This window comes from Meles meles, chromosome 15 (genome assembly GCF_922984935.1).
Source record: "Meles meles chromosome 15, mMelMel3.1 paternal haplotype, whole genome shotgun sequence".
Classification (NCBI taxonomy): domain Eukaryota; kingdom Metazoa; phylum Chordata; class Mammalia; order Carnivora; family Mustelidae; genus Meles; species Meles meles.
In genome coordinates, this window is record NC_060080.1 from 52919680 (window position 1) to 53059244 (window position 139565).

At 50.6% G+C, this 139565-nt stretch overlaps 6 protein-coding genes across 9 annotated transcripts in view; 3 read left to right on the forward strand and 3 right to left on the reverse strand.

Annotated features, from left to right (window-relative positions):
* The first annotated feature begins 10136 nt into the window (after nucleotides 1–10136).
* On the forward strand, nucleotides 10137–16801 carry TEX261 (testis expressed 261). 2 transcript variants are annotated; one of them, XM_045979245.1, is made up of 6 exons: nucleotides 10137–10287; nucleotides 11925–12004; nucleotides 13127–13280; nucleotides 15091–15158; nucleotides 15890–15992; nucleotides 16160–16801. In XM_045979245.1, the coding sequence occupies exons 1-6, from the start codon at nucleotides 10269–10271 to the stop codon at nucleotides 16273–16275; spliced, it is 540 nt and encodes a 179-aa protein (XP_045835201.1). In that variant the 5' UTR covers nucleotides 10137–10268; the 3' UTR covers nucleotides 16276–16801. The 2 variants fall into 2 exon arrangements, with proteins under 2 accessions (XP_045835201.1, XP_045835200.1); XM_045979244.1 differs by lacking the exon at nucleotides 10137–10287 and adding an exon at nucleotides 10801–10976.
* A 2644-nt stretch (nucleotides 16802–19445) lies between these two features.
* Nucleotides 19446–25649, reverse strand: ANKRD53 (ankyrin repeat domain 53). The gene is given in 6 exon segments (XM_045979254.1): nucleotides 19446–20159; nucleotides 22374–22494; nucleotides 22925–23089; nucleotides 24599–24798; nucleotides 25015–25353; nucleotides 25355–25649. Coding segments are annotated over 6 exon segments (1707 nt in total). The 5' UTR covers nucleotides 25523–25649.
* Nucleotides 25650–26999: 1350 nt separating this feature from the next.
* On the reverse strand, nucleotides 27000–53495 carry ATP6V1B1 (ATPase H+ transporting V1 subunit B1). 2 transcript variants are annotated; one of them, XM_045979238.1, is made up of 15 exons: nucleotides 53289–53413; nucleotides 47245–47300; nucleotides 43417–43528; nucleotides 34594–34692; nucleotides 34259–34352; nucleotides 33624–33701; nucleotides 32601–32740; nucleotides 32097–32198; nucleotides 31418–31515; nucleotides 29831–29954; nucleotides 29517–29667; nucleotides 29191–29273; nucleotides 28231–28335; nucleotides 27907–28036; nucleotides 27000–27816 (listed from the first exon to the last, which is right to left on the reverse strand). In XM_045979238.1, exons 2-15 carry the CDS (start codon nucleotides 47274–47276, stop codon nucleotides 27653–27655), a joined length of 1512 nt encoding a protein of 503 aa, XP_045835194.1. In that variant the 5' UTR covers nucleotides 47277–47300; nucleotides 53289–53413; the 3' UTR covers nucleotides 27000–27652. The 2 variants fall into 2 exon arrangements, with proteins under 2 accessions (XP_045835194.1, XP_045835193.1); XM_045979237.1 differs by lacking the exon at nucleotides 43417–43528 and having other exon boundaries at nucleotides 53289–53495.
* Nucleotides 53496–55395: 1900 nt separating this feature from the next.
* VAX2 (ventral anterior homeobox 2) lies at nucleotides 55396–81501 on the reverse strand. Its single transcript, XM_045979243.1, has 3 exons — nucleotides 81227–81501; nucleotides 63915–64102; nucleotides 55396–56013 (listed from the first exon to the last, which is right to left on the reverse strand). The coding sequence occupies exons 1-3, from the start codon at nucleotides 81462–81464 to the stop codon at nucleotides 55570–55572; spliced, it is 870 nt and encodes a 289-aa protein (XP_045835199.1). The 5' UTR covers nucleotides 81465–81501; the 3' UTR covers nucleotides 55396–55569.
* A 21383-nt stretch (nucleotides 81502–102884) lies between these two features.
* On the forward strand, nucleotides 102885–127706 carry CD207 (CD207 molecule). The gene is made up of 7 exons (XM_045979242.1): nucleotides 102885–102956; nucleotides 122364–122495; nucleotides 122588–122704; nucleotides 124050–124424; nucleotides 125014–125165; nucleotides 126144–126262; nucleotides 126644–127706. Exons 2-7 carry the CDS (start codon nucleotides 122420–122422, stop codon nucleotides 126792–126794), a joined length of 990 nt encoding a protein of 329 aa, XP_045835198.1. The 5' UTR covers nucleotides 102885–102956; nucleotides 122364–122419; the 3' UTR covers nucleotides 126795–127706.
* Nucleotides 127707–135068: 7362 nt separating this feature from the next.
* CLEC4F (C-type lectin domain family 4 member F) overlaps nucleotides 135069–139565 on the forward strand; it is a 12075-nt gene continuing 7578 nt past the window's right edge. For both annotated transcript variants that reach the window (XR_006815072.1, XM_045979236.1), the window contains exons 1-4: nucleotides 135069–135170; nucleotides 136047–136163; nucleotides 136477–136587; nucleotides 138555–139565. The exon at nucleotides 138555–139565 is cut by the window's right edge and continues 108 nt beyond it. Coding sequence is in view for 1 of the 2 variants with exons in the window: in XM_045979236.1 (XP_045835192.1) it covers nucleotides 135110–135170; nucleotides 136047–136163; nucleotides 136477–136587; nucleotides 138555–139565 (1300 nt within the window). In the remaining variant the exon portion in view is untranslated. The remainder of the gene's footprint in view (nucleotides 135171–136046; nucleotides 136164–136476; nucleotides 136588–138554) is intronic.

Consider the following 139565-nt stretch of genomic DNA (forward strand, 5'->3'; position numbering starts at 1 on the left):
GTGAAAATCTGCTTTCCTTGCTCAGCTCTGGGGAGCAGTTCTGACCCTCCCCCAAATCCCACCCCAGGGTCCAGTCTCTCTGCTTGTACAGAGTCCTGACCATCCCCAGAGGGAACCCTCAGCTCTGCCAATCTAATCGTGTCCACATAGTACCAGCCACAGGAGAGGCCACTGTCCAGGGAGAAAGAGCAGGACTCGTCCAGCCAAACTCAACCCTGAACCTAGAGCCTGAAACTGGCCTCGAAGCCAAATCCTCTTGGCCAGAGGCAAGGCTGCCTTTGGATTGTCCTGCCACATAAGGCCTGCTGGTAGGTGGTGTGATGGGTTGGCTGAGAGCGTCAGCCCAGACTTTCCCTTAAGAGGCCTGGCATGGTGTACCAAACCAGGACTGGGAACAGAGGAAGCTGGAGGCCTCCCCAGCCCTTGCTGCCTTGCCCAACCCCTCTCCACAAACAAGGTGGGCTCTAGCCTCCAGCAAAGAGGCCAAAAGCCAACTCCAGACTTCGCCTTCTCTTTCCTTAACCCCACAGCTGTGGGACAGAGAACCTCACTGGCTCAGGAGGGGAAGCCGAGCCAGACGCCCCTCAGGTGGCCTCCAGGAGAGGGCAAGTGACTGAAAGAAAAGGGAGGTGGATGGGTGGGAAACACCGTTATTGCCCTGACAAACCAGCCAAAGGCTTCCTTCCACCGTGGAAGGTTGGCTTGGGTGTCTCAGGATGACACCAACATGAGGCATGAGAACCCGCATCTGTGGGTCTACTTGTACCTGAGTGTACTTGACACCTAGGTCAAACCGGTGCCTTCCAGACTGTTCAGGTGTCTGGGAGTGGGTCCCATGTGCCTCTGTCTGTGGGACCCTCTGAGGCCCCTGTGTCCGCTGGCTGTGTGGGAGCCTCTCTGTGTATGTGCCTCTCTGGGCATGAGCAGCTGAGGTGACTTAAGGTTTGTCACCTGTCAGCCTCTGAGGTCTGCACCACCCTGCTCCCTAGCCTGGCCTGGCCCCAAGGCTCTGGGGAGAAGCTGCCCATTCTACTCTCATCAGGGCTGTTGACGGAGCGACAAGGAGACTTGCAGGTCTTGGGAGATGTGATTCTGCTGCTGTCGACAGGCAAGGATTTGCCGTTAGCTGTGTCTACACGTCGCCAGCTACCCTGCCCCTCCCCCTGCTGCCACACAGTTAGCCAGAGCAGTGGCCCCAAGACCAGTCCCACGCGGACGCTGGCCTCTTGCCGACCTCCGGCTGTGGCTTCAGGCTCTCATCACCTCTGCGGCCCACCCGGAAGGGCTGCGGTGGCTGAGGGCGAGATGAGGCAGGCTGGCTGGCTAGGGTGGCTGTTTATCTGGTGTGTTGGGCTCTGAGATTTCAGATTTGGGAGGAAATTAAGAGGTAATCTTGTCCCCCTCCCCAATGTGTCCTTTCCACAGGCCAGGCCAGAGTTGTGTCTCTGTGGGAGAGGGAGGCTGCTCTCTCTCCCAAGAGTGGGACCCTCCCTGAAAATCTGAGGGGAGGGAAGGGGGCTCCAGCAGCAACAGAGCACCACTCCTGAGCATCTCCACGTACCTGGCCCCAGGGTTGGGCCAGGCTGCAGGTGGGCACGCATGGGTCTCACAGACTAGCTGGGCAGGCAAGACATCAAAACCTGGAAGTTCACTAAGAAGCCCAGAAGTCACAAGAAGGCGGTAGATGAATCTGATGAGGACTGTGGACTCAGTACAAACCGGAGGTCAGAGGAGAAAGGGGTTCGAATGGGCTAGAGCACTCAGGAAGGCTTTCTGGAGGAGGAGTGCTACTTGGGTCTTGAAAGCCTGGTAGGAACTGATGAGAGAGGCAGAGAGAAGAGGCAGGAAGAGCCCTGTGAGTGAAGTAAGAGGGGCAGGTAGGAGGGTGTGTGCAAGGCCGGGGCTAGGATGAGCAGGATTCTTCAGGGTTGCAGAGCCATCGCTCAGGGTATCTTATGTGGGGGTTGGCGGGGAGGGCCAGGAAGGCTCCAGGGGGCTGTCCTTCCTGAGTAGGGGCTGGAAGGAAGGAGAGGAAGAAGACGGGCAGGCTGGGCAGGGCTGTTCTAGCTGGGAGGAGGGGGTGGGGCTGAGTACTCAGGAAGTGATCCCAGGGTCTACTGTGCTCTTCTTCATCTCTCAGCCACCTTTCCGGTTCTGGGAAAGAGAACGTGTTTGGCTAGCTTGGGTAACAAGAATCAGTTTGGCTGGTTTGGATCAAGGCTCTGCTTCCCCAAGGGGTGCAGTATTGCCTAGCAGAAATACGGCTGCCAGTGGGGTGGTTTTGCCCACGATAAGCCCCTCTTCGAGCTAGGCCCGCACTGAGTGCTGGGGATATAGGAATGAGCACATTCTCACAGACGTCTCAGGAAATATTTAAGCTGGGTCTTGAAGAATGAATAGGAGTTTGCCAGTTGGAGAGGTGGGGCCGGGTGAAATGGGCAAGACTGGAGTCTGCATCTGAGGCAAGAAACCACAGAAAGAGAGGGAACCTCTCATCTCTCTCTCTCTCTCTCTCTCTCTAGTATCTGTGTGATGCAGGAGGCAAGGAGGGCTCCCTGGAAGGCCACTCCCCTTACGTGTTGTTGGAATTGATGCATATCTCACCTCCTCCTCCTGCTCCTGCCCACTCCTGGGGCTGCTAACAGACAGGTTGGGTTTGGTCTTTTTGAAAAGCAGGCCACCCTTTTGGCCCTAAACAAACCAGAAGTTGTGGTACGAGGGGAAAGGCAAGGAGGAGGTCCGACAGCCGTCCTGCATACACACAGCCCGTCCCCTTTATTGTAAGCACCGGCTTCAGACCCCCACAGGGGTGCGCAGGGGAGGTGATGAAAGTTTATAAAAGCCGAGGAAGAGTGTCCCGTGTGAGTTTGTGCGGGAGCCTGTGCGTATGAAGTGTGTGAAGAAGGGGTATCCTGAGACCGGGTGTCTGTTGGGAAAGGGGGAGCTCCTGTGAGGGGGCCTGAGAATGAGCCTCGGGGCCCAGACCACTTCCTCACCCAGAGACAAAGAGGCCACACAGCTGTGCTGGGAATGTCTTTTCCGGGTTCAGACTCAAGGTGTGCCTCTTTGTTCTGCCTAAGCAGTAGCAGACAGCCCTCAGGCACACGCCCAACTGTTCTGTATTTCTCTGCTGAGATACAAGCCGGCATGCGGAGGCCAGAGGCCCTGAGGGTTGCACCCATTGCTGGGGGCCCCCCACTGTCCATGAAGGACTGATGCCTGCTGCTGAAGCTGATCTTCTGTCTCTCCTCTATGGGAGTAAGGCGTTGTGCCATTGGGCGCTTGACCGTGTTGTGTTTTTCTTGGTGATTCCAACCCCAAGACGCAGTGGGCAGTGGGCAGTATCGGGATTTCCGGTCCTGGTGGCTGGCATTGCGATGATCTTGGCTGTATCCTCCACATAGCTCGAGTGCCCCCCTGGTACTGGTTAGCCAGGCACGGCATTCTGCCTGGTTAAGCAGGTGGGGAGTTAGTGCTGGGAAGACTAGAGACTGGGGTTACCAACTCATCCCAGTTGGCCCAGGACTTTCCTGGTCAGCACTAAGAATCCCAGGTCCTGGGTATACCAGCGTGGTTGGTCACCCAGCCTGGGGCAGACCAGCAATGTGAACGTGATCAATTTATTCACTTCTCTGTGCCTCAGATTCCTCCCCTGTAAAATGGGTCTAAAAATAATAACCTAGTTTATAGAATTTTTGTGATGGTTCAACAGAGAGTGTGTGTAAAGGACATAGCTCAGGGTCTGGCACAAAGTCATGTTCAACAAGCATTAGCCGTTAATAACAATATTGCCTTAGATGCGGAGACTTTTTCTGTGTAGCCCCAGGGGAGGCAGTGGGACCAACCTGCTCAGTAGAAGGGAAAATCTAGTAGAAGCCTCAGGGGTAGTGTGGTGCTAAGGTGTTCAAACATAGGCTAATATTTGGTCTGATTTGTGAAGTGGATGGTAGAACTAAGTCAACTCCTAGTCCTGAAATATCTTCGTCCTGTGATAAACTAATCTCATCCTCTTTTTTCTCCGCCTGAGGAGGGGAGCTAGCTTGTCAGAGAGAGCATTCTCTTTCCTTCTAATCAGCAATTCCTGTCCTGGGAGACCACTCAGAGCTGTTTGAATAAAAACAAGAGACATTCCAGCCATGAACCCAATGATCTGTGTTATGCTAAAGACAGAAGAAAACACGAATGGCTCTCTGTTGTTCTGGCTGATGGACTGCCTCTTCTCCTTGGAGAGGAGCTCCCAGCCTTGGCTGGACTTCCATTAGCCTGCTGCTTCCCCACAACCCCCACTCAGGGGCTCTGCTGTGTGTGTGTGAGAGAGAGAGAGAGAAAGAGAGAGAGAGGTCAGCAAGGGTCTCAAGTGATGTGTGCAAAGTCCCAGATGGCTCCCCTCCCCCACCTTGTTCTTTCCTGTTATTCCCCAGCCTCACACCCTCACCCCCGCCCCCAACATGGTCCTCACAGGCCTAGTAGCTTAATGCGAGGCAATTAATAGAGCCCTTTGAGGACATGTCATTAGAAAGCTCTTTAACTCAGCCACTTGAGTTGGGGTCCCAGACATGTGACAGGGGTGCCAGGAACACCAGGGCAGCTGTTTGGGGTGGGAGAGGCAGAGGCGGAACAGAGAAATGGTGTCGAGAGGCCTGGACTGCAGGAACAAATAGATAATGGGGTCATAGCCCAGTGGTCGTTGCTTTTCGTTGTTTGTGGTTGTCTTTTACCAAATTTTGCTCTTGTTAAGCTGCAGCAAAACCGGGGCGCCTGGGTGGCTCAGTGGGTTAAGCCTCTGCTTTCGGCTCAGGTCATGATCTCAGAGTCCTAGGATCGAGCCCTGAATCGGGCTCTCTGCTTGTCAGGGAGCCTGCTTCCCTTCCTCTCTCTCTGCCTGCCTCTCTACCTACTTGTGATCTCTCTCTCTGTGTCAAATAAATAAATAAAATCTTAAAAAAAAAAAAAAAAAAAGCTGCAGCAAAACCAAGACCAGAGAGTTGAGGCACCAGCAATAAAGCTGCTGATTACATGGACCATCATAGGGGAAGTTTCCCCTAGGATGTGAGCACTTCAGAGAGGGGTCGTCACCTGGTGACATCGTGTGTGTCAGGGTAGAGCGGGGTGAGGGATAGCTGTTCTTCCACTGGGGCTGGGGCGCTGGCAGGGAAAGAGGCAAGAGCTCCACAGGGGGGAGGAAAGGATGATGGGGGAAGAAGGGCGTGGTCTCCAGGCCTGACTGTCTCTAAGTTCTCTGTGCCTCTCACAGCCATCCCGTGCAGCCATGACAGGCAGCGGCCGCAGAGGCCCAGAGGCGGATGTGGACTTTGTCTCCACCAGTTTGGGGTGTGTGTGTGTGTGTGTCTGTGTGTGTCTGTGTGTGTCTGTGTGTCTGTGTGCGCGCGTACGCTCTTCCCCCTGCCATCCGGGCCCACACTCTAACAATGGTGGTGAGCCTCCCATGGTCTCTCAAAACTCTCAAAAGGCTTCCCACCAGCCTTGCCTCTGGGGCTCTGTAGCTCCTCCGGCCGCCACTAGAGGGCGGCAGCCAACACAGCCGGGCCCCAGAACTTGAACTGCACACTTCTGGAGTACCCCACCTTTTCATTCCACAGCCCCCTACCTTTCCCAACCCCTAGGAATGTGCAGGCTGCAGCTCTGTGGGCCACTGGGACCACAGAAACAACTGAATTCCTGTCCCTGGCCTTGGGCTCAGGAGAGTTAGTGAAGATGAGGGAAGGGATCAGAGGGGACCAGAACCGGAGGTATATTTATCAGCTCCTCTAAGGATAAAGGCGGAGGGAAAAGAGGAAGAGCCAGAGGATCAGGCAGCCTTTGGGGAGATGCAGCAGGATCAAGTCCACTGGCCAAATGACAGGTGATGACAAGACAGGCAGAATCACTCTCACAACAAAGGCAGGTGACTTTTAAGAGACCAGAAAAAAAACTGGCTCTGGAGCCAGAATGCCGAACTCAAACTCCAGCTCTTCCAACTACTAGCTGTGTGCCTGTAGACAAGGTATTCAGCCTCTCTGTGCCTCAATTTCTTATCTGTGAAATGGACATCGTAATAACACATCTCCTGGGCTAGATATGAGCATTAAATGGGTTTATACATACAAATCACTTGGAACAGTGTCTGGCACAAAGAACACTACAAACGCTAGCAGTTAGGGTTTTGAGGAGGAGATCCATACGATGGCGAAAGAGCTAGTTTCCCCTAGAACATCCTTATGAGATGTATAGCAATTGGTCCTCACACATGCCAGCCTCAAATGGTAACACATGAGTGTGTGAATTGGGAAAAGTTAAAGGATTATGCGTAACATTAGGATAAGTGTATACACTTGCTGTCAATATGTAGGTCAACAACCTTCTGAATCTACAAATCCTTTCACCCTCGAGTCCCTTGAATTGAGGATGGGGAGCCCTCCTGCTCCCTCCTAACCCTCCTTCCAGGGAGGCTGGGTTTGCTCTCCCCGGGACTCCTTGTCTAAGCATGGGTCCCAGAGAGCCTCCCTGGGCTCTGTCCAGTCCTGTTGGGTCAGAGGGAGCATATGGGAGCCGGTGCCTCCTGGCTTGCTTCTCACGGCTCTCAGGAAACCATGGCTTCTCCTGACAGCTGTGGGAGGAAACGCCAGTGCTCAGCCTTAGTTCCCAGGGCCACTTATAGCCCCAAGACTGTGGGGAAGTGAAAGTACCGAACCCCTACAGGAACCATCCTGCATCCGCTCATCTCAATGCGTGCAACTTTTTTGGCCCAGTTTCTCTTCTCTACAGTTCTGGGAAGAGTGGGGAAATACTTTTAGATTCTCCTCCCTCCCTGGGAGGACAAATTCAGACTTCCGGGTGGCCAGGCCACATGATCCGAGCTTAACTAACTTACCTGTAAGGCACTACACAGTGGCTTTTCTCACAAGGGGATGGGGTAATAACAAGAAATTTGAGTCATCCCAGCAGATCCAGCATACCAGGAACATTTTAATTTTAAACTTAACTTATGAATGGATAATGTGTTAACACATTGAACTATGTAAGTATATGTAAAGAATATAAAAAGACATATAGTGGAAAGGCTCTCTCTTACCCTTGAACCCTGCCCTCTCTTCCTAGAAGCAAGCAATGTCACCGCTTTAGAATGTATCCTTCCAGAGATATTCTATATAAAGAAATACCTCTATAAAGAATATCTAGTTCTTTCTTCCCAGCCTTTTACTTTCTTCAAAAGGGGGATCTTCTTATATGGGTACATAAAGAACATCTTCAGTTTTTTGTTTGTTTTTATTCTTCTTAAATTAGAGTATGGTTGACACATACTGTTACATCAGTTTCAGGTGTACAGCACAGTGATTCAGCGAGTCTCTATGTTATGCTATGCTCCCCGCAGGGTCACTCCCATCGGTCACGACACAACGCTTTAACAATATCATTGACTATGTTCCCTGAGCCCTACTTTTTACCCCCATGACTTATTCTGTTCTCATTTGTTTTTACATCTCTGCTCTATGATATTTCAAAAGGCACTTTTCCAGTTTCCTATTAGTGAATTCCAGGTTGGTTCCAGTGTCTCCCAGTGCTGCAAAGAAGAGGCTTACAGACAAGCACACAGTCCTTGAAACTCCCACTGCTCCTTATACATATTCCTCAGGAATTCTTTTTTTTTAAAAAAGATTTTATTTATTTATTTTACAGAGAGAGAGATCACAAGCAGGCAGAGAGGCAGGCAGAGAGAGAGAGAGGAGGAAAACAGGCTCCTCACTAAGCAGAGAGCCTGATGTGGGGCTCGATCCCAGGACCCCAGGATCACGCAGAGGCTTTAACCCACTGAGCCACCCTTCCTCAGGAGCCCCTTCCTCAGGAATTCTTTTTTTTTTTTTTTTAAAGATTTTATTTATTTATTTGACACAGAGAGATCACAAGTAGGCAGAGAGGCAGACAGAGAGAGTGAGAGGGAAGCAGGCTCCCTGCTGAGCAGAGAGCCCGATGTGGGACTCGATCCCAGGACTCCGAGATCATGACCTGAGCTGAAAGCAGCAGCTTAAACCACTGAGCCACCCAGGCGCCCCCTTCCTCAGGAATTCTTAAGCAGGGGTTTGGGACCCCTTAGAAGTCAGCAGACATAGAATTCAGAGAGAGAAACTCCAGAACCCTGGAAAACTGGAAGAAAAAACATTTTCTTTCTTTATTTGCACTAACCTCTAATGGAAGCTGAATGTTTCCCTCCATTGTGAATAGAGGCAACAAACTCCGAGTACTTGTTAGCTGTATCTGTAACTCTCCCACATGATTGACTGTATTTTGAGATATCATTTTGAAATGTCATTCATACCTCGTCATTGTGGTACTAAAGGAAATCGTTTCTCTACTTACAACCCTTCTGACATCGAATGTGTACGCTTTCCCCCAACATCAACCAATTTTCCAACTCTCTGTATGCCAACTTGGTGTCCTGTGATTTTATTCAATTCCGATACTAACTACCTGGAGTTAGTGTCAGACTCTCCAAGTTTAAGGGTTCAGTCCCACAAGAGCGCCCTCACTTCAGATGCCAGCTACGGTCACGGGTCGCCAGAGCACCTATGGGTCCAGCCTGGCTACAACATGGGGGATTCCCAACCACCCTCCTCAGGCTGGATCATTGGCTAGACAAAACTTGGAAATAATACCTCAACTATAATTGGCTGACAAAATTGGAAATATTTACTTACACTTACCAGTTTATTGCGAAGGATATTATAAAGGTACAGATGAACAGCCAGATCAAGGTACACATAGAGTGAGGTCTGGAAGGCTCACGAGCCCAGGAGCTTCTGTCCCTGTGGATTTGGGGTGGGCCACCGTCCAAGCATGTGGATGCACTCACCAACCTTTGAACCCCATAGTTTAGAGATTTTTATGGAGACTTCATCACACAGTCATGACTGATTATTAACTCAATCTCCAGCCTTCTCACCTCAGTGGAGGATGGGGGATGGGACTGAAAGTTCCAAGCTTCTAATCAGGACTTGGTCTTTCTGGTGGCCAGCCCCCATCCTGATCCATCCAGGAGCCAACCCAGAGTCTCCTCCTTAGACCAAAGATGCTCCCCTCACCCTGGTAATCCCAAGGGATTTGGGAGCTCTGTTTAACACACTCTTATCACCTCTACCGCTTGGGAAATTACAAAGGTTTCAGGAGGTCTGTGCCAAGAAGGGGAGCAGAGGCCAAACATATATATTTCTTACTATGTCATTAACAGGTAGTTATTAGATTTTCCATTAGATCTGGTTATGGTATGCATTAACAAAGAAACATATTACTATATCACATATTTGGTTTTCTAAAAAATATTTTGATATCTGCATTTCAGTATAATTTCTTTGTTGTAACCTTATGTATTTTTTATTGTGGTAAATATATGTAGCACAAAATTTACCATTTTATCCATTTTAAGTGTACAGTTCAATGGCATCAAGCATATTCACAATGTTGGGCAACAATCACCACTATCCATCTCCAGAACTTTTTCATCTTCCCCAACTGGAACTCTGTACCCATGAAACAGTAACTTCCCCATTGCTCTCTGTTCCCCTCCTCTACTGGCTACTTTCTGTTTACGATTTTGAGTACTCTAGATACCTCAGATAAGTGAAATCATACAATATCTGCCCTTTTGGGTCTGGCTTGTTTCACTTAGCATGTCTTAAAGGTTTATTCATGATGTAGCATGCATCAGAATCTCATGTCTTTTTGAAGTTAAATAGTATCGCATCATATATATAAAACGCCTTTTGTTTATTCATTCACCTGCTGCCGAACTTTTGGGATGTTTCCACCTTTATGAATAAAACTGCTATGAACATTGGTGTAGACTTAACTCTTTGGAGTCCCTACTTTCAGTTCTTTGGGGGTATATACCGAGGAGTGGAATCGATGCACCATATGGTAGTTCTATGCTTAATCTTTGAGGAATGTGTATTCATTTTTATGCATGTAAAGATCATCCCGAGATAAATAGTTTAGCTCAGTCCCCAACAGACACTTTATTCTGCATGCCTGTCGTGGCCACTAGATGGGGAGCTTCTTAACAAGGGCTCCCCTGTCCTCCCGCCCCCTCAGTAACTCTTCCAAGGTCTAGTAAATGCATTCAGGGCCCAGTGGGCGCCCTGCGTGCCCGCCACTGGCGATGTGCCGGCGACACAAAGATGCAGAAGGTACCCTAAAGGAACTCAGCCTAAAGGGAGAGTTTACGCCTGAGGATGACTAATTAAAGGCACCCAACTCCCGCCCGCGCCGCTTCCTAGATGTATGGCTTAAGGCAAGGTAACCTTCCTTGGCCCCAGCTTCCCCATCCTGAAATGACTTAAAATCAACTTCCTTCCCGAAAATACAGCATGGCCTTTAGCACAGGGCCTGGCCTCCGTTAGGCACGCAACCAAGTCGTTTGGCTCAGCCGCGGCAGCAGGACAAGCTCCGCGGGCGACCTCCCTGCAGGGCTTCCGGCCGGTAGCGGCTCGGGTGCTTCCAGGCGGCCCTCTCGCCCCCCAGACCCTCTCCACGCCAGCGCGGGAGCGCCCAGGGAGTGCCCCGAACGCTGTCCCTCCGGGAGGCGCCGCGTCCCCCGCCTCCCGGGCACCGTCCTGCCTCCCCGAGTGGCGTCGCGGGCCCTGCCCTGGGTGCAGCCCCGGGAGGCAGCGGCTCCGCCTGCAGGGTGGTGTTCGCGGCCGCGGCCGCGGCCGGATGGTCTTCCGCGCCGGCAGGTGGCGCTAGTCCGGATTCGGCCGGGGGCGGCGCTCCGGCCGGGCTCCTCTCGGCGGCGGCGCACGGCCCTCTCGCCGTCCGCGGGGCGGGGACGCGGCGAAGGTGGCGGCGGCTCCGTGTCGCCGGAGCCGAAGCGCGCAGGCCCGTCCCGGCGCTCGGGGGCGGGGGGGGCGGGGGCGCCATGTGGTTCATGTACGTGCTGAGTTGGCTTTCGCTCTTCATCCAGGTGGCCTTCATCACGCTGGCCGTCGGTGAGAGTGCGCGACCCGGGTCCCTGCGGGCTCCTGTCCCGGCATCTGTGCTGGCCGGGGGTCGCATCACGAGGGCGGTCGCATCAGGGGGGCGCCGGAGCAACCCGGGGGACTCCTGTCCGATGCTCCAGCCTTCGCATCCTTCCCCTTCCCTGTCCAGCCGGATCCTGCCCCCTCTTGTTGACCCCACTAGCCCAGTGGGACCGTGGGTCCCTCCCAGGGTCCCTGAACCCGCCCCGGCACTGCCTGGGAGTGGCTGACTCGAGTGCCCCTTGCCGGAGCTCGCGCACCCGCAACCGCTGCTGTGCCCACCACCCTCGTGGCATTATCGTGCTGAACTTTTCCCCGACGCTTATCCCCACCCTTTCACTTGTGGCCCTTCGTACTGCCTACTCTGTTGGAGTTTGACACGCTTTTCCCTTCTGGCGAGTTTCTATTCTTGGTCCCAGCCGAGATCTCACCTCCTCCAGGAAGCTCTCCTTATGGGGTTTGGTTGTGCCCTGTACTTTGTCTGACGTAGCAGTTGTCACACCGGGACGGGCTGATTGCTCTCCTTACCCCTCTACCCACGCTGGGTCAGGGAAGGGACCTTGCCTGGCTTACCCTTGTTTTCTCTTCACTGGGCCAGACACTTGACCCATACCAGGTGCCTAACAGATATTTAGTGAATGAGTGAATGAAATTCCCCCTTCATGGACCAGAGGTTAGCATTGTGCTCAGGCATCAGATACAGGTTTTTTTATTCAGTTTTACGAAATCTTTTTTCAGTTGCCCTGACAAAGTTTTGCTTCTTCAGACTTGGGAGGACCCCACATGGGCTGTTTGGTTTGTTCCTTAGGGAGTCATGAGGGGTTGATGGGATCCCAGCTGCAGACAGAGGCAGACCAGGATGGTGGAAGTGACCCTGGCTAATGTTCTCCCTGCTTGCTCCTCTTCCCTACCCCCCAGCGGCTGGACTTTATTACCTGGCAGAACTGATAGAAGAATATACGGTGGCTACCAGCAGGATCATAAAATACATGATCTGGGTAAGTGGCAGTTGCTTCCCAGGATTATCCCCTCTTTTGGCCAGCCTCAAAGGAGGAAGTGGGGAGAGTTTGGCAGGGGTGATGAGACCTTTGTCCCTGCTGTTTTCCTGAGGGCACCATCCCTACCTCCTTCACCTGCCCCTTGTCTCCTGAGTCTGCTCTCTGGGTCCAGGTGTTTCCTCGCTCCCTTCCCCAAGTGGCAGTGCTTCACTGCAGACCCTGTTCTCAGATCCTTAGGATAACAGCTGAGTGCACACTCTGTGTTGACAGGACCATGGCTTGGCCTTTACTTGGTTGTTTCCCATTGACTCTATAGCCCCTTGCTCCCTCCGCAGCATTTAGAACGAAGAGGAACGAACCTAAGGGTGGTTTTGAGTACTTGAGTTAGAGTACTGTACTCATTGCCCTCTTTCTGATTGGATCAAGTGACTTGTCCTAAGAGAGAGACGCCTTCCCTGGCCTAGGCCCTGCCCTCACAGAAGGCTTCTGTTCCTGAAGAGACAATCCTTGCCATTGATGTCAAAGTTACAGGAGTGCCTGCTGGCGGATAGATTCCTTCCAACTGCAGGAAGGTGTGGGGATTGGGACCATTCGGATGGGAGAAGTCCAGTGCCTCTCAAGTCACCTCGTGTCAGCAGCCACTCAGGACATGGCTTGGGGTAGAGGGTTAGTAGTGGAGACAAGACCATTAGCAGTAAGGTCTGGGTTCAGAGGCCTGTCCTGTGGGTTTTGGTACAGGAATTAACTCTTCATTCTACCAACTGCCATTTGTTAAGTGCTGACAATCGTAAACCCTTCAGAACAGTGTTTTCAAGTCGCAGCTCTCATTATTGGGTTGTGTCATCAGTTCAGTAGGTCACGATCAGCATTTTCAAAAAATAGAAGAGACTAGAATTGAAATTTGGTCTGTAAAATGTTTACATTTTGCTGTGAAAAATTTTTAGAATGCCATTAAAAGATGCTGCCCTTTGGGCACGGAGAGACAAGTTGGGGAGGACTTGTGAAACAAGAAGGGATTGAAGCATGAACCTAGTGTTGCCGGGAGCAGGTGGGTGTGGTTAGTAAGACCAAGAAGGCTGCGTAGAAGAGGCTCCCTGCACTGTGTCCCTCTGGTTGTTTCAGTTCTCCACAGCTGTGCTGATTGGCCTCTACGTGTTTGAGCGCTTCCCCACCTTCATGATCGGCGTGGGCCTCTTCACCAACCTCGTCTACTTTGGCCTCCTCCAGACCTTCCCCTTCATCATGCTGACCTCACCTAACTTCATCCTTTCATGCGGTGAGAGGGGCAGGGTTGGGGAGGCAGTCGAGGTGGTTGTACTTGGCCAGCTCAGTCCAGGGCTCGCTGGGGATATGGAGAAAAGGGTCAAACCACTCAGATCCTCCAAGAGGCCAGGCTGATTGGTAACGTGGTCTTCTCACACTTGAGGAGCCTAGAGTCTACTTGGCTCTAGTGACTAGTATTTGGGGGGGGATGGTGTGGAGGGTAGGATATTTAAGGAGGGCTTTCCCAGGGAGGTGAATTTGAGAAGGGAGAAAATGCGGGTTCAATGTGTAGTTATGGGCCCTGAGAAACCACTTGGCCAGGAAAAGCCCAAAGCCCTACCCTGGCAGGCAGGTAGCTCCCCGCCTAGTCGTCTGGCCCAAAGGGGCTTCATGGGGCTCTGGGCTCCCCTGCAGGTGCCAGTGTTGGGGTAGACAAACATGTTTAGAGGATCCTGACCTTTCTGCCTTTAACCTGGCACTGCTTTCTGATCCTGGGAGTCATTTCTCCTCTCTGGCCTTAGGTTCCTGGTCTAGTCAGAGATGATGGACTCAGCTGACACACAGTAGACGGTTACAGATATCCCCAGAAAAGATTCTGAGAAGTGTTTGGTTATCAGGATTGTCTTTTCTCCCATTAATCATTACTGGTCATCTAGCCTTTGGGCAGGATGTGACATGTACTTGGGAGTTTCCTAGAGCTACTTGACTATTTCTGTGGGAGAATGTGGAAAGAGAATATTCCCAAGAAGGGCACCGGGTTAAAGGTAGGACTGGCCTCTTACCCTGAGTGCCTTGGTGGAGCCCACCAGAGGATGTGTTTGGTGAGGGTTGGTGTGGGGAGTCCTTCCCTGGACACCAGGCCCCTTTTGCATCTTCCCAGAGAGTAGAACCCTCCCTGTCCCTGCTACTATAGTAACAGGCCCTCCCGGTCTCCCTTTGTCATTCCCCCAACCTGCCCTTTAGATGTCTGAGAGTTTTGCCGAAAATCTGTGGGCATCAGGCACCATCTGTCTTCCAGTTTCCCCAGTCTTAGCATGTGGCTAGGCACGGCCAGGCTCTGCCTTAGAAGGGGAAAGGCAAGAGAGGAGGAAAGAGAAAGAAGATGTGGCATTTGGCTCTGGTGGTCAGTTTCAGTGGGTGCTTTGTTTTGGTGCCTACCCTTCACCTCACCATGAGAACAGGCCAGGATGCCTTTCTCTGAGCGGCCCGTCCCGAGGATCTGCAAGTTGTCTCTCTCTTCCATAAATGTGGCTGTGTCCTTTACATACCAGTTTAGACCAGTGAGCCCTACCCTGGGGCAGAATGAGGAAGGACCCTCTCCCCGAGAATTTGGAGGAACCCTAAAACTGCACCCCAGAGCATCTAGCAAACTGTGCCCTTGTATTCCTGAGGAGTGAAAGCCTCCTTATTTGAGGTCTGCCCAGTTCAGAGTGGAACCTCTTGGGAGTATGTTATCTGCCCACACATGACTTCCTGCACCCACCGCCCCGGGGAGGGCACTCTTCGGGACTCACATCCATTTAAAAGCAGGTTAATTGTCACAGTGCTTTGGATTATGTAACCAGTCTCATTATTATGCCATTCAAAGAGCTTTCTTATCTGCCTTCTAACCCTTCTGCAGTGGGAAGGTAGAAGCTAACCCCCCTATTTTTAAAGAGGGAGAACTGCGTTTCGGAAGGTAGTGTACTTGGCTTATAGCCATACTCTAAGCTGGGTGTAAGATCAGGACTAAGACTCAGGATCCCAATTCCCAGGGGCCTTTTGAAGGTTAGAAGTCCAGCTTCTTCCCCCCCAAACTGACTAACTCTTCATTCCCTCAACAGGGCTAGTGGTGGTGAATCATTACCTAGCGTTTCAGTTTTTTGCAGAAGAATATTACCCTTTCTCAGAGGTAAGAAGTGTTTGGTATGTCAAACTACAGGCAGGGACAGAGGAAGTAAAGGGGACTTGCATGATTTGCTCCGTGAACTTAGCTGGGATTTGAACTAGTCTACTTGGGGATAACACATTTAAAAAGAATAGTATTGATGAGTTTAGAAAGTGGTGTGGCTGAGGAGCAGGGATGTCTTTGGCTGAGGCGGGGAGGACACTGCTCTCTCCCAGGGAGTTTTTTGGTTCTCCCAGGATCACAGCCTAACACCATGAGGTCGGGACGGGGCGTTGGGGTGGACTTGTCTGACCCAGACCTCACGGGGCTGGGCAGGTTGCAGCCCTACAGCCCGGCTCCTCCCAGCAGCCTGCTAGGCTTTTTTCCTCTCAGGGGTTCTCCACATGCTCCTGCTCCAGTTCGGACCCCTGGAAAGAACAAGATCACTTTTGAGGGGAATATGGGTCAGTCATGGTATTGCCCTCCATCTGCTTCCTTCAGTTCGGAAGGGTAGTTTGTCCTAGTGACCAGGGTTTGGGGATTGTGGTCCCACGCGGTCATCCTCGACCTGCCCCTTTCCCCACTGATTATCTCCATGTCTGGGGTTGCCCTGGCTCTGCTTCCTGGCCTCCTTCAGAGATAGGTGTGGGGCCTTCTGTGCATTCTTGACCACCTCTGCAAGATGCATGGTGACCATGTGTCGCCCACCCTTGGCACCTCCAGGGCACCGTCTTCTCAGTGTCTCTTGTTGCCAGGTCCTGGCCTATTTCACTTTCTGTCTGTGGATAATCCCGTTTGCGTTCTTTGTGTCCCTGTCGGCTGGGGAGAACATCCTGCCCTCTACCATGCAGCCAGGAGGTGAGAAGGGGTCATGGGTCACCATGGGATGACCTCAGGAAGGCCTGGGTCGTGTGGGGAGCCCGAGCCCAGCCCTGTGATGGAAACACTCGGGCACCAGGTGGGGAGAGCCATGCTCACATGTAGACGGTGGCACACACACTCATCTCCTGCCTGTGTCTCCACAGATGACGTGGTCTCCAATTACTTCACCAAAGGCAAGCGGGGCAAACGCTTAGGGATCCTGGTTGTCTTCTCCTTCATCAAAGAGGCCATTCTACCCAGTCGTCAGAAGATATACTGATCCCCTTGGGGAGAGGATGTGGGGACAAGATCAGGAGAGTCAGGGCCTGGGCCTCTGCACTAGATGGGGCTGTGAGCCTGGAAGGCACTATCCCCTGGCCCTGGCCCTTGTCCCCTTGACTCTCCCTAAAGCCCTCATCCCCACCGTCCTTGAAGGGCTCAGCTTGGCTCAGATCTGACGCTGCTAGAGGCTGCGACCCAGAGGGCACCGGGGAGGATGGCAGAGCCTGCTTAGCCAGGAGGCCACAGTCCATCTGGTTAGGCAGAAGCTGAGCTCTCTGTGACCCTCCTGCCCGCTTCCATGGTGTCAGGAGGTTCTGGCTCAGCTGGGGCAGGCAGGGCAGGAGCTATGAAGCTGGAGTGCAGACAGGAATAAGTTCTCTGGGCACATGGCCCTGGGGAGGGGTCGTGGCTTGGCACTTCTGAGAGAAATAGTTTTTGCGGTTGAACTGTGATTTCTGTCCCAAGTGCTGGTTCCCATTTGAATAAAGATTCTAGGTGGCACTGTTTGCCTTAATATCCTGAAAGTTCATCTCCCTTTCTTCCTGTTGACCTTCTGCCCTGGACTGGACTGGCTTTTCTGCTCCAGAGGCTCCTTTCCTGGGTTTGGGTCTTGCCCTCCCAGAGGGACTGCTCTCACGGCCCTTTGTGAGAAATGGGCAGAGATGAGGAGCTGAACCGGGTCAGGGGAGTTGGGGGCGGAGGCAGCCTTTCTAGTGCCCCTCCCTTTTCTTCCATCTCTTCTTTCCCCATGGCTCCATGGCTGTGACACTGGGGGCAGAGGAAGGACAGTTTGGGACTGGGTTGGACTTTCAGAACATCTGCAATATCCTATTTGTAAGTCTTCCCCTGGGGAAAAGGAGTGGTTTCTGGCTGAATTCTATCTTGGGCCCAAGGAGAAAGAAAATAGAAATTGGCTTCCAGGCAGCCTGGGTTACAGCCTAATTTTTAAGAAATGGGACTGAAACGGTTTGTCACTCTAAGAGCACACGGAGGCTGGCCCTCTTCTGCGTGCTCGTGGCTCCCGGGGAGCTGACTTCAGTCTCCTAAGAAGGTGGGCCAGATCCTGGCACAGACCAGCATTTGCTGACTTTGCACTCCAACTACAGTGCCTTGCAAATACTCAGCAGTACATACGGGAGTGAAGGCCCCACGAGAGCCGTTCCCAGCTGTGTCCTGTACGTCAGAGCAGGACGGGCAGGTGCTGCGGAGATGGACAGTGCATATACAGGACCATAAAGCCGGGGAAGCCCCTGTGCTTGAAATTCTCTGTATCCTGCTCCAAGTCCCACCACAGCCCTTCATTCCCTTGACTTCAGCATTTCCTGTTCTCTTAAAAATCCCTGCCTTTCCCTTTCCTGAGAGGAGTAGCACATTTTGGTTTCTTCCTGGCGGGATTGAGATGGCCAGGCCTTTTTAGCCTATGCAGACAAGGGAAGACAAGGTAGAGGACACAGGAGGCCAGTATCATCCTCACTGCTGGGTCAGCAGCCGGCTCTGCTCTCCCTTGCCGTGTCCTTTGTTCCTCACCCCAACAGTAGGGCTTCTCTCCCAGGGGTTGCCAGTGGCCTTCTCGTACTAAACCCAGCGGACCCTTTCATACCTTATACCGGATCGCTGCAGCATCTAACAGGGCCCGTCACGCCCAGCTTCTTGAACTGCACTTCCCTGGCACTCCCGTGGCTGTCTTCCTCCTACCTCTGCTCTTCCTTTCAGTTTCCTGTGCAGGCTTCTCCATTTGCCCCATGCACCATGGGGTTTCTCAGGGTTCTGTTGTGGGCTCCCTGGAGGAGCCCATCCATGCTGATGGCTTCAAGGACTCTTTGCCGAGGAACTGAGAGTTGACCTCCGGCCCCAGCATCCCTCCTGCTCTTCTGAACCATTGTTCTGCTGCCTTTGGGTGCATAGACAACTCTCATGGCCCAGAGGGCACTTGTTCCTGTCCTCTGCAAACCTGCCTCTTTTGGGTACCTGCCGTGGCCCCAAAACTGCTCAGGAGCCAGACCAGAAACCTGCTTTCTAGCCCTGCTTTCTCTTTCTGCCCCTCCCCCTGCCATCAGATCTCTAAAAACTGTTAAGTTTACTTTCCCAACATCTCTTGACTCGAGCCACACCCACGGACATCAGCTTACACCCTGATTATTGTGACAGCCTCCTTTTCTGTCCCACAGCCAGAGTTATCTAAAATGTATATATGATCAACTCACTTCCTGGCCTACAACCTTCCGTGGCTCCCTACGGCCCTCAGGTTAAAGTCCAGACCCCTTAGCATGGCTTGTGAGACTTGTGATGTCTGGTTCCTACTCACCTCTCTGGCCTCATCACTTGGCACCTTGCACCCTGTGTCCCCACCTCCTGTATTTAGAGATGCCACTTTGATTCCCCTTTCTGCTCACCTGCGTACCTTCTCAGTCAGTTCTCAACTTAGATTTCCCTTACTCTAAGCTTTGTCCCCTCTCCCCTCAGGACACCACACAGATCACTCTTGGCTTACTTGCCTGCTTACTGGTCTATCTCCCCACTAGACTGTAAGCTCCTTGAGGGCAGGGACTGCCCTTCAATTTTTGTATCAACAGTGCCTGGCTTGGTGCCCGGTACATAGAAAGCATTCAATAAATGTTTGTTTAGTGAATGACTTGTAGTGATGCGTCCAGGGCATAACAGGGGACCCAGGACAGCTTCCTGGAAGAAGTACAAGTGCTTGTATAGCCGAAACTGAAGCCACAGGTCCTCCCTCCCTTCCCCCAACATATGCTGCTTATGCCTCCCTGAACTACAGAAACCTTGAAGGACTTCATCTGAACAAGAGGCAGACTTTTCCAGTGGTTCCCCCATCCTCGAAGCCTTGTTCCTGGTGGGCTGGTGGGGAGGGGAGATAGTGGGGACACCAAAGTGTCACTTTTACGATGCAAGTGCCCAGGATAGAGACTGATGCCCACTCTGAGGTCTCTGCCCTAGCTTCATCCTCCTGGAGAATCCAAGAAATTTCTTTGTGGAGAAGGGAGATCTGGGATCTAGGCTTTTGTTGAAAGAGAAGGGGCTCCGATCTTTAAGCTTGGGAGCGGGAAGTGGGAAGCCTGTGGGTACTCCTCTCCCTTCCATCTCCATCGTGAATCACCACACCTCAGCCTTCACTGGGCTGCCTCAGGTTGAGACTCTACCAAAATAAGTCTATGGGAGGCTCTTGGGGGAGGGCAGAGTGGGGAGTCCTTGATGGGCTCGCACAGCGGCCAGGAAGGCTTCATCAAAGGTCTCACGCAGGTTCATGGCCAGAGTGTCGGTCCAGAAGTTGTCGTCACTAAAGTGCCGCTTCTGGGGCACAGTGCTCATGCTGATAGGGCAGAAGCCCTGGGGCACTTTCAACCTGTGTGGCCGCACTGAAGGATGCAGCTCTTGGACGACCACCTCGAAAGGCAGCTGGGGCACAGGTGCTACCCGGCCGCCGGCCACCGTGTGCAGCTGTACCCCACCGTACCGGTCAGACCTCACCTCAAGGAAGCTGTGGAAGTCATGCTCTGGGCTGGGGTCCGGATGCACACCCAGGCGGATGCCCTGTGGGTAGCCGATCTGGGTGGTGGGCGATCTGGCAGGGTTGTTGCTAACATTCCATGACTTGGGCCGCCTGAGCATAGGCTGCATGTAGGTGGGGGTGGGTATCCCCGAAGGTTGCAGCTTGGGCACTGAGGTCTGCCACAGGCGTGCCTCCGGGGAGGGGTAGAAGCTCTTCTGGGGCCCCTGGTGCTTGGGAGTCCTGGAGACAGTGATCGCCAGCTGGGGGGCATAAGGCGCTTGCTTGGTGTTGCGAGTCTGGGACTGGCCTCCGGGCAGCTGCTTGCGATGGAGCCACTTCTGGCAATCAGCTTCTCTCAGAATTTGGTGCTCTTTCTGCAACGTCAGAGGGACAGTCACGAGGGCTGCCCCTCCTCCCTGCTCCGGTAGAAGGGGCTCTCGTGGCTGTAGCCCTTGGAAACCTCAGGTGTCATTGGCCAGAAACAGCTCCACCCCAGGAGGCCTAAGTCTGATGAGAGAGACTTCCTGCCTCGTGGGCCTTTGTTCTGCCCTTGTTCTGACAGGGAGAGAACTATTGCCCGAAGGGAGCCCTTGGGCTGATGGGGCAAGTAAAAGCTCTCCCATCCCGGGGACTGCCAGTCTGACGGCCTCTGCCCTAAGTGAGGTCTCCAGTCCCTGCCCTATGGAAAAGTCTCATGGGGGAGACAAGTCTCAAGTCTCAAGTCTCATGGGGGAGACAAGCCTCCACCTCCAAAGTCCCCCATCTGATAGTGGAGATATGGCCTGCCCTGAGAGAGTCTCTGGTTTGATGGGGGAGGAAAGGCACAACCTCGACCCTGGAAGAAAGCAGAAAGCTTTGGAAGGCCTGAAACTGGGGGGAGGCAGTCTGGATAGGCTTCTGGAAGTGGTGGACCTTGTATATTGGGAGATATAGTTGGCTGGCTCTTTGGGCTGGACATGAGCATGACTCTGTCTACCTCTTTTTGCCTCTACTAGAAGTGAACTTTCAGCTGGTCACAGAACAGCCCCTCGTCCACACCCTTGTTTCAGTATCTCACCGCCCAGACTGCTAAGCCATCAGGTGGTATGGGGATTGACGCAGCAGCCCAGGAGGTAGGCTCTGATTAGACTAAGCCAATCATCATAATTGCATCAGCCTTGCCCCAGACCCAGGTCAGTCAGTACTTGGCTTTCCTTTAGCTCCAGGAGTCGGAATGAAAATAGACAGAGGATCCAACTGAGGCCACAAAGAGATAAGAAGAGATCTGTAAGGGGCTTCTGGGAAAGTTAAGAGCCATGGGAACAGATGAGCTTTGCCTCCTCTGGACCCATGGGACTATGAGGACTGGGCAACACTGACAAAAGAGGGCGGGGCTGAGAAAACTGGAGAGACCTGCACCTGGAACCAAGCTGAGTACTGGATTTTGCCAGCCCGGAAGCCCTCCCCACTTCTGGATCCACTTAGGATTCCCAGCATCTTCTCTCTAGGTTTTCTGGCTCTTGCATCCTATGTCATTACACCTCCTTAAAATCCTTTAGCTACTCCCCCATTCTTCGCCAGCCAAGGGCTATCATAGATCTGAGCCCCTCCCAAATTTCTAGCTTGTCGATCTCCAGCTCACAGCCGTTCCCCTAGCTGTATTGACTTTGTACTTCTCAGCATATACCACGCTCTCTACCTCTGTGCCTCTCCACAGGGCTGTCTGTTCCTTCTGCCTCACCAGCCCTTCCCTTCATATGGCCAACTGGTGCCCACCCTTAAAGATCCTCCTAAGCATTATCTCTCTGGCATCCTCCTGGACCCTTCCACCTCTGTGGGAATATAACCCACCTCCCATTCTAGACCCTAAGCTCCTTAAGTGAAGGGACCACATCTCATTTGTCTTTGTAGCCTCAGGATCCAGCAGGTGCCTAGCCCAGAGGAGGCGCTCAGTATCTGTTGGAAGGGATGGATTTTTTTTTAAAAGACTATTTTAAGTAATCACTATACCCAACGTGGGGCTTGAACTCTCGACCCTGAGATCAGGAGTCACATGCCCCACCCACTGAGTGAGTCACATGCCCCAAAGGATGGATCTTTTTTATTTTTTTAGATTATGTATGTATTTATTTATTTATTAGAGAGAGAGAGAGAGAGAGAGAGAGCACGAACAGGGTGAGGGGCAGAGGGAAAAGCAAACTTTCCACTGAGCAGTGAGCCCAATGCGGGGCTCGATCCTGGGACTCTGGAATCATCACTGAGCCTCCCAGGCGCCCCAGGGTGGATCTTTTTAACCAGTGTGAATCCCAGTGTAGGCAGGGCATGCGTCTCCTTAGAGATTTCCCTCTAATCCAGGAGGCAATGCACTAGGAGGGGTGCTGTAGTTCTTGCTAATTTAAGCTGCATTTGCTCTCTAACACAAAATAAGACTTTTGACCTAGAGGAGTGGCTTTTAAGGGTGGAATTTCAGAGGATGAGGAGAGGGAGGCCTTTCCCAGATGGGACTGCTACCAGCCACTCTTCTAACGGCACGTGAGTCAGGCCTCCTGTGCTCGCCTGCTTGGGTGGCAGTGGCTGCCCGGCGCCCCTGCCCACCTTCCCCCCCTTACCTGATACTCAATCAGGTAGTCCTGTTCCATGAAGGCCAGCTGGTCCTTGAGCCTCTTCAGTTTCCCCATCTCACGAGCAAAGTCCTTCTTGTCCCGTTTCCACATGGCATCCTTCAAGTACCTGACGCCAAGGTTGGGGGGCAGGGTACGTTATCCCCCAGGGACTGAGCTTCAACCTGGGCTGGGAACACCGGCCACTGCGCAGGGCCTGGATGAGGGTGGGAGGAGCCACCAGAGGAGCCATCCCCACGGCCCAAGGCCCGTCTGACTAACTTCTCTCCTTCTAGGTGAGAGGGAGGTGTCTGACAGTGTGATCACCACCCCCTGCAGAGGACCCAAGGCCTCCGGGCAAGGCAGGGCAGTGCTAAACCCAAAGGGTGAGGCCCTGTGGACAGCCCTGGGAATAATATCCTGGGCGGTGTTCTCCGCTGCAGACTTAGCTCCCAGCCCACCCCCACCTGGTAAAGGCTCAGCCTTAGGTGAGGGCCCCAGGGAAAGGGCTGGGAGGGAGGGTAGGGGCAGCAGGCCAAGGGTGCTTCCCACACACTCACCGGGCACAGTCGCGGTGGTTCCATATTTTGCAGTAGTCGATGGGCTTGCAGCCCAAGGCGTCCCGGGCATGGACATTGGCACCATTCTGCACCAGCACCTTCACACAGCTCAGCAGGCCCTTGCAGGCTGCCAGGTGGAGGGGTGTGCAGCCACTGCATGTCTGCCTGTAGACAGCCCCGCCGGCCAGGAAGAGGGCAGAAAGGAAGGACAAAGGCAAATGGGCCATCTGCCCATTAGAGAGGTGGGCAGGCCAGCTTCTGGGCCTGCTCTGCCACTAGTCCGCTGGGTGACTCTGACATGTCCCTTCTTCCCTCTGAGCTTCAATTTCCTCAACCATAGAAGGAGGGTTGAATGAATGGTGGGAGCTTGATTATATGGATATAAAAAGAGTTAAGATCACCTGGAAGGAGAGCTGGGTTGGCTGGAGCTCAGAGGCTACTAACCTTACTGGCTCTTAAGTCAGCCAGCCCTCCTGCCCCCTCCCCCATCTGGCCATGGCACACAAGGCCTGCATGACCTGGGCCCTGCCTCCTCCTCACCCTCATCTTCTGACCTTGCCCCACTCTTTCCCAACATGTGATCTTTGTACATGAGTTCCCTCTACCTGGGACACTTTTCCCTGGCTCTTTGCATGGCTGGCTTGCTTTCAGTTTTCAGGCTGCTATTTAAATGTTATTTCCTGGGTGCCTGGGTGGTTCAGTGGGTTAAGCCTCTGCCTTCGGCTCAGGTCATGATCTCAGGGTCCTGGGATCATCGTCCCGCACTGGGCTCTCTGCTCCGCGGGGAGCCTGCTTCTCCCCCCATCTCTCTCTGCCTGCCTCTCTGCCTACTTGTGATCTCTGTCAAATAAATAAATAAAATCTTTAAAAAAATTTTTAATGTTATTTCCTTAGATGTGACTTCCCTTTCCAAAATAGATCCTCTACCCTACCCCTCGCACTCATCAGCTCATCACCCTATTTATTTCCTTTGTAACTACTTACACTGTCGCTTTGTTCATTTATTAGTTTGCTAGCTCACTGTGCTGCTGCACGAGTACCCCAGCTGCGTGAGGGCTGGGGCCATTTGCATGTCTTCACTGCTGTATTCAACTTGGGCATGGCACTGAGCACACAGTGCTCTGTAAATGTGAGCGAGCGCAATCTCACATAGGCCGTTCGGGCACTTTCGTGCATTTCCTCTATTAGCCGCAACAGTCTCATGTCATCCTCCCACACTGCAGTTGAGGACGCTGAGGAAATAGTTCCCAAACTATGCTGCAAATTAGAAACCCCTGGGTTTTAGACCTTCCAAAGCCCAGACGGCACCCTGCACCAATTTTGGCCTTTGATTGACACACAGGTACTGCTATTTCTGAAGCTCCACGTGGGACTCCGGTAAACCGACAGGCTTGGGAGCCAGAGCACTGAGGCTAAGGGCTGAGTGACTTCTCGCAGGTCTTGCTGTTTGCTAGCAGATGGCAAAACTGAGATGTGAACTGGGTCTTTCCCCTCCCAGAGCCTGATCTCCTTATCACACCATGAGGGCTCGCTGACTGCTTTATGGGGGACCAGATCCTTGCGACCCCGAAGCCCTCTGCGTGGCCTGCATGGATCTGCCTACCTGGTGGGGGAAGGGGAGGATTCCTATCTGCCCAGGCTCCAAGACACTTTCTGGACACAGGCTGGACTCACGTGTTGAGGGCCGCCCCTTGCTCAAGTAGATAGTGAATGCAGGGGAGGGTCATGCTCTTGTTGTCCCCGTCGATGACCAGGAGCAGCGGTGTCTGGCCATTCTTGGTGGGCAGGTCCACGGGAAACTTGTACTCCTCTACTAAGGCCTGCAGGCACGTGAGCTTGCCACTCTGGGCTGCAAAGTGGATGGCGGTGAAGCCCTGTGGGGGCAGGAGGGGGGTAGGAGACTGAGCAGGACTGAGGCCCCAGGGTCACAACCCAACCTACAGAGCGATTTCTGCCGGCAGAAGGTGACTGCACAGAAAAGGGTATCTGTGGGTGCTCCACAGGCAGCTCTTTGCCAGGGAACCACTATGTGAGGAACTTTCTGTGGTACAGAGGACTTCATTTCTTGCCCCCAAGCTCCAAGGCCTTACCTTGTCATCTGCCGGAATTTTGTCACGGCCCCGACTCAGACAGGAGCGCAACCATTCCAAGTTGCCCAGTGCGGCCGCGAACAGCTCGTAGTAGTTCCCAGCGGCCCTCTGGTTCCCCTCATCATCGTCAGGGTGAGTGTGGGCTGGGAGAGGGCTGGTGAGCGAGAAAGCGGAGTCTTGGTCTGGGCCGGCGGCCCTGCGGAGGGCCGTGCGTGAGGGTGAGGGCTGTCCCTGAGCACCGAGGCACTTCTGGAGACCGGATCGGGGCTCGCTGGTCAGCAGTGCAAGGAGGAAGCCACCATCGCCGGGCACCCCTCGGGAGGCGAACCCGCCCCCCGCCCGGCCCCGTTCTCCCGACTCTTCGCGCCGCCCAAGGGCTCCCGCCCGCTCGGGACCCTGCCCCTCCAGAGAGTCCCCGCAGCCCGGCCCCCTCATCCCCGGCCCACCTGGGCGACTGGGACTCCGGGTCACTCCCGCTGATCTTGTAGACTTTCTCCCCCGGCAGCATGGCGACACTGGGGCGCGGGGACTGCTCCCCCACCCTCCGCGCGCCCTGCCCACCGGCCCGCGCCGCCCACCCGCCGAGGCTCGAACGCTGCGGCCAGGCAGGCTCCTCCGCGGACCGCGCCGCCGCCGGGGTCTACAGGGGCCCGCCCTGCGCCTGCGGAAAATCCTGCCGCCCCTCACCCGCCCTCCTCCCCGGGGAGCCTGGGTCCACTCGTCGTGGAAACAGCAACGACCACACACACACCGGAAGACACTTGGGGTTTGTTTCAAATTCTAAATTAATAAGTGCTGATTGTAGAAACAGAGAAAGGGACGACGAGGAAATTAAAAATCACAGTCCCACCACCCACAGAAATCACGGTCTATGACGATGTGTACATACATATCGTACAGACTTTTTGTTTGTTCTTTTCGTTTAGCGTTAATTATTAAGAACTAGCATCCACTGTCATGCCGTATACTAAACGACATTATGACGCTGCCGGAACCCAGTGTCACAATGGTCGTGCTATCATTTCACACGTGCGGCAGGGAAAAAGGATTCATCTTGGTCGTTTGCTTAGGATGGATTTCCTGGAAGCAGAATTACTAGGTAAAAGGGAATGAACATTTTTTAATTGTTAGTGTTTCCAAACTGCCCACCAGCAAAGTTTTATACTCATTTACACTTTTCCCTGCAGTGAAGCAGGTGCCCTGCTCATGAGCCATGGGACTTCGGGTGTTACTTGACCTCTGTGTCTCAGATTCTGCATCAGCAAAATGTGACTACTACTACCTACTTCACAAGGAGGGAAGCCAGGGGAACAGGGAGACCAGGCCAGCCATCTAGAATTTTCTATTATTAAAAGAGAAACTACTTGAAAACCTCATCACCAGTGCTGAATACTGTGATTTTAAATAAACATTTGCTAATAATTTGGTAGTGGAAATGTTCTAATTTGACTCCTTGATGACTTACCAAAAAGATAAACAATTAAGTGTCAGTGTTTTTCTCTTCTGGGAATTATGTTTCTTTGCATTGTTCTGTGAGGGCCTTAAAGTGTTTCTTATTGTATTGGTAAAACTTATTGACACGGTAGTATTGTCAGTTTGCCTTTTAAGTTCCTCAGTTTGCCTTTTAAGTTCTTATGGTATATGGTAGTCAAGCAATCATGTGACTTGATTCAGTGTTGGGTCTTCTCAGGGGGAATGACCCCAAGTTTATCAGAGGTTTACTGAGGCCCCAGGGGTCAACTCTAGGATCCCTGATCATACCACCCACTTCTACCTACCTACTCCCCTCTGGGCCCCATCATTCCTGGTATTTCCCTCAGAGAAATCTAAGGAGGGGGGAGGGTCTCCCAAGACCACAGTGACGCAGGGAGGGACAAAAATGCAGATTCTTCACCCAAAGCAGCTCTCCCTCATTCCAGGGAAAACCTCCTCTGGGAACCCACTTACTCCCAGCTCCAGGGGTCTGAAGGAGTCAGCAGCCCTCCTGACCACTTTAAAAACTAGCAAATTTTACTGGGTATCTGCCCCAAGGGGGTCTTTAACAACTGGCTTCAAATTAAGATAAAGGGACAATGCTTTGCAGGGACAAAGCTTGAGGATTTCCTGGCAGTTGGGGGATTCTGTGGGCTGTTGTTTCTGAGGTATTAGGGTCCTAAGAATGACAACAAAACCGTATCTATATGTCGGGGTTGGAGAGTGTCTCAGGACCTCTTCGAGTTCACCCTCATTATCTACACTTGGGTTATCTTGCAGTCTCTATACTACTGGTTGCAACTCCACTTGTACCTGGGGGCGGGGTGGGGGGCGGAATACCAATGCAGAGGACTTCTGCCTCCAGATTCAGATCAACTGATCTGGTTTGGAGCCTGGGCCTTGGTATTCTGTAAAGTTCTCCAGGTGATTCTCCCAAGCTTAATACAGGCTAACAACCTTTTGTTCTTTCCCAGTGCAGGGAATCCAGGGGGAGGGATGAAGCGTGGAAGCCCGCCTCCCGCCCCGAGCCGGCGGGGGTCTGACAGTGGGCACTCAAGCGGTTGGTTCAGGTGTGCGGGACCTTGGCAGACACGGAGGAGGGTGTAGAACTGGAGTAGAGCAGGGGCTCCCGGGACCGAGCGCCGGGGTCCGCCGGTGGGCGGGGCTAGAGCGCAGTGTCAGACGCGGGGTCCTGCGACGCCCCCTCGCGGGAGTAGAACTCCTCGAGCACGCTCTGCGGGATGCGCTTCAGCATCTCCTTTGGGAAGATGCGCAACAGCTTCCATCCCAGGTCCAAGGACTCGAACACGGAGCGGTTCTCATAGGGGCCTAGGGTCGGAGCAGGAGGGTTAGGCGTGCGCGCGCGTGTATGTGGCCGGGTAAGGGGGTTACTGCCTGCACGCCCCGAGCGCGCCTCACCCTGGTTGATGAAGTTCTTCTCGAACTTCTGCAGGAATTCCAGATAGAGCAGGTCCTCCGAAGTGAGCGCCTCCTCCCCCACCACTGCCTTCATGGCCTGCACGTCCTTCCCGATGGCATAGCAAGCATACTGGGTGAAGGGGAGAACGGTCCAGCCGTCACCGCAGGCGTATCACGGGAGCCCAGTGGCCCCCAGTTTGGCTGAGTGGGAACCCCAAAAGGGGAGGGATTTTGCTGGAGAACAGCTCGTGGTCCAGGAAGGGCTCAAACCTCTGGCTTCTGAAACTAGCTTACCCTCCAGTCCCTAGGCTTTCTCATGCTTACCAGTTGGTTGGAGACGTCTCCATGGTCCTTTCTCGTCATGCCCTCCCCAATGGCAGACTTCATCAGCCGCGACAGGGAAGGGAGCACATTGATTGGGGGGTATATCTGGGGAAACAGAAGAAGGGAGTGGCAGAAGGCAGGGTCCAGAGTTTCCTTTCCTTCCTACCCCTACTTGTCTCTCCTCCCCTTCGGTTCTCAAGAGACTGCTGCTCACCCGTCCCACAGAGAGGGGGCCAGTCACGCCACCCTCCTCTATCGCCCACAGTTCTAGAGCTTGGGCATGCAGGTGTCTACGGTGTACTCCTAGAGAGGAGGGTGGAGGGCGGACAGGGTGTGACATCAGGTAATGGAAGTCATTATTTTAAAACCTTTGGTTATTTGGACAAAAACCAGGTTGAAGCTTAACAGTTAATAGCTGTAAAGAAGGAACCTACTAAGCAAAGAGGGAAAAGTCACAGGGGCTGCCTTTAGCCTCAGATGGAACAGGCACATTTTGTAACCTGCTGGCACACTATTCACCATCTATCTACTTGTGTCAGTTACCCACTGTTTTGTTCACTGAGCAAACCACTGGAAAGCAAAGAGAAGCGGTATTTACTGAGTATCTACTATCTGCTGGAGGCTTTCTGTATGCCAACGGATTGTATCCTCCGCAATGCACTCCACTGAGTGATCAGTACTATTATTTCTGTTTTATAGATGAGGAAACCTAGCATCAGAAGGATGAGATAATTTTCTCAAGGTTCCCACAGGCAGGTGGTCTGGATTCTAGCTAGACCTGTCTTGTGTCTGTGACCACACAGTCTTCCTAGGTCGTCTCCTCTTTTCCTCTTTGGAGGTAGCCTTGCCCACCCCCTCCTAATTGACAGTGAACTGAAGCTTTGTAAGTGCTGTGACATCTGTCCATCAGTGTCTCTGGGGGTGTGAGCAGAGCCATAAGTCATAGGAAGGGGACAATACTTGTCTGTTATGAAGCTGTCTGTCCACGTAGATCTGTCCCTCCGTGATGAAGCCCGTCAGGTCTGGGATTGGGTGGGTGATATCTGCAAGGAAATGCAGTGGTGTCAGTGTAGATGGGGCGCCGTCTCCACCAGCTCAGGGATGCCTGGGCTCTGTTCCTCTCATGGGAGCGATGGGGTATGTGGAGGCAAGGAGAAGACAGCGAATCCCTTGATGGAGAAACAGAGCTACTGCCCTTCTGTGCAGAAAACCACGGGCCCTTTAAGCAACCCAGTGAGAAGAAAGGCAGGGGGCTGCAGAGGGCAGTAGGCAGCCAAGAGACTCACCGTCATTGGGCATGGTGAGGATGGGGATCTGAGTGATGGACCCTCCCCGGCCCTCCACGCGGCCGGCCCGCTCATAGATGGTGGCCAGGTCTGTATACATGTACCCCGGGAAGCCTCGGCGCCCCGGCACCTCCTCTCTGGCAGCTGAGACCTGCAACGTCAGTGTCACTGGGCTAAGAGAGGGGGCAAGAGGCTGAGTGGGAGGTTCAGCGACTGAGAAATGGAGTGGCGGCAGGCTTGGATGGGTGAGTTTCAGGGTAGAGGGACCAGGGAGAGGGAGGCATGACCCTGGCACTCTTCCCAGGCTGCCTCACCTCCCGCAAGGCCTCTGCATAGGAACTCATGTCAGTCAGGATGACCAGCACGTGCTTCTCACACTGGTAGGCAAGGAACTCAGCAGTGGTCAGTGCCAGGCGTGGGGTGACAATCCGCTCGATCCTGGAGGAGGGACACCCCATGTTCAGAGAGCCCAGAGGCCTAGGCCTGTGCTCCATCTAGCCCCAAGTGCTGAGTGGACAGTCAGCTGTGCACAGCAGCAGGGGAGCCGGTGGGATGGGCTCCAGCTCCCAGGCCCCGTGTCGGGGCTGTGGTTCCTGGGGCAGACAGTTCATCAAGTCCAACGCTCCTCCCTCCTGCTGTCCAAGGGAGGAAAGGGTAGGGAGCCTGGAACAGGCAGGGAGTTGGGTTGGAGTGGGCCAGGCAGGGTCAGGGGGCTGATGGAGAATGACAGCACCCTGTCCCCGTGGGCCTGAAAGTGAGGGGACTCTGGCCTCTCAGAATGAGGCAGGGGCAGGGCTCCTGCTGTTGCTCTGTCTTCCCCAGCCTCCTCCTCCTACCCACCCTCATTGGCTCAGCTGGGGCACTCTGTGGATTCTTTCCATAAGGTTCCTCTCCCTACTCGAGAGCATGCTTGGTGTGCACATTCCATAGGCTTGCCCTGCCCGCCTGGCAGCCCCCTTGCACTCTGAGCTCTCCTGACTCCCACCCTCTGGCTCCAGGCTCTCCCCGTCCTCAAGCTCTGTTCCATGGGTCTTTTCTCTGGTGATGTCCTCCTGGCCTCCAGAATTCTGTTACTTCGTTTAGAGCACCTTCAGTACCCGGGATGGTTTTATCAGAATTTTTTTTTTCGTTCACCTGACCCACAGATTTAAACTCACATTTCCTAAACATTAAAAATAGCAGTTTTCCTTGTGCTCGCTTCGGCAGCACATATACTAAAAATAGCAGTTTTCCAAATGAATAAACCAATGAAAAGCAGAATCAGACCTATACATACAGAGAATAAACTGATGGTTGCCAGAGGGAGGGGGTAGGGAGATGGGCAGAACGGGTGAAAGGGAGCGGGAGGCACAGGCGTCCAGTTCCAGAGAGGGGCACCGTGGAGGGAACAGGGCCAATGCTATTGTCACAGTGCTGTATGGGGACACCTGTGGCAAGCACAGCATTAAGCCACAGAGAAACTGGACCGCTATGTCGTACACCGGAAACTAATGTAATATTGTATGTCAACTCTACTCAAGTAAGAAAGTTTTAAAAAGACAGACAACAGCAGTTTTTGTCAGTACGTGGTTTAAGGAAATCTCTCCTTAGTGGTGACTTCGTGGAAGTGACTCAAGGATAAGGAGGCCTGACTGGGGACAGTGGCTGGATGCAGATTATGGGAAGAACAGATGGGCTGCAGGGGGCAGGCGGGGCTGTGAGCCGGTTCCCTTTGTCTCTCCATGGGCTAGCCCTACCCCTTCCCGAGCCTCATTTTCCCCATCTGCACAACAAGGGGTTGTTTTCCCAGCTCTGGCCCATGGCTGTGGTTCTGGGATACGCCTGAGCTCTAGTACTGTGGGTGTTGAGAGGGGACAGGGCCCACTGCCTGCAGACAGTCCGGGTACCAGGGGACGGCTCACGTGGGGTCGTTGGCCAAGTTCAGGAAGAGGCAGACATTTCCCATGGTGCCGTTCTGCTCGAAGTCAGACTTGAAGAACCTGGCTGTCTCCATGTTCACCTGGACACACAGCAGGGAGGGTTGGAGTGGGGGGTGGTGTCTCTGCAGCCTAAGGGCAGGGGCCCTGGCCCCTCCCATCTCTTCTCAGTAAAGCCTATTGACCAACAGTCCCTGGGATGACCTAGAACTTGAAAGGGCAGGGGCTGGGTTTGCTCTCCCCAGGTCCCCAAAGAGAAGTTCAGATTTCTTCGGGTTGAGCTCTGCTCAGTGCCATCCCAACCCCTCACTCAGCCAGCTGCTTCCCTGCTGAACCCCTCCTTGGGCCCTCTGAGGGCCCCATGGTATCCCCTCCCTGAAGCTGTCTTCCCAAATTCCCTGCTTCTTCCTCCTCTAGGCCACCCTGGGCTCATCTGATAGCTGCCATGTCCTCTGGAATGCACTGACAGACACACCGCCCTCGTCAGTGAACCACCCCCTTCAGTCATGCTCTTGCTTCTCCCACCAGATAGGCCTGGACACCAACAGCTTCTCAGGGAGAAGGATTATGCCTCCTTTATCGTATCAGGCATAGCCAGGTCTGAAAAGACAAGGCTGCCTGCTCACGGCTTGCAGAACTTGCCAATCTACCCCGTTTCTCTTACCCCCATGGCCGCAAAGACAATGGCAAAGTTGTCATCATGATAATCCAGCACAGCCTTGGACTTCTTCACCAGCCCAGCCTGGCGGCAGATCTGGGCAGCAATCTGGGGTGGGGTGGATTGGAAGGAAGGGTGTCAGAGCCAGAGCCGGGAGCCCAGCCCACTGACCACCGCGGAGGATGACGGATGGAGCAATTTCCAGTCCTTCCTCCTGCCAAGGCCTTTGATGAGAGGGATCCAAGGCCAGAAAGATGAAAGGGTTCCCCCAGGTCCTATAGCCTTCCTCAGGGTGGAGGCTTGAAGACCCTCTTGGGGACCCTGAGGAGGTCTTCTGCAGCCCTGAGTCCATGAGCTGCCAGAGGACTGCTACCAGTCTGGACGGTGATGACCCCTGCATGGCTGGTCCCTGCCTGTTTGACTCAGGAGACCCTCCTCACTGGCCACCAGCCCTGGCCTCTGCCCTGCATCTTCCTCTTGGTCACATCTGCAGGACCCTGCAGGTCTCACCTCATTGTGGGGGAGCCCAGCTGCTGAGAAGATGGGGATCTTCTGACCACGGGCAATGCTGTTCATGACGTCAATGGGAGAGATGCCCGTCTGAATCATCTCCTCGGGGTAGATGCGGTCATGGGGGTTGATGGGCTGGCCTGGGAGAAGGCAATCATGGACCCACGCTTGAGGGTTTGAGTCCATCCCTGCCCGCCCCCAACCCTGCCCCAGACTCCAGAGCAGCACTACTGAACAGAATTTTCTGTGATGATGAATATGTGTTCTAACTACACTGCCAGGTCCAGTAGCCCTGGTCACACGTGGCTAGTGAGCATGTGAAACATGGTTTTGAAATGCAAGTGTATTACACTTGAATTAGTTTGTATCTCAATAGCCATGGCCCACGGGTCCCTTGGACAGTGCCACCTGGCCTATTAGAAACAGCAGGCAGGTGGGCACCCAGGCCAAGGCCCCCAAGGCTAAGCAGGGGTCATGTGCGCCTTTGAAGGAATGGAGGGTGGCCTGGAGAGCTGCTCCCGGAGGGGATGTGTGTTCTGGGCTCTGCCTCTGACTTGCTGAGTGGTTGGGGGCCAGCCGCGGACCACTGTGGGGCCTCATCTCATCCTCACAACTGACCGGGTGGAGGACTCGGGATGGCCTCGGGGCTGTGTCTCCTTCTGCAAGCCGCCCAGGGGGCCCTGAGGGGTGGGGACAGGGCACTGGCAGGCAGGAGAGTGAAGGTCTTGGGGCACCCATGGAACTTTGCACCTGATGATGTTCCTGAAAGGAATGGGACACAAAGGGCACTATTTCAGGCTCTGTGGCAGATTTGGGGACAGAGAGGCCTCTGCAGTTCTCACTGCACACCTGATCTGCCTGGTAGTCTGACCAGCCTGCGGGTGAGCCCTGACCCATTGCCTCTGGCCTGCGTCTGGGGCAGAACTTCCGAGGGCAAGGTGGCAGAAGCGGTGGCTGGGACTGAGGAAGGTGATTGGGGACTGGGTCCTGAAAGCTGTCCAGAGCCTCTCTCTGGTGACTCACCATTGATATCCAGGAAGTCCTCTGCCATGACCACTGGCCCCTTGTCAATGGGCTTGCCGGAGCCGTTGAAGACGCGACCTGGGGGTGGGGAAGGCTGTTGGGGGATGCTCAGGGCCAGCCCTGGGTCTCCCTCACTGCTGCTCACCCTCCACACCGTCACTGCCTCCCACCGGCCCCTCGTGTCCCTCTCCCATCAGCCCTCAGTTACCCACAGAGAGCTGGCTACTCCCTCCTCTCCTGGGAATCTTTACAGGTGAGGCGCTGGCCCAGGAAATTACTTGAATGGAGGGTTTTAGAGCTGGAAAGAGGAGAGGGCCAGGTATGGCAGATCTTGGGAGAAAACTTGGGGGTGGGGGTGTGCACTCTGTTTCAGCCTAACCTAAACAGACTACCTACTATGCCCCTAGTGGATTGAACCTGCCTTCCTCATTTACGGAACATCTGTGTGTCTGGTCCTGAGCTAGAGTTGGGGGATCAGAGAGAAAAGACACACCTCTGACCTCAAAGAACTCACAAGGAGGCAGACAGGCAAAGAGGAAAGGACAAGGCAGTGTGCTAAGTGTGTGGTCAGGGAAGCTGGGCTGGGAGGACAGAGGAGCACCCGCCCCCCCAATCTCCCCTGCCCCTGTCCTCACCCAGCATGTCTTCTGATACTGGAGTCCGTAGGATGTCCCCTGTGAATTCACAGGTGGTCTTCTGGGCATCAATGCCAGAGGTTCCTTCAAACACCTATGGGACAAGAGGTTAGTTACTCTAATATAACTCTAATAATAAGTTACTCTTACTCTAATAAGGGTCTTGCTGGGGAGAATAGGGCCTTCCATTCTGGGCTCCCTTTGTGCCCAGCTCTGGGCAAGGCGCTCTTGGGAAAATAGGACATTTCCTGCCTTCGGAGCCCATTAAGATAGTCGGGCACTTTGCGGGTTCGTTCATTTATTCAGTCAGGCAACATCGCCCTGACACCACTTACCTGAACAATTGCCTTGGTCCCAGACACCTCAAGCACCTGCCCGCTTCTCTGAGTGCCATCAGGGAGGGTGAAGTTGACGATCTCAGCGTACTGTGCAAACTGGCAGGAGGAGAGAGCAGCCCAGAGCAGCGGTGAGACTAGAGGTGAAGTCCCTGTCTCCCCGCATGCCTCCCTGACCCAGTCTCAAGCTTCTGTCTCCCCTTTTGTGACCAAGCACTAGTAGGTGAACTTGAAGGGCTGGAGGTGGGACATTTGGGTTCTGTTTGGAAGGCAGTACACCTGGATGCGTAGAGTACTGACGTTAGAGTTGAACACCAGGGTTAGAACTGAAGCTCTGATGCTTAGAAGCTGTGTGACCTTGTGAAGTTACTTAACATCTCTGAGCATTACTTTCTTCGTCTTTCAAATGGGGGTAATAATAATACTTCATAGGGCTTCTGTGGGGAGAAGGTGATCTACGTGAAGTCATTAGCTGGTGCCCGGGACCTGTAACAACTCAATAAAATGTAATCGCTACGACGGCTGTTTAGGTCCCGTGGCCCTGTTGTCTCTGCTCCTATGGACTGACGGCAGACACGCTGGCACAGTGTGTCCTGGGCTGCCAGGTGTCCCCTCATACCAGTGGCCGACTTTCCCTAGCCACGGGGCTGGGGCTGATTCACGTGTGGTCCTCACAGGTTTCAGGAATAAAAAGAGTCAGGCAATCACTTCTCTTTTGGCTATGAGCAACTGTAGTTATCTCTTCTTATCCATTTGAAAAGAACTAGGCTAGTATCAGGAATCTATAAAGAGCTCTTACAGCTCAACAATAAAAATATAAATACCGGAACTTTAAAACGAGCAAAGGGTCTAAATGGACATTTCTCCAAAGAAGATACACAAATGACCAAGAAGCACCTAAGATGCTCATCCCTCGCCATTAAAGAAACACAGATCAAAACCATGACGAGATACCAGGTCCCACTCGTAAATGTGGCTGAAGTCTGAGGGACTACAGTGTGGTTGAGGGTGTGGAGAAATCGGACCCCTCAAGATGGTGCAGCCTCTTTGGAAAACACTCTGGCGCTTCCTCAAAGGGCTAAACAGAGAGATACCATATGACCCAGCAAGTCCACTGGCCCAAGAGAAATGAAAACCTGACCACACAAACATTTGTGTATGACTGTATATGAATGTTCACATACAAGTAGCAGCCTTATTCATAGTAGCCCCAAGGTGGAAACAACCCAGATGTCCACAGACAGTGAATGGAGAATCAGAAGATGGCATATTTGTACCACGGAGTATTATCAGCCTTAAAAACAAACGCAATACTGATCCATGCGAAAACACGGATGAACCTTGGAAACATGCTAAGTAGGCGAAAGATGCTAGAAACAACAGGTCACGAGTTATATGATTCCATTGAATACTAAGTGTCTGAAATAATCCGATGCATAAAGACAGAAAGATTAGGGGTTGCGTGGGGCTGGAAGCATGACTAGGGGTGACAACAGGTACAGGGATTCTTCTGGAGCTGATGAAAATGTTCTGGAATCAGAGAGTGGTGATAGTTGTACAACTCTGTGTATGTACTAAAAACCACTGAATTGTGTGCTTTAAAAGAAGGAAGTTTAGGGGCGCCTGGGTGGCTCAGTCATTGGGTGTCTGCCTTCGGCTCAGGTCATGATCCCAGCGTCCTGGGATCGAGCCCCACATCAGGCTCCCTGCTCAGTGGGAAGCCTGCTTCTCCCTCTCCCACTCCCCCTGTTTGCATTCCCTCTCTGGCTGTGTCTCTCTCTGTCAAATAAATAAATAAAATCTTAAAAAAAAAAAAGAAGGGAATTTATATGAATTATAATAAAAAAAAAAAAAAACCAATAAGGCTGTCCTTCCAGGACCACAGGTTGAGCAGGTTGGGCAGGTGGAGGTCTGCCCCAAGGAAGTCCCACAGCTGGTGCAGTCTATGCATGCTCCAGGAACCAGGGTCCCGGTCTTTCCCTACTTCCAGAAGAAGCTACAAGCTGAGGCAGGAGAGCTGGGCTGGGAGAGCAGACCCTCCCCACTGACACCGACTTCAGCTCTTGCCAGCCCCAGAGACCTAAGCCCTGCCTGTACCTTCTTCCACGGGGGGTCCTGGAGGGAGGCTCCCTCACCTTGCTTCCCTGGTGATAGAGTTACTTCAGGGAGTAAGTCAGAATTGGAATCTAGTAAAAACAAACGGTAATGCTCCTCATATTCTGAAAGGTTAAAGTACTCCACTAAATTACTCCTTGGACAGCAAAAGGAATCAGAACTGACACGGTAGAGGAAACGGAAAAGAATGAGAAAGGATGTTCCTTTGTGCCACGACCTATAGAATTAATCGGGCTGTACTATGTTTTCTGACCATAATCAAAACAAGTTAGAAATCAAAAACAAAAAGATGGTTAGACAAACTTCGTAGATTTGGAAATCTCAAAACCTAATGTAGAAGAACACAGAATTAGAAAATATTTAGCACTAAGCAATAATGAAAAACTGCGTATCGATATATATGTGATGCATCTAAACTTTATTTTTTTTAAGATTTTATTTATTTATTTGAGAGAGAGAGAGAGAGAGCATGAGATGGGAGAAGGTCAGAGGAAGAAGCAGACTCCCTGCGAAGCTGGGAGCCCAATGCAGGACTCGATCCCAGGACTCCGGGATCATGACCTGAGCCACCCAGGCGCCCCTAAACTTCATTTTTTAATAATTTTTAAAATTGTTTTTAAAGATTTTATTTATTTATTTGACAGACAGAGATCACAAGTAGGCAGAGAGGCAGGCAGAGAGAGAGAGGAAGGGAAGCAGGCTCCCTGCTGAGCAGAGAGCCCGATGCGGGGCTCAATCCCAGGACCCTGGGATCATGACCTGAGACGAAGGCAGAGGCTTTAACCCACTGAGCCAACCAGGCGCCCCTAAACTTCATTTTTTAAAAAAGATTTCTTATTTATTTAGAGAGAAAGCCAGGGGGAGGGGCTATGGGCGAGGGAGAGAGAATCTCAAACAGCCTTCACACTGAGCACAGAGCCAGATATGAGCACAGAGCCAGGCTTGATCTCAAGATCCTGAGATTAGGGCCCCGAGGTCAAGACCTGGGCTGAAACCGAAAGTCAGGTGCTTAACCAACTGCTCCAGGTGCCCCACATTTAAGCTTTAAGTGCTTATGTTAGAAAAGAAAAAAACTGAGGAAGTTTAAGAGTATGCAACATGAAAAGTGAGAAAGAAGAACAGCATTAAAACCCCCAAGAAAGTAGGATGAGGGGGGAATAGGTGATGGGGATTAAGGAGGGCACCTGTGATGTACAGAAGTGTGAATCACTATGTTGTAACACAACACTATGTTAACTAACGGGAACTAAAAAAAATTTTTTTAATGTATATATATACTAGAAGAAATAATAAAAGATCAGAAATCATTAACACAGAGAACAAATATACAACAAGGCAGATTAAGAACCAAACTGGTTCGTTGAAAGCCTAGTAAAATAGACTGATAAAATAAACTGATGAAGAAAGAGCAAAGACATAAATAATTGTTGGAGTAAAAAAGTCAAAACCAGCTACACTAATAATATTCAAAAGGAATAAAAAGGAATTAAAAACAACCATATGCCATATAGTTCAGAACTTAGATGAAATGAACAAAGTCTTAGAGGAATAAAACTCAAACCAAAACCAACTAGAAACTAAACAGAAAGCTGGAATAGTCCTACAGTCTTTAAAATATTACATAAATAGTGTAAAATCTTTCACAAAGGAAACACCAGTCCCAGGTAGTTTCACAAGTAAGTTCTGACAAAGCACAAATAATTTGAAACTTACTTGAGCTCTTCAAAAGACTAATGGAAAAGGGATGGTTTTTAATTAATTTTATGAGGTAAGGATAACCCCAATACGAAATAAGATAATGAAGGGGAAATTATAGGCAATCTCGCTTATGAATATATATATACAAAAGTCCTATGTAAAATACTAACAAACCAAATCCAGCAAAGTAAAAAAAAAAAAAAAAAGGTCAAATTACAAACCAAGTAATAAAAGAAAGATTAAAAAAACAAAAATAAAGACACACACACACACAAAGTTAAAAAGACCAACTTGGAATTATTCTGACAATTCAAGGTTAGTCTAATATTAGAAATCTGATAATGTAATTAATTTACCTTATTAATGATTTGTAGGATTAAAAAAACCCTGTGATCATCTTAACATTCCAGAAAAAGTTTTTTAAAACTATCCATGATTAAAAACAAAAACTTTGGGCCTCCTGGATGGCTCAGTGGGTTAAAGCCTCTGCCTTTGGCTCAGGTCATGATCCCAGGGTCCTGGGATCAAGCCCCGCATCGGGCTCTCTGCTTGGCGGGGAGCCTGCTTCCTCCTCTCTCTCTCTGCCTGCCTCTCTGTCTACTTGTGATCTCTGTCAAATAAATAAATAATTAATTAAAAAAATAATATAATGAACAGAAAGAAACACTAGAAGGCAATGAAACTATAAAATAGAAAATTTCCCAAACCTCAAATGTAGTAAAGATAGGACCCCCCCCAAAAAAGTAGACCAGTTTCTCTTATAAATATAGATGCAGAAATTTTAAACTATTAGCCAGCCAAGTCAAACAGTATATTAAATAAACAATTAGGTATGATCAAACAGGGCTCATCAAAAGAATGTAAGCCTAGATAAATCAATCTTGGGAATTTGTCAACATTTGACAATATATAATTCATAATAATAGGGAGGTTTTTTGTAAACACGAATTAAAAAAGAAACCCTACAGAATTATGTAAATAAAAACCCAAAGGCTTTTGGTAAAATTTGGCAGTGTTTTTTGTTTTTAATCTTGTTTATTTATTTGTCAGAGAGAGAGAGCACAAGCAGGGGGAGCAGCAGACAGAGGGAGAAGGAGACTCCCTGACCGAGCAAGGAGTCTGGATGTGGGACTTGATCCCAGGACCCTGAGATCATGACCTGAGCAGAAGGCAGAGGCTTAACCCACTGAGCCACCCAGGTGCCCCCGACTTTTATTTCTAATAAAATCAGTAACACCCAGAGATGTCCATATTGCTGTTGTTACTTAATATTGTTTTGGGAATTATGGTTTATACAAGAAAACCCAAAAGAGAAATTAAAAAGTATACTATAATAAACATAAGTGGAGAACGCTTCATTAAAAAAAAAAAGATAGTGAGAGAAGAGACTTCAGAAATGTCAGAGAAAGGCTGTGGGAATGTTCTAGGTTAAGGGAGGCTGCAGAGACGTGACCACTAAAGGCAGAACCTGACCTCAGGCTGGATCCTCTGCTGGAGGCCAGAAAATGCTATAAAAGATTTCATTAGGGCAGCTGGTAAACTGGAATGTAGGTGGTTGATCAGATAAATGAATCCGTGTAAATTTCAGAAGTTGGTAACTACTGTTGTTATGCAAGAAAACATCCTTATTCTTTGGAAATAAACACTGGAGTTTTTGGGGATAACTTACCCTTAAAAGATCTAGGAAAAAATTATGCACGTGCGCGCACACACACACGTAGAGCAAAAGACAGAACAAATGGGGTAAAATGTTAACAACTGGGTATATAGACGTTTCTGGTTCTATTTTTATTTTTGCAACTTTTTATAAATTTGAAATTGTTTCAAAATCACAAGTAAAATTAAAGCATCCCAATGGAAAAAGAGGCAGAATTCCCTTCATTTCAGATGATATTGTATATCGAGAAAAACCCAAGTTAAAAAAAAAACACCCCAGAATTAATAAGAGAAGTTGGCAGCTGTATACAAGATAAATACATAAAAATCAATCTCTCATACCATTGTGTGTCAATATAGTTTAAAAAAAAAAGGAAAAAAAAAAGAATCTTTTTTTTCTATCCCAGCCATAAACGGATGAGGAATTGGAGAAAAATGTTCCATCCACAATAGGGCCCAAACCCATACAGTATCTGGAAATAAATTTGACAAGAGAGGTACAAGAGAATAATAAAATCTTGGTGAAGGACATCTAACAAGCCCTGAACAAATGGAGAACAATACTGTTGTCCAAGACAGAATGACTCACTGTCATAAAAATATCAATCTTTTTCAAAAGTATATAAATTAAATGCATTCCCAATGGATTCTTGTTTCTTCTAGAATTTAGTAAAATCATTTTAAAAATTCTTCTAAGTGTCTGACAATATCCAAAAATAGTTGCAGAAAAGATTATAGTGGAGGACTTGCCTTAGCAGACGTGAAAATGTGCTCTGGGGGTGGGGGGGGTAGGGGTGGGGAGCCTGATGGTGGGTATTGTGGAGGGCACGTATTGCATGGAGCACTGGGTGTGGTGCATAAACAATGAATTCTGGAACACTGAAAAGAAATTTAAAAAATAAATAAAATTTTTTAAAAAAGGAAAAAATAAAAAATGAAAGAAATTATCTGGGATAATTCAAATATCGGATTTAGGTCAACATGTATTAACTTTTATTTGTATGGATTATAGTACTGTATTAGCTATTAAAAAAAAAGTGCTCTGAAGCTACAGAAGTCACAGGGTTAAGTGTCGGGGTGGGGTAGATGGACGGATCAGTGGGGCAGACTCGAGTCCAGAAAAAGATCCCAGGTTTTAGAAGACTGTTGTAGAACAAATGCGGCACATTACTTCACAGGGATAAAAGGAATTTACTGAATAAATGGTACCAACAGAACCTGGTATCTACTTAGAAGACACCCACATCATAAACACACATACGTTCAAGCCATATGTAAAACCTTTACATATAGGGGTGCCTGGGTGGCTCAGTGGGGTAAAGCCTCTGCCTTTGGCTCAGGTCATGATCTCGGGGTCCTGGGATCGAGCCCCGCATCGGGCTCTCTGTTCAGCGGGGAGCCTGCTTCCCTTCCTCTCTCTCTGCCTGCCTCTCTGCCTACTTGTGATCTCTGTCAAATAAATAAAATCTTTAAAAAAAAAAAAAAACCTTTACATACAAAGCTAAGATGGACAAAATATTAGAAGAGACTTTCTTCTTCCCTTTTCTTAGCTTTTCTAGAAAAGCTGGGCAAGAAAGATGTCTTTGACTAAGGTAAGAAATCTGGAAGCCATAAATGTAAAAACAGAGATACTTGAGTAGAGGCTCCTGGGTGGCTCAGTGGGTTAAGCAGTTAAGCATCTGCCTTCCGCCTTGGTCATGGTCCCAGAGTCCTGGGATCGAGCCACACATCGGGGCGCTCTCTCTCCCTGCTCATGCTGTCTCTTGCTCTCTCTCTCTCAAATAAATAAATAAAATCTTAATTTAAAAAATGCAAACAATAAACAAGGAGCTCCCATAACTCAAAAGGCAAACCTCAATATGTAGGGAGATGTCATAGAGGAGAAAGTGAAATCCAAACAGATAAAAAGACTCTCAAATATAAATAAAAAACAAGATAGTATTATTCTCATTGATCAGACAGGCAAAATTCCAAGACAGAACATGTTCGGGGCTGGCAAGGATGCTGGAAAGTGGGTCCTCTAACACAGGGGAGACAGGAATGTGAATCCCCGCAATCTTGCTGAGCTGGCAATGTTGCCCCCAAATCTTCAGTATCTATTTAAAAATCTATTTTTTAAAGATCTTATTTATTAATTTGACACAGAGAGACACAGTGAGAGAGGGAACACAAGCAAGGGGAGTGGGAGGGGGAGAAGCAGTCTCCCCGCGGAGCAGAGAGACTGTTGTGGGGCTTGATCCCAGGACGCTGGGATCCTGACCTGAGACGAAGGCAGACGCCTAAGGACTGAGCCACGCAGATGCCCCTAAAATCTATTTTTAAATCAATATACATTTTGAAGCAGCAATTTCATTTTGGGGGATCTACCTTATAGCAATAAAGGCGCCGGGAGGAAAGGGATGTATTTTGCAGTACTATTTGTAATAGCAAAGCCTGGAAATACACGGAACGTCTGCCAATAATGAAACCACTGAGTCGATCACAGAATGTCCAGGCTCCGGGCTGCTCTCGAGAAGAACGCTACTGACACGGAGGGAAACCCTGACGTGTTTTTAAGAAACGGACACCAACGTAAAGCGTCAACATGCACGCTATTTGCCTCTTATCAGCAGAATCTTCACGTTGGTTATCTCAAGAAGCTGGGGATAAAAGAGGATAGGGACAGTTAACTTTTTTCCTCTCACCACTTACAAGCAGCATGTTTTTTTAATTTTTGTTTTTTGGTGATTTAAAAGTAATTGGGGATGTTCAAGTACTGTGCGACTGGTCATCACCATCCTTACTATATTAAATCCCCCGTTCGACCTAACATAGTGACGTCAAGGGTTGGGTGGGGTGGATGGCTCAATTTCCCACGGGGGTGTAAGGAGGCGGGGCACCCCTGCGGGCCTGGGAGGGTGGAATTTGAGACCGGAGCTTTTGCTGCTTTGACGGTCACTGGAGGAAGCTCCGGCTCGGGCCCCTCCTCGTCTTGCGACGCGGACGCCAGGAAAGCGACCTCGTTCTCTCCCAAACCACCCACCCCTCGGAGTGGGGTTGCTGGGAGAGGAGGGCTCACCCCGGGAGGAAGGCGCGGAGGTCTGCGGGGCAGCCCCGGTCCAGCGGTCTTTGGCTTGTCAACCACAAGAGGGCGCCCAAGAGCCAGGGCTGGGACGCCCCGGGACAGACGTTAACTCAAGTCCTGGTTTTCCAAGGCTGTTCTGTGGGTCAGTCTCTGTCCAAGGCAGCCATCCGCCTCCTTGCCTGCTGGGCCGTTAACCTCAGGAGGAAAACTGCCCGGCAGAGGGCGGTCCCAAAAGAAAAGAGGCCACGAGCCCGATAAATACTAGGCAGCCAGGTGATAAAAAGTCATACCTGTTCATGTGGGTTTATGAGAGTGAGGGAGGGCAGAGGAAAGGAGAACAGAGATGTGGCGGTGTCCTGTGTGTCCCTGAGAGATGACATCCATGAAACAAGAGGAAACGAACTGTAGAGAGCAGAAAGATTGCAGTCAGACACTGGGAAGAATGGTCAGGACCATCACACTCCATCATGGAGGGTGTGGTCTGGAATCCTCTAGGAAGAGAATACCAGGCTCCACTGTGTGTGTCTGCCTGGGTTATTTGTGGTGGGCAGGGGCAGTCACAGCCAGTTAGAACTGGGGAGGGCAGGAGGAGGATTCCAGGGTGTGATGATGACCTTATACTCAAAGGAGCCCCATTTCAGAGCCTGATTCTCTTAACTCCCACTCTGGGGCCCTAGGAAGACTGGGGGGAGGAGGGGATGGTTTAAGGCCACCTGCGTCCTCTGCTGGGGATTCTGCTGAGTTCCCCGCCAGCCAGAGCTCAGGCAGAGAGGAGCTGTTGCCCACACTCCTGCACTCCTCGAAATGGGAAGTTCTTAGCAAGCCTGGCAAGACTTGTTTGAGAAAGCCCTGGCCTTGAATCCGTTCCTTCTGACAATGCCCAGGGCAGTTTGGGAAAAGCCCTCTTTGGAAACTGTCTTCAGAGCTGATACACATACTTCTGAAAGCTTTTTCCTTTACAAGTTGGGAAGTGGCCACAGACATTTGGAACCAAGTCTGGTGGCTAAGGTGAGGCTTTCTTCAAGTCTCAATAAAGACTGGTCTGCATCAAAACACAGCAGTTGGAAGATTTCTAGAGCACTGAATCGTCTAATGTGGTCCCCAGCCCAGCAGCAGCGGCAGCACCTGGGAACTTGTCAGAAATGCAGATTCTTGGGCCTTAACTTCAGACTGCTGCATCAGAACTTTGGGTTGGGACCCAAAGAATCATTCCAGGGGATTCTCATGCATGCTCAAGTTCAAAAACCACTGCTCTAGTAAAATCTCTCTAATGTAACCCAGGCAGGTGGCTGTCCGCTAACCTAACTCCTCTTTAATGCTTGCACAACCTGTGTGTGACTGTTTGTGAGATCACTGGCTGGGAGTGTGGATGTTTAGTAATCTGGGGAGGGGGGCGCTTTTTAAAGTCTACACTCAGGGGTTTAGCCTTTAGGATTTTTTAGTTTCCACTCAGACCTCCAAAAATCAGATGAAAACTGTGGAAGCTAACTCCAGTAAAATGCACAGACACATGGATACACGACTTCAAAGGTCTGCGTACAATTTCAAGGCCCTTATTCCCTGGGCTGAGAACTTCCAATCTACACAAAATTCTTCCCCCCACAAGCATTTTTCCTTTTGAGAAGGATGGAAGCCGAAGCGTCATCGCAGGTGTGGTTCGATTTGGGCAGCAGATGGCGCTGCAGAGGAGGAATTGTAGCATTTTGCCCAAGCAAATGGGAAGGGGGTGCAGAACCCAAAGAGGGGTACATAAAGCTGTCTACTCCATCTCTTGAACTTATGAGACTATATATAACTGCTTCTTTTTCTTCCCTCTGCAAGTCCAGGGTCCTCCTGGTGTCTCCATCACCCACTTCCTCTGTTCTAAGAGTTACAAATACATCTAACAGCCCAGAGCCACAGGTCTGGGGATCTATCTCGTTTCCTAGTCTAGCCCCATTTAACGGTCCGGAGAGCGGATGGCTGTGCGGGTACTGACTCTCTGTACCATGCGAGGGGCAGCAGATGGCACCAACTGCCTCATCAGGCGTATCAGCATTTCTGCCTTCCAGGCAGAACTAGGGCTACCGTTCCCAAGGAGGAATAATAAAAATACATTTATCTGATTTGATCCTCACAACAACTCTCTGATCATTTACTAGATGAGGAAACCAGAATTCACAAGGCGAAACAGATGCTTCTCAAACTTCAGGGAACATCACATCACCCTGAAGGGGTTTTAGAGATTGATTTCTGCATTCCTCCCCCCTGTCCCCCGCCGTCCCCCCGCACCTCAGAGTTTCTGATTCTGTCAGTCTGGGGTAGGAGCCCCAGAATCCGTATTTCTAACAAGTCCTCAGGTAGTACTGATGCTGCTGATCTCGAATTGACAGGCAGCTAGTAGGAAGGGTGGGCTGGGGAGACTGAGTCAGACTGTGGCGGGGTGGGGGGCACCCCACCATCGCATGCACAATCATAAGCACTCCATCACACCCCCTCTCAGGGCCTCCCCAGGGTTAGTGGGTCAAACGGGAAGGTCTGAAAACCAAAAACCAAAAACCAAAAAACAGGGAGGTCTGTATGAACTCAGAATCTGGTTTCCGGGAATGAGAGGGTCGGATTTAGTTATTCTAACACTTACTCGTTCATGCCTCTCATTCATGTACTCACCCGCACCCGCACTCACTGAGCACCCGCAAAGGACTGGGTGTTCAGCAGAAGTGCAGGGTGGGGCTCCGGGGACGTAGGAGTAATGTGCAATGGGAGGGACACTATGGGGGCAATGAGGGGGCATGTGGCCAGGTGGTGCTCAAATGGCTTGACAGAGCTGCCAAGGGGACAGTACGAAGAGGGAGAGGAGGGACAGGCTCATTGCTCAGGGACCTGGGTGAGACATCTAGAAGTGACCAGTCCTAGGGGTGAGTCAGAGGAAGGTATGGGGGAAAGGTAGCTGGAGAGGCAGAGGGAAGATATGAACAAAGGCCTAGAGACATCAAATGGCGACTCCACGCAGAGGGGAGGGGATATGGCGTGAGAGGTATGCAGGAACCCTGACAGAATGTAGAGCCTATAAGGTGAAGGCACTGGGAGTTCTAGATGAGTCTGAAGCAGGGAAATGAAGGGGTTCAGGCTGTCGGGGGGAACATGGAGGACAGGAGGGTCCCAGGCTGGGGCCCCAGAGGCCATGGCCAAATCAGGGGTGGGAGACTGCTCACAGATCATCGGCAATGACGGACTGGAGTCCAGGAAAGGATGACTCCAGGGTGGCACCAGTTTCCCACTCTGGGTGGGTGACACACAGTGGGAGCCTGGGAGGTGGAACTGTTTGGTGGAAAGGGGACAGCAGAGTGATCTCATACCTTGACAGGGCCCTTGATGGCTTAAGAATCCCCAACCCCGGGGCACCTGGGTGGCTCAGTTGGTTAAGCGTCTGCCTTTGGCTTGGGTCATGCTCCCAGGGTCCTGGGATCAAGCCCCATATCAGGCTTCCTGCTTGGCAGGGAGCCTGCTTCTCCCCCTCCTGCTTCCCCCTAGCTTGTGTTTCCTCTCTCGCTATCTCTGTTATAAATAAATAAAATCTTTAAAAAAAAAAAAAAAAAAAGAATCTCCAACCCCAGATTCAAAACGCTGTCAGTCTCTGCCAGGGTCTTGCCATTCCCCAGGGGACACAAAGGAGCCAACATCCCATTTCTTTCTGGGAGACCCACTTTACGTCCCACCCGCACAGATGGTTCCCAGGCTGAGATACTCCGAAAGCCTCTGAAAACCTTGAGCTCTGGAAAAGAGTTAGCTGGCATTGCCCCTCTGCCTTCTATTCCTTTGAAAGGAAGCAGCTGGCAGAAGCAAGGTCAACACAACCATCCCACTGCTAAAGGAAGAGGCACAACAGCCTAGCTCCTTGGTGGTAGGTGTGGGTCCCTGAAGGCCCCGAGTGGGAATGGGGGTGCGCTGAAAATGCAGGAAGGGAAACCAGGGTGGCTGGGGAGAGAGCTGGGGAGGAAGAATGTGGGGACGGGTGACAGGGAATTCGAAGGGACAAGCAGGCCCATGGGAGACAGGGCAATTTAGAAGAAGTTCTGCACAGGGGCCAGGGAGCCTGGGATTTGGCCCTGGGGCCTGGGAAGAAGTAGAAGTCTTACCTTGACCTGGTCCAGCACCACCAGGGGCCCATTGACGCTGCACACAGTCCTGTAGGCTGGGGGGAGGGGTGGAGGTGGGTGAGGGCCTCACACCCAGACACACACACACACAGAGGCATCCTCTGCTTTCCCTCCCTGTGCGCACCACCCCCACCCCCTTCCCAGTCTGGGCTGTCAGGGTCATTAGCTGTGACAGGACCAGCCACCATTGCTGTAAGGGTCATGCCCCTGCCCGCAGGGCCCCCCGCTGGCTTGGACACCTGCAGGAGGCTGGGGGAGGGCCAGGGCAAGGGCAGAGGCCCCTGCCGAGTCCTCTCCTCCCCCTCAGCCATGCAGAAGTCTTTCTTATCTTGAGGCTGCTTCCCCTCCGGCCTCAGCCCCCCTCTTACCCACCCCCTCCTCTCTGACCCACAGCATTTTCCAAAAGCTTCTGGCCCCCAGCTAGAGAGGAACAGTGAACCGCCCTCTGTGGCCCTCTGGGATCACTCGACACCGGCTGAGCACTGCGCCTGTGCGCCTGTGCGCACGTGCACCTGTGCGCCCATGCACCTGTGCGCCTGCGTGGGGGTGGTGGGGGCTGGTGCAGGCACCGATGAGAAAAATCAACCAGGGTCCCTGCCTTGTCATGAGGCCTTGCCAGGGAGGGTCCTGGATAACCCGGGCTCCCTGGGTGCCTGTGGGGGAGGGGAAAGAATGACAAGGAAGGAGGAAGAAGAGGAACATCCCAGTCCTAGTGGCTGGAGAGAACCAAAACTGGGGACATGAGCTCATCTTACAGGGAGCCTCTAACTCCAGTCTTGGGGACCCCAATAGGAAAGCCACGGACTGCCAGACAGGAAGCCCATCTCGCTTCTGCTAGAGGCTAGCTGGGAGCCCCTGGGGCTCTCCCTCACCCATGACCCAGGGATATACAGCTCTTCCCTGTGAAGCTTCAGTGGGACAGCTGAGATGAGGGACCCTGGAGGGGCAGGATGGTCAGAGTGTCTGTAAGGTCACAGGATCATTCACAGTTTGGAAGAACCCTGTTCTAGCCCTCTTCTCAAAAGGGGAGGAGAATGGGGGTGAAAAACCTATTCCAGGGTCACCCAGCATGCTCGTGGCAGAGCTGGGGCTGGGATCCCACTCTGTGCTTCCCATCAGACCACACTGGCTCCCAGCCACTTGCCCTCATGCTTCCGTGCAAGCCCGGTGCCAAGTGACCAAGTCACCCTACACCAAAAGAAACTCAATGTCCCCAGCTCAAGCCCTCCCCAGTCTGGGGCTCAGTGGTCACACTGGGACTTGGGCTAGGGAGACCAGCTGGGCAAGGCTAGAGACTGCTAGGGAAGCTCAAGAACAAAGGGCACGGGAAGACCGTTCTTTTGGGCTTGGCCCTGGAGCGGTGGGAACTCCTTCAGCTTCCTCTGGAGGAGGGGAAGAAGTATCCAACCTTTCTTTCCTCTTAGACCCACCTTTTCTGGGGTCCCGGCTCCACGGTCCCCAGAGGCCCAGGGTCCAAACTCCAGGATGACTATTCTCTAGGGGAAAGGACCAGCGCCTCCTCTGTTGACCCTCTCATCAAGCAAGCTCTGGTATCTCCCATCTTACTTTTTTAAAAAGATCTTATTTACTTGAGAGAGACTGGGCGAGCAACAGAGCACATGAGCAGGGGGAGAGGCAGAAGGAGAGAAGCAGACTCCCCTGCTGGGCAGGAAGCCCAAGTCGGGACTCAATCCCAGGATCCTGGGATCATGCCTGGAACCCAAGGCAGATGCTTTTAGCCGACTGAGCCACCCAGGTGCCCCTGGAATCTCCTATCTCAAGAACCACTGCCTGGGCCCCAGTGTCTGCACCGCTGGGTGACCCTCACAGCCCAACTTCTGGCTCCATTGCTGACTTCCTTCGCCCACCTTCCTCCCTCCCCCTGCATTATCCAATGCGGCTTCTCTCTAGGCCACCCCAAGGGACCAGGCACAGCAGACCAGAGCCTGATTTTAGAAAGCCCTGGGAAGAGCTGGCCTCTCCCTGGCCCTATAGTGAAAATACCAGACTGGCTCAAAGGGCTGAGATGGCCGAAGCAACTTGCAGAGTGGGTGGGCTGGGGCGGGGAGGGGCCCAAGGTCCACAAAGCCCCAGGGAACTCTTTCCAATTCTGCCTCTGAGTCTAGTCTTTCCACTTCCTCCCTTCTTCACAGCGGGCTCCCCCCATTTCATAGCTTCTTTCCGGGGAAACCTGTCTGGTGGAAATCCCCACAGAGCTACCTGGGTACCTGAGATGGGGGGAGCAGTAGTGAGCAGCTGGGAGCAGCTCAGAGGACCCTTGGGTTGGGTGCCCAGTGTGTGGTCTGTAAGCCCCCAGCTCATCCCACCAGCCTTAGCCATAAGCCAGCTTTCTGGGTTTCCAGAGGCACTGGTCTGGCGCTCTCTCTCGGGGTTCCTAAATGCTTGCTAGATGAGTCCACCCTCCACAGGCTGGGCCCTTTGGCTCTAGAAAAGCCACTCTGGCTGTTCGGGTGGCTTTTCATATCCCACAACGCCCAGTCCCTGACTTAGTCCTGCAGCCCCCTGGTTCTGCTCCCCACTGAAGTCCCACAGCCCTCAGGGGACACCCTAGATAGAGGGCGTCCTCTTCTCCAGACTGTGGTCCTTAATGAGATGGGCATGTCTCCCTCCTCAGACCAGAGCTCTGTTGCCTCCCAGGTCAGGCTGGAGCCTATCTTTCCTTACAGGCTGTCTAGTCTGGACACAGCCAAGGTGGGGGTTGGGCCAAAGGTGTCCTTGACGGAAGTGGGTTTTTTGTGTGTACCACCCCCAGCTGACTGTGGAACGGAGGCCCAGAGGTTGGCTGATTTCTCCTGGGGCACACCACACATCAGACAGCGTCCTGTGGCACTGCCCCAGCCTTGGCACCTACTCCTCAACCTTGGTGAGGTGCAGGGGGGTGGGTAGGGCTGGAGGCAGGGGGCTGGCCCGGAAGACCTCTGAGGGGCTCTCCCTCAATAGGCCTTCCCGAGACTTTGCAGACACTCCCTCCCTCTGCTCCCCCCCCACCCCCCCACCCCTGCTTCTCCATTGTCCCAGCTGACACTTCAGTAACACTTAGGGCCACAGGCTTGGAGCCCCTCCCTGCCCCCATCTCCCCTCTGCCTTCCCTGTCAAAGGCTCAGCGGGGCTCTGCGGCTCTGCGCAGTCCACTAATTAGGGCCTGCCCAACCACACCTGCAGCGTCCTGGGAGAGGGCTGAGCCAGTCGCCCAGGCGTGAGGCTGGGGTGGGGGCAAGCCTGGGGCAGCAGGTCCCGCACCTCCTCCCTGATCCCCTCCCGAGGGATTAGCGGAGGGAGGGCAAGGGGCTGGAAGCCTAGGCTTCTTAGAATCAGTCCAGGACCAGCCGGGTGGAACTCTTTTAGTGTGACCTCCCTGGCCTTTCCGTTGAGGAAACTGAGTCAGGCGGCAAAGCTGGAGGTTTGGCACTCCAGCCTCTGGGTGATCTGACCCGGCTCTACCCCTCCAGCTGGGCTGACAGCCTGTGGGTCCAACCTTTGCTCCTGCGGCACCCTGCCCCCCTCCCCCGCATTCCCCCACTCCCCCAGACCCTGCCTAGCATGTTCTGCCCCACGCAACAGGAAAAGACTCCATGCCACCTCCTCCCCTTGGGGAAAGAGCTCTAGCTCTCCGGGAGGCAAACGGTCCCTTCTCAACCAGGGCGCATATTGCTGGGAGTCCCTTCCCATCCAAGTCTACCCTGCCCCCACATTTCTGGCTCATTCCCTCAGCCACTGCAGTGAAATCACCCTTAAGGCCTCAGGCCTGTTGGTCCCTCTCCTCCTCCAGGAAGCCTTCTCTTGGACTCACCCCACCCATGGGTGAGGAAGCCCGGGAGCTGGAAGCCAGTTGCCCCATCCTTGTCCTTCTGGTCCCCCACCTTTCCTCCTAGGCTCCTTCTATATCTTTACATAAAGTTCTACTGCCCAGAAATCCAGAGTCCTCGGGGGGTCAGAGGCCAGGCTGGGGGAGATGGGCAGAGAGACACAGGAGACCTGCCTCAGAGACCTGAGCGCACAGCTGTAGTTCTGCACGTGCCCTGTCCCCCCCCACCCTCCTCCCCCAATCTCCCTCCACACCCTTCAGTCAGGAAACCCCTCAGGCCCAGAGGAGAAGGGGGATGGGAACTGGAGAAAGCTGTGGTCACAGAAGTACACTGAGGAATCAGGTCTGCTCCTGGGTTGGGGAGGCTGTCGGTGGGGCAGGGGCTGGCCCCTGGGGGTACCCTATGAGGACACTGGTGTACAGCCTTTGTCACTGCAGGAACAATGCAGGAACAACTTCAATGCTGGTGAGGAGAAGAGCCGGGGGGGGGGGCGGTGGAGGGGCTCCCCCTCAGCAGAACCTTTTCTCCAGGTCAGCTGTCGGGTGTGACACATTCACCTGGGTAGGGGCCCATGAAGGGACACACAAACAGACACCGGGGGTGCTGCCAACCCTGGGTCCCAGCCTGGGTCACATCTCCTGGGTGTTTCTCTGTACCAGGCCTTGTTGACTCTAAATAAGGTGCGGGCTGGAGGGAACCGGCTGGAGGGGGCCCTGGGTGAGGTGGCACCTGTCAGGGTCCCTGGGAAGACACCCTGCGAGGAAGGGTAGTTGGGGGAGGAGCTCAGGTCTCCACCAGGCCTGGGCTCGGGACCCAAGTTGGGAGGCTGGCTGGGGTGTTTCTGGGCCTTCATGACCCCTGCTTTGCCCCAGGGGGGATCTGGGCCTCAGCGCTTCCTGGGTGCCTCCACAGGGCCGGGCCTGCAGGGCCTCCTTGCTAAATCTGGCCGGCTCAGTTTCTCCCCGCTGGAATGTGCTCCACCCCTCACTGCCTGCCTCAGGCCCCTGGAGGTGCCTGCACACCCCCTGCTGTGTTCCTCCGAATGGGGCCTGCCCACACTGCACTTGGTCTGTTCTGGGTGGCTGCCAGCCCCATTCAACTCGGACCTGGCTCTCCCGGCTGCCCTGTCGGGCGGCTCCTCCCCCTGAGGCCTGGGTAACAGCAGACAGAGGGCAGGAGGCTGTGCTGGGCCAGCTTCTCTGCTCACACGCCCTGGCGGGAGCCTCCGCCTCTCCGTGGCCTATCCTGGCCAGGCCGGTTTATGCCAGTGAGCTGGGCTGCCTGAGAACCTAAGAATTGGAGAATGACCTTGGCAAGGAGAGATGCAGGCGGTACCCACTTTGGTCCCCAGAGCCTTACTGGTTTCTGTGCCCCAGATATCTGGACACACCTCTGGGTGGCCCCCTCTGAGTCCTGCAAGTACATACACTGGGCTGTCCCTACACAGACATTCGACATCACCTGCCCACGTACCCACATTCTCCCCATAAGCACGCACGCTCGTGCACGGACCCACACGCTCACGCCGAACGTACACACATGCACACACACTGTCCCACATTTCCCCACTCTGATCACACCCACCTGCAAACGGTCACACCCACCTGCAAACGGTCACACACATATTTACACCCATCCTCAAGGTGGGAGCACACACGTGCCCAGGCACGCGCCTTGCCCTGGTTAGACACACAGACACCTTCCCCAAAATGCATGCATGACATGTACCCGCGGACACGATACTCAGTGGCACGTATGTCCCCACCGCGAGAGAGCACACACCGTCTGCCCTGCCACACACATTCCCTGAGAACACCTGATGGTACATTTCCTCGTGCTGAGTGTCCTGGTGCACACGCACACCCCCCCCCAACACACACCGATTCACACAAAGCATGTATCACAAACACACACTCTTGGGGCAGTGGGGAGCTCTCTCTGGACTTGGGGTCTCAGTATAGGGTAAGGGAGATGACTGAGAGGTTCCTGCCCTCTCCTGTGGGGTAGCCTGGACTGGGGACCCCATCCCCCAGCTGCAGAGATGGCCCCTTATCCGGGGCAGCCCATGGCGTCACTCTGCTGGACCGAGAGCCCCCTAGCTCTTCCTCCGCCTCAGATCCTCCTCTTTCCCTGAGCCTAAGAAGCAGAACCACCCAGCAGCACCCACCCCCACTCCCCCGCAGGGATTGTACTCACTGACACGGGGGTGGGTGATGTAGTTTCTGGTGACCGCTTGCATGTGTTCTCGGGCTGTGCCCAGGTCACAGCCACTGCCGGGGACTCCCCCGGGCCTACTGTCTAGCCTCATGGCCATGGTGAGGCGGCTGGCTGGGAGCTGAGGACCCGAGCCTGCTGGTGGAGAGCGCAACACCTGAGGCCCACTGGAGCTGGAAGAGCTGGAGAGGGCGGCTCAGACCGCCCCAGAGGCCCCAGAGGCCACCCCTCCCCTCACCAGTCCCCTCCTCCCGGAGTTGACTGTAAACAGGGAAACCGGCCTCTGGTCCAGGAGCTCTTCCGGATCTGGGAGGGGACCTAAGCCACTGGCCAGCAGCAGCTGCCAGGAGGGTAACGGTGCAGGGGTATGGCTGGCCCTCTAACCTCTGAATCTGGGTGTTCGTTTGCCCCCAGTCTGTGGCCAGTGTGAACTCAGCTCTTCCCCCTGGAACTTCAGGTGCTCTCACAGCCCCTTGCTCCAGACCATATCTCTTCCTGGTCTCCACACCACATGCGCTTTCTGGCAGGCTGCCCTCTCCCCACGTCTCTTCCTCACCGTCTCCCCATTCTTGTGCCAGTTTCAGGGCCACCTCCTACAGGAAGACTTCACCACTCATCTGGTGTGTTTCCTTTGTCTCTTGTCACTGGAGAATTGTCTCTTGTCACTGCCCCTAGACTCTGAGCCTCCAGAGAGCTGAGTTTGTGTCTCCTCCATCAGACTTGGGTCTCTTTAAGTCTTTCTGTCTCATAATACTGAGAGCTTTCTGGGAGCCGGGGCAAGTCTCCCTCCATCCATTCCTAGGACCGTCTTACCTTTTTGTATTTCACCTGCCTGGTGTCATGCCACAGACCTATCCTGACATTTTTCAGCTCAGAGCAGAACGTACAAATGGAGGAATCCTCCTGGTATCTCGTGGCTAAGGGAGTCATGGGGTCACAGGTCTGCTGGACAAGTCAAGGTAGGCACGAGGTAGTGGCTCAACCCACTGAACCGAAGGTTTGCCCTGGTCACTCCCATGTTTCATTCCAGACTCAGGATGTCTGGCCAGCAAACTACACTGCCAATGCAGAGGGGAGGAAGCTCGGTTGTCTGGGGACCCCTGTCCGGATGACTCAGGGCAGTCAATCCGAAACTAAAATATGTCTTCTCCAGAGCAGACTGGGGTGGACCGTGCTTGGCTTTTCTTCCCCAAAGATTAAAATCTCACCTCCAGCCTCTGGCCTGAGGACCCACTTCGGGTCCCTGGTCCCTCTCTCAGTATTTCCATTCTTTCAAAGCCTCCTGGGTGTCTGTGGTGGGGGGGGGTACTTTGGAGAGGGGACCTTTGTGGTCATTGGCAACCTTGCACCCGGACTGCAGTGTGGTAGTTCCACAAATCTCACCTGGGTGATAAAATGACAGGGAACCACGCCCACACGGTACCCACATCCATTTCCTGCCCCCAACAGCAAACTTCGCTTATGGAAAATGCAACTACTGGGGGACACAGGGCGAAGGGTACAAAGATTTCTTTGCAACCTGCTATAAATCCACAGTCACTGCCAAACAAAAAGTTAAACACAAGTGTCTTACTTGAACAAAAATACCGTGGTGACCGTGGGGGTGGTGACCGTGGGCGTCGTGCTCTCTAGGGCACGCGGGATCTTGCCTGGTTTTACCCTGTCTGACTCTCCGGATCCTGATCCCACCTTTCACTGTTTACCCCTCTTGGAGGACTTAACATTTCCACCTCTTAGGTATTTTTGCTTCAAAGAGGAGCTTACACAGAGCAACATTTAACCAAACAATGTGTCAGTGTTGCTGCCTCGGGCTTTGCAATGCCCAGGTGGGAGCTCTAATTGGGAGTTGGCCTGAGGTGCCTGTCATCCCACACGTGTGGTACCCGATCCTCCCCTTAACTGTGAACATGGGTCTAGCTTCCACACCCCACCCCATTAGAGCTCCCCAGGTTCAGCCCATTCTTCTTCCCAGTGAGAAGGAAAGAAGGGATTGAGGGCAGCGGTGGTGCTGTGGGGACTCCGTTTCCCTTCTTGTCATTGTTTTCCTTTTATTTCCGTGAGAGGCACACACACGCAAACTGCACTCACACACACAAGCTGCGGGACCAAGGCGTTCCGGTGGACAGTCTCTGAGCTGGGGGCTGGCGGGGCCGGACGCGTGCTGCCCCCGCACTCTGGGAGCCGGGCTCCGGGCAGCCCACAGGGCCGGGCAGGCAGGGACGGTGCCATGCTTGGGGACTCAGTGTCACAGGGTGGTGGAGGTTTAAACATTGGCTTTCTTGCCACCTCCAGGGCTGCCTCCTCTCCTTTCCAGCCGGCTGTAGGGCTCAAAGGCTGAGGAGCTGAGTTCATAGCAGGCGGGCAGGTCCAGGAGAGGAGCCGTGGAAAAGCAGAGCGCTGGTGGAGGGGGTGGCCGCGGCGGGGACGCCGAAGCCGAGGCCGAGGTCCGTGGGTTGAGGCACGGGGAGGAGTTCCTGGGGTCACCCAGTGAGGTGCCCCTGTGGCCGGCAGATGGGCCCAGTGGGCCAGGGGTCAGCGCCAGGAGGCTTGGGGCCCTGGACACGGACAGCAGCCGGCCCTGCTCCAGCAGCCGCAGGATGTTGGAGGTGGCAAAGGCCTCGGAGGCCAAGGAGGACGCCCGCTTCTCCAGGTCTCTGCTCTGGTCTTTCTTCTGCTTGGTGCGGCGGTTCTGGAACCAGACCTTCACCTTGGGGCAGAGGGTGGGGAGGGGTGTCGGAAAGGGAGAGGGGACAGGTGAAGCAAAGAGGGGGCAGGTGGGAGGAGAGAAGGAGAGGGAGGACATGGAGGGCAAGGGAGTGCGGAGGGGGGAGTAAGGACGGAGCAAAAGTGGGGAGAAGAGCATTCAGAATGTCACTAAGGTCTTCCCACACCAGCCTGCTCGGGGTGAACCAGTAAGGGACCCACCCTCCAGATCATGGACATGGGGTGTGATCTAGAAGGTGGACACAGACTCCCAGTAGGCAGCATCTGTGGGCTCACAGAGCGCTCACCTCATAGGGAGGGGCATGGCCCGAGAAGGGGCCCAGGGAAGCATGGGGCCCCAGGCAGGGACCAGCTGCCAAGTGTGAGGACCATCCCACTGCTCCTAGTCTCGGCCCCCACCCTGCCTCTGAAGGGAGCTTTCTGTCCCCATCTGTTTGAACAGATGCCAGCAGCCACCTCCCACCTTATGCCCTATAAAGGCCGCCAGGCTTCCTAATGCGTCACCAGGTGTGACAGCATACAGAAGGCTGCCAAGGGGGCTTCCAAGGGCCACACACTCAAACCTGGGGACAAAGAGGTGCCAAGTCCTCCACATCTAAGTGCAGCCACCAAAAAAAGGGCAGAGAGAGTCCCTTTCTCCAGGTCTAGGAGAGGAGGCAGGACAAGCCTCTCCCACCACCCAGCGCCTGGTGCTCTGAGCCCCGTTCTAGTCTGTAGAAGAAACTGGAGGCCAGGAGCGAAGCTCAGTGGTCAGCGCTCATGGTGCCGGGATTTCCTCCCCACTGTGAGAAGGAGAGGGTGTCCCCCTCATGGAGTGCGAGGAGCATGGAAGAATCACTTGTAGGGACTGGAAGGGCCTGAGAGGAGAGTCTGACGCTCCTTCCCCAGCCAGAATGCTTGTCAACCCAGCACGGCTGCACCCGGATTTGTGGCCCAGGAGTGCAGAGGCTGTGCTTGCTTCTGGCCTGGAAGTTTCAGGAGGCTGGCAGCTGGCTGGGGCAGTGTGTTCCCGCAGAACAAGGTGGGGGGGACCCAGAGGGGAGGGCGCAAGAGATAAAGGATGGGGAGGCCTTGCTGGTGGACTCCAGCTTTGCGAGGGTGTAAGGGAGGCCAGCCACTCCTGTGGCTCCGGGGAAGGAGCCCAGAGGCAAGAAGGAGGAGGCAGGAGTGGGAGGGCTGGCTGGGTGAGGATGAGGGCCCAGTGAAGGCCCCTGCGGGCGATGCCTGGAGACCCCACCTCCTAGGAGCAACCACCCCTCTAGCGCCCCCAGTGGTGAGTCAGATCTCTTCTCAGTCAGGACGAGGAGGAAGAAGAGATCTGAAATAGACAGGAGTCTGGTGTTTTAAATTGGACTGGATAGAGTTTCAATGATAGAAAATAACCAGGATGTTATGGGATGTACTTGAGATCGAGGGATTCATTCATTCATTCACTCAATCATTCATTCAGTGGCTATGTACTGAGTGCCTACTACCTGCTGGGTGCTGCCCTCGATGTGGGGCACCAGGCCCGTCTACTTCCTATCATCAGTCCCACGGTCCCTAAAGGGCCATTTTGTAAGGCTCAGCAAACAAGTAAGAGACAGGCTCAGAGCCTCTGGGCTCATCCCCCCACCTTTCCTCAAGGAAGCTTTCAATTCCACCACCAGGGCCACCCTCTCTCAGGGTTAAATCTGGGTACAGGTCCTTTAAGGCCCAATGCCGTGGCATACTGGATGGGCCTGGGTCCTGCAGAAGCACACTTCCTGACTGGCCTCCCCTTGCCTTCTTGGTGCCCTGCTGTGTCTCCCTGCAGGCTGCCATCCTGCCTCCTCCTTCTCCTGGTTCCCCTGGAATTGAGTGAATGCTTGGGGCCCTCTTACCCACAAGGGACCACACGGGAGTCTGAGCCAGTGAGTCGCACACCAGGGGAGGGGCGTGGTTTCCAGCCGGCTGCCAGGACTAGGGAGATGTTTTCTGGGAGATCATCTGTCCCCCTTTCTGGGCTCATGGTTGGCCTTAAACCCCAAGCCTCACTGTGGATTTGGAAATGGCATTGATCTTTAAGAGGCTGCCTCCTGGGGCACCCAGCTGGCTCAGTGGGTTAAAGCCTCTGCCTTTGGCTCAGGTCATGATCTCAGGGTCCTGGGATCCAGCCCCATATCGTGCTCTCTGGTCAGCGGGGAGCCTGCTTCCCCCCCCCCCCCACCTATCTCTCTGCCTACTTGTGATCTCTGTCAAATAAATAAATCTTAAAAAAAAAAAAAAAAAAAAGAGGCTGCTTCCTGTGACTGTGGGCCCAACCCTATTAACAGTACTTGCGTATTTGCGATGGCCCTGGTTTTTGTATCCTGGAAGGTACCCCCCCTACTCTGCGGTTCCAGATGAAGTCATCTGGGGCAGAGGTGATGCGTATGGGGCTGAGTTAACTCTCGAGGAGCCAGAGCTGCTCTTATCCGAGCTAAGTGATGACCAGTTCCATACTGGGACGTGGCCCTTTGTCTTCAGCCTCCAGCCTGTCTGGGGCCCTGGCCTTGAAAAAGTCCCCCAGGTCAGCCGAGTGACGGGGTGCTGGAGCCAGCCTCCCACCTTCCCTTTCTCCACAGCCATGTCTTCTTTTCTTGTTTCTGGCTCTGCCTCTAGTCATTCATTCATACAACACATAAACAGCAAGCATCCAGCCCATGTCGGCATTGCCGGGTGCTGAGAAAACAGGAATACCTAAAACTCACCCACTTAGCTCTCAGACACCAGTAGCAGGGAAAGTGGACAGGTCGGCAAGAGTTACAAGACAGTAGATGTTTTGGTAGAAGTAGCAAACAAGACAGTGAAGTAGATCTTGGGGTCAGACAGACCTGGATTCAACTCCGGCCTCTCCTTTGATTAGTGAGAATGGCATGGGGCAAGTTACTTAAACTCTCTGGTCCTCAGTTTCCTTATCTGTAAAATGGGATTGTAATAATGCTTCCTCATAAGTTTGCTGTAATAACTCAACGAGCTAATACTAGTGGATTCAGTAAAGTGTCTGGCAGATGCTGAAGTCTTTCCAGGAGTGTGGTACCACATCAGTTGAAAAACACTGAGGTTGTTACGTCTTCCCTAGAAATTCTGACTTGGAACCTGTGGACTAAGCATGGAATCTGAGCCAAGAATCTGCATTTTAATGAGAACCTCAGGGGTTCTCCACAAAGGTGGTCTGCAGACCACACTTTGAGAAATGCTAGTTTAACCAAGCACCATATGTTCTCTTGAAATGAAGCATGGGGACGAGGTGTATCAGGGGGTTTCTAAATACAGTGAGAACTGGGCTAAGTGGGACCATCCTATAGTTCTCCGATGTGAGGAAGAGCATATGCCACTCTGGGGAGCTGGGGGAAGGTGATTCTGCTGGTTCCAAGAAATAGCTCTTTCTGAGACCCCCACCTGCTCTCCAGCCTTCGGGGTCTCGGCAAGGCCAGGGCCAGAGGTCAGTTGTGTCCTGACTGGTTCACTGTCCCTACATCTGAAGAATGCCTCAGCCTGCAGAACTCTGTAGGTGGTGAGGAGGGAAGGCTTCGCTGTTCTGCCCACCAGGTCCTATAAGAGGGTTCTCATTAAAAGTGCAGACAACTTACCTGGGAGATAGAGGTTAAGGAAGAGATAGGGAATGAGAATGGGCCCTGAGTAAGCCCATGCTCTCTCTGCCTGAATTAGGACCCTCCTGATACCCAGGAAGAGGGTAAAGATGCTGGTTGGCAGAAGGAAGAGAAGTGGACAGAGGCAGTCGCTTGGAGAGCAGTTGGGGGCATAGTTGGGAGCTCCAGAGGGCAGGGCTGTACTTGGCATTGAAGCCCTCGGTTCCAAAATGACCTTCAGCTTCCACTCTCTACTAGTCCTGCTATACCATGGTTCCTGTTCTTGGATTTCCACAAGACTGTGCCTCCTGTTTCATCCCTTAGAAGTCCATCTATCATTTGAGCACATTTGAAAGAATCTCTTCTCCTTTCCCCCAGAAGAACCCAGACCAAGACCGTTAGGTAAATCAGAGAAACATCAACCCCCTGAGAAAACTCAGACATATCGTCCTGACATTTCCACTTGGATCTCAGACTGAACTGATCCAAAACAAAACTCTAGATTCTTCTCCCGCTGTCCTGCTCCTCCCCGGCTTTCTCAACTTGTCCATGTGGGATGTGGCATCTGTGACCATTTTTCCACACACACCTGTTCTGGTCCCAACCACTTCTCTCTCCCTTGCTCAGTGCACATAATTCGTAATGAGCAAGTCCTAACAGGCTCTGTCTCCAAATCAGAGTACATCTCAGATCAGTTCACTTTTCTCCTTCACCATCACCCAGAGCTTGACACAACATGGCAGTGGCCCCACCTTGCCCTCTCATCCCCATTCTCCAGATGTCAGAATGATCTCTGTAAAACACCAGTCCTCCCTTCAACACCTCACTGTGGCCTCTAAACACTATCTGCTCTGCCCTACCTACCTTCCCTATTACCCTCCAACTCCAGCCACGCTGGCCTTCCGACACTTCCAGAACATTCTATGCTAGTTCCAGGTCTTGCCAGTTTACTCTGAGTCTTGACTCCTCTTCTTCTGGCTCTTCCTCTGGCTGTCTCCTTTCTGTCATTCACACCTCAGCCCATCTCCTCAAAGAAGCTTTCCCTGATGACCCCAAGGAAAGATTTCTAGTCTCTATTTTATCATGTTTTATCTGCCTCGTAGCACTCATCACTCTTTAAATGCTATCTGTCGGGGCGCCTGGGTAGCTCAGTGGGTTAAAGTCTCTGCCTATGGCTCGGGTCATGATCCCAGGGTTCTGGGATCAAGCCCCGCATCGGGCTCTCTGCTCAGCAGGGAGCCTGCTTCTCCCTCTCTCTCTCTCTCTGCCTACTTGTGATCTCTGTCTGTCAAATAAATAAGTAAAATCCTTTTAAAAATAAATAAATAAATAAATAAATAAATAAATGCTATCTGTCTTTCTCTGCAGAATGGAAGCTGCTATGAGGCTAGGCGCCTGGTCTGTTTTGCTCTGGGCTATGTTTCCAGTGCCGAGAACAGTACCTGTATGTAGTAAGTATTCAGTAATATTTTTGAACAGAGGTATGGGAGAACATATGGAGAATTCCACTGAATTTTAGCTATATAACCTAGAGCAAGTTACGAACCTCTCTGAGTTTCCTGAAATGGGGATAGTACTACCCACAAAGCCATCTTTTTATAAAGATTAGTTGAACTAATGAATGTATGTACCTACTTGATTTTTATTTTTCTTAAAGACTTTTTTTCCTAACTAGGCTCCACGCTGGGCTTGAACCCATGACCCTGAGATCAAGACCTGAGATGAGATCAAGAGTTGATGCTAACCAAATGACCCACCCAAGTGCCTCTAATATATTTTATTTTTAAGTAATCTCTATACCCAGTGTAGGCCTTGAACTTATGACCCCGAGATCAAGAGTCGCATTCTCCACTGACTGAGCCAACTGTGTGCCCCAAATATGCCTGCCTTAAACATTGAGCATGTTATTTAATTTCTTTGTGCCTCAGTTCCCCTCTCTTTAAAGCAGAAATAACAAAGGCCTCTTCTGGTATTTAAAAAGTGTACATATTTGACCTTTGTCCCTGGTTCTAGATAGGGAGCCCCTAAAACCCTTGGAATTCCTTGAGTGATAAGAGTGTCTTTTGTCATTGATAACGGGTCCCTTTAAGTTAGCATAAGAGATTATGCTAACAAGGTGACTCAGGGTGGGCCCTGCACAGTTTCAGGGGGCAGCACTGGTCCCAGAAAGACCCCCCTGTGATTAAAGGTTTGGAGTCCCCACCCCTGCCCTCCAGGAAGGGGAGGGGGCTGGGTTATAAAGACTCTTGAACAGTAAGGATTCAGAGAGCTTCTGGGTTGATGAGCATGTGGGAGTCTTGGGGTCTGGCACACCCAGAAACTGTACAGAAGCTCCTCGAACACCCCCACCCCAACAGCTTGCTCTATGGATTTCTTTCGGCTGTCTCTCTCCCCTGCCCCAAACTGGGCTATTTCTGAGCTCTATCCTTTACAATAAGCCTGTACATGAAAGTAAAGTGTTTTCCTGAGTTCTGCCAGCCATTCTAACACACCGCCAAACCTGAGGAGGGAGATGTGGGAACCCCCAATTTTCTAGCTGGCCAGTCAGAAGTACAGGAGGCCTGGGGGGACTTGCACCTGGCACCAGATGGGAGACTGTCCCGTGGGACTGAGCCTTATGTGGCGGCGTCTGTGCTCACTGCAGGAGTCTGCGTCAGAACTGAATTGACTAGTTTGACCCAAATCGGTGACTAATTTGACACCCAATCAATCGGGAGAATTGGTTATTCTTGGTGTTGGGAAACACCACACATTGGGCATCAGAAGTACAGTCTGAAAAAAAACCTCCCTCCCATCCCACAAGATTGTGGTTAGGACGACAGGAGTTAGGCCACTTCGAGTACTTAGAGCCTTGTATAGAGGTCCCGGTAAAGGCGGGCTGTGCCTTATAGGACCTACAAGGCCTGTGGCTGGGGAAAAAGAAAGGAGGGGAGTAAGAAAGAGTCAGTTAAGTTGAGGATTCCCTGGGGTGGGGGTGGGGGTCGCTGTTTGCCCAGCTGTGTGCTGAGCTCCCCAAGGAGACCTGAAAAGGAGATGTGGCTTTCAAACACATTCTTGTCCCCCGGAACACACACACACACACACACACACGCCACACGCCATATGGAAGGGTCTTTCAGGTGGATGTCTTACAGAAGTCTTCCTGGAAGAGGAGGGGTTTGGCCTTGACCATCAAGGGCAGGTACACTACAGTGTCTAGGAGGCAGAGCAGGGGAAGGATGAGGACGGAGAAGGAGCAGAGTTTCCAGGTATAGTGTGCGGGCAAAGGGAGGCCAGGCAGAGGGCAGTTAGGATAGAGAGGGGCAGGTACAGAAGGGTGACTCTCTGCCTCATTTCGCTCCAGGAGCTCTGGCCTGGCGCAGCCACTGTAGCCCTCTGTCTGGCAGAGCCTGGCTTGCCAGCCTCTGTACTGAGCATAGCTGGGGCGAGGGTCCCTGTTGCCCAGGGCCATCTGCCGGGTGATTCGGGGCTCTGCGACTGGCAGCTGCAAGAAAACAGGTCCAGGTGGAGATGGCCCAGACCCACAGGTCAGCAGCCACTCCTGCCTTAACTGCACTGGGTTGCTGGGAGGCCTTGGCGAATTACTATACGCAGAGCCCACGGAGCAGCTCCTGGACACAGCGAGTCCTCGGTAGTATTATTACCATTATTATTATCATGTATCCGTTACAGCTTGAAATACCTCCATTCACACAGAGTGCACGCTCACTTTACAAAATCTTTTCCTTCGGGTCAAGCTTATTATTGTTAAAATGCTAAGCCCTTCCTGGGTGAAGGGGGTGTTCAGACTCCTTTTCTCCAGCAAGAACTTCTGAGGCACAGTGGGATAAAGGGTGTGTATGGAGGGTATGTATGGAGGGGGGTGGGAAGAAGGCCCAGAATGGGGAAATGAGTCCCCAACTCAGTTCTTTGATGTTTCTTCTCTTCCTGGAATCTTTGCTCCTGGCAAGCCAACTCCTCCCCCTCCTTTCCTGCAAGGTCCCTCCCGCACCAACACCCCCTGATTCACTCCCTGCATCCTGGACCCCCCCTTCCCATTTCTCTGGCTCTTTCTCATATCCCACCCTAAAGTGGCAGATGCATTCAGAAGGCCCCTGTGGGCCTACGCCAGTGCTCCCTTGTCCCCACTGTATTTACTGCTCTGGTTTACCTCTAACTCTCAGCTTTTCCCTGATGCATGTCTGAACTCCTCCCAAGCTGGGTCTCCCAGTAGCAGCCCACAAGGCCTCACACCCCACAAAGTCCCCAGGCTGCAGGCCAGGGGTGGAGTGGCCTGGTCCTGCCAGATTACCTGGGTCTCGGAGAGGTTCAGCTGGCGGGCCAGCTCAGTGCGCTCCCGTCCCACCACATACTGGCAGCGCTGGAACTCCATTTCCAGGCGGTAGAGCTGCTCGGCCGTGAAGGACGTGCGGGTCCGCTTGGGCCGGTCCAGGTCCAGGCCCTTAGGCAGGACGATCTCCCGGATGGTCCCCTTGGCATCTGCAAGGGCCATGAAAAGAGGCCAGTTAGTTCACTAGGTAAGGAGTTAGGCCACCAACAATCATCTTCACAAGAGGCAGTGTGATTTAATGGGGAGCTCTTCCACTTGGGTCTGGCTCTGTGGTGTCTGACAAGTGGCTTACCCTCTCTGGGCTGAGCTTCCTTCATCATCCAATGCAGTATGTTGTATCTATTGGGCAAATATATGTGAACGGGCCTCATTACAAATTTCAAGTCCTCTACCATAGTCTGGGCAGAAAGGATTCACTCTGACCCAGCCAGGATTCTCTTCCCTCCGCAGAGTAGAAGGACAAATGGACAGAGATATACCAAGTCCTCAAGTGCAGAGGAAAGGATGGGTTAGAACCGGGTCTGATCACTCAGGTAAGGCTTACTGGAGGAGGCATCCAGGGCCAGGTCCTGAGCCCTGTGCTGACGTGTGCATGCATGGGGGAACAATCAGTCCACAGACCCTCCTGGGGTCCATGAAGAAGCTAGCCAGTGGGGTGGAGGGCAGCCTAGGGAGCTGGGATCCCCAGGAAAGAGCCCAAGGACCACTGCCACCACATCAAGCTGCTGCAGTGCCTTCCAGGGACAAGATTTCTCCCACTCTCCTTGTCCCTAGTTCTGAGCAACAGGACCACCCTCCTGGGTCCTAAACCAATGCCATCTGTGCACAGGGTCTCCAATATGTTGAAGCCTCCTCAAGAGTGGCTGAAATCCCTGCGGCCTCCATTCACTAGATATTCCCACTCAAAGAACTGAGAAACAACAACTAAATGTGCAGCAAAAGTAAAATATGAATTGGAAGGGGGGCTAACCTATATAGACCTCAGCTTTAACTATAGGGGCAGAGACGATCTGTGTTCACCCTCTAGAAGCATATGGCGAGGCTGCTCATGTTTTAGGTGTAATAAAAGCAGACACTTCTGCCGTGTTTGCTCTGGGCCAGGCACGGTTCTACGCACCCAAACCCTCCCAATGTCTCAGTGGAGCTGAACTATTTATTAGTCCCATTTTACAGATAGGGAAGTGGAGGAACACATTTTAAGTAACTTAGCTGAGGCCACACTGACACTATTCCATCAGCTGTATAAACACCCTCACTTTACCCTATGAAGACCATCTTTTGGTAATGCATAATGATTCAGTGGATAGGTTATAATAAAGAGAACTCTGGTCATGGGTACAGAAAAAGAAAAAAACAACTTTGGTCAGGGGTACAGGAAAGGACCTGAGTTTGGGATGTGCTGTCTGGCAGGGGACTCCTGTGAGCCTCACCACTGTGGATTCTGCTTCTAGAATCTCTGCCCTAGAAGGTGAATCTGACCCACTCCCCCCGGATCCTCCACCCTATGATCTAGGAGACTGGCTCTTTCTGGCACTTTCTACATTCCGAAAAGGTGGGGAGGTAGTATTTGTGACCCCGTTGACTGGGTCCCCTTTGCTCAAGTCCTGTTATTTCCAATTACGAGACCTGTCTCAGAACTTCGTCATGACACCCAAGTAACTCCATCTCCAAAGGCCTTGATTTTATTAAAAGTGCTTCGGGGGGTGTAGACTGGAGGAAGGGTGGCGGGTGTCATGTGGTGCTGGCAGCTTCACGTCTCCTCAGTGAGCCTCTGGAGACCACCTGAGCCTGCGTTCCCGACCACTGGGGTCAAATCACACATGTCCCCTGTCCTTTCCTCCTTGTAGAAGAGCTGAGACAAGCATTTCTGCCTCAGGGAACAGACAAGGACAGCTCTTCCTCTCAGGGTCAGGGAAGGCAGAAATCCTATAAGAAAGGCAACCTGCCCACCAGATATCAAAACGGGCCATAAAAATAAGCATAGGAAAAGATACCCAACATTGCAAGCCAGTAGGGAAAGGCAACTTAAAATCACAAGAGATACAAATTAGAATAGCTAAAATAAAAAATACTGAGAGTGTCAAGGCTGGGAGGATGCAGAGAAACTTGATCTCTCAGGCACTGCCAGTGGGAACACACGCTGGAAAATGACCTGGAACTTTCTTAAAGGGTTGAACATATATTACCATAAAACCCAGTGACCACACTCCTGGGCATTTATCCTAGAGAAACAAAATCTTAGGTTCACGGCAAAACCCATACATGAATGTTCACAGCTGCTTTATTTGTAATAGCCACCCCCATGGAAACATGCCACCGAATGTCCTTCAGCAGGTGAGTGGCACCTTGAAAATGTTTTATAGATATGCAAAATGTCACTTTGGGGAGAAGGGGCACCTGGATGGCTCAGTCGTTAAGTGTCTGCCTTGGGCTCAGGTCATGATCCCAGAGTCCTGGAATCGAGCCCTGCATCGGGCTCCCTGCTCCCTGCTCAGCCACTCCCCTGCTTGTGTTTCCTCTCTCACTGTGTCTCTCTCTGTCAAATAAATAGATAAATAAATAAAGTCTTTTTTTTTTTTTAAATATTTTATTTATCCATCCGGCAGAGAGAGATCACAAGTAGGCAGAGAGGCAGGCAGAGAGAGAGAGAGAGAAGCAGGCTCGCCGCTGAGCAGAGAGCCCGATGCGGGACTCGATCCCAGGACCCTGAGACCACGACCCGAGCCGAAGGCAGCGGTCCAACCCACTGAGCCACCCAGGCACCCATAAATAAAGTCTTTTTAAAAAGATATAAAAAAAATAAAATTAAATTAAAAAAAGATATAAAACTAGAGCTGTAAAGGAAGGACAAAGGATATAGCCAACTATATCAAAGTTAATGCCTTTTGTAGGACAAAAGCACAAATTTTACCAAGATAAATTTTTTTTAAATTGAAGAAAAAAACTTTTTAAAAAGGTAAAGAAATTATCTATAATGCAATAATGAATTATTTTTTAAAAAAGCAAATAGTCTAGTCTAGACTGAAAAATGGTCAAATAATTTATCTGGGTCATTTAGAGAAAAAGATGCCAAATGACCAATAAACATAAGAAAAATGAGCACAGCTTCACAGAAATCAGGATGCTGCGAATTCACACGATGGAAAATCATTTATCTCCCATAGGACTGGAAGGACAGTAATGAATGGTTAATAAGGCAATGATGAACTGTACGAGGTGCCACACTCCCATTCAACGTTGGTAGGACTGTAAATTGTTACCACCTTTTTAGGCTGCAGAAGACACACGTAACTTTTGCCTTAGCCTTTTATTTTAGTAAGTATTTATCCAGAAAAGCATGCATTCGTGAGCTTCAAAGTATATGTAAGAATGTTTGCTACAGCTTTGTTCAAAATATTGAAAATCTGAAAGCAACCTCAAGGTTCCCCACAAGGGAAATGACTGAACAAATGATGGTAATTCATACTACAAAATAGAGTGCAGCAATTTAAAAGATGGACAAAGTACTTACATGAACTGACATTAAGTGAAACAAAGTTATAGAATAACATACGCAGTAATGTCCCCGTTAAGTAAACGAAACACCTATTCATATCCAACCTTTCAATACATATTTAATGAGCACCTACTATGTACCAAATACTATTCCAGGGTCTGGAGATACAGAAATGAGCAAAAGAAACAAGGTCCTTGTTTCCTTAGGTCTTGTACTGTGGACAGAGAAAAACAAAAACTTAAAAAATGAATATATATGTAAAGACAAATGCTGGGATGACAATAAAACAAGATAAGAGGATATTGCTGACCCTCTCCAAATTACCAAAACCCAATAACCACAGTGTGTGTGTGTGTGTGTGCTTGTGTGTGTGTGTGTGTGTGTGTGTGCAGTTGCTACTTTAGCTATAACAGAGAAGGCTACTCATCAAAGTTAAGTTAATGGATAAATTATGAATGCTGTTCACCAGTGTTTCCAACCCCTCCCCAGCACAGGGTAGGGTTGCACTAATTTTCTGCACTTTGAAATTAGATACAACTATATGACTTACTTTAGCCAAAAGAAAAGAAAATGTCACCTTCAGGTGGACACTTTTAAAAAAAATTTTTTTTTTTTTAATTTGGCAGACAGAGATCACAAGTAGGCAGAGAGGCAGGCAGAGAGATGGAGAAGCAGGCTCCCTGCTGAGCAGAGAGCCCCATGCGGGGCTCCAGCCCGGGACCCTGAGATCACAACTCGAGCAGAAGGCAGAGGCCTAACCCACTGAGCCATCCAGGCGCCCCAGGTGGACACTTTAAAAGATGGTTCATAATCTGCCATGGCCCTTCCCTCTCCCTGGGATGGTCCTGGAAACAGGAGTCAAGATGGCCAGTCATCAGCCTGGATCTTTGAGTACCAAACTGAGCCTGAGCCTACTTGTGATGCACTTATCATGAGACTGAGAAGTTCACTTGTGTTTTATTCAAACTCTAAGGTTTGGGGTTGTCTCGGAAGCAAAACCTAGCCCCCTGGACACAGCCCCCTTCCCTGAATTGTTCCTTTTCTGGGTGGAGTTTGGCAGAAGCACCCAGAAAGAGGGACAGCTTTAATTCCAGGGCCTCCTTGTGGATAGAGATTTGTTAGGATGAAAATGCACCCCTGAGGCTTGTTGCCTTCCTGGTCTCCTCAAAGAGGTTTGAGTCCCAGGGAGATGGGAGAGAGTGATCCTGTCCAAGGAGACTTTGCCTTGGGGGAGGTGGTCATCTCGGACTGATAGTGGCTAGCCAATGCCCCTGACCTCTAGGACCAAATATTACCCACTCCTGGTCCCTCTCCCAGTACATGCCCACAGAGCCCTTCCTGATTTCAACCCCTAGCACCTGGGTAGTTCCTTTGCATGATGAGGTGGTAATGTGCCGATTTTAAAGTGTGACAATGTCCATCCTGCCTTAATCTACAAGGTGATTATTATAAAAATTTCTTAAGGAAAATTCAGCTTCGAGCTTATTGGGAAAATTAAAAATGGAAGAATAGTGAGGAAACAGGGGTGCCTGGGTGGCTCAGTGAGTTAAAGCCTCTGCCTTCCGCTCAGGTCATGATCCCAGGGTCCTGGGATGGAGCCCTGCTCCACAGGGGGCCTGCTTCCTCCTCTCTCTCTCTGCCTGCCTCTCTACTTACTTGTGATCTCTGTCTGTCAAATAAATAAAATCTTTAAAAAAAAAAGAAAGAAAACTATGAAAAAAAAAAAAGAATAGTGAGGAAACAATGTGAAAGAATGAGGAGAAAATTCTTGCTTTACCCCCCCAGTAGAACATATTATAAATCTACAGCAACTAAAATGGTATGATGCCGGCACAAGAATCTGGAAGCAAATCCATGCATAATGAGGATTTTTATAAAGAGGACATTTCAGGGGTGCCTGGGTTGCTTGTTGTTAAACGCCTGCCTTCGGCTCAGGTCATGATCCCAGGGGCCTGGGCGAGCCCAGCATTGGGCTCCCTGCTCAGCGGGAAGCCTGCTTCTCCCTCTCCCTCTGGCCCTGCTTGTGTTTCCTCTCTCACTGTCTCTCTTTCTGTCAAATAAATAAATAAAATCTTAAAAAAAAAAAAAAAAAGAAGACATTTCAGATTAGAGGGAGGAAAGATAAGATTATTAAAGACCTGGCTTTTGGGATGCCTGGGTGGCTCAGTGGGTTAAGCCTCTGCCTTTGGTTTGGGTCATGGTCTTGGGGTCCTGGGATCGAGCCCCATTTGTGGACTCTCTGCTCCCCGGGGAGCCTGGTTCCCCCCTCTATCTCTGCCTGCCTGTCTGCCTACTTGTGATCTCTCTCTCTGTCAAATAAATAAAGAAAATCTTAAAAAAAAAAAAAAAAACCTGATTCTTGGACAATTAGCTCATTAATTGGAATAAAGTAATTCATCTCACACTGTGTGCAAAAATAAACACAAGATAGATCAAAATCTTCATATAAAAATAAGCTCTAAAAATTGAAGAAAAAAACCAATTTTTTAAAAGGAAAATAAAGGGCAGATTTGAGTACCCAGAAATAAAAGCTTTTGCAGGACAAGAGACAGTTAAAAGACAAAAAACAGATTAGGAGAAAATATTCATAATACCTGCATAGCAGAGTCCTAATGTCTGGTACAAACAGCTTCTAGAGACTGAGGAGTAAAGTCCAGCGGTGGGAAACTGAGCAAATTTTATGAAAGGTTTATTCAGAGAAGAAGAAATGCAAGTACCGAATAACTATGAAAAAATACTCAACCTCAGAGTGAATCAGAGAAAACAAAAGTTAGAACAGCAAAGGAGATACAGCTTTTTCTTTTTCCAGATGCCATATTTTATCTATCAGCCTGGGGAAAATGTGCTGGCAAAAATGAGGGAAATATAGGCCCTTTCAAGCTCCATTTTTTTAAGAATATTTGTAGCGGGCAATTTCACAATACCTAGCTAAATTAAAAACTGCAATAATTCCATTGTCCTAGAAATTTGATTGAAGTTTCTATGCCAGAGAAATATTGATATGCTTTGATAAAGACAGACTCACTGGGGCATAGTTTGTAAGAGAGAAATAAAGGAAAAGGTTCAATGTTTATCAGTAGAAATATCGTTAACAAAATCACAATATTAGTCATGCCTGTGGCTTTTATGCAGACGTTAACAAGAATGAGGTACATCCCCCTACACCAGTCTGGATGGATGCCCCTTACATGCTACTTTACAAAAACAGCAAGTATGTACAAACCTATTTTTACAAAGAGCAAAAAGTAAGACTACACTGTGTGTGTGTGTGTGTATGTGTGTATGCTTGCTCCTACATAGGCTCAAGTCCACAGGATAAACACTCTCTTCTGTTCACTGTTCAGGAGCGGAAGCTGGTCAGGGAGGAAAAATTTTCCCTAATCCTACCTTGGGTACATTTTTGTTTGGTTGGTTGCAAAGACTATTGTAACAAAATTGAGTTTTATCTTCGGTTGGACAAGAACTTTCTAACAGAACTAAAAGACCCAAGAGAAAGGACCATTAGATATGATTACAATTTAAATTTGAGTTCAGGAAAAAAAAAAAAACCTCACAGCAAATTTTTTAAAAAGGAAAAGATTTGGGCATATTTGCAACACATGTCAGAAAAAGGAATTATTTCTTTAGTAAAAATAGCATTCACAACTATAAGAAAATAATAAACACAGAAATAGCTAACCACATGAATAAAAAATTTACAGAAGAGGAAATTAATATGAGGACTAAGTATACAAATATATGCTTAACTCACTAGTAAATAAAAATGCTAATAAAGGGGAGCCTGGGTGGCTCAGTGGGTTAAAGCCTCTGCCTTCAGCTCAGGTCATGATTCCAGGGTCCTGCTCTCTGCTCTGCAGGGACCCTGCTTCCTCCACTCTCTCTCTCTCTCTGCCTACTTGTGATCTCTGTCTGTCAAATAAATAAATAAAATCTTAAAAAAAATGCTAATAGGGGCGCCTGGGTGGCTCAGTGGGTTAAGCCGCTCAGGTCATGATCTCGGGATCCTGGGATCGAGTCCCGCATCGGGCTCTCTGCTCAGCGGAGAGCCTGCTTCCCTTCCTCTCTCTCTGCCTGCCTCTCTTGTGATTTCTCTCTGTCAAATAAATAAAATCTTTAAAAAAAAATGCTAATAAAAATATTTTTTTTCACTTGAAAAAACTTCACTCTAAGAGTCAGTATACCTGGGTTGGAAGGATGAGGAAAATGGCACATTTATACACAGTTGCTGGGAGTATAAATTTTTGGTATGAATTTTGGAAATACACAATTTTAATATGATACATGTGAAATAATGCTTGTTATTTTAAACATTTTATTATGAGAAATTTCAAACGTACACAAAATTGGAGAGAATAGTAAAGCTCTGATGTACCTATTCCCCAACTGCAATGATTATAAATTCAGGAGCAATTCTGTTTCTTCTCTGTCCTCATAATTTTAAGCAAATCTCAGACATCATATCATTTCATCCAGAAATATTTCTCTGTGTATCTCTAAAAAAGACTTCCTTTCAAAAAACGACAGTACTACTATCACAACCAAAAACATTACCTATCATTCCTTAACATAAAAAAGTCCTACACATTTCCACATTTTTCAGATTGTCTCATAAATAGGACTTTAAAAAAAATCATCTGTCCAAATTAGGATACAAAGATGCTCACTGACGTATTGTGTGTAGCAGTGGAAAAGTAGAACCAACCTAACTAACCATCAATAGGGGACTGGCTAAATTAATTATATCTCAAGAATGGACTATCATGCAGCTGTTACAAAGAACAAAGGCAGTTCTAGACAGCAAGGTGTCTACAAATGTTTATAAAATGGAAAAATTTTTGCAAAAACAATTCCTACTCTTGAAATATATAACTTACATCTTTATATTTTTCAATTAGTAGAGAAAGTTTGAGAGGTGAGATCCTGGGAGTATACATGCTTTATGGGGGAAAAATGAAGAAGTTTCCACTTATACATGATCTAGCAAAACAGCATGGTTGGTTTTATCATTGGAAGGTTATTTTATCCATCAGAAAACAAAACACATCAGAAGGAAATTATAAACTTAAAAAAAACTGCAACACATATTGAAAGCAATGAGCTACTATCCTTAACGCTGAGTTTCTACCCATCAGCACAGAAAGCAATGTTTGAAAATTAAAAGTGGTCAAAAGAAACGAGTTAATAGATAACACTGGAAGAAATATACAGGTCAGTAAATATGAAAAGATAGCTAGCTTCACTAATTATAAAGGAAATAAAAATTAGAATGCCAATGAGGCACTACTTAACACCTATACTACTGACAAAGGTAAAAAAGATATGTAATGGGGCACCTGGGTGGCTCATGGGTTAAGCCTCTGCCTTTGGCTCAGGTCATGATCTCAGGGTCCTGGGATCAGCCCCGCATCCGGCTCTCTGCTCAGCAGGGAGCCTGCTTCCCCCTTCTCTCTGCCTGCCTCTCTGCCTACTTGTGATCTCTCTCTGTCTCTGTCTCTGCCAAATAAATAAAATCTTAAAAAAAAAAAGATATGTAATGCCCAATATGGGCAGAGGAAAAAGATGAGGATATAAACTATAAAGAACAAGATGACAATATTAGGGTATAAATTGCAAAGAACAATTAGTATCTATCAAGATATACAATACAAATGGTGGTGGCAAGATTTGGAGATACAGGGGCGCTTGGGTGGCTCAGTGGGTTAAACCTCTGTCTTTGGCTCAGGTCATGATCTCAGGGTCCTGGGATCAAGCCCAGCATTGGGCACTATGCTCAGCGGGGAGCCTGCTTCCTCCCTCCCCCCACCCCCCACCCCCCACCCCCCCCCACCCCGCCGCCTCTCTGCCTACTTGTGATCTCTCTCCCTGTCAAATAAAGAAATAAAATCTTTTTTAAAAATTATTTTTAAAAAAGATTTGGAGATGCAATCACTTTCAGACATTGTTGCTGGAGCTGGAGCTTGGGTGGGGGTGGGTGGGGAGTGGAGTGGTATACCACAGTTGGAAGGCAATTTGGCATTATCTTCCAAATTACAAACACACCCAGTAATCTGCTTTTAGGAACTTCCCTAGACACATATCTACACACGTAGAAATGACCGAGAACCAGTTTATTTATTGCAGCATTGTATATAATAGCAACATATGAGAACAAAGCTATATGCCCACCAATAGGACATGGGTTATGCAACATACATTATGGCCCACCCAGTCCATATAAATGGAATATTATGCATCTGGGGGAAAAAAGTAACAAGAAAGTCCTTACATACCAAAATATAGGGGTAAGTGAAAAATAGCAAGGTGCTGAAAAATATGGAAATGTCACCATATGAGTAAAAATAAGTAAATAAATAAATGCAAGAAAAAATTTTAAAAGGGCCGTGACTTGCGTGAGCGTGAAATGGTTTTGGAAGAACAAATGAGAAAGTAAAAATCGCTGCCTTAGAGCCGGGTGGGAACGGGAAGACGGAGGGTGGGGATGGAAAAGATTCTTCCCGGCGTCCATAAAACACCACCACCACGTTTTGGAGTTCCGAATCACAGGAGCTAGTTACTCTTCTCGAATGAAACAAAAACACGTTTTTAAAAACTGTGCTGTGCGTAAGTAAGCCTTTTGAAGCCGCAGCCCGACTGCCAGGAATCTATCTCACGGAAACACTCCGGGGCGCAAAGCCCCGCGCCCTGGGAGTTTACAGCACGGCGTTTCTGTCCGGGAAGAACCACCGGAACATCCCTTCAGCCGTTGGGAGAAGTCGGGCTTTCCCCAGCCGGAGGGATCCTTCTGGTTCCGTCACGGGACAGCGGGAAACGGTTGACCCGAAAAGATGACCCTGCGGATTAAATGTGTTTTAAAAAGGTAAGTTGCCAAACAGCTTTTGTAAGACGATTCCGCATTTTCAACGTTTGTTTGCGAGAGTGCAAGAATCTGGAAGGACGCACCTGGAACTGCGATCCGCGGCCGTCTGGGGGAGCCTTCCGCCGCTCGCGGCTTTGTTTTGTTTACGCGGAGCCCCTATTGCTTTTTTGAAATGCAATCCTGCGGCTGCGCTTCTCCGTGTGAGTTTGGCCCTGGAGCCGGGCCCGGGCTGCCCGCAGCCCAGCGTGCATCCGCGCTGGGCGGCAGCAGGAGCGAAACCTGCCCCACACAACGGCTTTGGTCACCCAGAGATGTGCAGCTCCAGCGGCTGGCTGGAGGCCTGTGAACTGAGCGCGGAGCGGGTGGGGGGCGCGGATTCACTTAGTTATTGCTTTCTCACCCCCGGGCTGGCTTTGCGCGCGGAGCCTCGCACTAACAGCCGCAGAGAGGCGGGAGACTCACTACCGACCTCACAGCCCTGCGCCTCGCACGATCCCTTGCTCCGGCCGGGACCGGACTCTAGGCGGCCTCCCCGGCCCTGGAGACCCAGCGATGAGCCAAAGAAACATATTCGAGGTTTTCCACGTTTTATATTTCGGTGGTTCGCAAAGTACAGGGCTGCACAAAATTCCAAAAATATGTCATTGGTAATTTTTTTTTTTTTTGGCATTGGTAATTTTATGTTTAACAATTATTCTGGGTTCTGGCACCATCATGGTTTCATAGAAGAAACGATATTGTGACGTCAAAAAAATGAGGACGTCGTCTCAGAACGAACGTCGCTCCCGGGGACGGGCGTTGCAGTCTTCTATCTAAAGAAATAGGCGACGTTGACTGCTTTGTTGTCTCCTTTCATTCACTACACAAATACTGTGTGTTGTGTGCTAAGAACACATCCGGGGAGATGGTGGATTTGGACGGCGCTGTGACCTCTTCTGTGGTCCTGGCGCAGGGTCAGGTCCCCGGATCCCAGCACCTGCCACCCTGGAATTTCGCTCAGGCCTCGCCTCCCCGCCACCTCTGGGGTGGGCGGGTCAGGAATCCCGCACTTCCCAGTGCCCGAGACAGTCTCGTGTTTGGGAAGCTGAGCGCTAGCACCTGGGTCTGGCACTTAGTAGGTATTCACTGATGTTTGTGAAAAGAATCAACAAGTGAAAGGCAAGACCGCAGGAGAACCTGGGAGAGAGATGGTTCGAGAGGCCTTTGCGGGGCCCCAACTAGCATCTAGGAGCCGACCCAGTCCCATCCCCACCCGCCCCCGCGCTCCAGGCCCTGCTTTTTCACCTCCGTCCACTCTACTACTTTGTAGACCGGATCCAGTCCTGGCGCTGTCCTGTCTTTCCCTTTTCGCATTGTTCGAGGCCACCCTGGCACTCTCAGGCCCTCCACCCTCCCTCCTGGATGGGTGGGGGAGACCACCCAGCTCTCAGGGATTCCTAGGCAGGCCCACCCTGCCTCCGTGTCCTCTATCAGGGTTTCTCAAATTGGGGTAAGGGAACTGGAGGGGGAGATACACGCTGTGTAACCCCACGGCTTAACAGGGAGTGAGGTCAATCTTTATTTTCTTTTTTAAGATTTATTTATTTTTAGAGAGAGTGCTGCAGAGGAAGGGCGGGAGGAGGAGAGGGAGTGGGATATAAGAGTTTCCAGCAGACTGCGCTGAGCCGGGAGCCCAAAACACAGCTCAGTCTCCTGACCCTAAGATGAGGACCTGAGCAGAAAACAAAAGTGGGATCCTTGGAGGCACCTGAGTGGCTCAGTGGGTTGAGCCTCTGCCTTCAGCTCAGGTCATGATCTCAGGGTCCTGGGATGGAGCCCCACATCAGGCTCTCTGCTCAGCAGGGAGCCTGCTGCCCCCTCTCTCTCTGCCTGCCTCTCTGCCTACTTGTGATCTCTGTCAATTAAATAAATAAAATCTTAAAAAAAAAAGTGGGATCCTTAACCAACTGCCTTACCCAGGCGCCCCAGGCCAATCTTTATTTTATACTAAGCAAACAGGAAATAGAAGTATAATTAATATGCTTCCTGTGCCCCCCCCAATGCAAATCAAAGAGATATAGGGAGGGAGCTCAGGGCCACTATGGCCCCAGGCTCAGTCCAGGGTAATTGAGGAAATGGCCTAGAGCCAACAGGATCCAGAAAGGCTCCCTCTCCCTATAGATGGTGCACAATGGGCCAATGTCCCCCCAACCAGAGCCAACCATCTACCTATACCAGCCCAAGGACACCTCCCCTCCAGCGCAAGTACTTGCTCAACGGACTGCTTCTATGTGTGTGTTGTGGGGTGGGGGGGCATGTGTGTAAAGGGGAAAATAAAGACCAAAAGGATAGCACTCGCTCTAGACCCTTGAGGAGAATGTGGATCCTTCTGCTAAAACAAACAAAGCAAAAGAAAAAACATAACAAACAGAACGAAAACAATCCCAGGGAAAGAAAAAAAAAACCTAATACAACCGCACAAGCCCCCAAACTAAAAATTACATATAAAACCAAAATTCCAAAGTGCAGTCCCTATCTGAACCATTCAAACCTTTCAACTGCTGCCTGGGGCCTGGGCCTGGGTAGTGTGTATTCACAGACTCTGATTGAGGCCAGGGTCCTGAGGTCCACCAACAGCCCAAGAGCTGGGACTCACAATCCTGCGCTCATTTACATACAACAATCTGCCCCACCTTTTCGGTTGTCCAAATGCCCCCTGGGCAAGTGGGCAGGTGTGCCTTGTGGAGCTGCTGCGACTTGTAGGGTGAGGCCTGCAAGGTCAGGGCTGAGCCGCTGTACGCCCAATGGCTTTTGTAAATCCAAGCAGAAAGCGAGCAGATTCCAAGTGAAGCTGAGCCCAGATCTGACTGCAGGAGGGGGGAGTCTGTTCCCCCACCCAACCAGGCCGCTCTCAGCTCAAGCCCCAAAGGCCTTGGCCTCTTGCCCAGCGTCTTCGGATGAGTCTGGCAGCCACGGCCCTGCCTGGTGCAGGCCACTGTGCAGCCCGTAAGTGTTCGGAGGTTCCCCATCCTGGACCACAGCAGCACTGCCCCCGGATGGGCGGTGGGCCCGGACTCCACTAAATTCAGTGCCTCCCTTCCCCACACCCACATCCACAGCGAGGATTGCTAGATGGTGCCGGAGGCCCTGTTCTTCCTGGGTTTTCTTATGTCCTTGGACACCGGGCGCATCCATCAAGCTCCCAGGTGAAAGCATTTCAGCGAGTGGGTGGTGGTGGGCGGGTCAGCTATTCACTCAGTCATGGGATCCCTAATTTTTTCCTGTCCTCCTGCCATCAGAGGTGTGTGGAAATGAGGAGGGGTTTTCCCCACTTCTCACAGAAGGGGAGTGCTCTGGGGGGCAGCGTGATCCTGTTTCACCGGAGCCAAGCTGCTTACATTGAACTGAGGACAGAGGATGCAACCAGAATGGGGTGCTGACACCCATTGGCCTAAGGGACCCCTACAGGGGAGCAGGTAGCGGTGCTGAGCATTATTCATAGAAGTCGGTGACAGTAGCAGGTGACCCTGCCGGCTCTATCCAGAAGGATTGTTGAATTTGCATCCGGATTAATCTGGGAATCACTCAGGCACATCTGAGCGTGTGGGTGTGAACACAGATTGTGAGGTTGCTGGGAGTTTCGGGTGAGAGTTGGTCTGCGTCTTCTAACTGCCGGTGTCCCGGGTCCAGCGAAAAGGCCATTGCATCTGTTCGCCCCGTGCGGTGAGAGCCGAGGCTGGGAGGCGGTCTGTCTGGCTGCTTCCAGCTCATGATTGGCGCGCCGTTTCCAAGTATAAAACAAAAGGATCCCCCATCCATGCTCCTCACCGACCAAGGGGCTGTGCGCGCAGAGGTGTGTGGTGGCCCGCGTGGCTGTCTCATGTCCTAGGAGCCTGGTTGTGTACACCCGGGTGGGGGGGTGCGGGCATGCCTGTTGTGCACACTCGCCTGTCATCTTTGTGGCCTTGTTTGTGTCTGTGTGTGGCTTGAGGTGGCCTCCATTTTGAGGTGGGGATGAAGCAAGGTCGGCCTCCCTGGGTCATGGCTCCCTGACCTGCATTTCGCCGAGGCAGCAGGGAACTTGAGCGATTGGTGAAGCGAGGGTTCTTGAAGAGGATTGGGGGAAGGCCACACCTCACGGTCTGCAAGGTGGCACTAATTCTCCTTTCCACAGCTCTCAACCCCTTGGCTGCTCACCTCCCAACGCAGGCACAGCATTTTGCCAAGGCAAAAAGACACCAGGTCCTGATAGGGGGGTCGAGCTGAGCTGGAGGAAGCTTCTGAGGAAGGAGGTCCATTCCCTGAGTGGTTTGTGGGTGACCTCAGAGCAACCCCCTTTCGTTCAACAGAATATTTTTAGAGATCCTGCTGGGTGTTTGCAATTTTATAAACATCACCTCTGATATTTAGCACTGACTTTCAAGGTGACAGCTGTGGGTTTCTATGTACAATGAGGAAACCGAGGCACAGAGAAGCAAAGAAACTGGCTTAAATTTAAAGGGCTCTAAGGCCGGTATTCCAAACCAACTTCATTTAACTCCAGTACACACACTTTCCTTCTATCCCCCTGTGCCTTGGAACTCCCCTCAATAGATTAGGACGGGAAAGAAACAGAAAGAAGTGCTAAGACCCAGAGGAAGTGGGGTTCCTTCCCAGAACTCTCACCCCATCAGCAGCCTAATGGTCTGTGATGGCAGACACCTCCTTTCTACATTTTTATGATTTCCTCCAAAAGTACTTTGGGAGGCTATGTCCTGGGAGGCCAAGGGCGAAATGTATTTGCTGCTTAAAGCACACTGGAGGAATATTCATCCCGACGCCAGGCCTTTCATCTGTTAGAGCCTCTACCCTGGGTCCCGGTGGGGCCAGGAGGGACGGAGAGATGCAGGTGACCCTGGCTAGGAGTAATTAGGGTTAAATGACATGCCAGGTATCTCAGGCCTGAAATAACCTCTTTTATGTCCTGACAATGCACACAAGCTGTTCCACATACAGTCTGTGTGTGTCCGAGGGGTGTTCATCTCTGTCCCGCTGTGGATTGCTCCTAGCATGGGTGGCCTCCATGTTACCACACTCCTACCTTCTATGAGTTTACAACTGGGAATTATTAAACTGACCATCTCTACGCAGAATTTATTTGTTCTACATGCAGAGTTAGTAGACTGGAAGGGATGATAGGTGGCATAGAACTCGCGATGGTCTGGAACTCACAAATACCCACAGATAGTGTATGAGGTAGTGAGTATCGCAGCCAGGGACTTGAGGGTCTTAATCTGGGAGTGTGGGCGTAAAGGGCTGATTTCTTCATTTCCGGAAGCCCTGCAGATTTTCTCAGTGGAACTCCAAGCTGGCTGCTGACATCTTGTATTCAGGACACCCTACAGTCTATGAGAAGGGATCTAATTTAATCCCAGGTACCCAAAAGGTCCACACACCTGCTGGAATTGTTGCTGGGTGGGGACCCCCCTCATACCCAGTCCTGTAACTGCCTCAGCCCAAGCCTTCCCTCAGAACAGCGCTTAGTGCTCCATCTCTAGGGGACCACACCTGACACCAGGAGTGTTTTCAGAAGACCAGGGTCCTTGAGTCTGTATACAAGACAGTCTATCAGTTGACTTTACACGGGCTGCCTCCATGCTCAACACTAGCCCTGTCCCCCATTCCCAGAGCCACTCAAACCCAGCAGCTCTGGGGAAGCTGTGCGAAACCAGGTCAAGGTGCCCCCGTCTGTGTGTGGGTGGCCTAGGTCAGATCAGACAAACTGGAGATCCTGGCGCTGGAGTGTCCTGGGGCCAGCGGCAAGCTGGTTTCCCTTCCCCAGGACCTGATGGCCAGGGAAATCAGCTCTGGCCGGTGGCTTCGCAAAGCCTAGCTGCTTGCAAGAGGGCGCTCAGGAAGCAGAGGCAGTAATAGGGCAGCGGGAGGAAGCCGGGCTAGGGAGTTGAAGGAGGCCTGGGGGGGAGCCTTTACAGGCGTGTGGCCTCTTCTGGGCGCTCGGTCCGCTGGTGCCCGCCCTCCGAGATGCTGGGGGAAACAGAACTGAGGCCTCTGGCCGAGGCCTAGGGACAGGCTGACGGCGAGACCCGGGAATTCCCTTTCTCCTCCCATCTCTCTGGGCGAGGCCCCGATCCGGCGAAAGCTGAGCCTGCAGCTTCCCGTGAGGCTCGCTTTAAGGGTCTGGGAAGTCTCGGCCTCGCAGCGAGGAGGCCAGGCAGAGCCGGGTACTCGGGCACAGTCCAGAAGCGCTTGCAGGAAAAGAGGGCTGGGGAGCGCTCGGCAGAGAGAAAAGGCCAGGAAAGAAGAGAGGAGGGCCAAGAGCGAGGGAGAAAGGGAGAGCCGCGGTAGGCCAGGCCGGGAGAAGGCCGCAGCGAGAGCCGGCTGGGCCCGGGCGCCGCGAGGAAGTGGGAGCCGAAAGAGCGAAGCCCAGGCGGGCAAGCGCCGCGCACCCCGCGCTCCGTGCCCGGGTGCCCTCTCCCGCGAGCAACCGGTGCGGTCTGCGTCTGAGTCTGAACCTGGCCTCTGAGCGGAGCGCCGGCCTTTTCCTCCCGGGGTTCCGGACTCTGGTCCCTCCTTGTCCTGACCCCACTGAGCGCTCGTGACGCCGTTTGGGACGCGGGGCGGGGACCGGCTCTCGGCATCCCGCGCTCGCGTCTGTGCCCCCGCCACCGTCACCGGCTGGGATGGGCCTAGGGTGAGCGGCCGGCCCGAGAGGCTGAGAAATGTAAGGCAGTGACACGGGGATCTCTTTGGTCCCGTTCGCCGCTTTGTCCCCTGCACTCAGCTCAACGTTCAGCACACAATAGACGCTCAGAATAATACTAGCTGAATGAATGACTGAGTGATGACTGACTGGTTGAGTACGTGAATTGGGAGGTGGAGGCAGCCGAAGAGCGAGGGGGGGGGGGGGATCCGGTGAGCCAGGGCCGCGAGCGGTCCGCTTACCTCGCACCAGGATGCGGCGGCAGTGGTCTGCCTCACCGAGCCCGGGGTGGCCGTCGCTGTCCGCGCCGCTCTCCCTGGAGCCCGCGGGGCTAGAAGCAGAGGTCCCTGCAATTTCCCTGGGGCTGCGGCGGCCGGCTTCAGTACCCGAGTCCTCCGCTCCGCCTCCGTCCCCGCCGCGGCCGCCGTGCGACTCCCGGCGTGCGGGACCGCGCTCGCGCTCGGCGCCCCCATCGCCCATGCCGGCCGCCACCGCCGCCTTCGCCACCGCCTGGCCAGCCTACGCTAGCCAAGCCCGCGGCTCCCCGCCCCTCGCGCCCCCGCGCCCCTCGCGCCCCCCGCCCGACTCCTCCTCCTCCGGCCCTCCCCTGCCCGACAGCTCCACCCATCCCTGCTGATTGGGCAGGAGTCGGGGTTCTCCGACTCCCAGAGGATTCCGAGGCAGCAGCGCTGCGCGGGTGTGGGGAGGGAGGGAGAGGGTGGTCCACTCCTCCACCCCTAGTCTAGCCCCACACCCAGCTCGGCAGAGGGAGGCTGGGGCGGTCCTGGGGTGCTGTCCTAGCCCTACGTCCTCCCCTAAAGTTTATCAACTCCCTCCCCCAACCCCTTGCCTACTCTCTTCCCCACTCCCTTCATCCCAAGGGAAGCAGGCTCCGCGTCCCGGCTCTTTCAGCGGGATCAATAACCGCAGTGCTCCAGGAAGGCGACCCCAGAGAGACCGAGCAGAAAGGAGGTTGGCCATGCTCCGGCGCTTGGCGGGGTCGGGGGCTGGAGGCAGGGACTCGGGCCTGGGGTTCAGTGCCCCACCCCCGCCCCCAGAGTCATACCTCCACCCACACTCAAGAACACGGACGGACCCAGGAGGGCAAGGCCTGGAATGTGGTCAGTGAGCCTGAGTGAGGCTGGGTGGCTGACGGAGTGACCCGCACCTGCTGCGGGAGAGAAAACACGTGCAGACAGGCAGCCGGCGCCAGGAGCCCAGAGGGTCGAGCAAACGCCCGGTTCCCCCTGCGGCTCCTGGGTCCTCACGCGGGGCCCGCACCCTCAGACTGGGTTAGCAGGTGGGCGTTCCCTTGTGCCACACCGCCCCCCCCCCCCGCCGTCCTCCGTGGAGCTGCCCTGTACCCCAGCCCTGGTCCCAGGTCCCACTTTCGTGGGCTGAGAGAAGCAAAGCGCGGAGGGGACAGCGGCTAGGAGCCGGCTGCGCTGGGAAGCGAAGAGGTTGGGGGTCTTTGGGCAGAGCTCTCGGGCTTCCGAGGCGTCACGGTCCCCAGCACTTTCTGAGGACCCCGTGCTCACCCGACTCTGGCTTCTCCTTTGACAGCACCAGGAGAGGCCAGGCTCTTCGTTCCCTTCGTTTGACTCAGAAAGGGGCTCGAAGAGAGATTGAGAGACCCCAGCGACGACGCGTGTACAAGGTGTGTGTGCGCGGGAGGGTCCGTGAACTCCGCTAAAGCGCCGTAAATTACAGATTTTGCTTCCCTTTTCCCGCCGGCAGACTCGGTGAGCGAGGTTACCCCAGTCTGTCCTGTGGTGGGGGGGTCTGAATGAGTGTCTTTGGGGGCAAGGCCCATGGATGTGCTGGGGGTAAATGGCTGTGGCGGGGCTGAGTGTGTCGCTGGTGCAGCCTTCATGATTCCGTGAGCCTTTCTGTGAATGTGCATGTGTTGGTACCTTAGCGTGTGTCCAGTGTGCGTGTGTTTCTGTCCAATTTCAAACGCCGCCAGCAGAAAGCGAGGTGGGCTGGACGCCCTGATTATGTAATTGGGTGACTAACAGTGCCTTGGTGAAGGATTTGAGATGTAGGAAGAGGGGAGGGTGAAGCGTGCAGGGGAAGAAGACTGCTGCTCCGTTCTAACAGAAAGGAACATAGTAAAGAAAGAAATTTGTCTACTAGGTACTTTGGGTAGGGCAGGGGAGCGCGGGATGGTGTCGGGGTGCTGGGCAGTGTGTGCAGAGGGAGGGCAGGCTGGACCCGCTGCCCAGTGCTAACAGTTGGTGGCCCCTGGGGCACTGGGAGGAGGGAAAGTTTATAGTTAGAGGAGGACCAGAGCAGTGCGACCTCGCAGGTCCGAGCTCGGTTGGAAGGACCCATGCAGCGGGGCACTGGAGGGGCCGCAGAACTCCTCAGTGACCCCCACATGGGCCAGGGCATCCTCCATCCTGGCCCAGTAGGTCGCTGGTTGCCTTCGCTCTGCATGCTCTGTATGCTCTGCATTTCAGTCCTTCTCCTTTCTGACTCTCTCAAGTTTACTTGTTTCCACTATTCATGTGAGAAGCAGGAAGTAAACACTAGGCTCCAAACTTCCCGGGCCCCCAAGCCCTCGCTCTTCTGACTGCCCACAGGCACAGCCCCAGTTTCTGTTCAAAGAAAAGTGGAACAGCACCTGCTGAGCCCTGCCAGGTTTTGTTTTCACCCTGTAAATTTTCATTCTACAAATAACATCTCCCAGTGCCAATAACTCCAGGTCTCTGTCCGGGGAACATTTCCGATGTCCACGGATAGGCTTCCAGGAACCCGCATCCTCTGGGGGCGGGGGGATGGGGGCCGATCAGCAGGGAGAGGCAGAAACCCGAGAGACAGGACCCAGGCAGTTGTGGCCGCCTCCCCTTCCCTAGCTTCGGGCAGGGCTTTTCTGCTTCTGCAGGGTTAACTCTGGGCAAGTCCCGCTCTTCCTCTTTCTCCCGCACTTTATTTATTTTTCCTCCCGTTCCCTCTTTGTGGGGTGGGATTTGGTGTATCAGACTCTTTCAGCTCTCCAGGCCTAGAGGTGGGGTCCTGGTAGGGGAGATCTTGCCTGCACCAGACCTAGCGAAGAACTCAGGGCTTCTGTGCGCTGAGGCGAAGAGTGTGTCCCCTGCATGTGTGGATGTGTGGGGGGAGGCGTTGCTAGATATAGGCTCTGAGCCCGGGCTCTGGCCCCGCCAAGATGCCTGCCAGGCCATCCTGGCTCCTGGGCAGCCCAGTGCCTAACCGAGGGGATGGATTGTGCGGGGCCACTGGTCTTCCACCCACATCCTTTCCTCTCTGGAGACCTTGTCCTGCAGGTCTATTTCCTGAGCTTGCTGGGTAAGGAATGCTGGGTGCCAGTGTACCCGGTACGGCCATGTGGCAGGGGTGTGCAGGGTTGGCCTTGCTGAGCGTGTGTGCATGCTCACATGTTGGGACGCCATTTGGTTCTGGGAGATCCTCCTGCCAGAGCAGGACACACAGAGCTCCTGGTGTTGAGCCCACCCGGCATGAATTGACCGAGATCCAGGATTCCTCACCCCGTGGCCCTGGTACCAATGGCCTATGCATCCTATGCTTTATGCTCTTACTGGCAGTCTACACTTGCAGGGTCACTGTCATCTCAACCTGCTCAAGATCCTAGGGCTGTGGAAAATCCTCTGTCTACACACCCCCTCCCTTTTTGTAAAGCGATTCAGGCACCTTCGTGGGAGGGATGTGTGTGGGGGAGAGGGGAGGGGCAGGGACATGGCCTTGGCCTAAACTGCTTTCCCTGTGCCTCTGACCCTTCTAGGCTCCAGTGCTGACAAACCCCAGGTGTTGATCTGGCCCTTTCTGGGTCCCCCAGAGTCTCCACAGCTCACAGCCCAGGTTCCATTCCTGCTACGGGTCTCTGTTCTGGCCTCTGCCAGTCCCAGGGAAATAGTGGGCTCCTGCTTTGCAGGGTGAGGAGGTCTGGTTATAAGGAGCTGCTGTGTTCTGGGCTAGAGTCCCATGATGCTCTGCCACCAGGCACTCCCTGGCCACATGGTGGTCCAGGTTCCTCCACTCAGGTGTAGGAGTGGGGGGACAGCCAGTCAGGAAAAGACTCCACAAACCCAGCACTCTCCAGATGCTTCTTAGCACTAGGGATCCAGAGGGTTTCTCCAAAATGGCCTGAGTTGGGGAAGAAGGCTGTCCTCCCTCTAGTCTCACCTTGCTTAACTGCCATCTCTATCTAACTCTTGCTGGTTTTCCTCCTGGAGTGCTTTTGGTCCAGTCTTTCTCCAGGGATCTTCCAGGCCCTCCCCATCCACCTTCACCAGACCTTCTAGAAGTTTATTGAGTGAGCCTCTGTCCTTCTGAGAGTTAGGTTCCCTGCCCCCACCACCTCGTGTATGGGTAAAGCGTCTCCCTACCTCCACCCTGCTGGACAGCAGGCCCCGCAGGATCAGAATATGTCACCTGTCCTGGGTTCTGGGGGAGCGAAGGTGTGCATATGGTTGAGTGGGAGTTGGAGTCCAGGTTCCCCCAGGAGCTCCCTGTATCTCAAAGCCAAGTCCTTGGGTCCTCCATTCACAGGGCCTGCAGCTCTGGCAGGAGCCTTCAGCATCCTCTTCGGTGCTCAGAACCTGGAAATTCGGGGCCCCATCCTCTATCTGGTTATTCTTCCTTCTTCTGTATCCCTAGGGTGCTCTGGCAAGCCCACCACGTCCCTCTCCAGGCCTGGACTGAGTCCAGCTCAGCCCTGCTCCTTCTGCGGCCTGGACAAAGCCTGAAGCCTCTTCAGGTGCCTTCCCCAGCTGGCTTCCTTCCTGCACCCCTCCTCAGCCTCTCTACCTCCCTGCTCCCTTCTCTCAGCCCGATTTTCTCCCTAGTCTTTTCCTGGAGGCCTAGAGACTCAGGAGGCTGGGTTCCTCCACCCTGCCTCATTCCCCTTTTTGTTTTGGTCTCCTGTCCATCATTCTTCTTGCTGGTTTGAGAGGGGGCCCACACAAAGGTCCTTGGGAATCTGGGATGGCATTCTGCTGGCCCCCAGCTATTATTCTGGGGGTTTGGTGAATAGGGAAGGACACTCCTTTAAGAATCAGCTGGGGAGTACAAGTCCTAGGTGGCAGGAAAACTCTGTGCATCACTTCCTTCCCTGACCCTGCCTGTACCCCAACCCCACAAGCCTGGGAGCCAGACCTCTGTACTGGCACATTAGAGAGGGACCCCACGTTCCACTCTCTGGTAGGAAGGATTGACATTTTAGAAGTAGATGGGGTGCTCTTGGAGTTTTGGAGGGTTTTTTGTTTATTTTGTTCTGGTTTTTTTTTTTTTGTTTGTTTGTTTGTTTATTTTTATTTTTATTTTTTTTATTTATTTTTTTTTTATTTGCTTATTTACAGCATAACAGTGTTCATTGTTTTGGCATCACACCCAGTGCTCCATGCAGTACATGCCCTCCCTATTACCCACCACCTGGTTCCTCAACCTCCCACCCCCCCCCCTCCTGCCGCCCCTTCATAACCCTCTGGTTGTTTTTCAGAGTCCATAGTCTCTTATGGTTCATCTCCCCTTCCAGTTTCCCTCAACTCCCTCTCCTCTCCATCTCCCCATGTCCTCCATGTTATTTGTTATGCTCCACAAATAAGTGAGACCATATGATACTTGACTCTCTCTGCTTGACTTATTTCGCTCAGCATAATTTCTTCCAGTCCTGTCCATGTTGCTACAAAAGTTGGGTATTCGTCCTTTCTGATGGAGGCATAATACTCTATTGTGTATATGGACCACATCTTCCTTATCCATTCATCCGTTGAAGGGCATCTTGGTTCTTTCCACAGTTTGGCGACCGTAGCCATTGCTGCAATAAACATTGGGGTACAAATGAACATTGCTATTTTTGTAAAAAAAAAAACAACAACACACACACACAATAAAATGTGTTCCTTTCTGAGAAGAGTAGCAGTGCTGCAACCCAAGGAGGGCTGCTCTCTCGGTGAGACGTGCTGTTCTTGGGGACAGTGGGAGAGGTGCCCGGGTGCAGCGAGGCTCCTCAAATTCCTGGGTGTAGGCTCCTTCTAGCTAGCTAGCTGCCTGCAGGCTCAGACACTGGGCTCAGTCACGGACTCCATTCAGGCAACACAAGATGCCTGAGGTCTGTCTGTGCTGGATGCCAGTGTTGCCCTCTGAGGATTCTGCAGGGAGCAGACCCTCTGGGCCCTAGAGGGACCCAGCAGGAGGGTAGAGGTCACTTCTGCAGGGAAAGCGGGGAACCCAAGTTAGTTGAGCTGGGGTGGGCTGGTGCAGGGTGAGGTGGGGAAAGCCCTGCTACTGCCCCACTTCTTTGCCTCTCAAGGCAACACTCCCCTGCTTTGCTTTGTCCCCCCTTGTGCATAGGCAGGGATCCCAGCCTGGGCAGTGGGCGCTCTAGGTGGTCAAGATCTGCTGGTACCAGGTTCTGGTACAACCCGCTGGTGTCTTCCTGGATCTGGTGAGTCCCAGGGCCTGTGGGAAGAGCTGCCCAGGGGAGGCTGTGGGTCTATGCCAGTTTGCAAAGAGGGCCACACTGGAGTGGCAGTTGTGGGCAGGCCAGGGCTGATAAGATCCTCCAGGTACCTACCACCCAGTGGCTGACAGCAGGCAACTCCTGCCTTGACTCTGGCCTTGGACCAGTGCCAGGGAGGAGGCAATGGATTTCACAACTTGACACCTATTAAATCACCTGGATAATTTAGAAAAAAAATCACTGGTGCTAGGCTGCCCACCAAATGGCTTCAGTTCAGGTCCTTGACTTCAAATCAGATCCCCAGTGGGTTCCTGATATTTTTTTTCTTTTTTTTTTTTTAAAGATTTTATTTATTTATTTGACAGAGAGAGATCACAAGTAAGCAGAGAGGAAGGCAGAGAGAGAGGAGGAAGCAGGCTCCCCGCGGAGCAGAGAGCCTGATGCGGGGCTCGATCCCAGGACCCCGATGCGGGGCTCGATCCCAGGACCCCGATGCGGGGCTCGATCCCAGGACCCCGATGCGGGGCTCGATCCCAGGACCCCGAGATCATGACCTGAGCCGAAGGCAGCGGCCTAATCCACTGAGCCACCCAGGCGCCCCGGGTTCCTGCTATTTAAAAGGTTTCCTGGGGAAGCCTGGCTGGGAATCCCTGCACTGGGCTAAGTGTAGGGGAAGCAGGCATTCCTGGATGAAAGCCAGAAGCAAAGGTCTTGAGTGGTCAGTATGCAGTGATCAAGGAATGAGAAACAGGACTTTGGTGGGTGGGAGAGGAGGGAAGCCAGCAGAGGTCTGGAAAGTGGGGGCAATTTGGGGGTAGGAAGATCAGAGAGGGTGAACAGGCTTGGCCAGGATACAGCTGGACCCAACACGCAGGTGTCTAACCTGCTCTGAAAAGCACCCCCCAAGCAGACTCTGGATTCTCTTGAGGAAAGGCTACCCAGGGCGAGAGAGGAGGCAGCTGGCTGGGCAGGGCAGGAAGTAGAGTTAGTCACTAGCACAGGAATGGGTGTTCCCAGGTTCTAGAATAGGGGCTTGGTGGTGGGGGTGGGCACTCCTGATTTGCTGATCTCTGCTTTCCTCTAGACAGATTTTCTCCAAAGCTTTCTTGGCTTCGTATTCCTCTTCCCTAGTTTGTGAATTTTTTTTCTTGCCCCTTCTCTGATAATTTGCTGCTTCATCTTCCTTCCACCTCCTTTCTCCTTCAAATTCTCCAGTCTTCCTCCTTTCCGGGTATGGTCTTGTCCACCCAGCCCCTCAGCCTCCGTAGCTCTTTTTCTCCCTCCCCTCTCTCTCCACCTTCCCTCATTGGCTCCCCAATCCCCCCACTTTCCATCAGCCTTCCTCTTGCTGGGGCAGAAGCACCCACTTTTACTCATCTTTCTTAGGAAATAACCATCCCAGCCAGGTGTGGAGTTTAAAACAATGAAAAACTTGGGACTTGAGAGTATCTTCCAAAAATGTTTCCTTCTTTCTTTCTTTTTTAAAAAGATTTTAATTAATTAATTTATTTGACAGACAGAGATCACAAGTAGGCAGAGAAGCAGGCAGAGAGAGAGGAGGAAGCAGGGTCCCCGCTGAGCAGAGAGCCCAATGCGGGGCTAGATCCCAGGACCCTGGGATCATGACCTGAGCCGAAGGCAGAGGCTTAACCCACTGAGCCACCCAGGCGCCCCTGTTTCCTTCTTTCTTAACAAACAAAAAATCCACTCACTCCTACCACACTCTGATTTGATCTGGATCATTCTCTGAATCGATTGCCAAGTGATTTGTCTTCTAGCGACAGATAGGGGGCTAAGTGCCCCAAACTGTGCAACACTAATACTATCATGAATGAGTCACGACACCCCTTAGGGTGGGACTTGGTTGCTCCCTTCTGCAGAGAAGGAAATAGACCGAGGTTACATACCTACTTTGTGTGGCTTCAACTGCAGGTGTGGGAACCCAGGGCACTGCTAAGACAAAAATCTCTTCCCTTGTCTCTCACTTCACTCTGGGAACTGGGCTCCCCCGAACTCACTTAGGCACTGGATGGCCCTGGTACAAGCTGGTGGCTCCTAGCTCAGCTGCTGGGGTGGGGACTTTCAGATTGAGTGACATGGTGCCTTGGCAGCTTGGAGGGGAGCTGTGGTCTCTCCGGAGAGACCAAAAGAAGCCTGCTCGCCCAGAGTGTGAGACCTAGACTCTCAAAGAGCAGAAGATGAGTTGAATGTGGCTGCCTTTACTCTGTGTTGCTTTGTTTTTTGTTGTTTTGGTAATGACTTAATTGAAATATAACTTATATAGCATCCAATTTGCACACACTATACAATTCAATAGTTTTAGTATTTTCACAGACTTACTCAAATACGTAGTAAATATTCAGATGTACAGTGCAACTGTCACCACAGTGAGTTTTCGGACATTTTCATTACCTCAAAAGGAACCCTGTACCCTTTAGCTAACACTCCAAATTCCCACCACTGCCCTCACCCCCAGCCCTAAGCAACCACCGCCAATCTACTTTGTTTCTATGGATTTGCCTATTCTGGATTTTTCCATACAAATGGAATCATATAATAATTGACCTTTGTGTCTGGCTTTTTCCACTTACCATAATGTTTCAAGGGTCATTCATGTTATAGCATATATGAGTACTATATTCCTTTTATGGGTGAATAACATTCCATTGTATGGTTCTACCATATTTGTTTATCCATCAATTATTGATAGACATTTGGATGGTTTCTACCTTACCTGTGGGAGAGTATGGGTACTCCCCCTGGCTCTAGGTATTCCACTGGCACCTCAGAAGACATAGGAGGCTTTCTGGGAGGAGCATGATGAGGCTCAGGGATGGGGCATGCACTGGCTGTATGTCCCAAGCTAATGGGTCACTTTCCAGAAGCCTCCTTTCCATTCCTGTCCAGTAAGGAGGGGATGGCTGGACTGGAAGGCTTGTAGGAATTCTAGGCTCTGTAGTAAAGATTCAGAGCCTTGGGGCACCTGGGTGGCTCAGTGGGTTAATTCTCTGCCTTCAGCTCAGGTTATGATCAGGCTCTCTGTTGGGCAGGGATCCTGCTTCCCTCTCTCTCTCTGCCTGTCGCTCTGCCTACTTGTGATCTCTCTCTGTCAAATAAATAAGTAAAATCTTAAAAAAAAAAAAAATCCAGAGCCTTGACTCTTGACTAGGTTGGGTTAGAATCCTGGTTCTACCACTACCTCATTGCTAATAGGTTGTTTAACCTCTCTGTGCCTCCAAACTCCTGGAATTGTTATGAGGGGTAAGTTAATCTGTGTAGAGCATTTGACCTGGTACCTAGGACTCAGTGGGGTGCTGGAGGGAAGAAAATTTAAGCTTTTATCACTTAAGACTAAGGGCCAGAGCTCACAGGTAGCAAGAGTTTATCCCCCTTCCCCTTCCTCCTGGATGGATGAAAGAATGAAGATTTTAGCCATGCCCAAAGGGACAGAGGGAGGTTCTCTGACCTGGGGCTAGGAACCCAGATTCCAGGCCCTCAAGCCCAGCTGCTTAGGTGGAGTCAGGATGGGGTTGCTGGAGAAACGCATCTCACCGCTAAGGCCTCTATATAGCAAATCTGCTGCTCTCATCCAACCTCGTATTTCTCCAAAGCAAACCTCGTTGAACCTTGCTTTCAGTCATCCAATGGCATGGACACTGCGGAGCGGTCAGTGTTTAAAGTGCCACTCTTTCCTCTGCCGCCAAGCTAGGTTTTTCCCTTCCCTGTTGGAGAACCCCAGCCAGCCTAAAGCCCTTCCCAAGACCCAGGCCCATGGCTCAGGTGAGGAAGGAAAGGCAATGTGAGCCCCCAGAAGGATCTGAGTCCCGCAGGGAGATTCCCGCAGGAGGTGTCCTGGCCCCCACCCCTTCCCATCACACCTGGTCCAGGAGAGAGAAAGAATGGCTCCTTTGGCTACCTCTGGGTACCTTTGGGGGAGCAGGCTGGAGGCCAGCAATGGTGGCTTTTATATCCTTTCACACCCTTTGAATCTGTGGGGTGTTGTAATTCAAACGAATCTAGTTAAACAATCTTTTAAGTGTTGTTAGAATAAGTTTGAAAAGGTATTTTATTTTGATGGCTCCATCAAAGACAGCTGCTTATTTGTTCCTCCCCTACTTTGTACCTCAGGGAGCTTGCCCATAGTGACTTACCCTGTAGACATGGTTCCTTTTTGTCGTTGCTGTGCTTGCTGCCACACTATACATTCAGGGTCACCAACCACCCCAGTCCCAAGGGAACCCACTAGTCTTGAACCTTAGTCCCAAGAAGGGATCCTTTGCCATCAGCATCACCCCCAAGGTGGGTTCCAGGCTATGCTGGGGAAAGGGAAGCTGAGAAAGCATGACGCCTGGTACTCCCTTCAGCAGTTACACTGCCTCTAGGGACTCCCTTACCTCTCCGCTGGAAAATTCCTTGCTCTCTGGGTCAGGCAGGTCCAGATTTGAGCATCTGAGGCCCCTCCACTGGGTAGCCTGGCATCTGCTGCCACGCAAAAAGGGAGTTAGCTGGCCATGAGCGTGGGGTGAGCCTGGAGGAATTCTCCATCTCCTGACCCTGGGAAAGAACTCAGAAGTGGAAGATCAAGGAGTTGCTTGGCAGCCTGTGTTGGATGGCTGTTGGGCCTTGTTGCAATGTTGGGAACGCCCTGATGGCTAGCCAAAGCCCCCTCCAGATAGTCCCTTCGGCTGTGTGTCCTATTACCCGCCCCCCCCCGCCCCGCCATGTATCTAAGAATGTATATCCACTGAGAGTTACTGCACACTCTTTGGAATATCCCTCCTCCAACAAATATTTATTGAGCTATTACTACTTCTGGACAGAATGTCAGGTACTAGGACATTTTTGAACCGAACAGACCTAAGTCCCCATAGTCGGGGATCCTACATTATTGGGGACAACTAACCTTCCCTTGGATAGTGAAACCCAAAATGGAGTCATGGCAGGGGACCTGTACAGTTGGTCTTGAGGTTCACTCGGCCTGATTGATGGTTTGCTGAGACGCACCCTCCAGCCGGTGACTAAGCACAGGTTTGTTTTGGGGACTAGAAAAGAGCCTCTGAAAATAACTCCCATGGGCAGCCTTAGTGGTTCTGTAATAAAGGAAAATCCAGGAAGGGGAATGCATTTTCTCCCGTTCAGTTGGCTAAAGAAACAAAGGAAAACAATCATACAAACAAAAACCCCCAAACAAACATGCAGTCCATGCCTTGGGTGTATGCGCGCACGTGTGGCTTTTGTTCCTAAGCGTGTATGTTGTGCATGAATTTAATTAACTTTTAAACAGTTTTAATCTTTTTTTTTTTTTTTAAAGAAAACATTCATCTGAGAGAAAAAAAAAACAACCTCTAACCAGCACAAAGGATTATAAAATGACAAGCAGGGGTCTCTCCAGATCCTCAGCCCCATCCCAGAAGCCCCATATTCTTGCCCCATCTCATATATTCCCGCCGTCACCTAAAACCAGGAACGAAGTCACACTGTCCCTCTGTTCTCCCTCCTGCCCTTTCCCGCCTTCGCCCGCGCTAGGCACTTGCTCCGTGGTATAGTCCGACTCTCGCTTACCCTTTCTGCGCCCTGGTTGCTTACCAGCCTCGTGCCAAAGTGTCCGCTTCCCCACAGCCTCGCCAGTTCACTATATTACCTAAAATTTTTATCTCTGTGGATCTGATGGGTTTCTTAAAGAAACGAGAATTAAACTAAGGGGAAATGAGAGAAAGCACACACACACACACAAAAAGGAGAGAATGTTTGCAGCACGAGACTGCTTTTTTTGGTTTGAGGGCGTGTATGTGGGTTGGAGCAAGGCCGGGCATCCTAAACCGCGCGCGGCACCGCACCGCACCGCACCGCCCTCGGGGGCTGAAGCCCTCGCCGCCCTTTCAAAGCCTGGAGAGTGGAGAGAGGCGGCGGGGCCGCGGGGTCAGTGGGAATTAGCGCGCCGGGCGGCGGCGAAGGATCGCCGCGGGGCGAGAGTTCGGACAGGATTAGCGGGTTCAAAAGCAGGTCAGGGAGAGCTAAACGAGGCGACGAGGTCCGCGCGAGGTCAAGGTCCTTGGTATCCGCGGGCCGGGCGCAGGGACAGCAGCGGGGGGATCGCGATCTCTGGAGGCTGGACGCAGAAGCCTGAGTTCCGAGCGCGTGGATGGCCTTGGCAGGCTCTAGAGGACGGGTTCCTGCGGCCGCGGGACTAGGACACCTCCGGATTCTGGGCCTCGGCCACACGAAATGAAGGGCTGCGAAGTGAGCCCAGAGAAGAGTCCGAGGCAATTTCAAAGAATAAAGAGCAAATGTGCCAGAGCTCCCGATGCGCGCCTGTGCGCCTGTGGGTCTGAGGAACAGGGTTTACCCATTTTTCTTCTAGATTTTAATTCCCTTTCCTTTTCTTTATTTTTAATAATTTTTTTTTCTTTCTGACAAGCTAAAATACGTCTTAGGCAAACATACATGGTCCAACAGACAGTACCGAGCAGTGCGAAGCAATTTTTTGTCAAGAGCTCGTCTCTCTCCCTTCCCGTGGCACGCTTCGGCGGCCTCCGCTGCGGGACAATCGCGCAATGTCACACCATTTGTGTGACACCCTTTACACGTTTCTGAGTCCTGTATGTGCATGGAGGGAGAGCTGGAAGGGCCGCTGAGAAAGCCAGCTCTTCTGAAAGAAGTGAGTGTTTGGGGGGATGTGTGTCATTTTGGAGCCCCTGACCTGACTTTTTTTTTTTTTTTTTTTTTTAGGAACGTAAGAAGGTATTGATATATTCCTTGAGCTCGTTCTCTCCCACCTCGCCCTGACACTCATGGACAACAAACTTGCGGATATCGAGGGATGCGACGTGGGCTCTCCACTCGGAAATGCTGGCTTTGGTAGATCATCCCCAAACCCCAATAAACGCCCGGATAGACGACGGATAGCGCTCAACGTCACCACGTGGAGGCGGCCCCACCCTGGTCGCCCTCTCTAGTGTCCTCCCACTCGGTCATTCCTTCTCCAGAGACCTGCCTCGGCCTTTCGCCTTCCCTTCCCCAAGGGCGAGGCCGGCGCTGTCCGGAGTGATGGGGCCGAGATGCTGCGGCCGGCGTCCTGATCTCCACGAAAGCCCGCCCCCTCGGATTTGAGTCCTACTGAGGTTCCGCAGAGATCCCTCCTTTAGAGTCCGTTCCCTGGGGCAAAAATTGCAAATCCTTGGTGGATTTGCACTTTGCACCTTGGAGGGTGGTGGTGGTGAAGTCTGTGTTGAAGGTCCTGACGCGGGAGAGGTGTGAGTGAGTGAGTGTGTGTGTGTGTGTGTGTGTGTGTGTGTGTTGGGTGGGTGGTGACGGCAGAAAGGGAAAGAGAGTGGGAAGGAGGAGGCGGAGGGGAGGAGGACAGAAGCCGTGAAAGCAAGGGTGCCCGGAGCCCGGGAGCGAGAGCCTGAGTCGGGGAGAGGGGGCGGGAGAGTGGGAAGGGGCGGAGCCGGAAGCGGGGAGGCTGCTCTCGACCCAGACAAAGCGCCGCCTGGTCTCCGCGGAGAGTGATCAGCCTTTCCCCCAGTTTCTCCCGATTTCTTCGGTTTGGTGCGCAGGGGGCTGGTCTCAGTGGGAACTGGCAGGTTGTTAATGGGGAAGGTAGTCTAAAGGGGCGGATCGCTGGAGAAATCCATGCACTCAACCAACCGGCAATCGGCTCCGCTCAGGTCTGACCTGAGTGCAGGTGCGGACTGGCTAGTGGGCAAGGGGGTCCTTTCCTACCGATTCTTCCAGGTGCACTTGGTGGTCTTGGCTTTGTTCTAAAAGACCCTGGGAATCCTGTTCCCGGCCGCCAGCCCCAACTGGCCGGTCAAGGTGCCGGAATCCCTCGATTAGAAATGCAATCCTAAGAAAAAAAAAAAAAAAAAGAAAGTAAAAGAAAAAAGAAAAAAAGAAGTGCAGTCCTCTTGTAGACAAGGTTGAGACTCCTTTTAACGCCCTTCCAGCCTCTGTGCACTAGTCATACAGTTAGAACAATAATAATAGAATTGAAAGAAGGAAAAAAAAATCCCAGTGCTCAAACCTAAATTCATCACCTTCTTTCTTGGGAAAGAATGAAAAAAAAAAAAAAAAACCCCACTCTTCTTTTCACTGCACACTTAATTTGCATCGTTTTAATCATGGTGAACACTGCATTTTCTAGTTGAGGTCTCAACTAAATATTTGACATGTGCTATTGTCCTCGTACGTACTTTTCAATGGCGAAGAGATACGCTGTTCCTGGTAATTTACTTTAACCATTCAGTTGTTAAATGTTCCGCGTGTCCAGTTTTTCAGCATTAAAATGATGCTCATACCAAAATCTTCAAATAGGTAGTTTGTTCCTTTGCGGAGGATTATTTTATTAGGATCCTTACTAGGTCCACAGGATAGGGACCTTTGCATTGCTCTTGTTAATACAGTGCCAACCTGCCTTAAATATTTTCCCCACACCCTACGCCTCTGCTGAGACAGGTCCCCGAAGCGAGCGTCAGTGCTCGAAGTGATGAGCCCTCTAGGTGGAGGGAAGATGCGACAACGGAAAGGTGGTGAAGATGGGGAGGGTGTGGGGATGGTGGGGGGGAATGGTGAGGCTGGAGGAGAGAAGGACTGGGGATTCCTTCTCCTGCCTGGAGAAAGGTAATACTTTCCAGTGGAGGTAATGTCCCAACAGCCTCAGGCAGGAGTTGTCCAGTAGAAACCAAGGGAGGGACATAGGGACCTTCCTGTGCACAGGTTGTGTAGTGGGAGGGCTCTCTGGGTTTGGAGGGGCAAACTTTGGAGAAACTTATACTTTGGGGGAGTGTTGAGGGTGGTTGGGAAACTCTGGCAAGGTAAGACTCTCAGCTTTCATTCAATGGAATTGGAAACCAACGACCTCCTCATTGGGCATTGGGCGTATGCACTATTTTAAACTGCTATAGGAACAGAGACAAAATTACATAATTATTGTTTTAAGTAGTGTTTTGTTAAAAAGGAATTTACATTCCCTTTAAAAAAATTCCAATTGTCCGTTAAGAAACAATTTCTTACCTTAGCTACAGTGATATGTATCTTAAAACCATACATATATTTCTTGATTTTGTTCCAAAATGAGAATATATTCATGCATTTTGTGGTTAAAAATTATGCTAACTCGGGGCGCCTGGGTGGCTCAGTGAGTTAAAGCCTCTGCCTTGGTCTCAGGTCATGATCCCAGGGTCCTGGGATTGAGCCCCACATCGGGCTCTCTGCTCCGCGGAGAGCCTGCTTCCTCCTCTCTCTCCGCCTGCCTGTCTGCCTAGTTGTGATTTCTCTCTGTCAAGTAAATAAAATATTTTAAAAAATTATGCTAACTCAAGCTCATTGTAAAGTAACAGGCTGAAATGTGCATAAGTCCCTTCTCCTTAATCCGCCCTCCTTAAGTAACATAGCTGATAGTTACCATGTTGCATGGTATATATATATATACCATGGTATATGGTATATATACCATGGTATATATATATATATATATATATATATATATATATATATATAGTTTGCATGTGCAAACTATATGTTTTTCATCAACCGCTTATATTATACCTGCTACTCGGCAAATCGCTATTGGAAAAAAAAAAAGTTTAACCATAGACCATGACATTCTTATGTATCAGTGGATGTAGCTCTCTTTCAGTTAAAAAAAATTTTTTTTTTATTATTCGAGAGAGAGCAGAGAAGCTGACTCCCTGTGGAGTGGGGAGCCCCATGCCAGGCTCTATCCCAGGACCCAGACCCCAGGATCAAGCCTTCCCCGTGGGAGGCAGATGCTTAACAGAGTGACAGGGACACCCCTCTCTCTAGCTCAGTTTCAATAGCTCCTCTAGATTACATTATATGGATGTTCCATTTTCCCTCTATTTTGAAAATTATAAATAATTTTTAAATAATTTATATATAAAAATAAATAATACATGAATATGTTTTATATCATAAAACAATTCAAACAATGCCAAAACATAAAGATAAAACACAAAACAGCCCGTGTTTGTATGATGTTTCCCCTCTTCATGTTCGCCTTCACTCTTATCCCACCTTATTCTTCAGGAGTTTGAAGTCAGAAATTGGACTTTTGTTCCTCTAAATAACCCCACTCCAGTCTTTAAAAAATTGTTTTATTTGTTCTCTTTAGCCACAAACTCCCACTTTCCTCCTCACCCCACTCCCCTATTCAATAAGGAACCATTGAGTTGTGTTTGGAACGTATGTTTTGTTGTTATACTTTCTCACAAAATATGCATTGTTTTTTGTGCGTGTGCTTTTCATTCATGTGCGTTGGCTTTTATATTTCATTTTGTTTTTTAAATATCATTCTGAAAAACTTTAGTTTTAAACACTTCTAAATTTATGGAAAAGTTACAAGAGTAGTACAGAGAACTCCAGTAAACCCATTTCTTAACTGCATTTGCTTTCTTGTTCTCTTTCCCTATATATTTAGAAAATTATTGTTATTTTTTTTAAAGATTTTATTTATTTATTTGACAGAGAGAGATCACAAGTAGGCAGAGAGGCAGGCAGAGAGAGAGAGAGGAGGAAGCAGGCTCCCCGCCAAGCAGAGAGTCCGATGTGGGACTCAGTCCCAGGACCCTGAGATCATGACCCAAGTGGAAGGCAGAGGCTTAACCCACTGAGCCACCCAGGTGCCCTAGAAAATTATTGTTATTGACACATTGGAGAGTAAGTGGCAAACCCCATGTGTCCTTATATTTCCAAAGAAGGAAGTCTTTCACCTACGTGGCCACAGGGCAATGATCAAAATCAGGACAGTTAACATACTATAATATAATCTTCAGATTTTATTCAAAATTTGCCACTTGTGCCAATAATGTCCTTTATTATTTTTTTCTGATCCAGGATCTAATCCAGTATCACTCATTGCATTTAGTTTTCGAGTTCTTATTAGTCTCCATTAGCTGGAAATGGTTCATCAACTTTTCTTTGCCTTTTTGTAACAGATATTTTTTGAAGAACATGGGCCAGGTATTTTTTTTTAATGTATTATGGTTCTTGTTTTATTTTAAGCAATCTGAAACTTATGGAAAAGTTGTCACGTATAAAGAATTCACCCTGCCCTGGACCCATCTGAGCATCAATTGCTGGCATATGCTTTATTTTGCATGTCCCTCATAATCATAATGGAATCGTCAACATAATAAAATCAACATATTGCCATGGACGAGTCAGACCTCTTTAAGGTTTGCCAGTTGTCCTGACAATCTCTCTATAGCAAAAAGATCCAGCCAAGATTACATGCTGTATTCGGTTGTCATTGTCTCCTTATTCATCTTCAATCTGTAACAGTTCCAGTCTTTCCTTGACTTCCATGGCCAGTTATTATATGTAACTTCTGTCAGTATGGGTTTGTCTGATATTTTCTTGTGATGCAATTTAGGTTATGCATCTTTGGTTGGAATACCACTGAACTGGTGCTGAATTCTCTTACTCTATCCTATCAGAGGGGACATGATTTTTATTTATCCGGTTATGGGTGATGTTAATTTTGATCATTTCAGTGAGGTTGTGTTTGCCAAGTTTCTCTCTCTAAAGTTAGTATTTTTTTCCTTTGTAATTACTAAATATTTTTCAGGGAGGAACTCAGAGACTACAGAAATATCTCTCCTATTACTCATCAAATTTTCTAAGCATTGTTTATAACAATAAGTACAATGAATTCATATTTTATTCAATGGGTTATAACACGTTACTATCATTATTTACTTAATTTGCAAATTATCCCAAATGTAGTCAATGGGATTCCCTTCAGCTGGCTTCTGGGTTGTTTTTTTTTTTTCTTTTGTGACAGCTTTATTGAGATATAACTCACATACCGTACAGTTCACCTATTTAAAGTATATAATTTAAGTGCCTCGTTAGCACAGTAGGTAGCGTATCAGTCTCATAAAGTATATACTTTAACAGTTTTTAGTATGCTCACAGAGTTGTGCAACCGTCCCACAATCAAATTTAGAACATTTTCCTCACTCCAGTGAGAAGCCTTTAGCTATTCTACTCTCAATCCTCCCATGCCTCCTGGACAATTATAATTATTTTTTAAGTTTTTTAAAAATATCTTATTTATTTATTTGGCAGACAGAGATCACACGTAGGCAGAGAGGCAGGCAGAGAGAGGGGGAAGCAGGCTCCCTGCTGAGCAGAGAGCCCGATGTGGGGCTCGATCCCAGGACCCTGAGATCATGACCTGAGCCAAAGGCAGAGGCTTATATTAATAATGCTGTTGTGAATGTTCTAGTAAAAGTTCCTGTGTGATCATATGTTTTCCTTTCTCTTGGCTAAATACCTAGGAGTGGAATTGTTGGGTTGAAGAGTTAACTCTGTGTTTAACTATCTGAGAAACTGCCACACTGTTTTCCAAAATGGCTGCACCATTTTATGTTCCTACCAGCAATATGTGAGGGTTCCAGTTTCCCCTACATTTTCGTTGTTACTTGTTATTACCTGTCTTTTTGATTACAGCCACCCTAGTAGGTGTGATGTGGTATCTTATTATGGTTTTGACTTGCATTTCTCTGATGATTAATGATGTTGACTGTCTTTATGTGTCTGTTGGCCATCTGTATATCTTCTGAGAAATGTCTACTCAGATCCTTTGCCCATTTTTAATTGGGTTACTTGTCATTATATATTTGGAAGGATTGTGTGTGTATTCTAGGTACAAGTCCCTTATCGGATATATGATTTGCAAATAAATCTCCTATTTGTGGGTTGTCTTGTCACTTTCCTGATAGTGTTCTTTGAAGTACAAAAATATTTACTTCTGATGAAGTCCAGTTATCTATGTCTTTGGTTGCTTATATTTTTGGTATTATATCTAAGAAACCATTGCCAAATCAAATGTCGTGAAGACCAAGGACTCAGAGACAAGAGTTTGGGAAGAAAGACGACATCACTGAGAGGGGCTCCTGGTTTTAGAAATATAAAAAAGCATCGCAGGTCTAGTTAGGCAGTGAGGACTGTGCCTGGGAGCAGAGCTGAGCACAGAGGAGTAGTCAACCATCCTGGCCAAGACATGACAAATAGTGGGGGAAGAGGCCACAAGCTTCTGGAAGCTACCCTGTAGATTCCATCAGTTTCAGAGTCAGAGGCTTTGGAGGGAGGCACAGGGAACTGTGGGTCCCCTGATGGGAGTAAGAAGTGTTATGTTGTTGTTGTTGTTGTTGTTCTTCTTCTTCTTTTTAAAGATTTTATTTACGTATTTGACAGACAGAGATCACAAGTAGGCTGAGAGGCAGGCAGAGAGACGAAGGGAAGCAGGCTCCCTGCTGAATAGAGAACCCTATGCGGGGCTCGATCCCAGGACTCTGGGATCATGACCTGAGCTGAAGGCAGAGGCTTTAACGCACTGAGCCACCCAGGTGTCCCAGAAGTGTTATGTTCTTATAGGAACAGTCACTGTCCCCATCACTGTCCTGGAGTGTAGAGGTGGACAAGCGGACATCTGCCTGATTCACAGTGTGAGTTTCTACACTCCATGGGGACTAGCAGGATGCAGTTTTCTGCCATGTACAGTTTGAGCAGGTTGGGCATTATACAAGGTCACCTGGCCTAGAAGGCAAATGGGGACTGAAAACCAGCCTGAGCTAATTTTCACAAGGGTGCTGCGTGGGTTAGAGGTGGACCTGCCTTTGAGCCACAAGGGAGAAGACAGTGCCCAGGGCTCCCTGGCCTCAGGCTCACTAAGGAAACTGTCCAGTGGAGGGTCCCCAGGACCTTTCTCTCACCAGCTATCTCTTTCTGAATAGGACACGTTTTCCTGGCCAGCAGTCCCTCAGGGCTCTGCAGCCCCTCTAGGGAGATCCTACTCCATGTCCCTTTGGGCTGAGCCTAAGTGGGGCTGTGCAGTGAACAGAAGAGTAGAATTTTCACAGGCTGCAGGTTGAGGTAAGGGCTGAGATTCCAGCTGTGTTTTGGGGAGAGAGTTGGGTAGGGCTAATCATATATACCAACTTCAGGCAGGAGCTAGAAAGAGGTGGTGTTCCCTCCTCTTCTTTTCCGATCTACAGCCTCAGTGATAGACACAAGCACAGATAAGAGTCAGGCAGAGTCAGAGACACAGAGGTGGGTGGAGACCCAGACAAAACACTCTGGGGAGGACTAAACACCCACTGAGGGCTAGGTGGACCAGGGGGGTTCAGGGAGGGAGCAGCCCAGCCTTCCACACAGCAGAGAGGTTAGGCCCCTGGGACAGAGCAAAGCCCTTGGGTTCCACCGGGCTGCAGTCTGTGAATCTGAGCAAATGATTTGGACTGAGGTCTGAGCAGGGGCTCTATAGGACCTCGTGTGGACCCTTTGGGATCTCATCCCAACTCAGCACCTTGGCTCCTCCTCCCTGGCTCCCTGAGCAGTTATTTATTTATTTTTCACCAGGGCTGGTGCTGTGCATGGTAATACCAAGTTGACTGACCCACACTATGTACCCAGGGGAGCTCACCGAGTCAGCGCCTGTGGTGGGTCGGGGTGGGGGTTCCTGGGGGAGGACAGAGATGCACAGACAGGCAACAATGTTGTACGGAGAAAAGCGCTGATAAGGGTTAACATTTATTATGCACTTACTTGTGTGCTTGCGAGCTCCATAATGACCCAGTGAAGTGGGGTCTACTATCCCCATTTAATAGGTAGGAAAGCCGGGGCTCAGGCTAGATAAGGTGCCTAAAATCACAGAGTAAACGGCGAGGCTGAAACTCTTTCAGTCTCAGGCCGAAGCCTGTTTCCTCAGCCACTGCACCTCTCGAACCCTTGCCACACTACGCTGAAGGTGGGGGGCAGCATGTAAGCGCTCCGTCCGGGGTGGCGGGGACGGCGGGGGTCGCGCCAGCATGCCCTCTACTGCCACGTCCTATCCTTCCGCTAATTTTACCCGGAGAAGCTGGGCGCTTCTATTCTCTTCCTCGTCGTCCCCAGTGAGGTGCCAGCCCACCCTCCAGCCACGATGTTTTTAGCTCCCCGCCACAGGCAGGGAGGCGTCCTCGTGTCGCCCCCTGCTGGTTACGAGCTTAAGAGACGAGGGGGTTTCGCCCCGCGTCCACGACCCTGCGCATGCGCGCTGGGCGAGGGCGCCGGCCCTCCTGGTTCTCCCCGCCTCCGCGAGCGGGATGCAGAACCCGGTGAAGTCGGCGGGAACGTCTGGAACAGAGGCCAGGAGCGGGTCTCATTTCTCTGGTTTACCTGTCTGCGCCAGGTGCTGGAGTCCGCTCTCCCTAAACCGCGGTCCCTCGGCAGGGGGTGGCAAGGGGGCGGGACCTAGAGCCCCCTTACCACCCGGAGCCCAGAGAGCTGTGGCCGCGGGGCCAAAGGGCATCCTGTACTGGTTTCTGAAGTCCTTCCTGAGTTCTGAGGGTACCAGGATGATGAAAACACCCACCTTGTGGTAGTGAACAATGATAACCCCCACCCCAGGCCGCCCTGTGGCCTGACATCACCATCCTCCTCTCTTCAGTGTCGTCATTTTCAGTGTCTGGTAGAGGAAACAGATACAGGAGCAAATAACACAGACTGAAGATATGAGAATAACTGTGAGTATAAAGAACAAGCCTGGTACCAGGAGGGTCAGGGGTCACCATAAGGTTACACCTGAACAAGCACTGTAACACTGAACAAGACTCTGTAAGAGCCCACCAGGTGGAACTTTCTTGTGCAGAAGGGCCCTACAAAGACAGATGGAGGGGGACAGTTCTGATGTGTGCATTTGTATCTGCTTTGTTCCAGGCCTCACCTGGCTCTTTCCTGAGCTTCCTGTCACACATCTTGGGCAGGTTGCTGGAGAGTAGATCCTTCAAGACCATGGGGCAACAGTTTTTGTTTTTTTTTTAAAGATTTTATTTATTTATTTGACAGATAGAGATCACAAGTAGGCAGAGAGGCAGGCAGAGAGAGAGAGAGGGGAAGCAGGCTCCCCGCGGAGCAGAAAGTCCAATGTGGGGCTCGATTCCAGGACCCTGGGATCATGACCTGAGCTGAAGGCGGAGGCTTTAACCCACTGAGCCACCCAAGTGCCCCGGCGCAATAGTTCTTAACTATGTTTGCCAACTTAACAAGAGGACCACCGCTGTCCTTAGCTGAACAGGTAAAATATGACAACAAAAATACCGAAAATGTTGGGGAAGTTGGGTCCTCTGAAAGATCAGGAGGACAGGCTTTTTCTAGCCCGCTCTTCTGTCCTGTGAGAGGGCCTTCCCTGACTGAGTACTGTTCTCCAGGAAAACAATCACAGAAGAGAGTCAGAGGCTGTGGCTGTCATCTCTAAATTTGGTCACTTTGGACTGGTGGTTTCTGTGGCTCCGTTTTGTCGTGTATGTAAAATTGAAGGAAATGGTCTGTGGCCATTAATTCACTGACCTGTCAGCATGTGAGATCCTGGTGCTCCTCAGGTCACTGCCCTGGATATGGTGGACGCGTGTTCAGGACAGTGTCTGGGGGCCATTCAGAAGGGCAAATATGTGGCTTGTGTGCGCGAGAATCATCTAAAGTGAGCCTGGAGGATGCCACTGGGAATTTGTGGTGTTTTGAATCCTGGGCCCGGTTCAGCAAAGTAGCATTCCTCGAGGCCAAATGAATGAGCAGAGGAGATGTGATAGATATACAAATAATGAAATTGTGTGGTAGAAAGTGATCAAGACCCATAAAGGTTGTTGCCAATGTGGGCTGAGTTCAGAGGGGAAAGGATCTTCTTGCCATGGTGTTCAGAGAAGGCTCAATGAAGGAAGTGGCATTTTTTGGTGGGTTGTGAAAATGGGGAGGATTTCAACATGGACAGTGTTGTAGCCACCTAGACATTAGGGTCACAGGCTGGGAGAGGACCCTGGAATCTGATGATAGGACACTGTGTGTGTATGTGTGTCTGTGTGTATTTGAGATATTTATTAACTTAAAAAGCCGCAAAGAGGCGAAAGTGTGTTTAATTTGGGGCAGAATATTATTTTAATTTTGATTTGGCCTGTTCCCTACTCTATTGCTTTCGGGAAGACATCATGTCCTCCCTCCCTCTGTGAAAATGACCCATCAAGCTTGGTTAGGTGTCATTGGGGTACTATTTGGACAGAGAACAGGTCTTGTTGGGGTAACTGAGAAAGTCACTGGGAACTGACTGGCCTCCTGCATTTATTCTCTACTTTTCCTCTTCTGCACTCCCAGGGCTAGGGGATCACAACCCAAGAGACCACCCATTCTATGGGATCTGAAGTAGAAAAGTGACGTAAGAGCACACAGCTGTGATTACCTGTGGTTCTGGTGCTCATCTTAGGCTCATCTTCTCCCTTCTGTTTATGCTCACATGGCTGACAAGGACAGGAGTTTGAACTTCAGTTCTTTCCCTGAACTCACTATCAGACAGAGTGGTTGGATTTTGTGGGGAATATGACCTCACAAGCCAAAAAAGCTAGATACCTGTGGAAAACAAGTTTCTCAAAAGAAAGTAACAAAGGAGATAATATGTATCTTTTGAAGTATTAGAACAGATGGACCAATAATTTAAAATAACCTCAATAAATACACTTAAGAAAGCAGGGAAGATATTAATAATATAAGAATAAGAAATCATAAAAAGAAGTGAGAGGAAATATTAAATGTGAGCAATACAATAGTTGAAATAAAGAACACAACAGATGGGATAAATAATAGAATGGGCACAGTTAATATTGCAAGATCAGATGTCTTACAGAAGGCAGCAGTGGAGCATAAATAATTAGGAAATTTTGAATTAAAGTTAAGAGGTATGGCAGTAGAAGTACAAATGCCAGAGTCCAGATAACAGAAGTCATAGAGAGAAAATTAAATGTGCGGAAGAGGTATTCTGAGCAAAAGATTCACAAGAGCTGTGTTTTGGTTTCGACAAGGAAAGAAAACTTCGTTATTATAGAAACCTAACAGAAACAGAAGAGAAAAGGAAGCTACACTTAGATGAAGGTGATAGTAGGCAATAAATGAGAACAAGGCAAAGTTACATCAAATCGGGTACTTATTGAGAGGCTAAGGAAGGTTATTTGTGAGTCTCATGCTGTATGAATAACCTTGAAAACCCAGTTTTTAAAATATATTATGTGGCCTCCAGGTCAAAACTGGCCCTTCTGTTCTGGATGCCAAGAGCTACAATCATGCCTCACATCCCCTCCTGCTCCAGGCTGGGCTGTCCCCTGCCCCCCACGCCTCATGGAATCTGGGAGAGGAGGCAAACACACATAGCCCAGGCTCCTTAAAAATATAAAAACATGATAACATGGAAATGCAGCTTGCTCCAAACTGCACATAGGCAAACAATTGTTTGACTTCAAACCCTGTTATATGCCCTATAAATCTGGTCCTTATGGGGATGGTCAGTTGGAAGTCTCGAGCTCCTCCCAGGCCTCTATCCATTTCATTGCCTTGAAAATATGTCTCCTGGACTGGTCAGATGCCCCAGAGAAGTTTCTCCCAGTTCCCTGCTAGGAGGGAAAGGCGAAGTTGCTAGCAGGTTGGGAGCCAGTGGGAGAAGAGGGCTGGGTATGAGAATGCAGGTCTCAGCATTTAGTAATCGAACCCAACTTCCCCTGGTCCCTCTGATTATCTCTGAAGGAAGTTGGAATTTTCATAAAAGAATTTTACCAAAGATTGAGGGAGAAAAGTAATAACAACAAAAAGACACACACACACACGCACAAAGAAGGAAAGCAAGTAAGCAAGCATTCTGTAAAAATAGCCAGGTTCTAAGGATCAGATTTCTGACCCTATCAGAACAGACTCACCTTTAAGACCGCTGGGTTCTTTCCTGATTTACAGCCTCTTTGCCAGGATTACCATGCCCTGGCCCAGAGCTGAGCAGAGAAGTCTGCTCCATCATCTCGACTCTGATTGGTTGACTGTGGCTGCCTGGGGCACTTTGCTAAGAAATTCTCTCTCTCTTTAGCCTTTTATTATGTATTTATTATTTATTATGTATTTTATTATGTATTAAGCAAATATGTAAGTAGAGAGACTGGTATAATGACTGCCATATACCAATTATCCAGCTTCAACAACTGACTGATCTTATTTGATCTCCACCCCTATTGTTCTCCCTCAAATTGTCTTAAAGCGAATCCCACATATTGTATCATTTGGCTACAAAAACTCCAGTATGTCTTTCTAAGAAGTAAGAACTCTCAAAAAAAAAAAGGAAGTAAGAACTCTTTAGAATAACCACAATAATGCAATAATGATAGCTATAAATTAGTACTAATTCTTACAATGCCAAATATCTAGTCATTGTCTATATTTTCTATATTATCTCATGTGTCTTTTTAAAAGTAGCTTATTTCAGTCAGTATCCCCCCCAAAAAGAAAAACCCATATACATTGTGTCCGTCTGACACACTCTTTTGGGTATTTATTTATTTATTTATTTGACAGAGAGAGAGAGAGAGAGAGAGAGAGAGTGAGAGAGGGAAAACAAGCAGGGACAGAGGGAGAGGGAGAAGCAGGCTTCCCGCTGAGCAGGGAGCCCAAGGCGAGGCACTCCATCCCAGGATCCTGGGATCATGACCTGAGCTGAAGGCAGATGCTTAATGACTGAGCCATTCAGATGCCCCTCTTTTAGGCTTTTAAAATCTGTAACTGTTCAACTTTGTGTGTGCATGCAAACACATGTAAAAACTAGGCAATAAATCCTTTGAATTTTTCATGCTGGCTTTTGCTGACCCCTCTGGTGTCTTTAACCATGTTGCTCTGTTCTCTGGCAGTTTGATTTGGAGGACTTATCAGATTCAGGTTTGATTTTTCTTTTTTTTTTTTTTTCCAGTTTTGGACACTAGAACCTCATGAGTGGTACTTGCATCATATCAGGAGGCACTTGCTGTCCAGGTGCCTTTCTTTTTTGGTGGAGGTCTTCTTGCCCTTGGCAAGAACAGCTTTGGCGGAGCAGGCAAACATGGAGTCCCCCTGCTGCCTGTCTCCCTGTTTGCAGGGCTCTCCTCCCAGCAGGGACCTGGCATTTGTAAATGTTCTAGACTCTTGGGACTGATCCCATCAGGGCTTTCTGTATTGAACAGTCACAGCTGATGGGAGAGAGGCCACCTCCACTCTGGCTGGTTTCTGAAGGCCAAGACTGATTGTCCATGTCTGCTGTTTGGGGATAAGGCCATTCCATAAAGCCATCACCTGTCTCTCTCTGTTCAAAGAATCCCCCTACTTTATGCATTTACAGAAGCCTCATGGGTCCTGGCCTGGGAATGAGGGATAGGGACGGGATTACAAGTATTGCTTGCTACATTTATTAAGGGGGTCTGGAATTCCTGGAAGGCCAGGATTCCATTATAACTATCATGCCATCCTACAGAATTTTAAGGAGGACCAGATTCACACACATTGTAAAAACGGTATTTTTTTTCCATTTTATTTATTTTTTCAGCGTAACAGTATTCATTGTTTTTGCACAACACCCAGTGCTCCATGCAAAACGTGCCCTCCCTATTACCCACCACCTGGGTGGCTCAGTGGGTTAAGCCGCTGCCTTCGGCTCGGGTCGTGGTCTCAGGGTCCTGGGATCGAGTCCCGCATCGGGCTCTCTGCTCAGCAGGGAGCCTGCTTCCTCCTCTCTCTCTGCCTGCCTCTCTTATGATTTCTCTCTGTCAAATAAATAAATAAAATCTTAAAAAAAAAAAAAAACGGTATTCTAAGTGGTAGCCTTGAGTAATTCTGTGTCCAGGCAAAGGTAATGGCGCCATCTATGGGCCACTGATGGAGAAAGCATGGTGTAATTGTGATAAGGAGCGACAGAGGCAGGACAGTAGGGAATGGGATTCCACACTCTTCCTGCTGAATTTTTTAGTATTATGTTCAGTTATCCAACATATAGTACTCACTAGTACTTGATGTAGTGTCCAACATATTGGTTAATGAGGTGTGAGCTCTACAGATCTTTGTTTAATGACCAGACGCGTGGCCAGTACTCTCCCGGACACTCGAGGAGAACCTCTGCAGCTCTCTGGAGTTGAGCATCTGTGCAGCTCTCTCCTCTTGGGAGTTCTGTGCTGTGCTCTGTAGTGGCCTCCGTCTTCTTGGACTCTCAGTTCTGTCCCGTCAACTCAGGGAGTATGCTGGGCTCTGCCTGTTCTTTCCCGTACACTGTGGAAGCTCTCAAGATACAGCCGGGGCAACTGTAGGGCTCCCCTCACTTGTTTCCTACATCTCAGGGATCCCGTCTTTCATTGCCTATTGTCCAGTTTCTTTCTTTCTTTCTTTTTTTTTTAAAGATTTTATTTCTCTATCGGCGAGGGAGAGAAAGAGAGAGTGTGCAAGCGCACAAGCAGGGAGAGGGAGAAGCAGGCTCCCCACAGAGCAGGAAGCTCAATGCAGAGCTTGATCCCAGGACCCCGGGATCATGACCTGAGCTGAAGGCAGATGCTTAACTGACTGAGCCACCCAGGCATCCTGATGATGTCCAGTGTCTTAAAGATCATGGTTTCTTGAATGTTGTTTCTTCTTCCCCTGTTATTCCTTCTTGGCCAGAAGTAGAAGTCTTCATTCAATCACTTTACTTGTGAACTAGCTCAACCCAAGTTCCTGGATGGCTTTTAAGACACCACTAGCGGAGTCTCAGGGCATCTCGGGAGATTGAGGTCCAGCCTCTGCTCTCAGGGTTTACATAGTAAAGATATCATCCTTCCCCACACTAGGTGGGTATGGTTGGTGTCCCAGGTGTGTGACATGTCTGTTTCTGTGGTTCCAGGTTACACACTGAGTGCCAGTCCTGGCAGGAAACAGTCTTTCTGCTTTGTGGGGCATCTTCTTAGTCTTGGTCAGAGATCCCTGTGACACAGCCTTCTGGATACAGTTGCTTCCTGGTTTGTTTGTTGTTTCTTCTCCTTCTCCTTCTCCTCCTCCTCCTTCTTCTTCTTTTTTCTTCTAAAGTAAGCTCTCTATGCCCATGTGAGGCTCAAATCTATGATCCCAAGATCAAGAGTTGTACGCTCTCCCAACCAGCCCAGACAGGTGTCCCACTTCTTGGTTTCTATGTCCTGCATTAATACATGTTTGCCCCAAGGGTTCAGATATTGCTGTCAGAAAACAACAAACCCTTGGCTCCATGGCCCTTAGCTGAAAAATTCCTCACTACCATTCCAGCTTAGAAGGACTCAAGACCTGAGCAGCATCAGGATGGTGGATCCCAGGGGACACCTGGAGGCCAGGCTCAGCCACAGCTGGTACACACCTGCTGGGTCCCCAGCTCAGTCACCACTCAGCACCCTACCTGTGAGGAGCTGTCGAGTTGCACAGTGTTTTGAAAAGAAAATCGTAAGTTGAATGTAATCAGGAAGAAGCAATTAGGCAAAGCCAGAACTGGGAACATTCTACAAGCAACTGCCCTGGTCTCTCCCAAGTGTCAGTGTCGTGAATGATAAAAAGAGATGTGTGTGTGTGCGCACGCGCGCATGCACGCATGTGCACGTGCAAGGATGAGGCAGTGAGCCTGGTCCACGTTATAGGAAACTCCAGGACCATGACAATGCACAAACTTCAGTTGGATCCTAGAGTCAGCAACTTCTCCCCACCCTCAAGTATAAGGGACTCATTTTTCAGACATTTATATATAGCTTAGATATTGCAGCCACATTAAATTCCTTGAGTGTGGCAATGGTATTATGATTATGGAGGAGAATGTCCTTGTTTTTAGAATAAATGCAGAAATATCAAATAATGCCACCATGCTGCAATTCACTTTCAAATGATTCAGCAAGAGAAAGTATGTATATGTACATACATATATATACATACATACATGCAAGTGCAAAGGACCTGGGGAAGCAACAAGCTTGGAATATTTCCAAATGTGAAGAAAGTCAGTGAGAAGGAGTGGTGAGAGATGGGAACATGGCGGTAGAAAGATGCCAGATCCTGAAGTGTTTTGTTGAAGATGATAGATATTTAATTTTCTTTCCAGGGTAATGAGAATCCTTTGAAGCAAGGGACTGCCTAATCCCATTATGCATCTCATTTCTTCCCATACCTGGATTTACTATATCCATGAAAAGGGTTTTTGTTCTTTGTAGACAGATAGCCTCCCCCCCCCCCCCCATTTCTGCAGTGGCTAACCACTGGGCATGGTTCTCACTTCAGGGAAAGTACCCAGAAACCAGGGGATTCCCTTGTCAAGTCACACACTCTCAAGAAGGTAATTAGAGGCCACAGCCAGGAAAGGGAGCTGTGCCCTCATCAGGGAGTTGTGGTCGTGGGGGACATCCAGGCCTCCTGTGGCCAGGGAAGAGGAACAGTTCCTTCTGGAATTTACAGATAGAACTTAAAGCAAGCAATAGCACATTGTTGGTGGAAATGGACAAATAAATGCTCAGAATGGAGGACCCCCAAGAGGGCTGGGTGCTCATTCCTTCTATTTTATGCTGGGTCTTTGAATCTTTTCCCCTCTCTGGGTCTCCCTGATAGCATTTAACAGTACCCCTGTCCTTCTGTCACCAACCTACAGCCGCATTTCCTCCTCTCCTTCCTGGAGTGCAAGGTTGGAGAAAAACCACATAACTGGATAGACTGGGGCACAGTCTTGTCTCTTGGTGGTGTGCTAGAATTAGTCCTTACAGGCTGTGAAGAGCCTATCATATGCATCTTTTCTCGACTCTGCTTTCAGTGACATCGTGTTGGTTACTTAGTGGCCATGGTGGAAATATTTACACAATGACAATTGGCAAATATTACAAATCTGGGTTTCTCCTCTAGATCTAGAGAGCCAGTTGTTAAACGTCTTTGAGCATACTACTGCATATTTCATTTGTTTAAAATTCTCTTCAATCTCCCCCCATCCCCCATATTAAAGTTTCCCAGGACTTCCCTCCTGGACTAAAGGACTTAATCTTGAGAGTAGGTTTACCCTTGAGCGTGCTCGCTGGTGAAAAAGATCTTAGAAACTATAACAGAAAGTATTCCCTCCCATGTAACTGTAGGGAAACAGACCTATTTATTTATTTATTTATTTATTAGAGATTTTTATTTATTTATTTGACAGACAGAGAGGCAGGAAGAGAGAGAAGAAGGGAAGCAGGCTCCCTGCTGAACAGAGAGCCCGATGTGGGGCTCGATCCCAGGACGGGGCTCAATCCCAGGATGGGACTCGATCCCAGGACCCTGGGATCGTGACCTGAGCCAAAGGCCGAGGCTTTAACCCACTGAGCCACCTGGTGCCCTGAAACAGACCTATTTAAAGTGAGTTCTGATGAACAGGTGTATTGAGAAAATCTACAAAGAATACCAATTGTACTCTCCTTGCCAGTGAGAAGACTTGTTGAACAGGTATAATCCTGTTCTGTTTTCATATAACAAAGGAATCTTTTAGGATGCCTGGAGTTCGGAGGTTGTTAAGTGCTATGGATGTAACCTTTAATTCTTGAAAGCCTGTAATTCTGATTGCTTGTCACTCAACATGTCAGTGTCCTGATAACAATATTTACATTGATATATTTTTTCCTGAAGGTATAACTTACGAGATTTTGAATTAGTCCAGAAAAGGAACTTTGGTATTTCCCTTGCCAACCTCCATGCATGGTAGATTCCTTTTTCAAAGGATCTGAGAGCCTTTGAAATGTACAAGGCCACTGTATGAATATGTCGTCTCAGGGCTGTCTGTCCATTTCCTCATCCCCAGGGAGCTTCCTCTTACATTTTCCTCTACTGCTATTCCAAATCTGCACTCTCCTTTTCAGCTTCCCAGGGCAACTCCAGCAGATCATCGCCTCCTGCTTCATCAGACAATCAGGCAAGAGCGAGAGGGAAATAATCACAGAGAAGCTTACAGGCAGATTTCTGAGAAAAATTGTGGGGTGGGAGCTGACCTGCTAACCAAACCACTTCTGCCTGACTGGAATGAAAAGAACGAGATGAGGAAATGTAGCAAAGACCTCATCAGCAGGGCTGAAGCTAGGAAGGCCAAAAATTTTGAAAAGTGTCTTTAGACATAAAATTTGGACTCTAAAATTGAAATGAGATTGAATAATCCAATATGGTTCTTTCTGGAGAGTGTCCGTGGGGCAGAAGAGGACCCACAGATGACACCAAACCCACGACCAGGTCCTGTTAATTCTGCTCCTAAATATATATGGGATCCCCCCTATATCTCTATATATTCGTAGTTTTAATGGGTTGTTTTGTGTACCCAGGAAAGTTATTCGTGTAGATTGTTTTGTCTGTATGATCATTGAACTCTCTTATCAATTCAAGTTACTCTTCCAGATGGTTCTTTCAGATTCTTAGCGAAAACATCATTTCATCTACAAATAATAACAGCCTTGTCTTCTTCCCTTGAAAAGAAAAAGGCTGGGACCTGCCTGAAGGAAACTCAAAAATGTGGGCTGACAGATATAACAGAAGCAGAAACCATACGGCTCTAGATGTGAAGGCTATTTTGAGGTTGTCAGGTCTTCCTAAATTATTTTACAGCTTTACTAAAATTACTAAATTTACTAAAATTAACCTTTGCATAAAATTGCATTGGACTTTGTTTTTGTAACTCACCGAAAGGTAATTGGAAAGAACAAGAATGGCTAAGAAAATTTTTTTTCAAAAATGGTTAACAAGGGGGATCTGCTGTGTTTTCAGATTTGGTAAAGCAATTATTAGTCATTCTAAGGTTAATAAAGCCACATAGAGAGGCCTTTAACAGGCCTAAGAAGAAAATCATTAATGTCAAAGAAAAGTATGTGAAATTAAGGAGGGAAGGTACATATTATTCAACAGATTGGGGCTGATATTCTATGGGTAGCCTCTTTGGAAGGGGGTGATGACTCTGTGTGATTCAGCTGGGGAAGTGGCAAGACCTCATAGAGCAAACAAACTGAAACTTAGAAATTGGAGGGAACTGCAGTCTGTCTCTGAATCTTCCTTTTTTTGGCTTCAGGACAGTGTTTCTCAGAGTGAGAAGTGTCATCAATTAAGTGTAGAAGAAAAATGGCAATGGAAACCCTGTGATAAACAATGTTTAACAGATTTTCTTAATACAGGACTTCTCAGAACCTTTAATATGTTTGCAGCTACCATGACTCTCCAAGAAAGGCATACAGCATGGACTGTTTACCAAACTTATTTAACCTCTGAACCCATTTTGAGCCTACTTTTGGACTAGTGTTCCATTTAACACACAGCAGGGAAAACTGGATCAATCCTAACAGGAAGGAGATCTGCCCGTGGGTGTATCAGTTAGGGTTCTTGATCGAAATAACAAGCCTGCGTCTGCAGAGTTTAAGCATATAAGAAATTTATTGAGAAGGTAACCACTTGTTCTCAGACTCAGTGTGAAGGCTTGGAAAATGGGTCAGGACCAAGGAAAGGAGGACATCAGAGAAGACTCCCTTCAAGACTTCCCTTGAAGACTCGGGTATCTCTGTGGTAGTGCATTATTGTCTCGGTCATGCAGATGGTGACATCTGATTGCTTGTGCCTGAGTAGTATATGAGGGAGCTTGGAAGAAGAAATGTCCAATCCTTTTTGTCTTCTGACTCAGAGTTGTGGTCCTTTCTACCACTGATTTTGAGATTTTTCATTATTAAGAAGGGTACTGCCATCCTGGACAAAGAGACAAGTATCTCTACAGCCCAGTACCCGTATACACACTCTCCCTCATCCTGGCACTTCCCCAAGCTGCTCTTGCCTGACCTAGTGCAGCTGTAAGCTGTCCAGACCCATCTTCTTTCCAAGAGCAGACAGCCCGCTGTCTTCCGAGTTACCGCAGCCAGCTCCAAGTCCAGCATCTCCGAGTGATGTGTCGTCCTCTTTAGTTCTGTCATGACCCGATCTGGGTATCCAATGATAAGTGAGAGGAAAAAGAAAGAAAAATGAAATTAAATAAAAAAAGGTACATGACACAGCAAGAAGGAAATACAGGTATAGTGGCTTTAGACTTTGTTTCTGCTAAGTTCACGAGGCCACGTGACCACCCTCCACAACCATTTATTCTGTCTCCCTTTGCCCTTCAGTCAGCATGTCAACTGCCTGTGTTCTTGACTTGGTGGGATGAGTCTGACCTTTGTTTCTGAGCTGTCTTACTACCCTGTTGGTCAGCCCGTTTGTTAAGGATGCCAAACTTGACAGGTTGACCTAGAAGATGCCCCAGGGTATCTATTGCTTGAGTTCCAGTCAAAAATCCTCCCTGCCTTCTATATTAGTCATCTACGGCTGACTAACAAATTACCCCCAAACTCAGTGGTTCTAACAACAGATACTCATTACCTCAGTGTATGTGGGCTAGGAATCTAGGTGTGGCTTAACTGAGCACCTCTCCCTCAGTGTCTCTCATGAGATTACGTTCAGGCTGTTGGGCAACAGCGACTGTGGTCTCATCTGAAGACATGATGGGTGGGGGAGGGTCATTCTTTCAAGATCCCCAGGGCATGACTACCAGGAGGCAGAGATCATTGGGGACCATCTTAGAGGATACCTACCACATCCCATTTGTGTGTCAGCGAACCTTCTTCCCTTGACTGTCAAACCAACCATCCTACATGGTAGACATGGAGATATATTTCCCAGATCCCCCTTCAAAGAAGAGCTTGTTGCCTGAACTGGTTGTTGGGGCTGTGAGCAGATGGTCTCCAGCTCTCAGCTCCTTCAGGGCTGTCCTTCCGTGGGTGGCCTACACTCAACGAATGATTAAGACAGGGTTCATCAGGTAGAGACATTTTAGTCTAACATGGGACAAGTCTGGTGAGTCATTGATGCTCTGGAGCTCCTCATGGGGCTGACTCGGGTTTGTTGGTCCTGTACCGAAGTTCCACAGTTTTGCTTCTCTCTCTGCCTAATTTTGTCTTCGCCAATTCCCTTCTGCAGATGTTGCTCCTTCATAGAAAATCCTATACACCAAATGCCATCTCAGTGTCTGCTTTTGGAAAACCAAGTCTGAGACATTGCCAAACCTATGATCTTTTTTCTTAAACCTGTTTTTCCAGTGGCATGAGGTGTTTGAAATAGCCTGATAGCAGTCCCAGCTCCTAAGTCAGGGGAACCATTGTTGTGTTCTCTGGTAGAAATATCTCCCTCTGGGTACCCCCAGTCAGCAGATCTAGACTTTCAGAAATGAAGTAAGACCATTAAGGATGGGTCATTTTATGTCAACATGAGAGATACTACATAATTATACTCCTTAGTATAAATACTATAGATCCATGTACTTTGGGGGAAGAAACAGCCCTATTTTATTATTATTTTTTAAAGATTTTATTTATTTATTTGACAGAGAGATAGAGAGACTGTGAGAGAGGGAACACAAGCAGGGGGAGTGGGAGAGGGAGAAGCAGGCTTCCCGCCAAGCAGGGAGCCCGATGTGGGGCTCAATAGGACCCTGGGATCATGACCTGAGCCAAAGGCAGACTCTTAATAACTGAGCTACCCAGGTGCCCTGAAATAGCCCTATTTTATTTTATTTTAAAGATTTTTTTTATTTATTTGAGGTAGAGCAAGAGTGAGAGAGACAGAGGGAACACAAGCAGGAGGAGTAGCAGGAAGAGGGAGAAGCAGGTTCTCCACGGAGCAGGGAGCCCGACGCGGGGCTCAAGCCCAGGACTCTAGGATCATGACCTGAGCCAAAGGCAGATGCTCAGCCAACTGAGCCACCCAGGTGCCCCAAAACATCCCTATTTTAAAGCAGATCCTACATGCTGCTGAGCACCTCCCAGTGTTTCATGGCACTGTCTGCTAGCTGGGACTGTAACAGACTCTTCAGGGCCCAAGTCCGCCGTTCTGCAAGGCCAGCTCTGACTCGGTCTTCCGTTTCACGTGCTCTGAGTGTTCCTTGTCCTTTTCCTGCATGTCGCTTAACACAGCACGTGATATACTTATTTGGGCTATATTTATTGTAAGCTCCTGTGTTTATCGCTGACCGCCCAGTGCAGCCTGGCACCCAGAAGGTGACTTTGCTGAATGCCTTTGGTGAGAGGTTTGGGGCATGTTCTTGATTCTCTGCGAATATGTTTGTGTTTTATGTGAGTGACTGTCGGGGCTGTGGGTTACTGTTTTCAAGGCCCAGAGCAATGAAGCTGTAGAGTCTTGAGGTTTGGGTTTTTTGGCCACAACATGGCTCTCTCCTTTTTTCCCTTTCCGGTTCAAGATCATTAACTCTGGACAAGTGCTGCCAGGCATTTTCATTCACCAGTCGTCTAGACAGACCAAATCTTGTTATGCAGCACTAAGGTGTTTCCATAGAAAGTTGTTTCACTTCTCTTGAACTTACGCAGGTGACATACGCTCCCCTAAATAACTCATCCATGCAGCACTGTATGGAAGAGCCAAGATCCCATGCCAGAACTCAGGTTTTCCCACTAGATTGATGGTTTTCAACCTTGACTGCAATGTAGGACTCACTCAAGGGTTATTAAAGATGTTGATGCCTGAGCCCCAACCCACACCAAATAAGTCAGAATTTGGAGGGCGTGGCCTTGGCTTTTTTTTTTTTTTTTTAATACGATCGTGTTCCAGGCGTTGAGCACCCCTGTGCTGGGTCCTAGACACGTAACTCTGATGCTCTACTACCCCACCCAGGGAAGGGGGCTCTGTGAGCATATAGTTCTCATGTGGTCGAAAGTCAGATATATTAGGAGAAAAGTTTACTTGCGGGAAATAAAAGCATGGACCTACATTTCTTTCTTTCTTTTTTAAAAAATATTTTATTTATTTATTTGACAGACAGAGATCAGAAGTAGGCAGAGAGGCAGGCAGAGAGAGAGAGAGAGGAAGGGAAGCAAGCTCCCTGCTGAGCAGAGAGCCCGATTCAGGGCTCAATCTCAGGAACCTGGGATCATTACCTGAGCCGAAGGCAGAGGCTTTAATCCATTGAGCCACACAGGTGCCCCTGGACCTATATTTCTGTACTGTCTTTGACTTGATTTGAGTTTTTTAAAAAGATTGTTTATTTGAGAGAGAGAGAATGGGAGTGGAGGGGCGGAGGGAGAGAATCTTCAAATAGACTCCCTACTCAGCGCAGAGCCTGACATGGGCCTCGATCCCAGGACCCATGAGATCGCGACCTGAGCAAGAGTCAGATGCTCAACTGACTGAGACACTCAGGTGCCACTCCCTGTACTGTGTTTTAAACAGGAGTAGTCTGGGAGAATGCCATATTTTACACCATTTAAAACTGCAGGTTTTTTGGTTCTTGCTTTGGGCTTAACCATGGATACACTTTATTTTCCTTGCAAGAACACAGGTGGAATGCCAAGAATTATTCAGAGAGAACTGCATTCTGCTGCAGGACAGAACCATGACTGTTTTGTCCAAGGTGGAATTCCCAACAGCTAGGCATCGAGACTGGCACCCAGCGAGTACTTGATAAATTTCACTGGGTGGGTAAATGGATGCTGGAGTGACTGGATGCAAGGCAAGACCATGAATTCCTGTGTTCCCAGTAGAGGAACATCCTGGAGACAGGATGGGAGACACCCAACCTAAGGGACCCGGATGAAAGTCGCAGCCGGTAGGAAACAGGAACATCTCTAGGGAGCAGCAAGAGGCAAAGGAAGGTTAAGGTTCCAGGTAGGAAGACTGAGCCAGTTAAAGGGCCAGCTGGAGATCTTAAGTTGGGGAAAGAAGTTCGTACATGGTAAGCTGGGAGAATAACCTAAAAGCATAAAATGGTGACTGAGAGCTGTTATCTCATCACTTGTTGCAAAGGAGCAAAATTGAAATATTTGGAAAGAGAAACCTATTGCTAAAGTTGAAGAAGAAAGTTGGAGGGAACCATACACAGCATCAGGGCATGAAGTGAATGGTATTATGATTTGTTAGAGTGTAGGTATGTATTGGGATTTTAAAACTTATTGGCTTAGGGGCACCTGGGTGGCTCAGTGGGTTAAAGCCTCTGCCTTCGGCTCAGGTCATGATCTCAGGGTCCTGGGATCGAGCCTGGCATCGGGCTCTCTGCTCAGCAGGGAGCCTGCTTCCCCCTATCTCTCTCTGCCTGCCTCTCTGTCTACTTGTGATCTCTGTCTGTCAAATAAATAAATAATAAAATCTTTAAAAATTTTTTTTAAAAAATAAAACTTATTGGCTTAGTTTCGTTTGCAGAGGACAGAAAGCCCTGTTATGACATTGGAGATGTTGTTGTGGGATTTGGGGTTTTGGGAGGTCCTGTTCTTTTTTGTGGGTTTGGGTACAGATTTGCGTAGCACGTGCGTCACGGAAGTCGCATCAAGACAGAACTGGACAGTGGCTGGGTTTCACTCACTCTGGGCATTGGAAACCTGACTCCAGTTGTCAAGCAGGATCCCTGTGCTCAAGGACAAAGTGATGATTATACAAGAACTCTTTGGCTTGGATGGTTCAGAGCAGCTTCCTCTGCCTGAAACACAGTAATCCTTCCACAGAGCCAGGCTACTCGACATATCCACACCACCCTGCACATGGTGTCACCAGACGTAATGGTGTATTCACTGATGTCTGGCCTTTGGTCATTGTTCCAGAGAAACCTGCCCCTACCTAATGTTCCAAAAGAGAGGAACCTATTCCCAAGGTCAAGGAAGGCCCTGAGAGGCCCCCTGCAGGGTCCTTGGTCCTTTTCAATCTTGGGAGTCTTGGGAGATGCCCATGTTTTCAACAAGAGGAACACTATTTCTGTGGGCAGGGTCTGGCTGTCTTTCTCCTCACACCTGGTGCACAGTGGGTGTCCCAGACGAATGTAAGGATGAGTGGTCCCACCTAGCACCGCTTTCCTATTGGTTTCTCTGCCCTTGCCCCTGTTGCCATAGCACATACCCATAGGGTAGCCTAGCAGCCTTTGATTATCTGGGGTCTGCTGGTCAAACCTGGCATCCCATGATACACAAGGGTCCCCTCTGATGCTGTGAACAAGCCTGACCAGCTGTCACAGTGTCTTCTTTCTCACATCATAGCCATTCTCCCCTCTCTGTGCTCCCCTTCTTTTCTCCACCCCTCTCCCAGTGTGTTGTCCACTCTAGTTTCCTCCGTGCCTTGACTGGAGGGAACTGGATTCCTCTCCTTGGAGATGACTCTTGGTCCTGCTGGGCCATTTCAAGCAACCTACGTCTCTTCTCCACTCCCACTGATTGTGCCCATGGTCCACCCCAAGCAGAAAGAGAGTCCTGACAAGAGAAGGGGAAAAGTGGCCAAACTGTTTCCTTCCACCACCGTTCTCCAAAGAAGGTCTTAGAGCCCCAGGGGCACAGCGAGTGGGAAAACAGAGAGATGACCATGAACTTCCCTTCCTGTTGTCATAGCAGTGATTTCTGGTCACTCTAAGTCTGGCCTAAAGTTCCTCCTCTGTTTGGAAGAGCTGGGCTTGCCTGAGTGTCCAGGAGAACCTCCCATTTTCCTGGCAGGAAAGTATGGTTGAGGCACCTGCCTCCTTCTCTTTTTCCTTCCCAGGCTCTCAGTTCAGGGGCCAGAAAGGCCCCCAGAAGGATGCACGAGAGATGAGCTCAGTCAGTACCTGCGGACAGATGAGCACGGCCATAGGAAAAGAGCTCGTGACTCACTCCTTCCCTGCCAAGTGGGAAATGAAACTCCCCATGGCTGGGACTTTTACATCCACCATCTCTAAAACCCCAGTGGCCCACAGCCCGGGATTTGGGTTGCTTCTTGCTTAGCTTCCTCATGCTGGATCAGCTGAATATCTATGTGAGGCGCCCGTTTCCATTACTCAGAGTAGATGCTGCCCAGGCCTTCTTATGCAGTCGGCTCCAGCCTGGTGAGGCCTCTGGATCCTCTTCTAGGACCAGTGAGAGGGCATAGAGGCATTTCATTAGCACCTCATTCTATAAACCAGCAGAGGTCTGGGAAAAGTCAGCTCTTTGACAGGGAAGAGGCCACACACTCTAGGTAATACTGTGTGGTGTCTTTTGTCCCTCCCATGCCTTAGAAGGGGACCAGGATCTCCAAAGCCCCTTCTACCAGAGCCTTGAGTAACTTGGCTTCTTCTCTACCCCAGGCCCTGGACTATGACAGATTGTGGATGTCGGGCTAGGAGCCAGGAGCGGTCTGAGATGACTCTGGAGTTTGACTGGGTACCAACCATGAAAGCCCAGAAGCAGAACATTCTAACCCTTTCTGAACGCTGGTAGAACCAAAGTTCTGCAACCAAATGAGCAGCCTGAAGAGAGTGGGTATAGTCATAAGCGTTCAGAGACAGGCAGTCAGTTAGGGTGAGGCCTTCAGTTTGGGGGATGAGCCAATGTCAGAGTTTAGAAGAGGTAGCAGTCCTGGAAGCTACAGACAGAAAGTGGGTCGGGAAGAGATGAGAGAGGGTGAAAGGGACACCACCCCTGTGGCCCAGTTTCTTTCCCACCATGTGGGAAAAGGATTGTATCTGGGCGTCCGTCCTCATCCCGTGAGAGGGGCAGCTCCAGTGTGAGGCCCAGTCCCCCTGGAGAGAGCCGCAAGGGGCCTGTAAGTATAGCGGGCTGAGTAGGGAGGTAGGATCCTCTCAGATATCAAAGCAGCAGAAGCCTCTGCAGGGGTGGGTGACTGTTTCCCTGGCCTTGCTCATTTATTTCCAGCCCTTGTCCCTGACACCACCCTGTCATCCAGATCCACTGGCTCAGATTCATTAAGTCTGGGCCAACTTCCTTGTCCCCTGGCCAGAAGTGTCATGCATCACAGTTGTCTTGTGTCTTTGCCATGGAAATGAATGGGAACTGCTAGAAAGAAGCGGTAGCTTCTAGAAGACAGATCCTGACCCACAGACTATAGGTTTCAGGGTTGAGAAATGATCAGTCACCAATTCTTCCATCCACTGATCTCCTATCTGTTCAGCCAGCCAGCCAACCATCCATCCATCTAATCTGGACCTCATCCCTTCCTTTTCTCCTTCTCTCCCTCTCTCCTCTTCACCCTTTTGTCTTCTCTTTCCTCTCTTCCAAGTAATATTGGCTTAGAGTCTGTTATGTGCCAGGTTTCTCAGCTGTGGCGGAATTCTTCAAAGCATGAGAAGCTTCCCAGGAGAGAACTTAGTCCCTCACTGAGCCCCGCATCAGCTCCTCTGCCCTGAGCTTCTCCCACATATGAAGGAACAGTTCCTGGCCTGATGCGGCTAAGGCTCCCCACTTTGAGAAGCTCACAGGTGCAGGAAGGCACTCTTATATAAGTATAAGGCTTATACTTATATAAGGCAGTCTTATATAAGTATAAGACACAATTTACATGTCGCATCTCCAAGCCCCACTTTATAAAGCGATGCTCTGTCATCCGGGATGCCTTAGTAACAGCAAGTATATGATTCTAGTGGTCTCCCTATCGGTCTCCTTGCTTCCAGGCTTCCCACATCCTGTTTGTTGTTCCTCACCACTATCAGAGTGAACCTTCTTCAGTGGCCCTGTCCTTGTCTCTCTCCTGCCTGAAGGCCTTCACTGGCTCCATGTCATCCATGAGTCAAAATTCAAGCTTCTTATTATGACCCCAGTTGTCTCTCTAGCCCCATGCCCTTCCCACTCCTGTCACACCCTTTATATTCCAACACCACCAAATGGCCCTCCATGCTGTCTTATGCCCCCTTACTTTTGAATATGCTAATCCTTCTCCCTGGAACTTTGTACCATTACTCCATCTCTGTACTTCCTTGAATGGTGCATATGCCCATCACACTCTATTGTAATTGATTTCCTCTGGTCTGTCTTTCCTACCAGATTGTGAGCTGCTGGAGTATAGACTATGAATTAGTCATCTTTGTGGCCCAGTCCTTGTACAGTGCCTGGTACCTAGGAGGCACTCGATGTGTATTTATGGTATGAATGCATGTGTGGATGGATAAGGGTTGGAAGGGGTCTTATAAGGGAACTGGAGTAGCGCTGGGACAGTAGAGTTAAAATGTCTGTGTAACAGGCCCAGGGAGAAGACAAAGGGCCTCTTCCTGAGAGCTGAACTTTGCAGAGAGGCTGAGGCCAGACAAGGTGTCTAAACCAGGAATGGGGAACTTTGGGATGATAAGACCACCTCCTCTGGTACTCACTTCCTGTTTTTTTTCTGGATAAAAGGTCCTCGGGGAGCCAGCCGGCTGGAAGCACCTGTGCTGCAGGGGTGAGCGTGCGGGATGAAGGCTGCTGAGAGTGAGGTCCCGGATGCGCACTTCACCGTGGATAAGCAGAACATCTCCCTCTGGCCCCGAGGCAAGCACCAGCCTCTGCTCAGAATCTGCTTGCTGTGGTGTGTTCTGCTGTTGGCAGGTCCTTCAACAAACGTTCTCTTCTTCTTCTGACAGAGCCTCCTCCCAAGACGGACTCGTGCCTGGTTCTGAGGAAGCCTCTCATGGTCCGGGCTGCAGTCATCACCCTGATGCTGGGCCTCGTGGCCTCCATCGTGCTGCAGGCCGCTCTCTGTAAGTCCTCGGGTTTTATCGTCCCAGCTTGGTTCTTCTCCACTGTCAGCTCCCTAAACATCCAGACCCTGTCCTTCCTGCCGTCCAATCGTGTCTCCCACCTCTGGCTTTCCCAGTTGTCTCCTTTCTCCTCTTTCTAGGTACAGCCACGGGGTCCCTGTCCCTAGGAAGATGAGCTGCTGCTCTCTCCTTCACGATTCTGGGGAGATGTTCCTGATTGGGATCAGCCCTTGCATGCTTGGGCTCAAGGATGTGCTCTTTTGTCCCCAGGAAACATTCACCCATTTCTTCATCCCATGTCATCCCCACCCCCGGAGCTGTGTCCCTTTTATTTGAAGCCTTGTGGGCAGCTGTTAGTAGTGAGCAGAATGTTTCCTGACCCCACAAAAGAAGGACTTCCAACTGTATCCTCAGCCCCAACTGACTAGTTGGAGAAGCTGCCAGTGGGCGGACAGATCTCGTGGTTCACCATCCTTACCAGGACCTCTTCAGGCTCTCTTCATTCTTCTTCCCATCCCTGCCGAGGTCCCATCAAAGGAGACTTCCTCCTTGTTCACCAGATGTGTGACTTATCTTTCCTCCTCTTCTGCTTTGTCCAGCCCCTCCTGTTCTCCGCTAGCAGAGCCTTCTCCCTCCCACCAGGTCTCCAGAAAGCAGGGGGAGGGAACATCTGTCTTCTCCCTTCAAGGCTTTGGGACATATTTGGTCTCAGACGTGGAGCCTCTGAGCAGAGTTTCCTCTTGGTTTGTTGTCAGTCTCCTACCTGGCACCCAAGCCTGTGATCTGAGCAGAGTGTGACGGTGGATGGGACGAGGGAAGGGGAGAATTGGTTTCGTAATTCCTTCTTCCCATATTCTCTGGGGAAGTCACTTTCAGGTCTCTGTATTGTTGGCTCCCATCCTGGCCACAAGGGGCCTGTGGGCAGATGTGGGATGGGTGCTGCCCTAGCTGTTGCCAAAAGGAGAGAGCTGGGAAGCAAGAGATGGAGCCCCTGGGGATGCAGCAAGGGGGTAACTAGGGCATCCTTTGTGCCCTGAACACGCAGAGAAAATTTAGGACTGGGTGCTAATCCCCACTTCAGCTTGCCTGTGAGGTCCTCCAGTGGTCCTCCAGTGGTCTGTATTTTATAAGTCTTTGCATTATCTGTGTCTGCAAGAGTTCCTGGCCAGCGCTAGGTGCCCATCGCATGTGTGTTGAATGAATATGTCACAAATGAATGGAGGGTGAGCAACAGGTCTTTGGGAGCTTGCGCCTCTCTCCTCCTTTCCCCTCCTTTTTTCACCCTGACAACACTCCCAGGCCCTGGGAATCCCCTCGGCTCACCCCTTGACTTTCTTAAATCCAGATCCCTGGTTTATGCGCACAATATCAGATGTAAAGACCAAGGCCCAGTTGCTGAAAGGCAGTGTGGACAACATCAGCACTCTGGGTTCTGAGATTAAGAGGAACAGAGGCGGCGTGGAGGCAACCAGCTTTCAGGTCCGGATGGTAAATGCCAGCCTGGCTCATGTGCGTTCTCAGATCGGGAAGTTGGAAGCTGGTGTGAGGGATGCCGCTGCCCAGATCCAGATGCTAACAAGAAGATGGGAGGAGGTCAATGACTTAAATGCCCAGATTCCAGCACTTAAAAGAGATCTGGGTAAAGCCAGCTCTTTAAATGCAAAGATACAGGGACTCCAGAGCCATTTGGAGGACATCAGCAAGTTGCTCGGACGGCAAAGTAAGTGACTCGGGAAAGAACAAGCTGACCAGTGGCCCGTGGGGCCTTGCCAGCCACAGGGGTGAGGCTGTCAGGCTGGTGTGTGCGGAAGGAAGGGGAAGAGGAACCGGGCAGGTGTGGTTGGACAGTTAAGAAGCAAGGGCTTGGCCGTGGGCTTAGTGGACTTAGGGGCTAGAGAGAAGGGACCAGGCACCAGCATGGGCTCTCACACTAAGGCACAGAATAAGAAGGCATTAGGGAGTCTCTGTCTCGGCCCAAACCTAGCTATTTATCTGTTGAGTTCCTTCCCCAAAGTTGGGGGGCTCAGCCCCTTGTGATGGTCAACAGAGAATTGCTTCCCTCTTCCGGGAGAGACAGATTCTTGATTAATGTCTCTAACTCTCTCCTCTCTGAGTCCGGACACCCTACCACTCTCAGCCAGACTTTCAGCAGGTAGGACAGTGTCCCTGAGCCCTTACACAAGAACCCCCAGACTCCAGAGCCCAGCCCTACCCACTGCGGTCTCTGAGATCCCACTCAAGAGCCACCTGCAGGCAGCACCCAAAGGAAACAGGAACCCCAGTGTTCATCTTTCACCCTTGTTCTCCAGATGACATTCTGCAGATGATTTCTCAAGGCTGGAAGTACTTCAAGGAGAACTTTTATTACTTTTCTCAAGTCCAGAAGACCTGGTACAGTGCCCAGCAGTTCTGTATGTCCAGGGATTCACAGCTGACCTCAGTGGCCTCGGATAGTGAACAGGTGAGTGAGTGCTGTTCTCATGGGCTTTCGGAAGGGGGTGTATTAACAGCTGTATCAGGCAGAATGGGCACGAGTATGGTGCAGTGACAAAAGTCCCCGAATATTGGTGACCTAACAGTGGAGGATGACTTCTCCATTACACTGCCTGTCCAGCAAAGGCCTGCAAGGGGTTCTGCCCACTGTGGTTACTCAAGGACTGATGCCAAAAGAGACTTCATCTCAGCGTGTGTTTCCACAATTGCTGAAGCAGGGAGAGAGAACGTGGCAAATTCTATGTTGGCCCTTAAGCTTCTACCTGGAAATAACAGATATCACTTCTGCTCATATTTCATTGGCCAAAGCAAATGAAGATCTAGTCCCAGCTTCAGAGAGGGTTGGGAGGTACAATCTTTCCATGGACCCAGAAAACAAAGGCATTAATAACATTAACATAACCCAGGAAGTCTCCTATCTGGTCAGCAGAATACTGAATGAGTCCCTTTCAACTGGGAGGTGGGCTGCTAGAGCAGGTAACGGTGTGTGCTCTGGAGTCAGGCGAAGAGCCCCAACCCTGCCCCTAACTAGTCCTAGAGCCCTGGATAGGTTACTTAACTTCATCAACTCAGCCTGCTCATCCATGAAACATACATGAGAATAGTCCCTGCTTCAGAGAAGAGCTGAGCAGATGCATGTTAAGTGCTTACTACGTTTAGTTGTCATGATCTGGGCCCTTCTCCTGGGGTCCCTGCTCTGGGGTTCAGCTGAATTTTTTTCTTGTGCTCCAGCATCTGCTTCCTGAGGGGCTAAAAGGCCTAAGTCCTGAGTCTGTAAGTTGTGGGACAAAGATGAATCAGAATTTGGAAGATGGACTCTGGATAGGGAAGGAGCTTGAGAGAGGTCAGTGTGTGCTATCATGGAGGACAGGTGAAGGACACCCAGAGGGACAGACGTTCTAGCTGCGAGTCATGGCAGTGTCTCACTCCTTCTCTTTCCCTACAGGAGTTTCTGTACAAGATGGCAGGTGGACTTTTCTACTGGATTGGCCTGACCAAAGCTGGGAGTGAAGGGGACTGGTACTGGGTGGATAATACTCCATTTGACAAGGTCCAGAGTGCACGGTAAGCCCCAGAGCCTCCTTCCTGGCCTGACTTTCCCGGGCCAGGGCATAAAGGATGGGGTAACTACAGGGTTTGTGGTTCTTCCCTGTTCTCCTCCACTCATTGCCTGTGGGCCTGAGGACAAATCTGTGGCCTCTCCATGGCTTCTGGGGTTTGGCAGCATGGCCTTCCACCAGCCTCAGCAGGGCCCCTATTCTAAGTCTCGGGCTTTGCTATGCGGGTTTGTGTAGGGCCATGAGAGCCGTGAGCTGGCTTGGCCCTATCCCCTTCCTCTCAGGCATGGGTGCAAAAACGTGGTGATCACCCAGGGTCATAGCTGGGGTTGAAGTCACTCATTTCTTCATTGGAAACAAAGTTTTGCTTTGTTTTTTCCTTTGGTAGGTTCTGGATTCCAGGTGAGCCCAACAATTATGGGAACAATGAACACTGTGCCAATATAAAGATGTCCTCACTTCAGTCATGGAACGATGCCTCCTGTGACAATAAGCTCTTTTTCATCTGTAAACGGCCCTACATCACATCAGGACCATGACAGGATTGGCTCCAAGCTCACACACTGAGCTCCAGTGCTTGTCGAACTTGAGAACATGCCCCTCTTTCTTCCAATTCCAGTGTGACTTTGCACCTTCACTTTTCTGGCTTCAAAATGGTCTCAGGGGCATCCTGGAGTTCATCTGCTTTGGCTGGGAATTCTCCGACCCCATAGAGGCAGCTGGAATGGAAAGGAGACCTTGGAAAGGGAGAGGAGGGCAGAGAGGATTTAGAAGTTCCAGCTGTCTCAGTAAGGTGATCAGGACCTTGGGGTTCCCTGTCCCTTCAGAGAAGCCTCAATTTTATCACATGCAAGTTGCTTCAGCCACCCAAACAATTCTGATATCGATGTTTAGGGCTTTTCCAGTTCATCCCACAGAATTCCCAGTTGCCTTCCTAGTGGGCCGTCTTCTTCTCAGTGGGAAGAGCTCTGCACTTGGTGACCCTGTCCAGGCCATGACCCCACTGCCTTCTGCCATCCACACTTCCTTTCACTTGAGCCCCTTCTTCTCTGAGATGGGGGCAACTGGTTCCGGTCAGGGGCTGATGTGGAAACAAGTTTCCTTTAGAGCTGGATCAGTATCCATGCTCCTTACTGCTCCACCTCATGCTGCAAACTCCGTGCTCCAGCTCTGTCTCTGCAGTGCTCCGCCCAGCCCCTCTGCCTCGCCTCCTGCACATCCTCTCCGGGCTGCATTTCCTCCCTGCCCTTTAGATATAGAGGAAGTGGTCCTCTGTCCCTAGAGCGTTCACCTGCAAACTGTATTGGAATGCACCACTGCCGGGTAAAGTGTGTTTCACCACTGTGGGCATATTTTATTCCTGGATGTGCAGGTACTAGTGCCAGCAAGGCCGTCTGCTCCGCTGGACATGAAGTTCTGGGGTAGCCCCACGGAGCAGCTGGGGGCTCAAAAATGACAAGGGGTAGAGAAGACCCGGCCCTGGAAATGCCACAAAATATAAGCAGTACTTACCCCTGGTTTTTATTGAAATAAAGGAGAGTGAGCTCTGCAGTGTCACGACCCTCTTGGTGGCCTTTCCTCTCTGATGTTCACTGGACAATCTTCTGTTGCCTGGCTTTACTCCCGAGGGCGAGACTTGGCCATGTTTCCCACTCTTCACTCAGACCCCTTTCATGGGTATCAAGTCCAAACCCTGATCTGGTGGCCAAGGCCAAGGCCAAGATCTGGTGGATCTGGATCCAGGCAGGGGCTGAACCCACTGGGAGGAGAGTAGAGGGGGAGCAGGGAGGATGTGGTGTGAGCACAGGGGTGGGCTCAGCAGAGCGCCCTCCTCCCCTCAGGTCCTCATCTGGGCCCTCAGTAGGGTCCTGGGGACAGGACATCTTCCTTTAACGACTGTGACCAGCAGGTGGTGTTCTGGGTGCAAAGGGGTCAGGCTTAGGGCAGAGGCATGAGGAGGAAGCTTGAAGAAATATGGGACAAATGGGATTTTTTAAAAAAACATTTATTCATTTATTTATTTGACAGACAGATCACAAGTAGGCAGAGAGGCAGGCAGAGAGAGAGGAAGAAGCAGACTCCCCGCCGAGCAGAGAGCCTGATGTGGGGCTCAATCCCAGGACCCTGAGGTCATGACCTGAGCTGAAGGCAGAGGCTTAACCCACTGAGCCACCCAGGCGCCCCAAATGGGATTTTCAAACTATGGCAATGGGTAAGGGATGGTCAGGCTGTGGTCGTGGCCATGCAGGAGCATTTGTGGGCCAGTTCCGGAGACTGCTGAGGTCTGAGGGCGTGGGGTTTTCAGGGCAGAGAAGATGGGCAAGCCAGTGTGGTTGCTGTAGGCAAGAAAGAATTCTACATCTTCATTAAAAAATATTTTTTGGACGCTTGGGTGGCTTAGTCTGTTAAGTATCTGCCTTTGGCTCAGGTCAGGATCCCAAAGTCTTGGAATCGAGTCCCACATCAAGCTCCTTGCTCAGCAGGGAGCCGGCTTCTCCCTCTGCCTCTGCCTGCCACTCTCCCTGCTTGTGCTCTCTCTCTGCCAAATAAATAAATAAAATCTTAAAAAAAGAGAGAGAGAAAGATTTTTTTGTTCCTACTCTTTGTAATTCCAAGCAGAAAATTAGGGAAGAATTTTATTTTTTCCCAGTGTTGGCTCTCTGGTCCTAGCATGAGCTGGTACAGAAACTAAACACAAGCTCCTTCTAGGAAGCTCTCCCACTGGGTTTAGAAGTATTGTGCTGCTCTCCATTTCACTCTCCCACTTGCCATGTTAGTCCTGATATCTGGGCTGCCACATTGAGTAGCATGTGGTCCTGCTCCCCATTCCGCCTGCCTCCCGAGGTGGCACTTGTCCCTGGGACAGCTGATTCAGAAGCTTGTACTGCAAGGTCTACAGTTTCATGTGCTGCTGTGACATGTCGAGTCAGTTCTCATCAGAGAGTCACCCTACCTCGCTAATCCCTCTATCCACCGCACCAGCTGTCTTCCACCCAACTTGCAACCTGCTGGGTTCCACGAACCCCCTGTCTGCCAACGCAGGAATCTATTCCAACAAGCCAGTCATGTCTTCTTGCAGGAATCAGGGCCACTGTATCTTCTGGTCACTACAGTGCCAGCCGACCACAGTCCTTGCGGGTTCCCTCTGCTCATGGGTATAACCCCCGTGGGGGTCGAGGACACCTGCATTGTATGTGGTGTCCTCCTCCTCCAGACTGTGATATGTGACAAAGAAATGACTGTCAGTCTCATCCATTCCGTGTTAGATGCTATCTGTTTGGTCAGCTTGCACTATTTAGGGCACGAGATCCTTCCCTCACTGCTATGGACTGAAGGGTTGTGTCCCTCAAGACTTGGACATTGAAATTCTAGCCTGCAGCATGGATGGTGTTAGGAGGTGGGACTTTAGGAAGGAATTAGGTCCCAAGGGTAGAGCCCTCGCGATGGGATTCACGCTCTTATGAAAACAGGAGATCTTGCCTCTCTCTCTCTGCCAGGCGAGTTTACAATGAGAAGATGTCAGTCTGCAAACCAGAAGGCTCTCAGCAGGAACTGAATCTGCCAGCACCTTGACCTTGGACTGCTCAGCCTCCAGAACGGTGAGAAGCAAGTGTTCCTTGTGTAAGCCTCTTCATCTATAGTATTCTTGATATCGTAGCTTGAACTGACTGCGTCACCCACCACTGGGGTGAATAGGCAGCATTCAGAACGAGGTTGGTCCTGGTGTGAAGACGTGAGCGGGACCTTCTGACCACTTCTCTGGGAAAGAATTCGGGGTAGAAACACCCTGGTGATGAGGCCGCTAACAGGGAAGCCTAGCTGGAAGGCCCTGACTTGAAGAAGGGCTGCTGGGGCCATCGTGGAGCACCTGCAGAAACGAGGGATAAGCTGAAGCTACGGGGCAGAAAGGCAGAGCACCTGGGAGCATATCTGGCAGGGAAAAGAGAACGGTGCAGGGGAAAGAGTAGCTGAGCTGCAGAGGGGAGGGCAGCAGAATGAAGGCCCAAGGATTCTGGCTGCGGGGCTTCCTGGTGCCACCTTAGATCCAGCCCAGCCCTCCAGACCCTCCTGCGCATGTGGATGTAATGACAAGACTAGCCCCGCCCGTCCACCCCATTGTTGTTTTTCCAAACAGAAAGAGCCCGAGTCAGTGAGGATATACTTTTACTGGGAGTCTGTGCCTTGGGTCAGGGTCCTGTGGTCTTGGCTCACTTAATCCCCACATCCAGAGCCCACTTCTCCAGTGAGGTCCCTTCGCGGGTATCTGCCCTTCTGCATGCTGGAGTGAGGGCCTTCCCCCAGTCCCAGACTGCTTGTGTCTTGTTGTGTCCTTCCACATGGGAGAAGGGGCGAGCAAGTTCCCTGGGGCCTCTATCATAATAAGGATGCGAATCGCATTTAGGAGGACTCCGCTCTAATCCCTAATCCCTCACGACCTAATCCCTCCGAAAGGCCCTACTTCCTAGTATCATCCAGTTGGGAGTTAGTATTTCAACATACAAATGTGGAGGGGGACACGAACATTCGGACAATAGCAATCACCGTGTGTAGCCCACACTTCAGAATGGGAGTTACACCTACTTTCTTGAAAATGGAATAGCCACACAATTTATTTGCAATTTTTCTTTGTGGGAGATTTATCTATTTATTTATTCAGATGTTTATTTTATCAGTATGGATTCATGGGTTTTATCCTTTGGGTTGTAGTCCAATACAACTTTATTTTCTTGCTTAAATGGTTCCAGTTTGAGCCAGTAGGAGCTCTTTTATGTAGCTCCTGTGTCTTTTTTGCCATTCCTTCAGCATTATTATTATTATTATTTTTTAAAGCATCTCTTTACTTCCAGGCACAAGATACTCTGGGTGCCTTTTGTATATGTCCTGCCCTGGTCCTAGAATCAGCCATTTCTCCAAAGAGCCCTGGTTTCCTTTTTTCGGATAATGATATTAGAAACCAAGATCTGGGTGCTGTGTGTGTGGCTGCTGCAGCTGGGGTATTTGCTTCTCCTTGGCTGAGGGAGCAAGGGAATGTGTATGTGGATACCTGATTTTTTTTTTTTTTTTAAGATCATTATACATGCAATATGGTGACAAGACTCAAGGGGGGCAAGACTGGAGGCAGGGAAAACAGTTAGAAGGTTAACTGAATTGAAGCTGGGTGAGAGGGGGCACCGGGGCCTGTGATGGGAAGGATCACTGTTACTGTTGTTGGATTTGCTATGGGATGCCAAGTTGGGACATTTCGGGTAGCTGGATGCATACATCTTGCCCCGAAGCTGCCTCCCTCCAGCCCTACCCTCTGACTGCATCGGCTTAGTGCCAAGGGCCAGGCAGACCTTCCCCAGGAGCGACCTGGGTAGCTCCTTGCCTACAACCTCCTGGTTTTGCAGCTTCAGAGGGATGTGGTCCCTTTCCCAATAGTTCCAACAAGAATCCAGCACTGACTGACATGCTCATCCTTAAAGCTATAATGGAGATCAGGGAGATGAGTTATGTTAACCAAGCCACATGCTCATTCCTGGGCCTGGGAATTGGGTATGGGCTTAGCCTCCTCGTTACTGGACAGACTGAGCAGGAGGGAAGGGTTATTCTCAAGATAAAGACCTGCAGAGATGCCAGAAGATGTCAGCAATCAGCTGCTGAGGGCTGCAGCTTGCAAGCTTCAGGTCTCCCCTTTTCCTCAAATCTGCTGGATCTGGCTACTCCCTGGAAGGCAGCTGACGACCCTGTGTTGTTAAGGGTCAATATGGGTGACTGAAAGGCTTCTGTAGGTGCCTGGCTGGCTTAGTCGGTAAAGCCTCTGCCTTCTGCTCACGGTCATGATCCCAGGGTCCTGGGATCGAGTCCCACATCAGGCTCTCTGCTCAGTGGGGAGTCCTTCTCCCTCTCCCTCTGCCCCTCCCCTGGATTATGCTCTCTCTTGCTCACTCTCTCTCAAATAGATAATAAAAAGAAAGAGAAAAGCTTCTGCAGCTAGGGGTCTACACCTCTAGAAGCGTGTCCCTGTGTTCTTTTGTAGGTCAGGAAAAACCAATGTATAAGAGGTCCCAGTGGATGAGCGGTTCTGGTATTAATGTATAAAATATCCATTTGATTTTTTCTGGCCAGAGAACAGAGAAACCTCCCAGAAAGGATGTAGCAGCAGCCCCTGGTGTTTCCTGCTGGTAGATGGTGTTTTTACAGGAGAAATTAGAGCTGGGAGCCTGGGGTGGGACAGGAATGGGGACAGGGATGAGGGGGAAGGACTGGGCTGGTCACGCCTGAGGCCACCATATCTGCAGGACTATGTCCTCTCTTGGTCCAGACTCTACCCTTCCAGTTCTGCTTTTGAGGCTCCTTCAGCTGTCAGGCTACAGGAAGAATCAGCTCCTGAGTGGGCCTGGCCTGGGCCCTTCCTGAGTGTGGGGAAATGGAAACGAAAGCGGGCTCTTGCTTTTCTTCAGCCACCCCTGAGTCTCTTCTGGGCCTCTGGGGAAGGACCTCAAGCAACTATCCTTTCACACAGAGGTGAAGGGGTTTGCTAGACACTCCTGGGGTCTTAGACAGAGCTGTTGATTGGTCCAGAAATGGGCGCCTCCAGATTCCTCCTGTGTCCTTCCTACCAGGTCAGATTGCAGTGGACAGGAGGTAACAGGCCTCCATGGATGCTCTACCTACACACACACACGTGCACGCACGCACGCATGCACGCACGCGCATGCACACACACGGCCTCATGAACTGTGTGTAGGCAACCACCCCCTTCCTCACCCTGTATACCCGCTGTGCGCTCCACTAACCGCTGGCCAAGTTGACAGTGGCCTCCTTGACACAAGCTCTTCTTGGGAAGAAGCTGCTCTCCCGACCCCTCCTTGGGACAAGGCACTCACAGGACAGCGTCTCCATCACTTCAGTGGCACTGCAGGCTTCTTAGCAGTCGGAGGGCCTGTGGGAGACTGACTCCGGGATTTGGGAAAAAGCTGTGGGAACAGGAGAAGAGGGAAACTAGAAACTGAGATTGAAACTGGGAAGAAGCCATGCAAGAAGGATGGCACAAGCCATTTGCAAGGCAGTAACTGACATCTTGCCAGTGGGTCACTGGTGAGATAGGGGACAAATATATAATTAGATTTTTATGAGTTAAAGAAAATGTGATCCGTTTTGGTAAGATTATAACCATCTGAAATACCGGAGAACCAAGGGACCATTAACTTTGAACTGATTTAGGGAGAATGGCTTCGGTCATGAACTGGCCAGCCAGTGGGAGTATTGATTCTGCTCAGCTGTTTACTCCCTTGGGGGCTGGGGACTTTGGGCTCACATGGCCCCACCAGGATGCCTCACTTCCCTGTCTTCTAAGTCCAGGCTCACAAGCAGCAGGAACCCCCTGAAGCAGGGACGTCACAGGGTCTCATGGCAAAGTTTCTGTTCAGTTAGTCTCAAACCGGATCAACTCAAGGGAGCGTGGATGAAATCAGCTAGAGGTGCGAAATTGGATCAAGTTGGGTCCTGCTTGCTGTTTTCTGACACCAACCAATTCTCTGACATCAACTGGGTATCCTACACTTGAAGTCAGTCCTAACAATGACTTTGGAGTTGGCACAGACCGCACAGGTTAAGGGCTCCAATCCCACAAGATGGCCCCCACCTCAGATGCCGCCTGCAAGTGGGGTCACCAGGCAACTTCTGCACAGCCCTCTGAAAATCAGGGGGCTCCCATGACCCCCCTCCGCTTTGAAAATTCACTAGAATGACTCACAGAACCCAGGAACACACCATGCGTTCTATTACAGTTTACGGTAAAGGATACAAATGAACAGCCAGAGGAAGAAGTACATAGGGTGAGTTCAAGAGTCCAGAAGAGTTCAGAGCAATGGAACCTCTGTTCCTGTGCAGTTGGGATGTGACACTCTCCAGGCAGGTGGATATATTCACCAACCCGGAAACTCCTTGAAAACTTCTCATAATCCCATCTCCAGGCCCCCTCTCCTACCTGGAAGTCCTGGGTGGGGGGTTGGTTTTTCTGGGATTGGCTCCCATCCTGAAACGATCTAGGGGCCTACCCTGAGTCACCTCATTATCATAAACTCAGGTATGCTCAAAAGGGCCTCTTTTAAAAAAAAAAAAAGATTTTATTTATTTGGCAGACAGAGATCACAGGTAGGCAGAGAGGCAGGCAGAGAGCCCGATGCAGGGCTCGATCCCAGGATCCTGGGATCATGACCCTCATGACCCGAGCTGAAGGCAGAGGCTTTAACCCACTGAGCCACCCAGGTGCCCCTCAAAAGGGCCTCTTTGTGAATAAAAAAAGGTAGTCCTGTCACTTAGGAAATTCCAAGGAACTGTGACAAAGACCAAATACACTTTTTAGTCTAGCACAGACCCTTTCATTTCCCTGCCAGTTGTGCAGTCCTAAGTGGTCAAGAGTCACCTGAGCCCTTCCAGATACCTCCTACACTGACCCAGCTCCCTCCTTACCTGACCTCCTGTTACCTGAGGGACTCTGGGGCTAGGGTTAAGGGTCAGCCACAGGTCACAAGGATGTTTTTCTATAAAGCTGAGAAGGATCCCCCGGGCCCCCCTCCAGAGTGGCCCTGGAGGCTAGCTTTGGGGACTCTGCTGGAGAGTGGAAGTTGGGGTGAGGGGCTTGAGGGGAGGACCAGTGCTGATGCCAGGGAAGAGAGGGAGAGGGTAGGGTAGACTGGCGCCGGGGAGCCTGGAAGGACAGGACCCTGCTGGGTGCTTCTGCAGAATCAGCAGGGGAGGGAGTTCCTACTCGGGGCCATATAAGTCCCAAGGAGCTCAGCTTTACTTCCCAGTGTGCAGCCTGCAAGGGGCCTGTGGCAGGGAGCAGCGGTGGAGGGTAAAGGAAGAGATGAATGGTGATGGAGTCCACTTCTTTACGGACAACCAGAAGGTCTTCCTGCGCCTCCGAGGTGAGAAAACTGAGGCATCACCCCATCTTCCTCAGGGACTGGCTTGCTGGTCTCGCAGCCCTTGCCATTCTTGTCAGCCCTGCCTGGCAGGCCAGAGTTCGGCTCCTCCCTGTCTCAGCCTCCAGAATAAATAGGCAAGAGCTGAAGGTGAGTTAGGTGAGGACAGAGGGACTGGGGCACACCCCAGTCTCTGCAGGAGACCTCCGCAGACCCCTTCCCTTGGAGATGGCAACTGACAAGGGAAAGGTGAACTTTGAATTCGGTTCCTGGTCCCCTCTCTGTCGGGGTTGCCCGCCCCCCTCCCCAGGCCTCAGGGGTTCTAGGCTGGTGTTTCTCTGCCTTAGAACGGATTCTGCTGCACACTGTTCATCCCTAACCACACCTCCAGACTCAATAGGTGTAGCTCTTCTTAGGACACCATGCAGGGCTTTCTGACCCCAGCAGAAGAGGACTCCAGCACTGACCTATGTCAGTCTGTGGGAGAGGCAGTGGTCCCAAAGGGCTGTGAGTCCTACTCTGGTCAGGGTTCAAGAGCAAGCCTGGCCCTGGGACCCAGAGGTCAGGTTCCTGCTTTGTCCCTTCCCATCTCCCTCCTGTCTTCTTCCATGCAAACTACATGTTTGCTGCCCTCCTCCATGCTGGGGTCCATGCCCTGCACCCCTCCTCCAGGTTCTGTGGTCTTCTCTTTTTCTTTGAGTTGCTACCACACCCCCAGTTAGTGCAGGTGAACACTCCCAAGTGCGTTATTTCCCATCTCCATGCTAAGCATGGCCAGTATTCTCATCCCCCTCAGATAGTCCAGGAGACTGAACCCCGGGCTGACCCTGTCCAGCCTGTATAGCACACACCTCCTGTGCACTGGCTTCTCCCTTGCAGGGCTGGACTCTGCAGCAGGGGCTTCTGCAGCATCCAGGAGGCCAAGGCTTGTTCAGACCATCCTGGCGGTTATGGCTGTGACTCTTGTCTCCTCTCTGGTGGCGCTCTTTGTTGTGGGTAAGTTTCTAGGTGACCTGAATGCCCCTGACTCTCTCTGTCTTCCTGTATAAAGGTCCCACAGAGGCTAACTGCCTCCCCTCTGCTTCCAGAAGTGTCAGTCTACCTCTGGCCCCAGGCTTGAACCAGATCTTATCTGAGATTCAACCAAGTCCCCCGTCCAAAGGGAGACTCCCAAGAGCTGAGGCCCATGGAGGGAAGTCTGAGGTGGGGGGCATCTTCCTCCTACTAGAACCCTGACTGAGGGTGGGGCAGCCTGTTCTCCCAGCCTTAGAGCAGAGAGAGTATGCTGACCCAGGAATGGGTGTCTCAGTTCTACAGAAGCCGAGACCTCCATTGGGGCCCTATGCCTCCTTCCAGGAGTTTCCAGCCATGATTTCTGGAGATGACAACACAACTGGACAGTTACATGTGGAACCCCACAGTGAGTAGCCACAGGGAGATGGGGTGGAATGGGGGAGCTGGGGCATTCAGATGCCCAGACCCTAAGAGGGGGCTCTCTTTTGATGCCTCCTTTGCCCCTGAACGGGTTCCAATTTTCTCACAAGAAGACACGATCTTTAAAAAAAAAACCAAAAAACACAACAAACAACAGCTTTATTAAGGTGTAATTGACACATAATAAGGTACAGTCTTTAAAGCGTACACTCTGATAAGTTTTGACTTATGTGTATACCCGTGAAACCATCACCACAGTCAAGATAATGAGCGTATTCATCATCTTCCCCCACAGTTTCCTTGTGCCCTTTGACATCCTTCCCTTGCCCTCCTCTCTTCATCCCCAGGCATCCGCCTATCTTCTTGCAGTAATACAGACTGGTTGTTTTTTCTAGAGTTTTATGTGAAAAGGATCCTACGGTATGTACTCTTTTTGCTCCTTTATCAGCATGTAATTTGCAAATATTTCCTCTCAGTTAATGGCTTGTCTTTTCATTCTCCTAACAAGATTTAAATCTTAATAAAGTCTAACATCATTTTTTTTTCCTTTTATGGATTGTACTATTGGTTTCATATTGGAAACCTATCCCAAGTTCACAAAGACATTTACCTATGTTTCCTCCTGGAAATTTTGCACTTTTTGGTTGACATTTAGGTCTATGATTAATTTTGAGTTAAGCTTTATATTAACGGTGTGAAGCATGAAGTTAGTTTTTATTTTGTGTGTGCATATATAACTGTTGCAGCATCATTTGTTGGAAGATTATCCTGAGTTACTTCTGTGTCTTTGTAGAAAATCAATCGTCACTATATATGTAGGTCTATTTCTGGATTCTCTATTCTGTTCCATTGATGTATTTGTCTACCTTGACAAGGCAGAGTATTTGACTGGACTTCTCATATCTTCAAAGGTCACCTAGCCCCACCTGGCCTTTCCTCAGCATAGTGCCTGAGACCTCCTACATTGACCTGGGTAGGGCATGAGGAATAGGGCAGGATTCTTCCAAAAAGGGTCCCGGCCTACTTGGGTTCTTCTCCCTATTCCTGAGAGAAGGTTGGCATCGAGTGTCTTAGACCATGAATATCTGAGGTAAGGTCTTAGCTTGTGAGGTGAGCAAAAGGTGCTGGTAGGACCAGCTGCAGGAGGGGTTGGTGGGAACGATCATGCAGATTGAAAGGGGCTGCGAGTTCCCTGAATGACTGCGATGACCGGGGCTTTCACTCAGCTCTCCCATATCCTCAGACTGTTCTGTGGGGAACAGTCTGCTCTGTGTAACACTGGGTGTGCCAGCCCTTCAAAAGTCCCTTTCCACTCCAGGATCTAGTACCACCTGGAGGGCCTCCACCATAGCCCCGTGTGTGGACTGAACAGAGGGCCTCCTCTACAGGTACCTGTTTTGTTTAGTTTCGGGAATTTGTGTTCAGAGAACTATGTTTGCCATCTATTCCCTTTTTAGGAGGTGAATCAAGAGGCTTCGTGCTTGGTGTACAAATACAGTGGAAGACTAAACACTGGCTTTATGCACACCTAGTTTCTTTTTCATAGTGACCCATTTAATGGTGAAATGTCAGTGGAGTTAAACTTCAGCAGCTCTCAATGATATCATCAGTTACCTTCAAGTTCAATTACAAGGGCAAAATCATCCAAGTCTGACCAGCACGACTCTTAGTGGTAGCTAGTTTATAGCAGGCAAGTATTTCAGTCCTTTCATTACTCAGTTCTTGGGGGACAGCTAAGTACATCTTTATCTTATTTTTTGGCCCACAGTCTCAGGTGGCTCATCCCCAGGGTCTGGGTGGCTCTGATGAGCAGGAGGCTCCTTGAGGAGCACCCAGGGCTGCGCCTTAGACATTTCCCTTAGAAGACGTGAGAACACTATGGTTGGCCCATATTACGAATGCTTGCCTATGTAACGGGCCTCTGTGGCTGCCTCGTCGATTTCCTCCCTCCAGATCCCCACGACTCTGATGAGGCAGCACGGTTGCAGGAGACTATCCAGATGTTTAAAAGCCATGAAGAGAATTCAAGCACCTGGAGCACGGAGATCCAGATGTTGACTTGCAGAGTGGACAGTGTCAGTTCTCAGATCCAGGTGCTCCGTGGTCACCTGGAAAACACCAGTGCTGACATCCAGAGGGTAAAGGATGTTCTAGAGGACGCCAGTACCTTGAGTTTCCAAACCCAGATGTTGAGGAGCTCCTTGGAGGGGGCCGGTGCGGATCTCCGGAAGCTGAAAGGAGATCTGGAAAAGGCAAATGCTTCAAATTCCCAGACTCACAGTTTCTTAAAAAGCAGTTTAGAAAACGCCAGCCTCGGGCTCCACATGCTGAGCAGAGACTTAGGAAATGCCAATGCTGAAATTGCGATATTGAAAGCAGGGCTGAAAATGGCAAATGCCCAGGCCCAGTGGGCGAACAGCAGTCTAAAGAATGCTAATGCTCAGATCCAAGTTCTGAGCGGCCAACTGGCTGGTGTCCAGGAGTTAAGGGCCCAGAATCAGGTTTTAAGAAGCAGTTTGGAAGGAGCCAGTGCTGAGCTCCAGAGGGTCAAGGGAAGCCTACAAAATGCCAGTGCTTTAAACTCCCAGACGCAGACTTTTCTAAGAGGCAGTTTAGACAACACCAGCGCTGAGATCCAGTTACTAAAAGGTCATTCCAAATGGGCTGGTGATGAGATTCACTTGTTAAAAAGAGATTTGGAAACTGTTACTACCCAGACCCAAGTAACCAACAACAGTCTAAAGCAGACAGATGCTCAGATCCAGTTATTAAAAACAGAGCTTGAAAATGCCAGTGCCCTAGATCCCAAGATTCAGGTACTAGGTGTGTATTTGAAAAATGCCAGCAGAGAGATACAGACCCTAAAACGAGGGATGAAGACTGCTGCAGCCTTAGGTTCCAGGATCCAGAGGCTGGAGAGCAATCTGCAGAAGGCCAGTGCTGAGCTCCAGCGGTTAAAAGTGG

Excerpts from the sequence above, each read along its gene's own strand:
- CD207 (XM_045979242.1), top strand. The coding sequence starts at position 122,420 with ATGAAGGCTGCTGAGAGTGAGGTCCCGGATGCGCACTTCACCGTGGAT. Across the intron at positions 122,496-122,587 it reads CATCTCCCTCTGGCCCCGAG|AGCCTCCTCCCAAGACGGAC; the intron begins GCAAGCACCAGC and ends TTCTTCTGACAG. Across the intron at positions 126,263-126,643 it reads GACAAGGTCCAGAGTGCACG|GTTCTGGATTCCAGGTGAGC; the intron begins GTAAGCCCCAGA and ends TTCCTTTGGTAG.
- TEX261 (XM_045979244.1), top strand. The coding sequence starts at position 10,907 with ATGTGGTTCATGTACGTGCTGAGTTGGCTTTCGCTCTTCATCCAGGTG. Across the intron at positions 13,281-15,090 it reads TAACTTCATCCTTTCATGCG|GGCTAGTGGTGGTGAATCAT; the intron begins GTGAGAGGGGCA and ends TTCCCTCAACAG. Across the intron at positions 15,159-15,889 it reads AATATTACCCTTTCTCAGAG|GTCCTGGCCTATTTCACTTT; the intron begins GTAAGAAGTGTT and ends TCTTGTTGCCAG.
- ATP6V1B1 (XM_045979237.1), bottom strand. The coding sequence starts at position 53,406 with ATGGCCATGAGGCTAGACAGTAGGCCCGGGGGAGTCCCCGGCAGTGGC. Across the intron at positions 32,741-33,623 it reads GGACTTCCTGGATATCAATG|GCCAGCCCATCAACCCCCAT; the intron begins GTGAGTCACCAG and ends GCCTTCTCCCAG. Across the intron at positions 31,516-32,096 it reads TTGTCTTTGCGGCCATGGGG|GTGAACATGGAGACAGCCAG; the intron begins GTAAGAGAAACG and ends CTGTGTGTCCAG.
- VAX2 (XM_045979243.1), bottom strand. The coding sequence starts at position 81,464 with ATGGGCGATGGGGGCGCCGAGCGCGAGCGCGGTCCCGCACGCCGGGAG. Across the intron at positions 64,103-81,226 it reads CCGCCGCATCCTGGTGCGAG|ATGCCAAGGGGACCATCCGG; the intron begins GTAAGCGGACCG and ends TGGCCCTTGCAG. Across the intron at positions 56,014-63,914 it reads TGAACCTCTCCGAGACCCAG|GTGAAGGTCTGGTTCCAGAA; the intron begins GTAATCTGGCAG and ends CTCTGCCCCAAG.